Consider the following 144,179-nt stretch of genomic DNA (forward strand, 5'->3'; position numbering starts at 1 on the left):
TTCTGTTGATAAGCTTCAATAGCTAGGATTTAATTTTGCTATATTGAGACTAAATAAATTTAAAATGCCTGGATTTCCTGACAAATGCATAATAATGATCTGCTGCTTGTGAAATCACTGTATTTACAGTGTGCTTTCCTTCGCTGCTACTTGAGCCCTGTAGAATGATGAGATTGGGTCTCGTTCTGTTGCTCCATGTTTTGTTTAGCTCAGGGGCGTCCATCAGATCAGCATGATAATATAGCATCCGGGGACCCGTGTGTCTGTTCGGTCTCAGCACTTCCTCTCTCACACCCTGTCAGGGCTGAAGGTCAGGGCCACACTCAGTGTTGAGTGTCTTTGTCATGCTAATGGAGGGTGTAAACGCCAGCCGCAGAGACTCCCTTCATTCTCTCCCTTCCTTCAGTCCTTCAGTCCTGTCACCCGTTTGTCTTATACACTCCAAAAAGGGATTTCTGTGTTCTTGCACAGGTTCTTTATTGGCATTGATGATTCCACAAAGTGCCTTTCCATTCCACAATATATATTTTTTTTCCATTGTAGGTTCTTTAGATTATTAAGATGTTCTTCACACTAAGAAAAAATGGTTCTTTTAAAGAACTGGTCACTTGAAAGGTTATTTGGGGAATCTAATGGGTCTTCAATGACATCGCTGCAAAAACATGCTTTTGGAATGTTTCTTTTCAAGAGTTTAGAATTCTACAAAACCTTCCTACAGTGATGGGACTTGGGGATCATCATTCATAGAAATTAAGAAACAACACACCATTGCATTGTTTACCTATCCTACCCCTACATTTATGTATCATCAGCTATATTTTAATATTTTTTTTTTGTTTATTTCTATATTTTAACGTATATTTTAATTTTGTCCAAGTATCCGCCCCTTCACTCTTTGACTTTTAACAATAATAATGCTGTTTCCATACATGCCGGACACTTGCTGGCTGCTCTTACTTCACTGACTGCTCATTAATTAAAAAAAATAATAATAATAATATATATATATATATATATATATATATATTTATATTTATATATATACACATACTGATAGGTGCATTTTCATTTTGAATGCATTGTTCCTTTAACATTTGCTTAGTGACAGCAAATTAAACTTGAAGGCATGTTTACTTCCATCATTGGCTCATTGATACCTGCAGAACTGTGAGATGCATTACAGCACTGCCTTTCAGTAGACATGCCTTGGTGAGGAAAGTTTCATCCTGAGAACAGGACAGACTGAACTCTAGCAGTGTGATTTAGCATTGGATTTTATGGACAAATTCCCAGAGGTCCATTAAACATCAGCCTTTCCTGCGTTAGCAATGCAAATGTGCGGGTTACCTACGCACAAATGGATTTTTGCTTCTGTAAACTTTATTAGCGAGTGTATTGAAATGACAAACAAAGCAGACAGCAATTAATGGATATCATATTTTATTACTCTCAAACAAAGTCATACGAGAAGCTTGATATTTATTTTAACAGTCAAACCCAGCTATAAGCCTCTGCCAAAATAAGAACGCCCATGTTTCTATTAAAAATACCGGGGAGTGAATTTCATGGGGCTTATGTGTTCAGTCATGTACAAAGGGACCTGTATTAAGGAAGTCTCCTGAGGCGTTTTGCGGCTAATGTGCTCATTTGAGTTTGTTCCAGACCCCACAGACAAAGCAAAATGCCTGCCTTTCACAACACAGTGGCTTTACGGTGTAAAAACATAAATGTTTACTTTATGTAATGACTGAATTAAGCCAAAAAGAGCGTGTAAATGAGTATTATCTGGGTTTTGTGAGGTTGCAGCGGCATGGATGCATTAACCTGCGCTGGTGGAGACAGTGTGTCTGGAAACACAAGTAATGCCTAATGAGAAGTCATCATGGAAGTACAGTAAGTATACAATAAAGCACTCGAGGCTGTGCATTACAGTGGTTTTACTAGAGGTCTGAGTGGATTTTTGGTTTTATAAAACAATTGCAAAACTGGTATTATGAACAGTACAATTCAAAGCATTTTACAATAAATATGTCCAAAAATGAATGCAAATTTTATGGTGCATGTTGCATGTCAGTAAAATTATATTTTAAATGTAAAATTTCTTTACATTTTTAATAAGCTTTAATGTTAATATATTTTGTTTTCATTTTAGATTAAGTTTTAGTAATTTATTGCTTTTTTATTTGATTTAAATAATCAAGCAATTCAACCTAAACCTATTTTAACCAAGACATCATTTCATTTGTTTTATAAGTTTTCCTTGTAACATTTTATATTTATTTTACTGTATTTCAGCATTTTATCAATTACTGTAAATAATTTTTTAATAGGTTTAGAAATATGAACTATTAAATAGAAAAAAAATCATTGTATTAATGATTGCAACATTGTATTACCATGGTACATGTCAGATATATTTATTATATCCTATTATAGTATTTATTAATATTTTGAATTAACTTTTATTTTTATATTTTCATTTTGTAATTTATTTATTTTTTCTATATAGCTGTATTTATATATATATATATATATATATATATATATATATATATATATATATATATATATATATATATATATATATATATATATATGTATATATATATATATATATATATATATGTATGTATGTATGTATGTGTATATATATATATATATATATATATATATTCAGGTTTCATTTAAATTTCACACACACAAAGCTCATAAATATTATGGGTCATAAACACAACATCAGACGAGTTTGACGAGAATTATTGTGCAGCCTTTAGGGATTCAATTGTAAATGTGGTTTGATCACAAGGTGGCGCTCTTACACTGTCAGTGTTGCATGCCTTCATATTGCAGGTTTAGTGAGCGTGATTGAGTCATTATTCTCTCAGAGGGTCTGCTTTTCATTCATTCGTGTGAATCTGGCCACAGTATGTTTAACTGAAATCACAGGAAGAGAAATTTAATTATATTAGCTTTTCTTAAATTTAGTGATAAATAATTGACATAATTAATAAATTCATTCCACACACACACACACACACACCTCGATTCAAATTCAGTTCACATCAACTAAATTATATTCTAAAAGTCAATTTCATTTTGAATGGTGCATGATCCTGGTGCGACGCTTTGATTTTGCGATGACGAAAGTGTGATGCTGTTTCTACACCTGAAGGATGAAAGCAGACTCGGACGGCAATGTGGCTCTTTGGAAAGAGAAATGAAAGACTCTTATAGTTGTGTTGTTCTGTCACCCCTGTCACTGTTACTTGATTTCATGAGATAATGCCTCTTTTTTTCTCCTCAAAACAACTCCATCATAAAAGTGCTGTAAGGGAGATTTTTAAGTATCAGCTTTCAGAAAATGTCGCTACTGTCTGACAGATATCAGTGAAAGAGGTGTCCTGAAAAACCACACCTGTCTCTGTGACAGAACCAGACTCTGAAGAGCTCACGAAAACACCTGACGCTGTGACATTATGACATTATTGTTTAGCCAATCAGAGGAGTTTCAGGCACTTTCCGCCTGTCAATCATGTCCTTCTAATAGTTAATGTTAAATGTGATTTCATAGTAATTTATTCATATGAACAGGTCACGTTCCACGCCACCAATGACATATAGTTAAACAGCACAAAATGAAGCACATTTTATGACTCTTGCATAAATTAATTTGGCATGTTTTTATGACAAGTTTATTTTTTTTTCCCTGAACAAATACATTTAGTATGAAGCATATTTTTTTAGGACAATAATATTAGAAAATAATATTGACCGAATTTGAATCTGTTAACTTCATATATAAATACATGAGAAAACACTTATTTTATCAGAATAATGCATATATACAGTGTCATGCGAAAGTTTGGGAACCCCTTGCAGAATCTGTGAAAATGTTATTATTATTATTATTATTTTTTTTATAGAAATTTTACATAAAAGATCAAAGAAACAAATAGCTGAAATTTTTAAAATGACCCCATTCAAAAGTTAGATCAAGGTGAAGATCAAGGTAAATTGTACTTAATTTGTCTTCCGGAAAACGTGCAAGTATCTTCTGTTGCTTCCAAAGGTCAGTGCTAAATGAAAAAAAAAAAAAAGGAATTTCAACAAAATAAGAACAATCTGGACTTCTTCATTCTGTTCAAAAGTTTTCACTCCCCGGCTCTGAATGCATCTTGTTTCCTTCTAGAGCATCAGTGAATGTTAGAACCTTTTTCAGCAGTTGTGTTTGAGTCCCTCAATTGTCCTGAAAAGATTGATCTCAAAATCATACAGTGACTTTTCAGAGCGCCCTTAACAATGCACGCTTCCTAATTCTTCCTAGTTCGGAGTATGGAGCGTGAATCATTAGAGTCAGACGGGAGTTCGTAGCGGGTTCGCGAATCATTTGAGTCAATTCGGGAGTTCGTAGCGGGTTCGCGAATCATTTGAGTCAGTTTGGAGATCGCGAATCATTTGAGTCAGTTTGGGAGTTCGGAGCGGGATCGCGAATCATTTGAGTCAGTTCGGGAGTTCGGAGCGGGTTCGCGAATCTATGAGTCAATTTGGGGATCGCAAATCCTTTGAATCAGTTCGGAAGTTCGGAGCGGCTTCGCGGATCATTTGAATCAATTCGAGAGTTCGTAGCGGGTTCGCGAATCATTTGAGTCAGTTTGGGGATCGCGAATCATTTGAATCAGTTCGGGAGTTCGGAGTGGAATCGCGAATCATTTGAATCAGTTCGGGAGTTCGGGTTCGCGAATCATTTGAGTCAGTTTGAATCAGTGCTTTAAGTGGCCCAAAAGAGGTGCTGGTACTCTATTATAGCCAATATATATATATATATATATATATATATATATATATATATATATATATATATATATATATATATATATATATATATATATATATATATATATATATATATATATATTTTCTGTTTTTTATTTTTTTTTATTTTTTGATGACTCCCCTCATCCCCCGATGTAACAACAACTATATTGAAGGAGTTTTATATACAGCAGCCAGTCAACAGGCGACCTTAATAATACATCCTTTTATAAGTTTGTGGATTTGCTTGAGCTAGAAAGAACTACTGAACATAAATAAAATGTGCAAAAGGATTTTGAAAAAATACCCTTTTCAAAATTATATTTTATAATTTTGTATATTTTATATACTGCTGTATATAAAATATACCTTCAATATAGTTGTTGTGACCTCAGGGGATGAGGGGAGTCATCAAAAAAAAAAAAAAAAAAAAAAAAAAAAACAGAAAATATATATTTTTGGGGCTATAATAGAGTACCGACACCTCTTTTGGGCCACTGAAAGCACTGGTTATCATGACTTTTTGTGTTGCAGTAGTGAGGTTTGGAGGGTTGTTGTACTGTTGTACAGAGTGTCTGTGATTCATGATTGTTACAGTAAAGCCTCCTGAGCAAAACCATTATTTTATCCTGGGCAGACATTTGTTTGTTTTGAAATGTATTTTTATGTGATGTTGGCGTGACAGTGAATCTCATGTGAAAGCAAAAACAAATGAACGAACGATACCCGGACCGTATGAGGAATATTTTCAACATTTATTAATCTTTTGAGTTTTGATGGACGGACTGTTACAGTGTTTCTGTTGAAATGAATTCAATATATAATGTGGATTAAATAGGGTTTCCTAAAAACATGAACTGACTTTTATTTATTTATTTATTTATTTTATTCAATAAATTTGCTTAGTTGCTTAGAACAGGATTTGATTGCATTTGATAAAATCTCAAAGCAAGTGACATTTGCAAACAATTGTTGCATGCAGGAGACATATATGAGATTCACAAATACTGCTTCATTTTTAATTACAACAGTGTAGTTTATCACATCAACATAAAGTGGCAGAATATTGATTGTTAACTGCATTTCTTTAAAATAAATGACACTTGCTTTGATTATGTGTTATGTAATGAAGTTATATTCAATGCATTTGAAACTAAAACAGGGATGTTAGAGGGATGCAATATAATGTAAATCCAGCAGAGAGCACTAGCGCATTGGAGCCAACAGTATTGAGATTCTCTGATGTAACTGAAAACAGACAAACTTTCCAATATGATCATTTGCTTTTGTTTATCCTGTTAGATGGTAGAAAATGCATCACAGTTAATAAGTGAAGCTCAGCTGTAATCCATCTGCCTTGCCTATTGAATTTTTATAACCAAAGAGCAACTTCTGCATTCAGTTTTGGAATTAAAAGGAAATCTAATTATAAACAATAGCCTCATTGCTCTCCAAATACTTGAATTGCAGCTCTGGTACAGCAGAAGAACAGTGGCATACTTACACTGCGGTCCTGCAGCTTTTACATGTTTTAAAGACGTATCTCAGAGCACAAGTACTGCTGTAGTGGCAACTGATTGTTATTTTCTTCTCCAGCATGGGAGCGACTCAGAAGTAAGCCATCATCGTCTGTGTTCAAGTGAAAAATAGTTTTTTTTTTAAAAAATCTAATTTTGCTCAAAATAGAGGATTTTCTTGTACGGTCCAGTACAAATCCAGCAACGCCTGAATGGTTTGCTGATGGTGGCAGGACAGATTCACACCAATGGATTCCTGTTTTAGGGTCAGGGCACTGCTGACATTTCACTTGCTTTATTTATCGATGTAGCTCTAAATCTCATTCACACCTTTAACATGCTTGTAAGAGAGAAATACAGCCAAAAGTGGACTCTGGAAATGCTAATAACCAAATATACTACTGTATAATTCACATCAGATTAACTCTTGGGTTTTGCTTTTTACTGTGTAGGTGGACAGTTCTGAATGTTTCTATGGCTCTGTTCCAGAACTTAATGCACCACATAATACTTTTAGGCAAAGACGCATTCTCCTGATTCTAACGATAACCATGTTTATGCTTTCTTGTAAGATACTTTTTAGTGTATTAGCATGTATAAGTCTAATAAAAAATGATTTTTTTTTTACCCAGAATGTATATGATAATAATAATATACATAGTTTAGCATACCATTTATGCAAAAAAAAAAAAAAAAAAAATCATCGGGATATTAAGTAAAGATCATGTTCCATGAAGATTTTTTAAAATATTTTTTTAAATAAATAATAATTAGATTAGATATGCATGGCTAAGAACTCATTTGGACAACTTCAAAGGTGATTTTCTCAGTATTTAGACTTATTTGCACCCTCAGATTTTCAAATAGTTGTATCTCGGCCAAACATTTTCCTATTCTAACAAAGCTTATTTATTCAGCTTTTAGATAATGTATAAATCTCAGTTTCGAAAAATTATCCTGGACCACAAAACTATGTGCCTTGAAGACTTCAGGAACGACTTGAAGATTGCATTTCACAAATATTGCAAAGTTAGTAGAGACAAATCCCAACAGACTGAAGGCTGTAAATAAAGCAGAAGGTAGTTCAAGGTGGTGGTGTGTATCTACTGGACCCCTGACATCAGTTAGTGCATTGATTAGATGAGTCACTGTGTCTAAATTACACAGCACAGCTTATCTCAGATGTAAAGCACTTAGTTGTACGTCTGATATAAGCAATGCCAGACGCTCGTCTCTGTAGGCTTGAGATTCAAGGAGACTGGAGAGTGCTTAATAGAAATAAATAATTAAAAAAGGGTTTCTATCTCGCCACATGCTCGGGTTTCTTTTAAGTGCTCTGAATAACAATTTAAGACAGAGATCTTAAAGTTTACAGGGCCAGTTGTGGGGATAAAGTCTCTTTACGAGGCTCAGTATAAGACCTGCTGCCAGGGCCCAGTAGATACAGGGGAACAGAAAGCAAAATGTCGATCCGTAATGCTCTTTTCTTAGAAGAGGAGACGCTGGTCTAAGCAAACCTGAACACTACAGTAGACTGATCTTCAGGCTAATATCTGTGTTCAGAGACAGACAGACAACACACTGAGGAGATAAAGTAGATGATAAGTTCGGCAATGGTGCTCTTTACTCTTGCTAAATGGCTTGGAGAGCGCGGTCCAACTCCAAACAGACATTAATCAGGCGCAGACAGGGTCTGGAGGCTCGAAATAATGAATGCACGTGTCTGTACGTGTTTCTGAGCCTGTCCTGCGGGGGAGATCCTGAAGCCTTGGTGAAAATCATAAAATGCACATTTTGAGCATCACACACACATCATGAATGTTTGTTTTTAATCGCTCATGAGGAATATGTGTGACTGATATTCCTGGAGCCATTAGGAAAAGGCCTTTTAGCTGTAAATTGCTTATAAAAATGTGTGTTTTTAAAATAAAATCATCTTTACTTAGTTTTAAATGGACTAGTCTGGCAAATTTGTGATGGTGTTTGTGACCTTTTGCTGGTCAGGACACATTTTAAGGCTTTGTCTTTATTTCCTAACCCTTGCATCGAAAGACACAAAGCAATATTTGATGCTTTTTCTCCCCTCAGTCTTTTAAACAACTTAATGCAGTCCATAAATTAGTTTCATTAGTCTCCAGTGATCTCATCTCATTCACACCTTTAACATGCTTGTAAGAGAGAAATACAGCCAAAAGTGGACTCTGGAAATGCTAATAACCAAATATACTACTGTATAATTCACATCAGATTAACTCTTGGGTTTTGCTTTTTACTGTGTAGGTGGACAGTTCTGAATGTTTCTATGGCTCTGTTCCAGAACTTAATGCACCACATAATACTTTTAGGCAAAGACGCATTCTCCTGATTCTAACGATAACCATGTTTATGCTTTCTTGTAAGATACTTTTTAGTGTATTAGCATGTATAAGTCTAATAAAAAATGATTTTTTTTTTACCCAGAATGTATATGATAATAATAATATACATAGTTTAGCATACCATTTATGCAAAAAAAAAAAAAAAAAAAATCATCGGGATATTAAGTAAAGATCATGTTCCATGAAGATTTTTTAAAATATTTTTTTAAATAAATAATAATTAGATTAGATATGCATGGCTAAGAACTCATTTGGACAACTTCAAAGGTGATTTTCTCAGTATTTAGACTTATTTGCACCCTCAGATTTTCAAATAGTTGTATCTCGGCCAAACATTTTCCTATTCTAACAAAGCTTATTTATTCAGCTTTTAGATAATGTATAAATCTCAGTTTCGAAAAATTATCCTGGACCACAAAACTATGTGCCTTGAAGACTTCAGGAACGACTTGAAGATTGCATTTCACAAATATTGCAAAGTTAGTAGAGACAAATCCCAACAGACTGAAGGCTGTAAATAAAGCAGAAGGTAGTTCAAGGTGGTGGTGTGTATCTACTGGACCCCTGACATCAGTTAGTGCATTGATTAGATGAGTCACTGTGTCTAAATTACACAGCACAGCTTATCTCAGATGTAAAGCACTTAGTTGTACGTCTGATATAAGCAATGCCAGACGCTTGTCTCTGTAGGCTTGAGATTCAAGGAGACTGGAGAGTGCTTAATAGAAATAAATAATTAAAAAAGGGTTTCTATCTCGCCACATGCTCGGGTTTCTTTTAAGTGCTCTGAATAACAATTTAAGACAGAGATCTTAAAGTTTACAGGGCCAGTTGTGGGGATAAAGTCTCTTTACGAGGCTCAGTATAAGACCTGCTGCCAGGGCCCAGTAGATACAGGGGAACAGAAAGCAAAATGTCGATCCGTAATGCTCTTTTCTTAGAAGAGGAGACGCTGGTCTAAGCAAACCTGAACACTACAGTAGACTGATCTTCAGGCTAATATCTGTGTTCAGAGACAGACACACAACACACTCAGGAGATAAAGTAGATGATAAGTTCGACAATGGTGCTCTTTACTCTTGCTAAATGGCTTGGAGAGCGCGGTCCAACTTCAAACAGACATTAATCAGGCGCAGACAGGGTCTGGAGGCTCGAAATAATGAATGCACGTGTCTGTACGTGTTTCTGAGCCTGTCCTGCGGGGGAGATCCTGAAGCCTTGGTGAAAATCATAAAATGCACATTTTGAGCATCACACACACATCATGAATGTTTGTTTTTAATCGCTCATGAGGAATATGTGTGACTGATATTCCTGGAGCCATTAGGAAAAGGCCTTTTAGCTGTAAATTGCTAATAAATATGTGTGTTTTTAAAATAAAATCATCTTTACTTAGTTTTAAATGGACTAGTCTGGCAAATTTGTTATGGTGTTTTTGTGACCTTTTGCTGGTCAGGACACATTTTAAGGCTTTGTCTTTATTTCCAAACCCTTGCATTGAAAGACACAAAGCAATATTTGATGCTTTTTCTCCCCTCAGTCTTTTAAACAACTTAATGCAGTCCATAAATTCGTTTCATTAGTCTCCAGTGACATTACTCAAATGATATTGTGGAAATGGAAAGATTTGTCGTCATGTGTAGTAATTTAATGTAAATTAATTGTGTATTAGTCTAAAAGCTTTTCCCCATTGCAATGAATTCAGGTTGTATTTACTGCTAGAAACTCATTTCTTATCAAGACGAGCAAACGTCAGACTTTCAATTGTTTGTTCCACCTCAGGTTCGGTGTCTGCTTTCCACATGTGTGCTTAGTTTGGATGTCAGTGGGGTTTAAGATGAATTAAGAGAGACTTTTACACTGAGAGGAGTTTCTGCCAAGTCTCTAGAGATCCAAAAGCACAAGGTCAGCTATTCCAGTCCTGACACAAGACTCCCTAAAACTAGATTTTAGTGGGCTGATGATTCCTTCAGTAGCTCGGTTTGATTTCTGCATAGATGCTCTTACAAATCAAAGTTCATCAGTGGTTCTTTACAGCACCTTATGTTCAACTACGGACCCAAGATTGTATAAGGTTTTTTTTTTTTTAGTTGGCTCTATGTTCTTTATGTTCTTTAGAGATCAAAATAAATTATATGTATTATAATTATTTATATATTTTATACATTCAGTTTAATATGTACATATGCACTTATACATGGTGTATTATTTTATTAAAAATATAAATGTATTCTTATAAACAAATAAAATAATAAATTTATTTTACAACATATATATATATATATATATATATATATATATATATATATATATATATATATATATATATATATAGATAGATATAGATATGGTCATATAGATAGATAGATGTAAACACACACACACACACACACACACACACACATATATATATATATATATATATATATATATATATATATATATATATATATATATAGTGTGTGTGTATAGACATTACCATTCAGTCTTTTTTAAGAAATAATATTTTTATTCATTAAGATTATAATTGATCAGAAGTGACAGTAAATAATAAATACATTTAAATACCATTTCGAAAACAGTATGAAGTAAAAATCCTTTCAAAATTGATTATCAGCATCATATCAGAATGATTTCTGAAGGATCATGTGACACTGAAGACTGGAGTAATGATGCTGAAAATAATAAAACAAATTAAACTTTAAATAATATTAATATAGAATACAGCCATTTTACTGTATTTTTAATTATTTATTTTTATTTGTTTTTTACAATACAAACCTTTAACAGTAGCGTGTTTATATGTATGTAAATAGTTACTAAAATGAAAACATTCTCAGCATCACATGGAACCTTATATTAGCTAAATAATTCTTCCTTGGCATTATGCTGTAAATTCTTTATTTAACCTTTTTTTTGCAATTCTGAGCAGGATCTCTGTATCTTAAGGAGGTGCACAGACAGAGCCAGCGGGCCTTATCGTGCCTATCATCTTTAAAAGCAGGAACTGTCTGAGCTCGACCTTCAGTTGATCTGGAGCTGATAGATGGATGGGACTGACTGGAGATAAGAGTCTCTGCTCTTCATTTCCCAGGGCGATGGGAGTGTTACCTCCTCCTGGAGTCATGCAGATGTTTCGGGCCAGGGCAGGATAAAGCCAAAGGTAAGAGAGGGGCTGGGATTTGTGTGGCAGTTCATTGCAATCGGCTTAGAGAAAAAGAAAGTTCTTATGGTCTCTGAAGCTTCTGACTGTGCTGTGCAGATAGCAGTGGGTGACAGGAGCACTCATTGATTATCTGTCCCAGAGCCCCTCTGAGAGACATTCTCTTCCTCCGGCCGATAGCAGAGACTACAGCTAATTGACCTCAGAGCGTCCGTGCTCTTAACGAAAGGACAGGTCGCAAGAATGCTTGGTGCTCAGCATTGTGCAAATACACAATGGAAAAATAATTGATTTTTGCTTCAGTTGCATTTTTAAATAAAAGCATTACGTGCACTTGTTCTACTTATTTATTTTTAGCAGCTGAATGACTCTTTCAGTCCAGTGAAGAATACTTTTTGCAACATGTGTATCTATATATAGCTACACATCTATTTATAATTTAGATTATGCAAAAATATGCAATTAGTGGATGCAGATATATGTTATATAATATATAAGCATGTAATCCTGTATATTTAAAGAATATAAATAATATTATGTAAATATATATTTATAATATTTATATATTTATATATTATTTCTTCATATATATATATATATATATATATATATATATATATATATATATATATATATATATATATATATATATATATATATATATATATATATATATATATATGTTTTGAGCCAGATAAATACTTCTAACCATAACAGTGAAGGTACATATGCATCGATTCATGCATATTATTTATATGTTAAATGATAAATTTAAAATAAAAAAATATTTTTTCAATTATACGTAATGAACTTTAAAAATATATATAATTTGTATATTTACATAATATAAATTGTATTATTTAAAATATATAAATAATTGTTTTGAGCCAGATAAATATTTTTGATATGAATTGATTTATGTATATTATTTATCATCTAAATGTGGAATATAATACATTAAAATTCATAAATAATTATATGGAAATACATTTAAAAATATGTAAGTAATGTCTATTTACATGATGTAAATCATATTATTTAAATTATATGAATAAATACATATTTGCACAATTGGTATGAGCCAGATAAATACTTAAAAACAAACTTTCTAAATGTTTCAATGAAGGCACATATGCATTGATTCATGCATAGTATTCATAAGCTAAATGGGGAATATTTAACATTAAAATTATTTTTAAAAAATGATATGAGTTTAAATTTAAATTAGTTTTTGAGCTAAATAAATATATATTTTTTAAATTATATCGGTGAGAGAGTATACTTTCATATCATTCATAAACTTAATGAGGAATATGATAATGATGGTTTCCAAATAATCATCATTAATATTTCGTTTGATCTTCACTTGGTTTTTTCCAGACCCATAAGAAGGGCCCAAAAATGTCTGTTTTTAACAGGCTTTAAAAAAAATTTTTTGGCTGTTATTGGATCACTATAAAAGGAGCTGTAGAGAAGATAAACAGCAAAGACAAAAGAAGAAGTTTCTTTCCGAACTCTTTCCGGGAAGGTATGCACATGTGAAATCATTTGTTTCCATCTCTGGAATATTTCCTCTGTAACTGTCCTATTCCCACTTTGCCACCTAAAAAAGTTACCTCTTAAATTATGAACAGTCTCAAACTTATTATGATAGGTAAAAAATTGATGGACTGAGTGCACTGTAAGTCGCTTTGGATAAAAGCGTCTGCTAAATGCATACATTTAATTAAACATTTTTTTTTATTTAATTTTAATTTAATTTCAAACACTCTCTTAACTTGGAGGGACATTGTCCAGGATAGCTTTAACTTTTATTCTATCAGTCTACCAATTCACATCTTGGGAAGTGTGTTTGGCGTGTTTGTTAGAAACAATTCAATCAATATATATGTTTTTTTACTTAAAACCAAATTGCTTCTGACTAAAATATGAGTTGCATGAAAAATTGTCCTATCTGAATCAGGATAGAAATATTACAAGTAAAAACAGGTAAAAACAGTTCTAAACAAATACATCAGTGGACTTTGACGTGAGAGAACAACAGGGGATCTACTTTTTTTCCTGGAGGACTTGTTATTATGGATCATGACCATGAAGTGATGGTTTAAAGTTGAAGCGACATGGATTTGTTTCTTACAAACACGTAGCTTTTCACTTCACAAGACGTAAACTGATGGACTGGAGTGGTGTGGATTATTGTGATGTTTTTATCAGCTGTTTGTACTCTCATTCTGACGGCACCCATTCACTGCAGAGCATCCATTGCTGAGCAAATGATGCAATGTTACATTTCTCCACGAAAAAACAAAATCATCTACATATTGTGAGTTCATTTTACATTTTTGGGTGAACTTGTCCTTTAAGAGTGTAGGAGCAACATCTGAGATGAAGTTCATACTAGAATGAAACATAAACGAGAACCCCATTAAGTCTCATGAACTATGAAAGAGCAACTTCTAATCAATCAGATTTTGGTCCGGGCAACCCTGAGGCTGCATTTTCCTCATGTTTCATTCACACAGGCTGGTGTTTACCGAAGCAATTCAGGTTAAGTGCTTCTGTTGAAGGGCACAGCTGCTGTATTCCCACCTGGGAAAAGAGGTAATGCAATCATGATCTCCTTGCCAAACTATAGACGCGAAATGAGCTATATGCTATCGCTAAGCAGCGTGCACTGAAAGCCGCTGTTGGAAAAGCCAGAGCAGAGAAGTGGCTTTATATACCTCCTGCCCCTGTAGTGCTGAAGAGTGGAGATAATTACATATTGATAGGCGAGCCATAATTAATGATGATGAGCTTAGCGGCAATGCTATCTGCACAGGATCCCATCCAAATGCAAGGTGTGATTATACCAAAGGTCAGCCAGCTATTTGTCAGGCTTGAATCTGTGGTACAGTTTGATTCGGTAACTCCACTGAAAAGAAGCGGCACGTCAGTTGTTCAATAGTTTACCTTGCAAGATGATGTCAGGTGTGGTATTGATTTCAGAAATCAATGTATTTGTTATTGTGGAAGAGGTTTTGAGTAGCTACAGCTGGCCTGATCAATTAAGATACTTTTGCTTGGTTTGACCTTGTTTCTTCTTTTTGTACTTTATTGTGTTGTCCAGTTGAATACAGTTCTTATTTCATTCTGTTTACATTCTATTCTATAAAAACAAAAAAAACAGCAACACTATTTTAATATTGTAACATTTCTCAACTATATCTAAAAATGCAATTTAAAAACATGCTGAGAATCACCTTAATTATCAGTTTTGCCTATAGACTTAGGTTAGGGTTAGTGTTTTCATGTTGCATTAAAGAGTCAAAAGTAGCCTATTTAAATTAAATAAATGAATTATCTTTCTCTTATGTTGAGAGTCTGATTAATTATACTGAATCACTTCATCCCAAACAGTTCCATCTCACATGTTGCACTGGTGAATCAAACAAATTTTTGGTGCAACACTTTATCCTAAATGATTCTCCTGCTCCTGGGGACCCACTTATTTAACACACCTGATTCAAATCATCAGCTCATTAGGAGAGAGCTCCATGAACTGAACTAAAAGAAACGTTTTGACTGATGCAATGTGATGACAGATTGTACAGAGGACTCGTCTCGTGGTTTTGTGCCGATGACCGTCTAGTTGACGAGATCTTCACAGGGGCTTTGTCTTCAGGTTTTGTCTATTGACGAGGTCTTCACTGACATTCAGGGCTGTAGATGTCGTCTTGAGGTGCTGGGTTCCTTTCCAGGTAATGCAGAGTTATTTCATAAATGTTACTTTATTCATAAATATTATGTCACAATCCATGCCCTCATTACTGGTATGTATTTATTTGTCAGCTATTTTGTAACTTCTTCCTCTTAGTAAGTTAGCGAATGTCACATAGTACTGAAGCTGAGATTTTGCTATAGAGCGATCCCTAGTGTGTTTCGGATGCCTCGATTTGATATGTCTGGGCTGGTGTGTATCAGGTAATGTTTGTGGGCCGTGGGGGACAGGGCTTTGTGAGAGTGATGGTCCATGTACAGGACCGCAGTGAGGACCGTGTCACTGTGACTGATGGTGGGAGCTCTGAGATGGGCTGTGTTGGCGGTAGTGGAGCGTGTAATGAACGCTAACTCACTCTCTGCCGTTTCCTCTTTCTTCACATCCCTGTACAGTTCTCCTGGGCCAGGTACAGCCGTTGAATGCACAAACTGTGATATATACGACTGCTGCTCATCCAATCAGAGTTTGGAAATTTTCTAATATTAATTTGACTGTTTTTGGGTCAAAGTTGAGGCATCACATTAATATACATAAAAAGCATATTAAATGCAAGTAAAGTTTCAACTGTAAAACAAGATGCAGTTCCATCGCCATTCAGTGAAATGGATATATTTATCTAAAAATTAAACCATACTTATTCTGAGCTGTACATATTAACTTCTATAAGAAAAAGTTATAATACTAAAGTGTATTGTATTTTAAATTATTAAAAACTTGCTGTTGACAAATGGGTAACACCTAATGGTTTGAAGGATGGTGGTAAAGATTGGTACTGATAAAAAAAAAAAAAAAAAAATTATATTTATATTATATAATTTTTTTTTTTTTTTTGGGGGGGGGGGTATTATTTTTAGTTAAAAAAATAAAATATAAAAATGTATAATTCTAAAGCAGCATTTTATTTTAATACCGCCAATTATTTTAATAATTAACAACCCATGGCATTCAGGTAAACAAATAAAATGTTTTTTATTGCATTTTATTTTACATTAAGTGATTTCATTAATTTGGGAACCTCCGTTAGTTTTTTGTTTTATTAATGAAAATTTATATTTTAATCAAGGAAGCATTCATATGATCAAAACTGACAGTAATTTATAATGTTCCAAAAAAAAATTCAAATAAATGCACTTTTGAACTTTCTATTTATCAAAGAATCCTATAACTTTGTATCATGGTTTTCACAAAAATATTAAGCAGAACAAATGCAAATCAACCTATTGGAATGATTTCTAAAGGATCATGGCATCATCCCTTTGTTTTCTAAGTTATGTCTGTTAAATATTTTTAAATAAGCAGTTATAAAATCTAAGTTTTTATGCAAATATTTTCATTGTTGATGGGCCAGGTATCCTTCACCATAACTTTTTTTTATTTTATTTTTTTTGCACATTGTCAATCTGTAATGGTGGAATCGTCAATTTTGAAAACAAAACAAACTCTGACTGGTCACATGTCAATCAAGTCTCTTCCTGGCTGGATCTCAGACTGAATATGTAGTCAGTATTGCTAGTCAAAGGTCTTGCTACATATCACTACTTCTTCAACATCTCTTTTTTTTTCCTCAGCCTTTCTCTTTTAGTGTGATCTTGTGACCAGATCTGTGGTGGGCTCACTGTGACTCTTCCATGCTGCTGGTTATCAGCTGTGAGGAGTCCCAGATGGCTTCCATATGATTGAACACACCTTTAACATCTGTGATTGATCCCTTCCCTGCTTGACTGGTGATTTCAGCAAGTAAAACATGTTCCTGGAACAACATTCCAATCAACCAATCAGAATTCAGATAACTTTTCAGAAAATATCTGTTTTAGGCTTCCAACCAGAGTCGGGTACTTCTACACCCACATCATAACCTCTTCTATATGCATATCTACTCAGTATGTTCTTGCTCTTAATAATGCACACACACATTGTTTATAGGCCGGAACTTTTCATACGCGTCCTTGCTGCATTGACAGGTGTGTGTGATGAATAGTCGAGCGCTTGTCATTACCTGCAGTGTGCGTTCTGTTCTCCAAGCACATGTTTTAAATACAGCTTGTGTCAAGTCGAAAGGTTCCTCCATTCATCTGCAGACACCGGCGAAGTGCTGCATGGGGAAGAAATTGTGCAAAAGAAGCAGATATTGCATTATGAGTTGCAAAATATATGACGTGGCACGCGCAGCAGGAAATAGGGGTCCTGCACAGTTTGAGGGTGTAACTTAATTAAAAGATAACTTGAATACATTTTTTTTCTGTAGCTTTACAGTAGCTCAGACTTAAAAAAAAAAAAATGCATTTTCCAAATTATTTTTAGACCGCAGCAAAGTTATAATCAAACACACTTTTACATGAATTTAAAATGGCAACAATAATATAATATACACAGTTGTAATTTATATTATTTCATTTATAATCTATGTTAGGATTGTTATAGTTAACATATTAGCACAAATTACCACATTACCACAATTTCTTTTTTTACATTTTAATACATTTTTTAATTTGTGTGGTTGACAGAGGAGTTCATTTATTTGTCTTACTTGTGCAATAACAAGTAAGTGCATTAATGTTATTTTTAAAAATAATTTATTGCATGTAAAGTGAAAATGTTAAGTAATATACATATGAAAATGTGTTGATGTGAACTAAAACTATAAAAGTTATTTTTTTTTCTTTAAATTAAATAACGCTGAAATAAAGAATAAATAATAGATAAACTTGAACGTTTTATAATTTCTTTTTGCCTTTGCATAAATAATCAAACAAACATACTATAACCTAAAATAATAAAAATGCATAAAATACGAAAGTGCATAAATTACTAAAACTTATACAAATATAATATAAAAATGTATCTGATTTAAATACAAATAAACACAATAGCATATAAATAATACTAAAATATCATGATCGGTAAAAATTGATAGCCTGAATGGATGTTAAGTCGCTTTGGATTAAAAGCGTCTGCTAAACGCATATTTATTTATTTTTAATTTATATCCCTTTAATGTAGTTGCTTTTTATTTGTTTTTACTGTGGTTTTACTAATACTTTTTTGATTGTAGTTTGAGCGGCTTAAATATAAAGTTCCCAAAAGCTTCCCCAACACTGGTTCTGGAAACACTTTTTATTTTATTTTAATCCTTTCGGGGAATGACAGGCATCATACCTGGATAATAGGTAACTGCAGGTTCTCATAGAGAGTAGCATGGGCTCATTGTTTTAAAATGGAAAAATGAGCAATGGTGCAATTTAAAAGTTTTCATGCATATGGAGATGATAAACATCTGGAGTCTGTGTTTGTTCTACAGCTCCGCCAGCTTGTTCTTAATGTGTATATATTAATGTCAGTTGGTTTAACACGTGGCTCTTGAAAGTGACTGATGAATTCATGTGAGCTCTAAACAGACCAGAGCTCTGTCAGACTCTGCTGTTGTGGTTAGTTAAGATGATTGTGGGGTTTGAGCTTTCCCAGTGGACTCATGCTGAGTTTTCAGAGGTTTGCTTGTGTTTTACATGCGGTCTAACCAGGTGTGATTTGATAAATGGTGACAGTCGTAAAATGAATCTCTTCTGTGTTGATGTGAGTTTTTCTTCTAACCATCTAGGACAAGTTTGTAAGTCCAAAATATAGCTTGGGGTTAATTTGCTTATTTCCAGAATATTTCTGGATAATATGAAAACTAGTATGACAAGCATGACACAAAGTCTTAATGTACTGTGGCAAGCACAAAAAAAAAATAAAATAAAATAATAATAATAATTTTATTTTTTATTTATTTTATTTTTTTTCCTGTGTGGATTGCTTGATTTGCAAATATGTTTGACTAAGTTTTCTTGTGCCAAATAATATATGCTTATTATGTAAATCTGTCCCCCCCCCCCCCCCCCCCGAAATTCATCTTCATTTTTCCAAAATTGTTATTTTCTGGTTTCTGTTGAAGTGGTTAAATTAAATTAAAGTAATCAAAAAGCATGTTTTATTAATTTAAATCAAGAGAACTATACAATTTAACAAGTTTATTCAAAGTTTTAAAAAAGCCTTATTAAATCCATTTGATATTTTCCAAAAGATTTCATTAAAATGGTAATGAATAAAGTAATACAACTTTAAGAATTGAAGGATTTTTTTTTTTTTTTTTTACAATAATAGGGCCTTATTTATTATTATTATTGTTTGTTATTTCTGTGCTATTTCAATTCTGTCTATTTAAGTTTTTCTGACATTTTGATTTGATAAGAATTATTAGTATTAAAAACAGTTGTAATAAAATAAATGCATGAAACATTAAAAATCTTTTAATCAAATGAAAATGTACAAATATTTTTTTTTTTTTTTTTTTTTGGCAAACAAGTCCTGGATTAACTGGATTCCATGATGTCCATGTTTTCTACTATACAGAAATCATAACGCCCTAATATTACACATCAGATATCTTCTGATTGGCTGTGATTTGTTGGCCTTCAATTCCATTAAAGATCAAATCAATTCCTGGTCTACTCTGTATTTATTTATTTTTTTTATCTATTTGCTTGTTGAATTTTCTTTATTTACTCTGAAATGCATCCGATCATGGACATAATCAATTGTTTTACTTACATTTTGATGGCTGTATGTTTCTTGATCATTACAGAGACTTTGTTTGAAAATGGTCTCAAAAGGAATGGTGTCCATTGCACATTGAAAGCTGGAGGTCTCATTTATTCAATATTACTGCATAATATGAAAAACCAGAATATAAAGAATAACACAGTCTCAATAACCATATAACTGTAAATAAATAAATGTTTACTTTGTGAACATGAGTTGTTGATTACTTTATAAGCAAATACATCTGACTTTGTAGTCTTGTGCTGAATGTTTCTTTGCTGGCAGCATTTTCAGTTGTCATGCACTTTCCATTTCTGAATGTGATTTGAATTCAGAATGCAAAATTCAATGTGGAATTTATACGTAATGAAATGCAATCAAAATGGAATTTGAAAATCCAAAAGTCCAAAGAAACTAAAAGTGTAGCTTTTTATTTTAAAAATAAAATCTGAAAGAATTGTGTCCATCGCATAGTGATGCAGGCAAACTTCTCATGCGATCATCTCCTCCGTATTAGCTCGGGGTGACGTTATTGCTTTGACAGAAAATCTCAGGGAGATCTTTAGAGAAATGAGCGTTCTCTGCAGCTCTGCTCTGAAGTCCTCGATGAGATTAATGGGATCCCTTCAGGAGGGCTGAGAGCACCAGGATGACAGTATAATTGCTCCTCTTCGTTCCCGGTGCCTGGAGTAGACTCATAATATAATCGTATAAATATTATATGCACTGCATTATCTTTACGCATTTGATTGTCTTATTCAACATGTAGGAAATTAGATTGTGCTGCTTTTATTCATCCAGAGGGGTCATTCCTGTTCTCAAGTACTAGGTTTAAAACTTACTAATATGATTTTCATCTTCAAAAATTGTGAGATTAATATGTTAGCCAATATATTATTGGGACACAACCTACACTGACTTCATAACCTCATGAAACCAGAAGGCGTTCACCATATTCCTCAATAGACCTGTGGCTTGGCACACCGTCAGATCTTTTATTTAACTGAACGCTTTTTAATTTCGGAGGCGTTTTAAACGAGCCTGAGTGTGGTATCGTGTACCTGAAGCTCAGTGTTGAGGGGTGAGCATCCATCAGCTGTGCACGGGACGGGAAACCTTTAGCTCACAGTTTCCATTGTTCTGGGAAGGTCAGGTGCAGCGGAGTGGAATGAGAACAGAATGAGATGACAAGGCTGAGAGATAACACACAATCGAGGGGAACCTGGGTCACGGCACGTTGTTTTACTGGATGTTTAACACTCAGGACAGGCTCATCTATGATATAGTGCCCACAGCAATAAAACTTACTGTAAAGAATATCCTTCTGTTGGGGAAAATTAGCCCCTCAAATGATCCTTTTAAATGCTGGAATAGCATGCACTTTTTGTGCATTTTTATATATATATATATTATATACACACAGTCTAAAATTATCCCTTACTGGCTTTTGGTCACAGAAAACCTAGAAAGTGAAAAGGGATTTAAAGATGAATAATAAAAAAGCAGCATTCTACTGTCGTTTCCAAACTTCCTACCATTGAAACCAGCCCTTCCAGGTTTTGGTGATCATGCAGTCAAACAAGTTTAATGAAAATGCCACCAATCCATTATTAATCAACATTCATTATTTGTGATAGCTTGATCTTATTTCTGCATAATATGAAAAGCTAGTATAACAAGCATGACACAAAGTCTCAACATACTGCTGTAACCATAATGGCAAAATGGATAAAAAAATTGATACATTGATTTGAAAATATGTTTTACTTTGTTGCCTTATGCCAGATATATATGTGCTTGCTGTATGTTTAGGTATAATGCACAGCCTGAATTTGTGTGTGTGTGTGTGTGTGTGTGTATATATATATATATATGTATATGTGTGTGTGTGTGTATGTATTTTGTCATCTTTATTAAACTGATTAGAATTTGAAGAAGTAAACGGAATGCTAAATTGTAAGTGGAATTTAAATGTCAGGAATAAGAAAAAAAAAAGAAATTTGAATATTCAAAATTTCAAATAAATTACGACTGGAAGTGTACTAATTTTTTTTGTGTTCCAAGAATTGGAACTACATAATATTAATAATTGATTGATCTCTTTATTCAGCAAGTCAAATTCAACATCCTGTTTGTTTGTGGCCAACTGAAATTCACATACGATCATTGACACACATTGATAGTTGTTGAACAAAATGGCACAAATGTCATTACTCTTTTTAAAATCAATGATAATAAGAAAATGTCCTGACATCATTTCATGACATCATTTTGGCAGCGTAAAGCAACACAGTGATTCTCACAAGTAATGTAGCGCAGGTTGTGGGTGTGCTACAGAAAGCAGATCTGCCTCATTCCTCTCCGTTTTCCCATGCAGAAACTGCTCTTGCCTGATTGTTTTTTGGGGTTCCATAAAAGAGGAAATTCAAGGTCTCAGGTCGAGTCTACAGTGAGCGCCTGGCCTTAATTCGAAAAGGATAATGGGAGGGAGTGCAGAGCTGGAGGCTGAGAAGGCAAAGATTTGCACTGGGATCAAAGGGTAGATGAAGGATGACAAATATCCGAGAGCCAAAGACTGCTGGAATTCCATCGAACCCTCAGGAGACAGGAGCACAGGGGGCCAATCTATTGGTCTTCCATGTTTGCAACGCTTTTGTCACCAATATGTTTTGCCAAAGGAAAAACAAAACCAAAATCTTGGAAATACAAAACAGGTAGAGTTTACTTTCTTAAAAAAGCCTAACAGTCTGTTAAAGTGTAGAACGGATCTGGTGTGGTAATTATCGTCTCATCTTCCCAGCATTCACAAGCAACAGCCCGGCGTATTCCAGCGAGGCAAATCTGCATATTTATTCGCTAATTTCCTCTCTCTGTTGACTATTGTTCACTTGTTGACGACCAACAGAAGCTATGCTCAGTTCTCAGAGTGGCCCAAGAAACAGGAAACCGAGTCTCTAGGCTTCTCCTGATTTCAAACATGCATTCTCCCCTCGGCTTTGGGAAGGCATCCCAGCTCCCTCGCTGCAGGACTCCTGATGGTTCACACACTTCATCCATCCAAGCCTGGGTGGGTTTTATGAGAGAATTCATTGTGCTTGGAGCGCTGGAGGACCCAGGCTTTGGATAACGACAGACCTCTTTGAAGACGTGCCAGAAATGTGAGAGCCAGTGACGAACTTTTGTTAGAAGAGCATTTACTTAGACGAATGACATTTTGGATGGGATTAGGAATATGGAATTGATTATTGGGCTTGCTTGTTTGTTTAATATGGGCCTTGTCGAGGGGTTTGCAGTATTAACCGAATACTGCTGCCTGATTTGCGTTTACCATCATATTCATGTGACTAAAAGTGCTGGATATGAAGGGAACAGTATGTCTTTTCTCTAGGGGCAAATTTAAACAAAGGGTCCTGAGGAAATTGCATTGAGCTCTGGATTTTGGTGCTCATAAAGAGTTATTGTAGTATTTTCTTCAGAGTCTTTGTCAAAGCGTTGACATTGTGCCCCACTATATGTACTGTTGGAAAAGAAAGCCTAATTTCAGCCAACATCTTAAACAAGTCCATATGAACAAAAGACATCTGGTCTGATGGAACCCGTGTTTTCCATGAATTTCCCCTCTTGCTTATTTTATTTGAATTTAAGACATTGCTTGAGCCATAGTTTGCAGAAATATATTGCAAATATACGGTAGTTGTTGCCAGAACAAGCAGCGCCAAAATAAATGTTGCAATTCCTTTCCAATCTCATGACCTCTAGCAGGTCTCATTGCATGTTTAAAACTGGTTTTTTGTTTGGCTCTCAAATGTCTGTTCGCTATTCTGGCGTTTTTCAAACTTTAATTGCATAATTGCCTTTAGTTGTTAGCGAACAAACGTTGAAAGGAATTCAGCAAGCCAGCCATCTCACCGCCTCAAAACCTAACATGGTCCTAAAACATTGTGTATTGAGTCGGTGAACTGCTCTCGATCTGAGAAAGAAATGTAATTTCGGGGACAGAGTTATGGATTTCACTGTGCTATTTCTTCAATATCCGGCCCCCGCTGGCACGTCGCCGGTCCCGTTGTTGTTTGCAGTGCAAGTTCCCTTGATTTGACTTCGCTCTACAAAAACAAAGAAAGGGAAAAAAGACCACACTAGAGTTTTGTAGCTGTTGCAATATGGTCCCAGAAAACAACGAAGCAGCACTGTAACATGTTTATGGGTTGTAATTAGTTTTTGTGTTGATTTTTGAGTGACGATTCCATCAGCAATGTGCAACATTTGGTGTTTTATAATGATGCTGGGAATGGCAGGGTATTGATTGTGGTGTTCTCATATTAAGAAATAACTGCAGATATTATGTAATCAGCACATGGCGTCTGTTATAGAACAAATTAAACATTTTGAAATTAAGCATTAAGCTCTTTAGATCTGTAGACTGCAGAATTCCATGTGGTGCGACTTTTCTTCTCATCTCATTAGAAATGTGCAGTATTCACACATTAGTCTCATGTAAGCATTAAAATGCTGGGGAGGAAAATTGGAAAATCCAGAAAAGACACCAGCCTAAGGTGATTTGCTGGTCTTAACTGGTTTACACTGGTCTTCCACTGTGGTTTTTGAGCTCAAGAGTATTTGTTTAAATTTGTTCCAATTCATAACATTTTATTTTAGCTCATGTACACATCTGTTCAAAAGTTTTGGGTCAGCAAGAACTTAATGCCTTTATTCAGCAAGGAGTGTGTGTGAAACAAAGTGACTTTTTTTGTTTTTTACATTATATTCATCAAAGAATCCTGACAAAATTGCAGCAATTTCCACATATGAAGCAGCACAACGTTTTTCAACCGCAGCAAATCAGCATATCAGAATGATTTCTGAAGATCATGTGACACTGAAAACTGGAGGAATGATGCTGAACATTCAGCTGTGCATCATGCAGTAAATCATGCAGTATTTTAAAATAGAAAAGTTATTTTAAATTGTGACAATATTTCACAATATTAATGTTTGTACTATATATTTTAATAAAATTAATGCAGCGTTGCTGAGCGCAAGAAACATTGACATTTTCATACATTTGTGTAGATGAAGATGCAATATCAATATTTTGACAGCTACAGTAAAAAAAAAAAAAGAAAATTGTAGTTCTTTACAAATGTACAAATCCTTTTAAATTCATATAATGCATGTTTAATCTGATTGTTTTTATGATAAATCTTTTACATTTTATGACTGCTTTTATCTTATTTTAGATTATAATGATTTCATCGTGTTCTGGGGACCACACACATACGAATCAGTAAATAAGTGAAACACGTTATATATGGACGCCAGACCAGCTTGACTATGGTAAACCAGTCTGATGGCTACTAAAAGCAGCAAACCACTTCATGCGGTTTTTACTGCAGGAGTTACTTCTCACTTCCCCCTCTTCTTGCTTTTTCCACTTGAGCTTGTGTGAAGCACATGGGTAGTAAATATCCATCCGTTTATCTCCTTCAGCGATTGCTGTTTTGTCTGTATTTTTCTTCTTGTTTGTGTAGCATACAGATATTGTCAAAGGACTCTCTTATGAATAATGCCATTTCTTCAGGACACCCTTCTCAGCTTCACTTCACTCTAATGTGGCACAAGAAGAGGAGTTTTAAAATAATAGAGGGATACAGATGTCTGAGGGCTTCCATTTGGCTCGGATTCATTGTCTTTCCAATAGACTTTGATGGGTCTTACTGTGTTAAGAGGGCAGCACTCGGGCAGCGATTCCCAGACACTCAAGTCTCCAGCGCTTCCTGGATTTCACTTCTCCGCCTCTCCATCGATAGCATGACACTGCAGAAACTCAGTTTAAAATGTTTCCGTTCAGTGCAAGTTTATTTTGACACCGTACATCTAATTCTCTTTGCAGTTTCCACTTTTCTCTCTGTACTAGTTAAAGAAACAGTGCAACCAAAATTGAACATTTAAAAAACACACTATTTGAATGGACTGCTTTTACAGTGCATTTATGGTGTTTTGAGATTATGAAAAGAAATGCATGAATATCCTCTATTTGTGTCCCACAGAAGAAAGAAATGGGTTTGAAATTGAATGATGGTGAGTCGGTGATTACGATGGATGCCCATATTTCATTATCTTGAGTTTTCTGAGCAAGTTGAAAGATGCTTAGTGTAAATATTTTTTGTGTGTTAAATCATGTCAGCACTTCTTTATTCACCACCTCCTGTGAAAGAAGATCTTTAAGAAAAAAAAGCACAACAAAACAACCTGTTTTCAATACTTACATGGGAGCCATGTTTCTTTGGCTCATTTATAACATTTTTGCATGCTTTTTGAGCTTGATGTGGTCACTATAAATTGTTGTCATGTGGAAAAGATATGCATTTAACTTCTCATGGCACTGCATAAGGGAAAGTAAATGACAAAATATTCATTTTTGGCTGTATTATTTTATCTTGAGTATTCTGAGGAAGCCCAGAGATGCTTTATGTAAATAAATAAACGTGTTGCATAGTTTAATATTACTCTAGTGGTGGAAAATTAGTTTTGTGCTTTAAATCATTCCAACACTTCATGACTTTTTTTTTTCTCCACCTCATAAGGAGATCTTGGGTAAAACAAATTTTGACTTGTTTTATTGTAAAGCAAATAGACTGCTGTTTTTGGGTCATTTTGGTGGTGGTTTTTGTTCTTTTTACTTGGTACCTATGAATTATTGCCATCTTGTTCTTTTGTATTCACAGAATAAAGAACAACATGGATTTGGCACAACATGATTATTTTGTCGTCACTCACCCTAATTTTTTCCCGTATTCCTTTTTTTTTTTTTTTTATTCGGAGTTCGGAGATGCTTTATGTGAATACATTTGGTGTGTTTTCTGAGTTTTACTATCAATTGTTGTCATGTTGAAGAGAGCTGCATGAAGTTTCTCCATTTATATCCTCCAAATAAAATGTGTCATGAATTTGGCACAACATGAGGGTGAAAAATGATGACAAAATATTTCTTTTAAGTCTTCTGAAGAAATTCTGAGATGTTTTGTGTAAATAAATACACATGTTCCATACTAATCTAAAGTTTAATATTAAAATGACACACTGTAGGCTTCTTCTTGAGCTTGTCGTGGTTGCTATGAATTGTTATCATGTGAAAAAAATACAGCATGCAGTTTTTCCTTATTTTATCCACACTCTAAGGAATGCACATGACATGAGGGCAATATTCCTTGTATTGTTTATCTTCTGAAGAAGCAGAGAGATGCTTTGTGTAAATAAATGTATGTTGTGGAGTCTAAAGTTTAATATTATTGTACTGATGGAAATTTCGTGCTTTAAATCAATGGTTCATGTATTTGTCGTACCAAATTACCTTCTGAGAAAAGAGATCTAATAAAAAAAGTGACATTTTCGAAACTTCATAGCACAATATTATAGACTGACTGCTTTTGTGGTTCATTTATCTTGGTGTGTGTGCACATCGTCACAAATTTTTGGCCTTGTTCCTTTTATTATAATTCTTCTTCTGAAGTTCAGAGATGCTTTGTGCATTCTTGCACATGTCGCTTAGTCTAAAGTTTATTAATACTCTACTGAAGGGAATTTTTGTTTTTGTGTTTTAAATCATGCAAACACTTCATTTTTTTTTTTTTTTTCTCAAGCGTATATCTCTCCACAATTCATTCTGTGAGAGAATATCTTTTGTGGTGATTAAAGGGTTAGTTTTTTTTTTTTTTCTGGTGTTTTCAGAGTTTGATGTGGTCATTATGAATTGTTGTCATGTTGAAAAGAGCTGCATGCAGTTTCTCCTTTTATATCCACACAATAAAGAACATCATGGATTTGGCATGGCATGAGGGTGAATAAATTGACACAATATTTATTTTTTGTCTGTATTCTTTTTATTATCATTCATTTGAGGAAGTCGAGAGATGCTGTGTGCAAATAAATACATGCTGCATAGTCTGAAGTTACATAGTTTGGTGCTTTAAATCATGCAAACGCTTCATCTCTTCTTTCTCCCTCTCGCTGTTCTCTCTCATTTTATTCTCACAATGCAAACAGGATTTATTCCCCTTGTAACGTGTGACCGTTTCCTGAAATTGAAGGGATGCGTTGTGTTTGTAGCATCACTCAGATTGAATCCGTGTGTGTCATCCTCTCCCAGTGTCATCACTCAAGGCCTTTTCCATTCAGCTCTCTTGACTGGTAATTACAAGCGCTCATCTGTGTCTGCCTAATAAACATCTCGCTGGAATTCCTCAAGGACGCTCTTCCCCCCGCGCCCCTCCAAACACGATGACCATTTATCCCATGTCCCGTGTAACTCTCCTCCTTCCATCCCATCTTCTCTGCGTTGGGATGCTAAGTGATACTGAGAGAGGTAACAATGATGGTTTTGAGAAAATTGTTAACCTTTCTTTAAGTACTAGGAGAATAATTGATCCAATAATGTTATCTAATGATATTTTTTATCAACCACAAGTCATTTGTACATTGATTTCTCAAAGTTTGACTCTGTGACACTTTTAAATCATTGATCTGTTTAACTGAGCTTTGAACACTGAATCAACTAATGGTGTGAGTTTAACCAGAATCACCAAATTTATAACCAAATAAACCAAAATTGTGTATTTTTGTATAAAAACCAATCTTTTTTATGTATTTTAAAGAAATTCAAACAATAGCAATTTGCGGCTCTTTAACGTGTGATTAAAGCTATAGTGCCTCAGTGAAAGCGGTATGTGGAACATTCATCTCTTTCTCTTTATAGTTATAGCACAAAATAAACATGAATAAACATCATATGGTATCGTGGAAAGACGCGGTTTTTCAATTTTAAGTCGGCCGACGTAAATCTACTCTACTGTGTCTGGTTTGTTTGTTGAACAAGACGCCATATTCTGAATTATGATTGGTCAGTTCACCTGTCAATCAAGCTCTAGACGAAGGGTCAATTGGAGGTTGTTGGATTTGTCTTATTTTATTTTTTTATTGTCTGGTGCTGCAGAAATGCTCTGTTGATTTGGAGTTGGACATGATTAGAGGAATCACTTCAGTGAACAAGTCAGGAATTGTTCTTACTAATTCAGTCGGAGATTCAGTCATTATATCTTAAGAAAGGCTGATGGCCAAAATGTTGGTTTAATAAAAAAATAAAAAAATAAAAAAAGACTAAGAATCAGAGTTAAGTTCACTTAAATTGACTTGACTTGCATCTTGATATTTAGCTGAGGATTTTTCTATTTCGATTAAATTGATTCAGTCTGAGAAGAGTGATTCCAAAAGGTAATTCAAGAATAGAATATTTGAATATAAGAATAGAATAAAAACCTGGCTATGCGTTCTGTACTAGACTATCTGAGACTTGTTATGGCACTTATATACAACTTGTATACTGTTGTTGTTCTCTCTTTGGTCTGATTGCTTCTATTGTTCTCATTTGTAAGTCGCTTTGGTTAAAAGTGCTGCTAAATTATTAAATGTGAATGTGTTTTCAGCCTTATTTCAATTAATTATTGAATTATTTCTAATAGTTTTAATTAACGAGTCACACTGGTTCAGACCGGCATGCACCTGGCACTGATCACTGGTGTATTTTAGTTCAGTGAAAATGTTAAAGGAACCTCGTTAACGGAAACAAAATGGTGTGAAAATCATTCAGTTCCAGTATTTTTCCTCAGCAAGAGACACTTTGGTTTCACAAACACAGGAAAACTTCTACAGACGTGTTTGATCTTTATCAAAGTCATCCTTCTGAAGCTGTGACAGTAGCTGGGGAAGGATAAGATCATCAATCTTGGCTTCAGTGGCTTCCTGCCGATTTATTGGGCTTTCAGTGTCAAAGGTTGATGATGTGCACATTCTTTCCTGACATTAATGGCTGTATGACAGCTGTTAGAAAACTGTAAATAACCTTGAGCTTTTGAGCGCCTTAGAGTTGAGCTAAATTTACTGACCTGAGGATATCCTGTGGAAGATCTTCGACACTGGAACGGCATCAAGAATTTTGAGACGGTCGCTGAAAAACATCATAAAGCCTAGTGGCGTAAAAGCAGTTTGGATTGTAATGATGTTTGATAGTGGAGCAAAATGTTGAGTGAGAACTAGAGCTGAATGATATGAAGTTACAGTATGCAACATTGTGAACATTGCACTATTTATCTGGCTGTTATGTGTCAGCGATTCCTTGTCTACTTTGTCTTGTTAAGAAAGTAGCATCTATGATTTAGAATTTAAGTGTTTCATGGAATTGATAAAAATGTATATGCAATTTTGGACAGCATGCATTTTTTTGTTTTGATTTGCCATCACTTAATTTATTTGTATTTAAAGATTTTAATATATGAGTAGTCTGGGATAAATAAATGTCACCAAGACTGTATATATTTGGGTAAACAAAGTAAATACAGTAATATTGTGAAATATTATTTCAATCGAAAACAACTCTTTTCTACAGTATGTGAATATATTTTAAAATGTAATTCATTGATGCAAAACGAAATCCAGTCTTCGATGCATGATCCGTTCTATGTTTTTATTGAAACCGTGATGCAGGGTTTTTTTTCAGGATTTTTGATAAACCGATAGAAATAGAAAATATTTGGTACCATTATAATTGTCTTAACTGAGACTTTTGATAATTTACTGCATCTTTGCAGAATAAAAGTATCAGTTTCTTTTGCTGCGGAAAAAATGGCATCACGTAGTGTATTAGTATATAATTAAATATAATTAATGATGATCTCTTTTTAGATTACATTGTTACATCAATAGCTGGTGGCAAGTGAATCAGTCTTTCGGGGACTTATTGATTTGTTCATTGAATCATTCATTTAAGCAGTTTATTAAAAAACAGATTTGGGGACACAGCGATCATGTGCTGCTGGAAGAGGTGCAATGGTTATTTATACTGTAATACCTGCTGATGTGATGTTTCTTAAAAAAAAGACACAATAAATCCAATACTGATTGTGTAAACAATAGCATATTATGTAGGCGAATCACATTTTATTTAGATCTGATAATGTGATGGACACTGAATATTGAAGTATCGAGATATGCTTGAGCAGTTTCGTCATGCTCTAGGCATAAACACAGTTCAGATTGTAATGATGTTGTTAATGGAGAGAAAAGCTGAGAGAGTGCATAAATCCATTAGAGAGCTCAATATCAGGATCACGCTGCTCAACCAGGCCCATCGATGATCACCTTCTTCTACACAGCGTGTCTGAAATGAATTTGCACATGAATTGCAGTTTGAAGAGGCTGGTGCTTTAAGACTAATCAGAAGCACACAGGAATCACTTTATGAGCATGTATGCATACTTTTTCTCATCTGTGTGGTGTCTAAAGCTCTGTGTGGTTCATGCTCACCCACAGGATTCAATTAATCCTTCTCTCTCGTGCTCCCAGGAAACTTGATTACAGACAATGTTTTAGTCCCTGTAGGAGTTTCGCACGGCTGTGTTATTTCCTGTGTCACAGACGTTATCATTGTCCCGACTCTCCAGTCGATATCTGCATCCCAAAGCCACCTTTGTCATTTTAATTTCGTCTCAGCTGACTCGGTTGCCTGTTGTATGTTTTCGGCTCATTTTAAACTTGTGTATATCAAATCCATATTGACCCGCCGTGCTGAAGGCTTAAGAAGCTCTGGCAGAAATCGATGGCCTCCACCGCAGAGATCGGCTTCATCTGTACTTTCCGATGCATCACTGCACGGCTCTGCTGATTCATGTTTACAAAAACTCACCCAGGGCCAAACCCCCAATTAACGTCCGATTGGCTAAACTGAAAGGAGTGAGACTGCTGTGGGTTATAAATATGGAAAGAGAGAAACAAGAGCGTTTGGGACCAACTGAGATGATTGAATTTATTACATTGGTTTCTAATTCGTTGTGCGTTACTGTCCATTCACTGTTCATTTTGAACTGAAGATTTGCTGTCAGACTGTGTCAATTAGTAGAACAGTACAGACATTGGCTTTATTGTTCACAAGCTTTGTTCAAAAGCATAGTGAACTGCCTATACCTACATTGTTTGGTAAGGCTGAACCAGAAGGAAGCCAGCGTAATTATAATATAAGATAACTTCTATTGGCCAAATTCATAGACCACTGGACAAAAATAAATAAAATAAAAAATAACCCACCAACAATGAAATCTAAAGTGAGTGTATAAAATATTCATTCTAATAAGTTAAGAATTGCCTTATTCACTCCAGTGAGTCATTAGAGAATTCAAACCAATGAGATTTGCTTATGAGTATGATTTATAATATATATATATTCAATAGTTTTATGAATAGTTTTATTCAGTTCAGTTAGTCATGTGAAAATTCATAAAGATAAGACTTGTTTTTGTGTGATTATAATATTACTGTTTTTGGTAAAATGGAAATGCATTTAGATTAAAAAATAAATAAATAAATAGAAAAAAAAAAATTCCAATGTAGTATATAAATGCTTATTTATATTTATTCTCATAAGCTGATTTTAATTTATCCTTATCTGATAAGGATTGTTTTACTGTATTCAGTCCAGTGAGACTTTAAAGAATTTACATTTATAAGGCTTGCATTTTGAGCGAATTCAAAATATATATATATATATTGAGAAAATAAAATCCAAGATATAATATAAAGTTAATAATATATTGATTTAAATTAATTCTTATAAGCTGAGAATAATTTAATTGTCAGTAAAAACAAACTAAAGAGCTTGCATTTGAGCATGTTTTTAAGAAAAATATTGATTTTGAAAATTTTATGCAATCCAGTGAGTCATTGCAGAATTTAAAATGGACTAGGAAAAAACATATCTGTACAATATACATAAAATGAGAGAAATTATGAGTTATATTCGTTCTAAAAAATTGAGAATCATTTGTTTCAGTCAGTGAGTCATTAGAGTAATTCAGCTGGAAAAGTAAAGAGTATGATGCTTTTTTTTGAGTGAAATTAGACTAGTTTACTCAGTTTTTGTGTGTGCGGTGTATTATGCTAATGATGGATTCATTTTTTTCTATGAGCACATGATTGAATCCTGTTGATGCACAAATCCTTCTCTCAATACCTGTTTCTTTCTGCAGACTTTCTCTGCAGATTTCAGGGGTAAAAATGCAGAATTCAGATGAATGGTTTAAAAGTGATGCAACAAGTACCAGCTGAACTAACCCTGCTAACCACTGTACGCTTTCATGAGCCTCTCTTTGCAGTCAGTCTTGCCTTTCTGTGTCTTTTTTCACTTACATTATTTACAGGACATGTGCCAAAACTAAGCGGCTGTGTAAAAGTCCAGACTCGAACCGCAGATCTTCCACTGATAATTCACAGCACTTCTTCTGAAATATCTTTACATAAGGCCGCGCTGTTGCAGCAAGGCGCTTATTTCTTCCTGTTTGACATCAGATGTAGTATGTGAGTTGAAGTTCATGCCGGAGTGGAGGAGATGTCAAGCCCACATAAGTATTTAATTATCAGCTGTTCAGCTGGGAAATGGTTCTGTAGGATTTGGCTACATTCGTCTTTTTCCTCCCGTCCCAAGACTTCTCCATTAAAAGAAACTGTGTGTTCTTGCATAATGGGTGATGTGGCAGTTATAATTTGACTTAAAACTCAGTCACTCATTACTGATGTTCAGCATGTTTACTTACCATTTGATTGTATAAAAGGTATCATTTGTCTATGGTTATAATAAATAATTCTGTTTTAGTACAGAAATAGAAACATGACATTTTGACATTCTGAAGAATGTGAGTGGTACCTTTCTGTATCGATGCTAAAGAGTTCGGGGTTCAGTCATGCAGTCGCTAAAGTATTCAGAGTGTTTTTAGTGTATTTTGATACTGTATCTGGTTACATGGTTGCTAAAGTGGTTGCCCAGGTTATTAATATTCTAATCCCTGTAGGGCTCAAGTGCCAAGTCCTTGCTTTAATGTAAGTCCAGCTGCACACTACAAGACTTGCACCATCTGGCCGATGCTCTTCAAGTGTGCAATGCATGTGTTGCAAACGCCACATAAATTTCAAACAGTTTCAAAATCTGCCAAACAAGTTCGTTAGAGGAAAAGTTCACCCAAAAATAAAACAACTGCCAAAATCTTAGATGTAAATGAGTTTGTTCTGTTCTGATGGAGAAATCAAACTCATTTAAATCTTGAATGTAGTTTTTTTTTGTTTTTGTTTGTGTGAGTATTCCTCAAACAAAGAGACTGTAATTAGTTGTGTAAAGAGAAGACAAAACACTAAACTTTAATTTGTCTGTCCTGTAGTGTGACGTGGTTGAAAGGTACCTTTTCTTTTCCACGAGACAATTTAGTATTATTATTATTATTATTATTATTATTATTTTAAGTATCAGTTCTCTTAAACAAGTGCACAAGTTCTCGGTTATGTCCATAGTAATCGATTGCAATTTATCGTCTAAGGGTTGTTCAGAACAGTCTGAAACACATTTTGCGTTGTCATCTTGATGTTTTGTTGTTGTGTTTTGATTGGATTCAGCACAGCTGGTTAAATGTGGGTGATTTATCTGCAGTTGTGAAATGTTGAGACGCTTTTGGTATTTAACACTCTGATAAGCTCTTCCGTGCAATTTATGTTGAAAGTGCAAATGCTTCTTTAAGCACCACGATATGAAACGCATGTCTGAGCCCCAATAAATAACAACCTTGTTTTCTCACAGCTTTACCTTCTCACACGCTGTAAAATCTTATTAAAAAAGGAGTGTATTAGAGAGTAACAGCACGAGGAGGACGGCGAGCATCAGAGCGTGTTTCATCTCTGTTCTGTACGGGAGAAATGGCGAAGTGATGCATACAGAAACGCGATCTCTGGACGAGTGACCTCAAGGATCAACACAATGATTTTCATGCATCGTTATCACAAGATTAACACTGAATACTGAAGAATCACACCGTGTTACACTGAGTTTACTGTTTGGAGTGTTTTCAGCCACTTCATCTTGCTGCGTCACTTACGAAACAGCCTCACTTTTATCCATCCATCCATTGTCTATCATTCTGTCTTGTTCTATCCATCCATCATCCATCCTCCATTCTTGCTATCTATCTATCATTCTGTCTTGTTCTATCTATCTATCTATCTATCTATCTATCTATCTATCTATCTATCTATCTATCTATCTATCTATCTATCTATCTATCTATCTATCTATCTATCTATCGTTCTTTGTCATTCTGTCTTGTTCCATCCATCCATCCACAATTCTGTCTATCTCTCTGTTGATTGTTCTATTGTTCATTCTTTCTGTCATTCTGTTCTGTTGTTGCATCCCTTCAAGGTTTTTAAACTTTTTTTTACTCCCAAAACCTTCAAAACAAGCCTTGGTTAAGTCTGCATTCAGATATTCTCTTGACAAACTTCTAGTATTTAATCCTAAATTACTGAATTTATTTGAAATTAATTAATTTAAATTTTGAATTACATTTCTGCCTCCTGTTGTTGCACAACCTATGCACTTTTAACGAATAAAAAATAAGCAGATTGTAACCTTGACCGGTCAGGTTTTGATTGAACAGACCTGAAACAGCTGTCTGTCCTCCCTGATCGAGAGGGTTTTGATGGAAGCTGCTCTCTTCATGCTTGTTATTCGTTGTCTTCATGTGTGTCTTTGTTAAATGTGCAGACTCTGCATCTGTAGGCATCTGTCAAACCCTCACGCCAACCATTACAGCCCGCAGTTATAACCAACAGCAACCGTAAATGCATATGCTTGTGTGCACTTATGTCAAAACATATTGTTTTATAGACTGATATCCAGACAGGTCTTCCTGCAGAATGACTTCACCCGAGGCCATTTCTGCTAATGGATTCATTATATTAATGTATGAAAATTGCATTTTGTGTGTGTGTGTGTGTACACGTTGCAGTGAAAGTAAGAAATGGTTAGCAATGTTATATTTATATAAATAGAGGAAAGATTGTTTTGCTGAGATGTTGTTCTTTTAGATCTAATGGAGTTTTTAGTTAAAGTTCATGTGCTACCATGTTTATCCTACTTATGCTTCGAAGAAGTAAGAGAGGTCACGTTCAACCACCTGCTGGTTGTTGCCACATTTTGACTGTTCTTTGTTGCATAAAGTTGAACTCTATTTACAGGATAGATTGATATTGATATTGATAATTGATAAGATCTGTCATGTGAAAAGTTCTGTTAAAATCAAGTGTGAATACAGAGAAAGCACATTTGGAGTTGGAAATCCTCAAAGGTCAATGTATGTTTCGTCACAGTTTGTTGAAGTTTTTCTCCACTTTTGCTGATGGAGCCTCACTTTTGTAAAATCTTCATTAGGCCTTGGTGACAAACAAAAAAACAAAAATGTTTTGATATATCGCATGATAGTTTTACACTTTTTTTTTCATTTAAAGGCGCATGTTCAAAAAAAAAAAAAAACGGTATATTTGAATCTTAGATTTGTGTCAGAGAGTTTATCAGCAGCAGACTGTGGTGGGGATGATTTTGTTGCATTTTAATGTTTTTGTTAGTCTTATTTTTCAAATACTGTACATTATTGTTGGTCCTCTGGAAGAACTGCTTGACAGACACAGTGATGATGCTCATGTGTTTGCAGCACACAAGCCGTGATTAAGAAGGCTGACTACACTGTGATGTGACCCTGTCCCTCTCACATGCACACACACACACACACACGATGCGGTACTCTACACAAAACACATTTTCAATAGCTGATTCAGAATAAGCGGCAGATTATCATTGCAAAGTCAAAATGTACCCTTTTTTTTAAAGGCCTCGTAGGCTACTCTCCTAGGTTCAGAAAAATTTTGTCTATAAAATGCGATGCACAAATTCAAACATCTGGGTTGTGCTGTTCTGTTGTAAATAAATCTTAACCAATGATTCCTCATTGCACCTATTCCCAAAAGGCCAAATAAAGTGCTTTTGCACAGAAACTCGCATCGTCTCCCTGACACTGTTGCATCAACACTACTGCGGTTATGAAACCACACGTCTTTCTTTCCATGAACATTTGGGGGGCATTACACAGATATTACAACAACTTGACGTAGACATGTAGGAGGTGTGTTTGAATGAGGTGTTTTAGCCTTGTCTAGATCAGCCTTCTCTTTTAAAATAAATCCTTTTGAGCTTTGTAACTGCAGATCTTATACGTGCACAAATAGACATAACACACTAAAGAAAAATAGAAATAGAAAGTCTTAATAAACTGGGTAAATTAAAAATACAGTGGTTAAATTGAAAGGTAACTCTCTCATCCTCTTGTGTGCCTCAAATCACCATTCCTCTGTCACACAAACTGGTTAGAGCAAAAGAAAAACATGCAATCTCACACAATTGCCAGTTGATCAGATAGCAGCATAACTAATGAAAAGCGTCATGAAAGTGACAGAAAGATTAATGAACTTTCCCATGCTGCATTTTGCATGTGGTTCACCGTGGGCTCCACTGGGCACAGCTGCTGATAAATGCTATTCATGGTGACAAATAATGCATCTCAGAAGTGACACCTCCAAGTCAAGGTTAAAAAACACGGACGAGTAGAGCCGGATGAGGGAGGCTCTGCAGCTATAGATACGGATTAAATGTATTTACTCGCAGCGGGCTGTAGGTGGAACGATAGGCACAGGAGCGATTGGGAATTCAGGATTAATTGAAAACATCTGTGCAATGATGTAAAATATCTGCCGTTTCCTGGCTGCTGGCAAGCATAACGCACATCCCATAGAGGCAGTAAGTTCTGTTGTTGCTCTCTTTTTTTATTAGTGTATTCCCTCTTGAACTCTGTAAGTGGATGAGAGCAAGTTATGATCTGTTTTTGCTCTGCATACATTTTTGTTTGCAAGCAGAACCTCTGATTTGTAGGCATTACATGCGGGCGGCTTTCTAACGGTCAGTTCCTCCTTGACCTTCAGAAAGAATTACAGTGAACAAATCAAGGAGTGATCTGAGCGAGAGCCAAGAGGGGAATCAAGGTCAAGTGTACGTGTGTTTTTGTGTCTGTGATGACACATTCTCCTTCGATCTTATGCAGACAATGCTTTCTTGGTTATTTAAATACTGCCAAAGACTTATTTAGTTCGTTTTTAAAGCTAATTATGATGCATACAGACCTAAAACTTATAGAGTTTTTTTTTTATATAAAAAAAACAAAAGATTTTTAGTGGTGTAGTAGGCCAGTATTTCTAAGATTAATTAATACTTTGTAACACCTTAACATTGCAACTGAACACATTGCACATTTATCACGCATGCATCATGTGTGTCGAGGAAAAGTAAGGCTTTTGTTCCCCTAGCATATATTAACCAGCAAAACAGGGACCTGAGCCATATCTAGAGACTTGAGATCATTTTGCTAGAAAGCAACTGCCTTAAACTTCCCACAACACCAACACAGAGCACTCTAACAACAAGCTTAACTTAGCCTTGTTTAATTTTTTTGACATTTTTCAACAACATATAATTAGCTGTCACCAAGAATACTTACTTCTCTAAAAAAAAATAAGTTTGCATCAGTTTCAAGGTTTCCAAAATGCAGTTATTATGAATGGATTTGGATGTATCTTTGTGATCTTTTTTTTTTTTTTCACCCACTGCGGATACATCCAGAGGTCTTGAGGAATTTTTATGGCGGTCACAGGCCACAAACGCAAAAGCCATTAGTCTCTAGATGGGTGAAGGGCAGAAACTCCATGTGGACCAGTGCAAAGTCTAGTCTTCGTGCCCTCTAAGAGGTGTCTGGCCATTGTCTTAGCATCTTTATCTGATGGTTTTTGACAGTTTGCATATATTAGTCCTTCAAGATCCAATCAAAATGTAGAAAGTCTTTGTTCACTGTTTTGGTCAAAGTGAGCATCCTATCAACCATATAGCAACAATATAACATACATAACTGCAGAGAAACCACCCAGGATAACCACACCTTACAACCTACACTGTTAAAAATTGCTGTTATTTTACGTCAAAATTTTAACAGTATAAACCCGTTATTTTAAATAGCAGTGCTTACCTGTTTATTTACGTTCGGTGAAATGACCTAGATAAAATTTAACGTTATTTTACCGTATTTATTGCTCGAAGGAAAGAAAACAGTACTTAACAGTATTTTGGGAACAGAAAGCTGCAGCGAGCAAATGTGGATTTTCATCCGTCTTTATATTGTGATTTAACCGGTGAGTGCACCTTTGCCTGGCTCCTTTCACACAAAATACACGTTTGCAATTGCAAATAACTGTGCAAATAACTTTGATAAGTGGATGCTGAGGCTGTAACTGTTTAATATGTCCATTTCAGTGCTAAAATCGTCAACGTTCCAACGGCATCATAGATTGGAGCTGGATAGATTCAGATATCCCCCGATTACAAGGTGAGTTTAATCAAACATGATATAAATTCTGCAAAGTAAGCCTTTAACACAATAGCAACGAAGTAATATTGATGTATCTGTAACACGCTGAAATTATCGTCTTCTCGTTTGCTAATTTTAGCTTGCTATCTTTTCATTTAATGCCTATTAGTGTATATTAGACAAAACGTTGATTTCAATAACGTTGTGCTTGCGAATTCGAGTAAGCTTGTTCTTCTAATTTGTACATAACTGTATTCCGAGGGAAGTTTTTCTTAATAGTGTTGTCGTTTTGTTACTTTATTGTTGGCTGTATTTTGGATTGCTTCGATCCAAGTTGGCTTGATAGAATAAGTTACGCGATATAATAATCAGTAAGAATAATTCATGTTGATTTATTTTGCGTTGTTGGTTTGTATTGCAATGTTAATTTACCCAGTACAGTAGGCCAATGGCAGTTTTATTTTTGTGGAGATTTTCTTTTGTTATTGTTGAGATTGTTTGAGTTATGTTTTTTCGTTCCCAAAGACTGTCCATTTTGACTTGTCAGCATGTTTGGGTGTCAGTTATGCGGGCAGCAATGCAGTACTCCAGTGGTCTATGTGAAGCACATGAGGATTCACAGCAATACCCCTAACTTGTTTCTTCATTGTTGCATCCAGGAAATTTGCTAAATTAGCAGCTTTAAAATCACATCTTTACAGACAACACAATGACAAATGTGATACACTAACTCAGTTTTATTCCCATCTTAAAGTCCACATCATTGCACCATTGAAGTCCACTATATGCAGATAATTCCTTCAATATTTTTCATCAAAAATATTGTTAGTGTATTTTGTCTCTGTGTCCTCATCATTGTTACTGTTTCTTAGGCATCTTCCACTGCAGCTGATGTAGAAAGGACACTTGAACTACCTTCAACTCCTCGACTGATACTCTTTGGTATGTACGTATAGAACTATATGAATGTATAGTCTATTTTATTACATAAGCCATTAAGAATGTTTTTTCTGTATTTCAAAAAACATGGTAAATGCTTCTGTACAACACTGAAAGGGACAGGTCACACAAAATAAATATTCTGCTATCTTTTACCCACACTCATGTCATTCCAAGCCCTTAAGACTTTTATTCATCTTTGAAAAACAAATGAATATATTAATACAATTCTTTCAGCATTTTTGTTAATCAATTGAAAAAAAAAAAAACTTTGATGCTTCAAAATGTTTCATAAATTTTTGTAAATGTATGAATTTTATTTGTTTATTCGTGTATAAACATTCATCATTGAGCATACAGCAAATAAGCTCAAACATGCTTGCTTGACGTGAGGTTTGTTCTGGTCTGTCAGGCTAGCGCGTTTGAGTTTCCATTTAACCTGGATTTGACTGGACTTTTAATGAACAGAAATGATGAAAGAATATTAAAAATAGTTTCATTTGTGTTTTGAAAATGAAAACTCTTTGAAAGTGAGGGGGACTAATTAATTACTTTTTTTTAACCCTTCAACTGTACTGAGCAAAAATATTGAGTTAAATAAATCATAAAAATTGCAGCAACTATTTCACAATACACAGTATAATGCACATGTTGACTTCAGTGTCTGTCCAGACCAGTCCACAATCAGCATTTTGAAATGCATATGTTATGTTAAAAGAACAGGGCTTTGTGACTAGGTAAAATCATTTCAGTTTCCCTTGCATTTGTTTGCAATCTGGCAGTAGAAAATTAGTGTTATATGACTGTCTGACATTGTTTTTTCTTTGAAATGTTTTAGGTGAAAAACCAGGAAGCTGCATTCATAAATGGATGATTAGTTTTGAGGGGCAAATAATCTGTGAGGGCATCCAGCCAAGTTTTCTGTCTGGACTTGCTGCTGTGTTTTCAACTTTCTACAATTTCAATGTGGAGTACCAAGCTGAGGCTGCATCCACGTTGGAATTTATTCAGAGGTTAGATGCTTAGAATCATATGATAATTTCTATTCACATTCTCGTTATGTAAAATTTTACCCACACTAATTCTGAATGTATGCATTTGTTTTTCAGGTGCTTCATTGGAATAAATACTGAAAAAGGCACCAAGGGTGGACAAGTCCTATCAAAGCGGACAGGGAAGGTCGGCCACAAAAAGAAATCAGTCAACACTCGGGTTGCCAGTCTACTTAAGAAGCTAATGGACTTTGAGTGGGACTTCATATAAGTGAACTTACTCATCCACTGACATACCACACACACACACCGTACACATACTCTTCACACATGATAAAAACATGTTTTTAGTGTGTTTAGTCGCACAATTTTTTCAGGTGTTCATTCTTGAATACCTACATTTTGACTTCATTCATCATTGAATTATTTCTTCATTCAGTAACTCTTATTCACTAATAATTTAGTAATTCTTATTCTCTCAGCAGTTCGCTAAAGTCACTCATTTAGTTTTTTCTAATGTTATGTAAATTATTTGTTTATTCAGTTAAACGAAAGTTTACTCTGAGGCTTAAGTTTTAGTCATTCCACTTGCATCAGCCACTAATTTTGAGAATATTTTGTGATTTAAAGTGGCTTTTTTTTTCAAGTTTTAATAAAACAAATTTGAAGTTACACTTTGTGTTGAATTTTTAATGTTTCAAAGGCTATATCTGTATGTTGTATTAAAACATGGTTTTATAGCAAGACTTCAAAGGGTTAATTCATAAAATTAAAGAAATATCTAGAAAAATAATTCCACCTTTTTTTCTTAGCAGTGTGTAGTTTGTAGTTTACAGTTAAAAGAAAAAAAAAACATCAACTAACTGTTAATGCTTTTGACAGTAATTTATTGTTAATTTATAAAATAACAGCTTTATGCTGTATTTCCAAAAACAGTAACAAACTGTAAATTTCAACAACAGCAAGACACTGTTAATTTAACAGTAACTTGCTGGCAACTGTGCTGCCAGTTACTTACTGTTTTTTAACGGGACAATTTTTAAGAGTGTAGCAATGCAATGCTAAACATGGTAGCAACCATATACCAACAACAGAACAGAACAGAAGAGAAACTACCCAAAATATACTAATTACCTACCTAGAACAACAGTGCAAAACAGGGTAGCAACCATATAGCACCAACATAAACAGGACAGCAGAAAATACCCTAGCAACCACAAAGATCAACCTAGCAACCATTTAGAACATGGTAACAACCATATAGCAACAACTTAAGCAGAACAGTGGAGAAACCACCCACAATGCACTAGCAACCAACTAGAACAGAGCACCCATGCAGGACATGGTAGCAACACCATAGTGACCAAAGAGAACACCCTGGCAACCATCCAAAACACCCTAGCAACTGTCGCGCAACACCACAGACAAAAAAAAAAAAAAAAACTAATAGCAAAGTCATGCCAAACGAGCCTGTCTTCCAACAAAAAACGACCATATAGGTCGTTTGTGCAAGCATTTATTACGACCTATATTTACGTTTTAAAGTTAAGCGCCCTCTAGCGGGCATAAAAATAATGACAGTATCGTGTTGAATTGACGTATAACGTCATTACCAATCAAAACGCACGTTTATTTAAATGCAATGTGTGGGCGTTTTAAACCGATCTCACAGTATTTCCTACATATTTTACTACTGTAGGTGGCTTATTCGTTCGAATGACCACACCTAACCCCACCCCTAAACCTAACCCTCACAGAAATCATGCTAAATTATGATTTATTGAGCATATACATTTTCGTGCACGTCGAACCCATGATAGCATGATTACATATCAAGGTATAACGCAATAATCTACTAACTGAGCTACACGAAACGCAAACCAGAGGGCAAATAAAAGAGTACAAAACATTAATATGAAAACAACCTTTTGCCGATAGGGGCGCAATTGTAATATACGCTCTGATGGGTCGTATTTCAGGGATTTGGACAAAGGACCTATACAAGCGTATTGGTTGGAGGACAGCTAGGGCCAAACACTTTTACACCACGAAAGTGACTTCTGCAGCCAATCAAATGCTGCCAGTTTCTTACTAGATAAATTATTAAAATATAGAAATTATACTTTTTTTTTATATAGGTTTGCTATGAGGACATCACCAGATAACTAGAGAGAGGGAGAGAGAGAGCGAGCATGATGGATGTAGTAGGGAGGTGCTGGAAGAGCGAACGAGAGATAAGAGAGATAGAGAGAGAGAGAGAGAGAGAGAGAGAGAGAGCAGTGTTTGAGGAACACTCAAACAGAACAAATGAGCAGCCGCAGCTCGACTCCTGCAAGAGACGCAGATATCGGCACGCTGGAGAGAGCTGCTTCACCAGGAGTCAGATTAGTGTTGGGGAGGATCACCGGACTCTGAGGCACAGCGGAGGACAGAGGTGCAAGAGCAAGACTGAGAGTTCCTCTGAAGTGGGATCTCAGTTCACACACACAGAGACAGAAAGAAAACTAGCGAGGTATTTTTGCAGTCCTCGTGGTCGTGGTTCCCCACATGCACAGATGAGATCATGGATTCACTCTTGACGGCAGTGGTGCGTGGGGACGCCATGGATCTGGACGCCTGACGACCATGGAGAGCATGTTTATTGGTAAGTCAAGTCAGTCAGTTTGAAAGTCTGTGGATTTGTTCTCTAGACTCCCTGTCTGGCGAGCACAGCGGGGGTTTTTTGCAGGGACATCAGAGGAGCTCGGCTCGCGTGCTTCACTTGTACACCTGATTTGTTGCGGTGGAGTTTAGCAGGAGAAAGAGCATGGAATCGTGAGCTACAACAAAACTGAAGGGATTAGGAGATTTTAGGAAACGTGCAGCTCTGCGTCTCAGCGTGTCGTCTGTAAATGAAGCCTCCAGCTGAACAGATGAATCCTTTCCAAATGTGCAGAGGAATGGGAACGGAGATCACGGCAGGAGATACAGCAGATCTGTTGCTCGGAGATCAAGCCAATGCATTAGATGCAGCTTTTAATTTTGTCATTAATCACTTACCCCCATGTCGTTCTTTTGACAGCACAGTTAGTCTTTGGAACACAATTTAAGATATTTTGTGACTGTCCCATTAACTGCCAAGTAAATAACAGTGTCAAGGTCTAGAAAAGTATGAAAGATATCTTCAGAATAGTCTATCTGTCATCTGTGGTTCAACAGTAATGTTATTTGCTGTGAACTTAATTTATCACTTATTTAAATAACTTCTGACTGAAATCAAATATACTTTGACATTTTTGGTCCTTGATGTCCAGCTTCAGTGTAATAATAAACTTAAATAAAAATCTTAAATCAAATTATTTTACAATTGGGAATCTCAGGATTGGGATATTGGACTCCTGTGACTTTAGAGCAGTGTTGATTTTGTTGTGATCTGGGTGATGAAAGCAGAGACTGCAGTGTGGTTGACCCCAGATATTTAAATTAATGGATTTGGTTTATACCCTCAGATTGCAAAGCACATGGCTAGTGCTTCCTGAGCAGGGCTAGTTAAGAGTCAGTTGTAAGCAGGTTTGCATGCAATTTATATATTTGTAATTTTTATTTTATTTAATTTTTTTATGAAATGTTTTATTATTTTCTGAATAATTGAGGAATAGAATAATTTAATTATTCACATAACTGGCCCCTGCATAGAAGCAACTGTGCAAAGCAACTTAAGTTTTATGAAATCCATCCCTGGCACAATTTATTGACCCATACTTCAGACAGACAAACGAAAGTTTGTTAATCGTTTATACCTCTGGTACTTTTTAATTGTTGGTTTTGTTTTTAAAGGGACAAAACATGTAGCCTGAAAGCCTAAAGATTTAAGTAAAAATACATTAATAAATAAAATAATAATAAACTTACTACTACTGCTATTACTACTCATTTTTATTTATTTATTTTATTTAAAAAAAATCATGAATGGCTATTTACAGATATTTTTATAATTTATTATTATTGGTAGTAGTAGTGGTAATATTATGTAATTATTTTATGTTTTATAGAATTTTTTACAATAATTTTTAATATGATAAATGTGATAAATGGGATAAAAATATATATATATATATATATATATATATATATATATATATATATATATATATATATATATATATATATATATATATATATATATATATATATATATATATATATTATTTAAAAAATCCATAACATGAGAGGAAATATTGTATAACTTTGCACACAATTGTTAGAATAGTCATGTTAAAACGTTCTGTTTTGTTATTTTTGGTGCTTTATTTTTGATGTGTGCATTTTGCTGTCAATCCTAGTGGTACACTTAAATGTAAGTGTAAGTGCATTGCTGTAAATAATGCAAGCTTTTTGCTTGTTTTTAAACTGAAGGACACAAAAGTGTTGTATTGATCTAAACTGCTGTATATTATGCACTCTCAGGATGTGTTTTGACTGACAGTTAGACTCTCTGAACTATGCAGTGTGTGTTTTGAGTGCAGGTGTGCTCTGTTTGTCAGAGATATAAGGGACATGGAAAAAAAGCAGACTGGATCAAGTCTAGGAGAATCCTAGTGACAAGAAAACAGAGTGAATGTGATTATTTATTCATGTGACATATTTGTCCTCCAGACATCATTTTTTTTCTCTCAGTCAGCAATGCTTCAAGCAGCAAGTACTGTTTTAAGATGATCGGCACATCTGAACAGAGAAATGGAGATGATGCTACAGGCAGTTTCTCTGACACACACACACACACACACACTTCTCTCCCATCAGTTTCATTACTGTGATCACTGCAGCACTGGGAAGTGTTGTGTGTTTAGCAGTGTTGATAAAGTCAGTGAGAACTGAAACAGGCGGGTGAGAGTAAAGTCAAAGTTCATGCTTGAATTCATGTTTTGGCCTAATGTGATCATGTTGTGTTTCCTTTGCATCCTCTCCAATTATATCCCACTTTATATTTCACTTAATCTAAGGAAATCATAAAGACCTGAATCATTAATTACAGAAAATGACTTAAGTTTATAATAATCTAAATTCCACATCTGATTGGATTCCAGACAAAGTAGGCATCACGTGTCATATTTGGTTTTCCGAAAGAGCTTCTTGGCTCTCTGTAAGGGTAATGTTGCTAAAGCTACCATCGTCACTGCCTGTTTTACACTAATGCTACCAGAATGACAGTTAATAGGAATGTGGTATAGTTAAAATTAGCATTTGGAAGCGATGTGAAGTAGGGTACACGGTCATCACCAGCTCAACCTTAATACCAGTATCCCGGAGCATGAGCTCTTGAAGCCCCGCACTCTTCTGAGAAGGGAGGTAATTTGCATTTAAAGGGTCAAACACAAAAACAGCTTGTTTTGGCTCATACCCTAAAAAAAATCCATAAAATGTATAGCTATAAAAAAATTATTGGTTGGGTATTTTGCGCTGAAACTTCACATACACCCTCTGGGGACATCAAAGACTTGTTTTACATCTTTTGAAAAGGGGGCATAATAAGTCAACTTTAATTTTGTTCTCTTTTTAAAGAAGACACATGGTGGTTTATTAAAAAGTAAAAGAAAAAAAGTATAATGGAAAATGCACAAATACAGTCTTTTAATTTATAAAAATATTATATATTTTCCAAACATGTTTTACTGTAAAACTGAGAAAGCCATAGAAGCTATGAATCTAAACAAATTTTTGTTTCACAAAAATAAAATAAAAAACCTTTCAACAAGATTTTGTTGGGGTGTAGTACCAAACCACTAGAATAAATCAATTTCCAGTCTGGTTATTTTTGCTAGCGAAAAGAGAAATTGTGATTTTTTTTTTTTTTTTTTTTTAAGTACCATTTTAAATCGTGTATTTTTTTTTATTATTTTCTTAATGCATGTGTTCACCTTATTATGCCATTATTATTCAATTATGCTATTTTTTTGTTTTGTTTGTTTTTTGGAATTCAAGATTCTCAAGAATGTTTTGTGAATCCAAACCCGTATCATAATGTTACTTCTGTTCTCCATTTCTGTTCTCTGCTAAGTGAGGAGATTCACATACAGACAGATAGTGATAGAAATCCAATGAGGCAGACAGTGTTGAGGAGAGAAGTATGTCACTGGGAAGAATTCTGGATGCATCCATGCTAACTGTTGAACCCTTGACCCTTTTTTTTTAAAGTGTAAAAGGTGGTTTCATCACTAAGAGCGAGGTGGTCTCTATAGACGAGAAGGTGCTGAAAATACAGCTCACAGAAAGCAGCACAATGATTGACTGCAGGGCAGAGAAGATTGGACATTTTCCACATTACTGAAAACAGAGCCTTAAAAGACTCGATCTCGCTGCAGGCATGGTGTCAAAAAGCCTCGTAACAATCAGAATGTTCTCATCAACTTACGTCGTGTTCCCTTAAACCCGAATGACACGCTGCCAGCACTGATGTTTTGCCTGTTTGCCTTTTTCCAGAAAGAGGCTTTTGAGTGTTGTTGCATCGTGTGCACACTATAATCAAATCTTGTAAAGCTCAAAGCCCTGATGAGATAAAACCCAGATGCTTGGGTCTAAAGACGCCCTCCTGGTTAGTGCCGGGAGAACGGCGGGTTCCTGCTGTCACTTAGGCTGCGGTTTTGTTGCATATTTAATTCTATTTTCTTGTTCCGTGTCTGGCTCTGTGACAGCATTCCTTTAGCCTGATGTCGCTTGACATGTCAGAGTCGAGTCCCCGACATGGAGGCCTGAGGTTGACATGCTTTGTCAAGGGAGAACCAATACGTGCTTGCACATGCACAAAGACATGTGGCGCAACAATTTAGGCCTGGAGCAAGGGCAAGTTTTTTCTATTCTCTTGATTTATTATTATTTCTCCTCCCTACAGACCCCGAATGACTAGAGGAATTAGTAGCGTTTTGTTTAATAATCTATGTCAAATTGGTGCTGAGATTTCAAAACTCCTAGGAAAGAACAAACACTGAGATTATCTGAGACACAACAGAACATGTAACTCCATGTCACATCAAAGAGATTAAATTGTGATTCAAATGGAAACTGGAAAAGTCTTTTTCTGAGAAGAAAGTGGGAGACTTTAGAGAATCTAATTTCTTCTGAGAAAAAGACCTTGACCAAAAATATCAAATTAATAAGAGTTAGTCTGACATGTAGTTGCAAAAATTGCTTTTAGTTTGTAAATGGCGTGAAAACTTTATTATAGATAACCTTATGATAGAAGAATCACAAAGCAGATCTTGTTAATATCCAAGTTATTTCTCCTAGACAATAATGAGGTCAAATGGATACATTAGAGAAAACCTTGCAATTTCTCATGAAGTAATCTAATTTCTAGAGTTTCAGAGGATAACAGAACAATTTCAAGCAATGCAATCAAAAGAATAAGACTTTTTAAAAAAAAAGTATAATCTTGTGTGATAGAATAATTCTAAACAGCAATGATATTAAATTGAGACTTAAAATTTCTCCTTAGAAAAAGACCTTAGGAGGAATTGGAGATTTCAAGCTAATGCAATCAAAAGCAGATGATTTTTAAGTATTTTTGTTTTATCACCTAAACCCATGCAAAAATCATCAGGGAGATCTCAATAACATCTCAGTTGTTTCTTCTAGACAATATTGAGATCAAGTAGAGATCTCCTCTAAAGTCTCCCACTTTCTTTGAGAAACACACCCTAATAATCTAACTTCTAGACTCTCAGAGAAGGAGAAACTGGAGATTGGAGAAATGTCAAGCTTTGCAGTCATAAAAAAGAGGTTACTTAAAATAACCCTGTAAGACAGAAACATTTCAAGGAGATCTTATTAATATCTGTGTTGTTTCTCTTAGACAGCAATGAACAAACAGACTTTCCCTTGGTTCTCCTGCATCTCAGATGTTTCTCCTGAGAAAAAGCCTCGAATGAAAAGCCTCAGAAGAGCCTCTGACACCAGTATCCTCTATTCTTTTTCTATTCTGTCTTATTTGTTTGTCTTTTTATTTATAAAATTAAATAAAAACCCCTTGCTATGTATACTGCGTAGGCTAACCGAGACTTGTCACAGCAGTTAAATATCATTGCCCTTTTGTTGGTTTTGATTGCTTCTGTTGTTATAATTTGTATTTGGATACAAGTGTCTATTATCATAATTTGCTCTGGATAAAAGCATCTGCTAAATGACTAAATGTAAATGCAAAATGTAAATCCGTGTCCACTAGAGTTTCACAACAGATCCAAAAATGTCCCAAGCATTGCTCGTATTTGCCAAGATAAAGTTTACAGTAGATCTCAATGCAAACTCAGAAATTCTTCAGTCAAATCCCATTTCACCAAATGATTTCAACTGCTATTCACATTAATCTGCTGGTGTATTTATGTTATAAATTGTCTAATTTTTGTAAAAAAAACAAACAAAACAAATTGTTACTTTATTGAAACAAATAATAAAATGATAACTTTTTCACCAGCATCACATTTCTGCATTGCTTTATGTTTTTGGTCTTTAGTTTTTCTTCTCTGGCTTTTGTCTGGGTTTGGATACGGAAGGCTGTTTCTTTTTCTGGTTCGGTAATGTGATGTGCTGTAGAAATCTGCCTTTCCAACGCCACCCACACAAACTCTTGTTCTGTAATAAAACAAGCCATTTACTTTTGTTTTCCACCACTGGTTTTTGTCTCTCCCACTTGACTGTTTGTGTCTACCGCTATTACAGATAACAGCCAGTCCAGAGTCTCGGTTTGACAAGAATATTTTCAAATATTTCTAGTAGCAGGGGAGTTTGTTAAAAGTAAACGATATGGCAGATGTTTTGGAGGAACAGGTACGAAAGTCATGATGTCATCGCTGGCAGTGTTCAGAGCCTCGGCGGAGATTTCGCTGCGTGTGGCAAAGAAATGTTCTGGATCATCGTGTCTTGCTTGAATTGATATCATGAATTCTGTGCTGGCTATGATTCCTTCAAAGTAGGCCATGCTCCTGCATCAACATCAGTGTTGATCCTGCAGCAACATTCCTATTTTAGGGATAAAAAAGGTAAAAAGTCAAAAGTTACTGTAGTTTTCAGTTGCCTCGTCGTATGTACAGTTCAATCTACTGTATGTCTGTTATGATCCAGCCTGTGTTTTTATTTTAAAGGGTTTCCCCTGCTGCTATTGTGTCCATTTGTTGTCATATTTACCCTGGTGTGTTTCCATTACATTTGACCACGCCCCCTAAACATATACTTAAACATAACTACTACAAACAACTACCTTACTCATATCATTAAGCAGTAATCAGGAGTTTGTTGAGGAAAAACTTCAGTAGTGAATATGTATACCATATTAGTTTTGGCCCCCACCCCCCATTTTCTAGTTTTAGTTCATTTAGTTTTTGACATTTAAATTTGTACTTTATGCTAAACTTCTCAGCATAGCTGAGGGGCATTTTTGTGTTTTATGAAGGCAGTTTGTAAAGGTTGTAGGTTTATGTGTGATTTATCAAGAACCAAAGCTAAAATTAATTTAGGCAATTTAGTTTTAGAGTTAATTTTGTTAATTTTGTTTTCTCCACTTTGATCTTAATTAAAATTTCAGTGTTATCAGAGTTTTTATTTTAGTGTTTTCATTTAGTTTCTCATCGTTTGTGTAAATAGTAAACATAAATAACGATAAAAAATAAACTAAATAGCTGACCACATTGTGTCTGAATTTTCAAGAATTCGCTGGTCCCTTCATTTTTTGCTTTTTTAAAATTTATTTTCAATGCAGTATTGTCAACACGATCTCACGGCAATTCGTAAATTTTTCACGAGGTGGCTTATTCGTACGAATTCGTACGCCCACACTCGTAAAAATGCATACGATTTTTGCCAAATCGTATGTATTTTATGAGTTGCACAATTCGTATGAATTTGTACGAATTACCTACACCTAACCCCGCCCCTAAAACTAACCGTCACTGGGGTTTAGACAAATCCTATAAAATCGTACGAGTGAGGTCGTACAAATTCGTACAAATAAGCCACCTCGTAAAATACGTACGAATTGGTCGTGAGATAGCGTTGGTATTGTAGTTAATTCTTTGTTTTATTTTTAGTATTTAAATGTGTTACCTGGGGCCCGTTCTTTGTTCCTCGTTTAATACATCTGAGGTGATTTGAAAGCTGCCTGATCTTGAGAACTGATCAAACGAATTTGTGAATTTGCGGATCTGATTAAAATATCTGTGTTTTCGTGCTCCCCACGTAAAGGGCAGATGTATCGATATTCGAAACCACGATAAGCAATGCAGCGATTGGCTGGCGGCAAGACGGCAACCTAATGACATCATATACGTAATAAAAAAAAAATACACCAAATGGAAAAACATAAGGAAAGGAAACAGCCAAGTGAACAAAACTACATAAATGTTTTTTATTTAATTATTTTATATATATTCTTTACATGATTTATATTCACAATTACTAGTATTTGTACAGGCTTTACATTTTTATTTCAATGTTGTACTTAGCAATTTGCAGATTAGTTATGTGACAGCATTAATTAAAGTTTCTTAGGGGTCAAGATCATGTTATCTGCATTTCCTGTGCTCCATCAAACCACTCCCATAATAGCTGTCAGAACTCAAACTAATGCATGATTTAGATTAACTGTACAGCATGTGTGTAAGACTCTAATAAAGTTATAAAGATATAATTTGATCACAAATAAATCTTTAATAAGTAAACTGGCTTGTTCTATAATATTATAGAATACACAACTCTCTTCCTCTTCCTTCTCCTCAGGTAACGCGTGTCAGAGCGGACTGGTGCCAGCACTGGTTCGAGCTCCTCTGCCCACTGTGCCACCCTCCTTGGGCATGAAGCACTTCCTTCCCTTCCCTCTGGACAGCGGCTCCATGCTCCGCCTCATTCCCAGCTTCAGAAACGTGAGTCAAACAAACACATTTCTTCTGGAAGTGCTAATGAGGTTCACTCTGGTTAGACACACCATCCACCGTAGTTAGAAGAGAGTGTCGCTTGTGATAATTATCTTATTAGAGCTGGTTCTTCTGGGACTGTTTGCTGTGGAGTGGTCTGCAGTGAATTCTGGAAATATAATGCCAGCTGTTGTTATAGGCTCAGGTTGGGAACTTCTGAAGATCATACAAACATCTACTGCATTGTTAACTGGATGCGGGAGATGATAGATGCAGATCTTGCTTATGAATAATAACAATTGATGCTAAAACAAGACCAATGACTAACTGGCTTAGTTAGTTATTTAAGTACTTTTCATAAAAATTTTGATGATCTGTTCTTGCATTTGTCTTACATCTCTAGCCTCTTACTGTATGACGCATTTGTGTCTTTTTCTAATTCTCATATGGGATTTAAGTAGAAAGATCTCAGAGAAATTGTATTATTAAACAAACCAAAACTGAGAACTGTTAGTCCAATGACTCAATTATACATTTTGCTGATTGTACAGCTCTGTACTCTTACTGTATGACTCATTTAGTCTGTTTTTACTTCTCATGGAATTGTAGAAATAAAATCAGAGACCAATTTGATTCTTAAAAAAAACATAACTTGGAGCTCCGTTATGTCTCCTGAGTTATGAAAGAGAAACCTCTGAGAGATTTTCACTGTGATGCTAAAACACAGGTATAGGCATCAGCATTTAACCATTCCCATTAGAAAAAAAGTCTCTTTAATATCTTCTTTTGTCTTCTTTTAAGCGCAAATGAGAATATATGGAGAATAAAAAGTAATTGAAAGAAGCCTCAACAATATCTCAAACTGTGCTCAGATTTGCAAAGATTCCACACTATGTGATTAAAAGCTCTCATTATATGAACTCATATCCTCCTATATATCATTATTGTGGGTCTTATTTCTCCTAAAATGATTTTAAGGAGAAACATCTTCAGATTAAGCTGACTCTTAAATCAACCATACCTGTGATTTCCATGTATTCTCCTGAGCTTTAAAAGAGCAAACTTTAGCAATCTAGCCTTCCTCTGGGATCACTTTTTTTGCATTGCTTTAGGGTTTTGTCAGCATGAGAAATACATTTTTGCAAGATGCTGGTGTGGCACTGAAGCACTCATCAGCACTCACCCATCGCACCTCCAACAGAAGGGAATCTTTCTGATTGTTTGTGCATGTGCTAAAGTCTGAAAAAGCACAACAGACAGGCCGCGTTGTCCTAAGACGGCATATCGCTGGGAGGGAATTTGGCTGGACCTGCATTTGGAAACTGGAGTGTGGGATTTTTCAAACATGCTGGTAACAGATGCATGAATGTCGAGCGGAGAGGAACAGTCGTGCATCACAGAAGAGTTTAGTCATATGCACACATGCACACACACACACACACACACACACACACACTTGATAGCTGTCCACGATGGTCGCCAAGGCTGACATTTGCTCTGGATCCCTAATCTGTGTCTAACAGACTTTTCCTTCAGTAATGAGTTGTGCATTTGCCATCCTCTGGAGTCGGTAATCTGATACTAGATTAACTCACAGCCATCTCTCTCTCACTCGCTCTTGCTCTTATGTTATGTTGGCGAAGCTCACTCTCATATTAAATTCCAGAGTTGGCTTGCAGAGGGTTGTAAATGCGTTTATGTCCAATTCTTTTGTTTTTTTGCTTGGTGCACTTTTGCATGTGGCACAGATGCAACAGCGGATTGTTTTTGCTGTTCTTGAGTGCAGAAAATTTGCATAAAAATGCATTGCAAAATGCGAAACACTGTGTTCGCTCACCTCAGAGTTGCATGTGTCTCTTGAGCTCTTTCAGATGAGTGAGAGGTTTTTGCTTTGTCTGTGTGTGTTCTCAGGAAACAGTGAGGTCAGATCTATAGCTGGCTCGCAGAGGCGTGTTAAACATTCACTGGTTCAGAATCATAAACACAAATGAATCTTACAGAATATGACAGCAGGGATTTTCCAACAATAATATATCTTAACAGCAGTTTTACAAGACTGGAACGATGTGCACAGTCTTTTTCCAAATAACGTATATACAGAACCCAGTAAATCAGCTTATATGAGAGCAAAACTAATTTAACAATAAAGTGACTTTGCTAAATTGATATGAATCATGGTTACAAATGGCAAATAAATACACAAAAAATAAGGTCTATAAACCTTGTTTTCTTTAAGAGTTTTTATTATAACTAGCTGAGCATAACAAGCAATGCATGACTAAACACTGAGGCTGACTGAAATGAAATACTAGCATACTGCAAACTGCCTGGTGTACACTTACAAATATTATATATATATATATATATATATATATATATATATATATATATATATATATATATATATATATATATATATATATATATATATATATATATATATATATATATATATATAAAATATTTGTAAGTGTATATATACACACACACACACATATATGTATATATATATATATATATAGAGAGAGAGAGAGAGAGAGAGAGAGAGAGAGAGAGAGAGAGAGAGAGAGAGAGAGAGAGAGGTATATATACAGGTGCTGGTCATATATTTAGAATATCATCAAAAAGTTGATTTATTTCACTAATTCCATTCAAAAAGTGAAACTTTTATATTCTTATTTATATTAATATTATATTCATTCATTACACACAGACTGATTTCAAATGTTTATTTCTTTTAAACAGGAAAAAACTAAGGAAAATCCCAAATTCAGTATCTCAGAAAATTAAAATATAACTTAAGCCCACTACAAAGAAAGGATTTTTAGAAATCTTGGCCAACTGAAAAGTATGAACATGAATAGTATGAGCATGTACAGCACTCAATACTTAGTTAGGGCTCCTTTTGCCTGAATTACTGAATCAATGCGATGTGGCATGGAGTCGATCAGTCCGTGGCACTGCTCAGGTGTTATGAGAGACCAGGTTGCTCTGATAGTGGCCTTCAGCTCTTCTGCATTCTTGGGTCTGGCATCATCGCATCTTCCTCTTCACAATACCCCATAGATTTTCTATGGGGTTAAGGTCAGGCGAGTCTGCTGGCCAATTAAGAACAGGGATACCATGGTCCTTAAACCAGGTACTGGTAGCTTTGGCACTGTGTGCAGGTGCCAAGTGCTGTTGGAAAATTAAATCTGCATCTCCATAAGTTGGTCAGCAGCAGGAAGCATGAATTGCTCTAAAACTTCCTGGTATACGGCTGTGTTGACTTGGACCTCAGAAAACACAGTGGACCAACACCAGCAGATGACATGGCACCCCAACCCCACTTTACACTGGACCTCAAGCAACGTGGATTGTGTGCCTCTCCTCTCTTCCTCCAGACCCTGGGACCCTGATATCCCAAATTTACTTGACACTGACACTGTCTGTTGTTCAAGAGTGGCTTGACACAAGGAATGCGAAGCTAAAACCCATGTCTTGCATACGTCTGTGTGTAGTGGTTCTTGAAGCACTGACTCCAGCTGCAGTCCACTCTTCTTCCCCACATTTTTGAAAGGGTTTTGTTTCACAATCCTCTCCAGGGTGTGGATATCTCTATTGCTTGTACACTTTTTCTACCACATCTTTTCCTTCCCTTCACCTCTCTATTAATGTTCTTGGACACAGAGCTCTGTGAACAGCCAGCCTCTTTTGCAATGACCTTTTGTGTCTTGTTCTCCTTGTGCAAGGTGTCAATGGTCGTCTTTTGGACAACTGTCAAGGCAGCAGTCTTCCCCATGATTGTGTAGCCTACAGAACTAGACTGAGAGATCATTTAAAAGCCTTTGCAGGTGTTTTGAGTTAATTAGCTGATTAGAGTGTGGCACCAGGTGTCTTCAATATTGAACCTTTTCACAATATTCAGATTTTCTGAGATACTGAATTTGGGATTTTCCTCAGTTGTCAGTTATAATCATCAAAAATAAAATAAATAAACATTTGAAATATATCAGTCTGTGTGTAATGAATGAATATAATATACAAATTTCACTTTTTGAATGGAATTAGTGAAATAAATCAACTTTTTGATGATATTCATTACAATTTGTGGCTGTATTGCAGATCATTCTTGATTTAAATCAAGTACATTGCATCGTGGGATACTGTTGTGTATTCTGCAGTAGAAAGGCAGTATTCTAATCTGAACATAGCCCTAATTTTAATTTTTTTCCATAGTATTTCACTTTCAATGCAGACAGAAACATTCTTGACGCTGGAGACGAGTGGCATTGTGCCTGGTTAGTAATACATTTAGACACAGTTATGACTCTCTGGGTTGTACTGCAATATAAAATGGGGCTACTAGGTCTGATATGAAAGTTATGAAACATCAGACAGGAGTTTTTGGAAGATGCGAGTCTCAGGTGGATGTGGAATCCAGGTGAATTAAGTGCATCTGACACAGATCCAGTGAGTAAAAGTCAAGCAGTGCTTTTAAAGTTGAGGACATATGAGGGCAGATGATAATATCATACAAATATTATGCATATCAGAGCAATGCAGAGACAAATGGAGTCCAGTTTTCTGCATACTGCTCTGTTGAAAGACTCCTAGTAAAGAACGACACACTCAGGGTGTGTCTGAAAAAAGAGATGAGAGCGAATGAATGAGGCCGAGCAGTTTTCTGTTAAGGCTCACACAAATACCATTTATCTTTCCTGAAGCTTGCATTTGTCTGCAAGAAACAATACAAACTCTATTTCCCCTGAAGAGAAGTCTGCACTACGCTATTGATTTCTCTGTGGAAGACTGCTCCGGAGTGGATTGCTGGGAGTGACACATGGTCCTCAGAGTCATACCACAGCCTGTTTACTGGATAAACGTGCAGACAGACAGGTTGAGTTAAGCCAGGGTTTGTGACTTGATCAGAAGCTAATAATTAATTCAGTCATAGACTAGTCAAGTCAAAATGAATTAGCTTTGTTTCAAAGCAGCTTGACAGATCATGATGTTATAATGTTTTCATATTTTAATGCATATTTCTCCATGCTGAATAAGCTGAAGGGATAAGTCGTGTGCATATGTGTGTGTGTGTGCTCTTCTTTTTGTGTCATGTCAGGAAACAACTCTGTATAATGACATGGGTATGACACAGGTATTACAAGGAGAGGGTGACTTATGAGGACATAACCCATGTCCCCATTTTTCAAAACGTTTTCATAAATCATACAGAATGAGTTTTTTTGAGAAAGTAAAAATGCACAAAGTTTCCAGTGAGGGTTAGGTGTAGGGTTGGTGAAGGGCCACAGAATATACAGTTTGTACAGTATAAAAACCATTACGCCTATGAACACACTTTACACAAAAACAAATGTGTGTGTGTGTGTTGAGGTGTGTGTCATTTAAAGTTCTTGTTCGAGCTGCAGCGATGTAAACAGACACACAGCTGTGCCGGTTTCTCATTCCCACCCTGCTCCCACTCTCACGGTGATGCTTTGTTCCCTGACGATCTGCCAATGGCCTCTCCCTGGTGGATTGTGCTGATAATACTCATGACTTTTTACGCCAATGTTTTCCTGCCAGTTCGTCTGTGCAGCTGTGCATAATATACTGCATTTTGATAAAAACTATTTGTGCTTTTGCAAATGCAGAATCACTGAGAGAACGGAGAGGGGTTTAGAATAAAATGGAAACGTCTTTCAAACCCTGACATATTTCATGAGCTCTTTGCCACACATGTGAAGCATTCCTCGGGGTCCGAATCATCTGTATTGTTGTTTCAGTGACCTCAATGCATGAATGAAACCGGTTCGGCCATCTTTGTGACACCCAGCAGAATCATCCAATGTCGTAAATCTGTTGTCACATCAGGTTTGACGACGTGCAGCATACATTTACTGCTGTCACACTGATGCTTTTCATGTTAGAAACTAGCAGCTGCTGACCCGAAGTGGGTCATTCATGCTGGGAGGGTAATTGTTCTCTGAAATTCAATCTAACACCACCAATGCTTTATGTTTCAGGTGCGTATGACTTTGAAAGATATTTTTTGGCTGTTTTCCTGCTTGCTTTGATTTAGCCCTCCTCCAGCTGCTCCCATGTTTCTTTTCACAATGCGTTTCTGGGTTCAAACCACAGCATGCTTGCCACATCGACATTAGAAATCTGTTGCATCATCAACCGTTTCAGTTAAAGGAGTAGGACAATTTGCAAAAAACTGACTTGCCCTCAAGCCATTCAAAATGCGTTTGTTTATTCATCAGATCAGATTTGGAGAAATGTAGCATTGCATCTCTTGCTCAGGATCCTCTGCAGTGAATGGGTGCCTTTTTCACTGGAGGAAGTGTTATTATCGATTATGGACTTCAACTGTTCGTTCTTTATTAACTTTATCACAATATTAAAATTATGCTTGTCAGTGTTCTTGCACAAGACACTTGTACAACTGTATAAGACAGTGGCTTTATCTTTTTAAGCATATTTGGATGCACTTTGCTTATGCATTGAACTGCAAACTCTGACGACAAACAGACTTGCATCCACACAAACAGCTCTTGTGTCAATGTTTGCACATTTATGTAGTGTGCATCACACCGTGTTTCAATGCTGAAGACATTTATGCTGTCACCCAGGCCTCTTCACACCTGTAACATGTTATGAAAGGTCTCCTGCCTTTAGTCTCCAGAGGACCTCACTTAAGTCTTCAAACGCAAGCTTTCCACTGAGATTTATGAGGTTGATGTGACTTTAAAGAGCAAGGGCTGTTTGAACCACAGCCATACTTGCCTTTGCTGTAATGTGGTCACCCTCGTTCCCATCTCTGTTTTACATGCAAGTCTACAAGGTACGAAACCATGTCTTGCTTTCCTTCAGGGTCAAATAGAGTTTCTGACTCTATACACTCACTGTGTTTACATGGAGCCTGGTAATCCATTACTAATCTGACTCGTGGTTTAGCTGAAATGAAAGCTTCATGTAAACACCTCAGGTGATGTAGATCTTTAATAATTCATTAAATCAAGAAAAACTGCCTTGTAAACAACTGAATCTGGCTACTCTTACAGTCTAATTCAAAAATAGCATGTATGCATGCATAGCTTTTATTGAATTCTTTAAGTGATGTTAGAGATATAAGAGGAATGCTTTCTAAGCATATTTTCAGATAGAAGGCAAACACACTTAATGCACTGGGAAGATGTGTGTCTTTTACAGATGCAGCTGGAAGCACAGCACACTGACTTTGATTTACTGTCAGAAGTTGTTTAATTTTAAAATAAATAATAAAAAAAACGTTTTAAAAAGTCAGTGGGTTCACTCTTTTGAAGGACACATTAAAATGATCAATAATGACATTTATAATGTAACAAAATATTTCTATTTCAAATAAATACAGTTGTTTTGAACTTTGTTCATTAAAGAATGATAAAAATATCACTTTCCACATCTATAAGAAATGTTTCTTGTACAGCAAAACATTATGTTTGAATGGTTGTGTGTGTGTGTGTGTGTATAAATATATATATTGGGGATGGTTCACCCAAAAATCATTTACTCACCCACAAGCCATCCTGGGTGTATATGACTTTCTTCTTTTAGATGTTATTTTTATATTTTTTAACTCTGACATTTCAGAGTTAAAATAAAATAATGTTCTGGCTCTTCCAAGCTTTATAATGGCACTGAATGGGGTTCAAGAGTTTGAAGCCCCAAAAAGTGCATCCTTCCATGATAAAAAGTGCCCCACATGGCTCCGGGGGGTTAATAAAGGCTTTCTGAACCGAATCAGTAGGTTTGTGTAAGAAAAATAGAGGAATATGTGTAATGTAAGCTTCGGTGAGAAAGTCATATAGGATGTTGTATATGGTGAGTAGATCATGGGTTCATAAAAATCTTTGGTGAACTATCCATTTAATATAAAATATAACAAATAAAATATAAAATGTTGTTATTTGAATATGTATAAATCACTTTATTTCAGAATGGAGAGGGAATAAAGCAGTCACTGTTGTGCAGCAGAAATCAAACCGTTTAATTCTCCAGCATATTTTAGTGATTTACAGACTTGAATATGAAAATGATGTCAGTGTTTATTCTTTCTAATGTCTTTCACAACAATGGAAATAAATATTAACAACAGATGTCAAAGCAAGATTTTTAATGGTTTTCGGTGTTAGTCTTTCCTCACACAAAGCTATCATTTGATTTCAGCCTTAAGGACTCCTTTTATTATGCCTTCTGAAGCCTTGGTGTCCTTCCACTTGCATTATGTGAAAGAGAACAGCGTAGACAGTCGGCTGAACATCTTTTTCAGCATGAAGACAGGAAGTCATACAGGTTTGAAATGACGTGATGGTGAGAAAATGACAGAATCCTGTGACTCACATGGACTGTATGATTGAAGAACAGGACAATTCGTTTCACACTGTGTTGCCTCTGGAGTGTCTGATGTGTGTGTGTGTGTGTGTGTGTGTGTGTGTTTGTGTGTTCAGTGGCATGTATTCACCTTCCTCTCTTTCACACCACGATCAATCTTCTTCAGTAAGCATGGACGAATCGCCATCAGGAGATGAATGAACTCATTTCTGGTGTCATGGATCTTGTTAAGGAATTCTCAGCCCATCTCCGTGAGGAACACTTGAGTGAGCATGAACCATTCTTCACTTTACATTGAATTTCAATGGAATTCTGTAAGACAGACCAGTTTGCATATGGGTTTGAAGGATAAACAATATATTCAAGTTGACTTTGATGGCAGTATACTGCATCATGTATTTCGCAGTAATTCTAATGCATTATTTATTAAATCATTGCATTTTCTTCCTTTCTGATTCTTTTCTAGTCTGATGCTGTAAGACTATACGACGTTTCCGCCAATCCCTCTTATTTAAACTTCAGAGGCAAACATGCTAGAATCGCAATGTTTGTTTCATTTAAATAAGTTCAATTCAAAACTGATTCAACCATTTGATTCAACCACATTTTCCTTGTATTAATACATTTTATTAAAAATATATGCATTTATTTATATATATGTGCATACTCTAGTGAAAAAAAATGTACTATTTTTTTTTTTTTTTTTTGCTAAGTGCATATGTGTTCTTATTAAAACTGGTATAATTTGAGCATAATAAATTGGAACAATTAATTTTGTGCATAATGCTAAAGTTCAACTAAAGATTTACTGAAGTATATTTGATTGTGCTAAAGTGCAACTCTAGCAAGTATACTTCAGCTACACTTTGAATATCACTTAAAGTATGATTTTCTTATACTTTAAACACATTTTAAAGTATATTTTTCATAAATTTTTTTCACATATAAGGCATAATATTAGAAATTAGAAATTTAAAAATCTTAAAATTAGAAAGAGATACTAAAAAAAATCAAATTATAATTTGATATCAGTACGTATTAAGTTATATGTTAATAAATATGTTCATGGATTTGAAGTATATTAGTGTGAAATAAATGTATTTAAAATCAATAAAGGAATGTTTTTTTTTTTTTTTTTTTTTAAATGGAAACAAATTTTCTTCCATGCTCATTTAGTGTAAAACATGTCTTGATTATTTTAACTGTTTGTACTGCTCATAATAATCATTTTCAATTTACTCCGCATCCGTGAATTAGCGTTCAGATGAAATGCATGAATAGTTCTAGTCAGCATCGTTTTGTTTTAAGTTGTTCTGCGAGTCTGAAGGCGTAGAGAATCTTTCAGAGGTCTGCGATACGGCCTTTTGTTGGCTAAATGTTGTGTAAATCTAAACATAGCTCTATTGTTGGAGTGTTGAGACCTGTGTAGGAGGCTCTGCTGCTGAATCTGTGGTTATGGTACAAACCCCACTCACAAGAGAACCGAGATGGAGATGAAGTAGGTAAGAGCTTCTCATGACAAACAAAAACAGCTCAGGAAAAGATGAAAATAGACCCATAAGTCTGCCTCTGTAGATGACTGAACTGCATTGACTCTGTTTGGGAGGTTAGAGGCATGCTGGTTATATAATACTTCAGTTGAGGAGAGACTTTCACAGCTGTTCTGTCTCAATGAGCGAAGAGCAGATCGGTCAAGCATGTAATAAATTGTACTTTGTTCCTAGTTTAATTGTGCATGATTATGGCTTGTATATATTCATCATATTTTATCTTTTATGCCTTTCCTCTTGTCATGAATCTCAAGATTCAGTCAGGCTTGATAAACTCACACTGTGTAAGTCCCAACCTACACTCTGGGGTAGGGAAATTATAAAGACATTTTTTTTTACAGTATTTGTTCAAAATTGCAGTAAAATTGTGAAATATTATTACATTTTAAAATAGCTATTTTCTAGTGTAATATATATACAGTATGTAAAATGCAAAGCTGAATGTTCAGCATGATTCCTCCAGTCTTCAGTGTCACATGATCCGTCAGAAATCATTATAATATGATGCTGATTTGCTGCTCGAGAAGCATTTCTGATTATCATCAATGTTAAAAACAGTTGTTGTGTTGGTTCATATTTTTGTGTAAACCATGGTACATTTCATTTTTCAGAATTCTTTGAGTTACAAGTTCAAAAGAAAACCGTTTATTCGAAATAGAAATCTTTTGTAACATTTTAAATGTCTTTACTGTCACATTTGAGCAATTGAATGCATCCTTGTTCAATAAAAGCATTTATTTATGCTGTTATATTTGTTGGGATGCTAGTGTACATACGGTATTTTTTATAATCGAATGGCCTTTTCAAGTAAAATGTCTTGTTAATGACACATTTGCAACTTGGGAATCTCCGTTTATAAAGTATCTGCGGTGTGTGTATGTATCTCTCATATCACCAGAGGAGATGTGTGCCGCCCGTTTGCTGTGTATTGAAAGGGTTTGGTGGAGCAGCAGGTGTGTGATTCAGGAAGGTCTTCGTGTCTGTGTGCATGTGGGCAGAGGTTGTGCATCAATAGAAGCTTCTGCTGCGAAGGCCATTTACCCATCAGCCTCGGCTTTTTGTTCCCATCTGTCAGAGAGTGCTTTTCTCAGTTCAAGAGACTGTGCTCTTTCTCCTGCAGGGCTGTTCTTTTCACTGCGGCCAGATCCTGTCCACTGTCAGATTACTGCATTTTGGACATTTTGACTAGTCGAGTACTGCATTTAGGCTTATCTGTGTGTGTGTGTGTGTGTGTGTGTGTGTGCATTTAAGCAGCCAAAACAAATAAAATTGTTTTGCATTTAATTTGAGTAACTTTCAAATGTGGTTCTAAGCCCAATACATAGCTGATCTAAACATCTTATTTTACAATCGTGTGCAATTAAAATCCACTAGTTTCTAATTGTGCATGGCTAAACAAAGTAATTCTTGCTAGATGAATCTCTTTGTGAGTATGCCATCTAAATCTCTATTTAAAGCGTTATAGCTGTTTGTTTCCCAGACTGAAAGTCATCATGAAAGCCAAAATGACTTTAACAAATCACAGAATTGAAAACAGGGCTATGTTATGGCATGTTTGCGTATGATGGTTTTCTATCGCTGTGAAATGTCATGCAATTAAGAAGTTTTAACATTTTTACTGTCACATACAAGTATTTGTTTACTCATAAACATCTATGTTTCAAATGCTCTTAATGGTATGGAAAGATTGATTAGATTCAGACTTATTTACATCATTTATATCTTATTTATATTACTGTTACCATAAAAAATGTATTGCTTAAAATAAAATTAATGCAAATGTAAATAAAAAAATAAAGATTTAACTTTATTTTAGTTTGTTACCAAGGCAAGATTTTTTCATTTCTCAACAAAATAACTAAAAAGAACACACACACACTACATTTTGTAACAATATGTATTTATTATCCATTTTAATGTATTCAACCCTTGCTGAATAAAAAAAAAAGAAGTTTTTTTATATATATAAAAATACAAAAATAAATTTAATATGAATAAAAACTATTTAAAAAAATACATCGGTGATAGGCTAAAAGCATGCTATTGCTATTATTATTGATTAATATTTTAATTAGCTTTTATTTTATATTTTCAGTTTTCATTTAAATTTTAGTTAAAATTTTAGTAATTTTGTTACATGCAACTTGTATTATCTTAGTTGCAACATTCCTGACTTTTTATTTTTAAGCTCAAGCTTTTCATCTAGTGTGTGTGTGTGTGTGTGTGTGTTTGTATTTGTATATATATATATATATATATATATATATATATATATATATATATATATATATATATATATATATATATATATATATATATATATATATATATATATATTCAGATTTATTTTAATTAACAAAAACAATTTGTAATGGTTTTTGCATATATATTTGCATTATACGGTATGTCACTTCATATAACAAAAGAAAAGTTGTATTGCTTAGATGTTGCTCAAGAGGTTTAAAGTATTTACATTTCTTTTATGTACTGGCTTTGTCTCAGATGTTTCTCATAAACATAAAAACCAATAAGCCAATGATTGACATATGGTAGGAATATATAAATATGTTTAGCAGTTCATTTCACTTGATGTTAGGAGATTTTGATGAGAAAAGTTTTAGTTTTGTTAAGAACTGACTATTAATGGCTTTGCAGTCTTGGCCAATCTGAGACATTGTTTAATTAGAAGCTATTTTCTCTCAGTTTTATCTTATATAATCTATTGAGGAGATTTTTATTTTTAATGTGCATGCAGGATATCTCATTTTGGATCTTTCTTTCAACATAAAAGGTTATTCTGTGTACTATGAAGTATTAAGAATAAGGAACTACGTGACGTCTGGTTGGTCCAGACGTTGTTTCATTCTCTAAGGCTTCTCTTAATGTTTCACTTTGAGAGCTGTGATTTATATTTATATATCTCATTTAATTTCAATTTTCTTTTGCTACAGCCCTCTGGCACACGCCATAACTCATCATTATGTGTGCAATAAGTCAGATAAGCAGTTCAATATTTAATATGTTTCCCTCATATTTGTTTGGATGTTATCTGGGTCTCACGGGTAGATGATTCCCGCTCACGCCGCGGCCGACTGTGGATGATTTTACACGTTTATCAACATGTACTGTTCATCATCCCGGACTGACCGCCTCATCCAGATCTGAATTGTAAATTCCGCCGGTTAAAATCAATAGACGCAGGGATGGGATTCACACACGTGGGCGTGTAATTGGGAAAAACATAAGAGCTGGTATTGCTTCTGACAGGTCATTTATCCCACTTTGGTTAATGGTAAGCGAGGCTGGTGTTGGCCGCGGCTGGATTCGGTCATCATAACTCAGTCTATGTTTTATCTCACGTTTTGTTTCTACAGAATAAACACTTTGCAAATTATGCTGATCTGTTTACCACCAGGGTGGATCCCTTAGGCTGATCCAGAAGACGAAATAAAAGCAACAGTTTAATTTCTTGCCATGTAGCTTACTCACATACTGATTCATACCTTGATTACAAATCCTGCTCATGGCACTCTATAATTCTTAAAACAGGCCTTTTGTTTATAGTTAAATAATAATAAAAAAGTTAAATAAATCAGTTTTAAATGCAAAAATGCTATGTACATTACTGATTAAGGCTGTTTAGGGTTTTAATTTTTAATTTATTTATTTATTTATTTTTTTCAAAAGAAGTCTGCTCACCAAGGCTGCATTAATTTTATCAAAAATACAGTAAAATTATGAAATATTATTAAAATAGCTGTTTTTTATTTGAATATATTTTAAAATGTAATTTATTCCTGTGATGCACAGCTGTATTTTCAGCATCATTCCTCCAGTCTTCAGTGTCACATGATCTTCAGAAATCATTCTGATATACTGATTTGCTGCTCAATAAACATTTCGGATTATTATCAATGTTGACAACAGTTGTGCTGCACAATATTCTTTGTGAAAACTGTTGTACGTGTTTCTCAGGATCCTTTGATAAATAGAAAGTTCAAAAGAGCGGCATTTGATTGAAATTGAAACCATTTCTAACAATATAAACACCGTTTGCATCTCTTTTGATCAATGCAGTACATCCTTGATGAATAAAATTATCATTATTATTATTTTTTTTTTTTAAATCTTACTAACCCCAAAGTTTTGAACAGTAGTATAGTTTGTCTTTATTATTTAATTTTTTCATTAGAATTTTTTTTGAAGGACTAATTGACCAAAAAAAAAAAAGTTTTAACAATACAAGGAAGCATAAAGTAGATATTTACTTATTTCTTTCTTATTTAGAAATGATACTCCATGAAATGCTCAGTCCCTGGTTGTCGTCTGTCTCTGAGGGCAGCGGAGGTGGCGTCCCGTCAGCTGTAATCACAGTGTTTGCAGGAATGAGACGAGACAGTCTCATGAGGAGGAAGAGGAAGTGCACCGCAGGAGGTTCACGCTCGCTCACTGACATGTTTGTGGCACGTTAAGATGCTGCACGTCAGGAAATGTCTCGCGTCTGTCAGTGGTCAGCGGGAGGCTGATTTAAGACGACTTTGAATATCTTGACATCCTGGAGGTTTTTAGGTTCCACTGCCTTCAGGAGCAAACCATATTTGGGCATTTGGAAATGAATTATATACATCAGAATGCGGTAGTGCACTTAATGTGTCAGAGACCATTTGTGAAGTTTCCCTTAAAGCAATTTAGAAAAACAAGTGATTTTTGCTCAAGACATCTTAAAGTCGTAGAACAGAAGTAAAGCTTTTATGCTCATTGAATCAGTAGTTTGTCTTAAAAGGTCGCAGTATGGAAACCATCAAATGAATGTGTGCCACATTAAGCACATTAATTTGAGACAGATTCAGTGATTATGTCAGACCTCTGATGTTACTCTTTGTGCTTTGCACATTTAAAGTCAAAATTCCCCCTTTTTACATTTAGTTGGAATAAAAATGAAATTCAATTTAAATAAAAAATTTCAAAATGTATGTTATTGATCATAATGTGAGCGACTCATCCGTGCATAGGTTTTATTTTTAAAAACATTTGAGTCTTTAATCAAAATGTAGTTTTAATGTCCACTTAAACAGATTTTAAGAATAAAGTGGCGATTGGTACACATTGTTTGAGCTTCATATTTTGGGATTTCTGCAGCACTTATAAAGGTTTTTAATAAGAGAAGAAAGTCTTCAGTTCATGACTTGCTTTTAGACACAATTTTTTTTTTTTAAATCAGGCGGTGTGATCAGAAGGTACAGTAAAAGAGGAACCTGTGTTTTGACCTGTTACAATTTGACAAATTGTAAGAAAAAAAGAGTGGGAGCAGAGATTAAAAAAGTAAAAGATATCTATTATAGTTGTTTTTAAACATTGAAGCATTGCTAATGCTAGTGTCACACTATGCTGCTGGAAGGAACATGGAGCCGAGGATAATCGAAATAGTCTTAATAATCCAACACAGGAGTAAATCCAACAGGAAGAACAGAGGGAGATACAGTTTTAGAAATGGTAGACCAAACAAAAGTGAACTGAAAGGACATTGCTTATAAAGTCAGGCTAAAGAGGGAGCCAAGGGACACAGACCTGGGAACTAATCAGAAATCAAGGAGAAACAGAAACTGGATCACAGGAGAAAACACACACACACACACACACACAAATCCATAGTTCTGACAGCAAGACATTTACATTTAGAGACCATTTATTGTGTTATATTGAATTTATTCCTTCATTTTATTTGGTCCTTATAATGTCATAAAAAGTTATACATTTGACCTGCAGAATCCCTGTTATTCATTGCGTGCATGCTCTTACTTTGACACCAAAATCCTAGAAAACCCTGGCGATTTGAAAATGTAAAAATTAGTTTTGTTTTTGATGGTTATCAGGTTTTTATTGTGCATGTAAACGCTTTGAATGAGAAGCAGCGTTTCTTTGCTCAACCCCGGCGTGTTTGGAGCGCGAGGTCATCGCCGCGCACAGATGGTTTGTCTCTTTTTCTTTTCTCTCTGCTCTTTTTCTCGCTCACTTCCTGTGTTGTTTGCACGTCCTCCTCGGAGTCCTTCGATTTCCCAGCAGCCCTTCGCAGGCCAGCTGGACGTTCTCCAAAACTTACACCCATCCTGCTGTTTTAAAGTGCCATCTTGTCCTTTTTAGCCGTGCATGAGAATCATATCAAGTAACTTTTTCAGATATGCTGTCCAGCAATTTTTCATGCTCATTTCAAACACGTGCATGTGGTACCAATATGGCATGGGTTCGTACTCAATTGACATCAGATTATAACTTACTGCAACTAATTTGGCCCAATGTCATCTAATAAAAAAGAGCGTATCAGGTTTCTAAACTGCGTGTCACTTGTCAGGAATTCAAGTGGAATTGATTTAGGAGCCTCATCTACAGCTGGCCGCAGAAGACGATTGTGAATGGAAAGTGATTTTCTGCTTGTGTAACACCGGCGGCTGGGCTGACATCTGACTGCAGCAGGTTCAAGTTTTTGAACCATCACAGAACAGATATTAGAGGAGAGAGCGATGGGCGTTCGGCCAGACGTCCGTATATCAGTTTGAGGAGACGAAGGCAGGAGGCAGACGCTTATCTGATGGATGGACAAATGAATGCAGCAGGCAGGAGCTGAGAGCTTCAGTGTAATTTCACAAGCTCATCTAAGACCGAGATGCTCTCAGCATCACCACCAAAGTCCACCCCAACCATGTCAGACTCAATTTGACATTAGACTGACTCTGATAAACAACAGAGGAGGATTCATACGACTCTGTAATATTGATTGTAGTTTTTATTTTTTAAATACTAAAGAAAAACAATACTATTTTGATCATATTTTAATTATTTATAATTAAAGACCAAAATACGGGACAATGGTTGGGATTTGTAAGGTGATTCTTTTAGTCCTGTTAAAGAAGAATTCATATTTCATTTATTTATTTTTATAGGTAGATACTAAAATATAATTTAATAAAATTTTAATGATTTATTTATAATTAACGTGTAAAAACACACACACAAAAAAAACCCCTAGGCCTTTTGAGGAAGTATTCGTGATTTGTTTTTAAGTAAACAAGTATATAAAAGGATACTATTTTAGTAACATTTGAATGATTTATTTTTAATGAGAACCCAAATAAATGAAAAATTAACATACATATAATACAAACTGTATTGGGAAAATAATTAAAATAATAAGTAAATAATCCTTAGTTTTAACATTTAAGTATATATATATTTTTCACTAAAGATTCACTAAAAGAACTTGTTCAAAAGTCAATTGTTTCATGCATCGGACTGCATTGTTTGCACTGTGTATGTTTGATTCACTAAAATGAAAACAATGATTCGTGAGTCATCAGTTTTGTGATTCAGACTACATTAGTTGCACTGTCTCTTTTCGATTCACTATAAATAACCAGTTTATTAGACCACAGATTTATTTTGGGACTTATTGTCTTTGCATCAGCCCTATGCCAATGCACTGTATGTAAAGCAGGTAAAGATGTCCTGTCCGTACATACATTTCAGTCAATATTAAAATGTTTATTTAAAAAAAAAAATTTATTGTATAGCAAAATTGTGAATATGCATATTTAACTAAATATTATCATACAAACTAGTACATTTAAATATTCTTTGATGTTTTTGTGTTTTCAAAGAAAGTTGAATCCAATGCTAATCAGTCACTCACACGAGATGCACAACTACACATGAGAGCTGTTGTAATTTCAGCAGACCTTTCTCAGTGTATCATTTTGATTTGGGTTCTCATGAACTTTTCGGTGGAGTTTGTTTTCCCCTCCTCTTTCTCAAATGCATTGATTTAAAGAGTCTTTGTGTGTGAAAATCGTTGTCCTTTAACGTGTTCGGTCCATAACCACAAGTCGTGTTTCTGGTGAAGTCGCTGGGGGCTACATTTTATCACGCCGTGCGATGGGTAACACAGTTGACATTCAGTGCACCGCTGGGGTGAATAAAGCGAATAAAACTGCTTTTCCGTTCTCTCTCCTCTCCTCAGATGGACCCCGTTCAGAAAGCTGTTTTGCATCACACACTCAGCGCTCCAGCCTCCTCTAAAAGAAAAGCGGTCTCATGCGGTGTATGCCAGCTGAGGTTTAACTCACAGGTGAGATTTGTTCAGCGTGACCCTGATATTCCCGTCTAAAGCTGCTGTAGAAAAGTATGTTATTATCCAACAGAGTCAATGTAATTAAATAATGCATCCAAACATTAATGAAATTTCTGGCATTATTTAAATCACCTCATTATTCTTATTTTAATGAAATATTTGACAAAAGACGAAACACCTAAAAAGAAGGGCTGTGGAACGATACCTATTTCCTGATTCAATTAAGTTGATTCACAAATGCTCAGTTTGATTCTGATACTTTTTAATATATTGCAGGTCATTCTGCTTACAAGTAATACATTTTCTCTCATTGCTAATGCTGTAAATTAAACAGGGCAGTGTTTCAAACTGATTCAAACACAGAACTGTCTTTAACCATAACCTTTCATTAAACAAGACTTCGCACTTTATGTTTTAGACAAATTAAAATATCCTGTTAATAAGCATCAGAGTATAAAACCTTAAAAAAAACATTTAAGACTAATTTGTTTTATGATTTAGATTACACTGTTCGTGCTGTATATATTTGACTCACTTTAAAGAATCACTTCATAAGAGTCATATGTTTTTAGAGTTTCTGCTACATTGGTTGGGCAATATATATGTTTGATTCAATAAAAAGAAATGGTTCAAAAGAGTTATCTATTTTGAAAATTGACTGCATTGGTCAAACTGTGTTTTTAATTCACTAAAAAGAACCAGTTCATCAGAATGATTTGTGAATCAAACTGCATTGGTCACACAGTATGTGTTTGATTCACTATTAAGAACCAAACTATAAGAATCATTTGATTTGAAAATCTGACTATATTGGTCACGCTGTATGTTTTTAATTAACTAAAAAGAACTAGTTCATTTTTGAATCATACTACACTGACGACTGTATTTGATTCACAATTATTATTTTTTTCTAACTTTATTGATTGCACTGTATGATTTAATTCATTGGAGTCGTTTGTTTGTGAGCTGGACTACATTAGTCGCTCTGTATGTGTTTGATTCACTAAAAAGAACCAGTTCATAAGAGTCATCTGTTTTGTCATTCATACAACATTGGTCACGCTGTATGTATTTGATTCACTAATACGAACCAAATTATAAGAGTCATTTGTTTTGAGAATCTGGTTTGCACCATATGTTTTTGTCTCACTGAAAAGAACAATCGTAAAAGGGCTGATCACGTCATAATGTGTTTGATTCTCTAATAAGAACCAAATTAGAAGAGTCTTTTTCTTTGTTTTTCCTTTTGTTTGGTTTTTGAGAATCTGACTGCATTGGTCACGCTGTATGTTTGTAATTCACTAAAAACAACCAGCTCACGAAAGTCATTTGTTTTATGAATTGGACAGCATTTGTTGCATTGTATGTGTTTGATTGACTAAAAAGAACCAAACTATGAGTCATTTGTTTTGAAAATCTGATTACTCTGGTTGCGCTGTATTGATGAACTAAAAAATAATATCTCCTATAAGAGTCTTTCGCTTCAAGGATCAGGCCACACATGTTTTTGGTTCCCTATAGAAAACCAAAGTCACTAGTTTCGGGGATTGATATCTTTACCCAGCTCTATATGCAGTAAAGACCTAAACTGTCAATACACTGTGTGTAAAACAAGTAAAGAAGTCATGTCCATATATTTGATCCATTTCTACTGTCATACATTAAATATCGTCATACTTCCAGCCATCTATTATGCTCAGACAGTAGATCATCCACTGACACATCTGATTCATTGAGGATGACTTTGCAATGGTCTGGAGGACAATTTTATTATCCGTCCTTCATCCATACTTCTTCCTGCATGCCATGCTTTCATCAGAGGCATTTAATCCAAATAGGATAACTTTAAAAAAATCCCAATAGCATATATAATCAAAAATAAACTAAAAATAATCATAATACTGTAGCATTTCCCATATCTGCTCTGTTAGGTAGTCATTTACCCCGCCACTGTCAGATATCAAGCTGTAATAGGCCTATCAAACAGTAATCACAGCTCATTATGCGCATCCGTCAGGACCGTGTGACAGGATGAGTGGGCGGGGCTGCTGTTGACCAATCGCATGCCCTGTAGCTCTCCAGCAGCCAATCATAGAGAGCCTTATACACTCAAATCACGCCGTATGCTCAGTAAAACCTCATTATCATTGGCCATTTGTGCTCCAGCTTCCAATCAGCTCCAATCTGAGCCCGGGAAGTTTTTATACGGCACATCTTCAAAAATTAAATGGCTTCTGGAGAGTTACAGAGTCCAGCCATAAATGCCGGGCGACTTTTGAAAATGACATTTGGAGTATATATATTATCGCCACAGGTCTGTTTGAATATGAGTCACTTTGTTATGGATTCTTCTGGGCATATGAATTATAAATACATTTTATAATGGTGGGAGAGAGAAAACCTAGTTAGTTCTTGAAGTGCTTTTCTCTTTGCCTGCCAAACACAGAGAATGTAGCTCTAATTCACTTTTGATTGATAGTGTCCTTTAACTGTGTCCCAATGCTGTTGTCCATCTTAGTTAAACGCTTGGCCATCACAGTGGCAGCTCTTCACTGTCGTGAGTTGTTTTTTTGTTTTTTTTAATCAATTTATTTGTTGATTTATTTATTTGATACATATTTATAATTTATTATATATTTATTTAGAATTATTTACAATTGTTGTTATAATTATACCTTTTTATGTATTTATTTTATATTTGTATTTAAGTCATTTAATGTTATTTACAACCCCCCCCCCAACTACTGCCAAAAAGTTAGTTCTGTGTATCTTTTTTACTCTAGCATTTATAATATATATATATATATATATATATATATATATATATATATATATATATATATATATATATATATATATATATATATATATATATATATATTGTTTATAATTACTATACCTTTTTATATTTATTTATGTATTTCAACTCACTGACAAAATGTTCCTTCTGAACTTCTGCATTTGTGCCTTTTTGGTAATTTTTACAGTTATAATACTGTTTCTAATATTATAATTTTTATTATTATTATTGTTATTTATAAATATTGTACCTTTATGTTTATTGTATTTATTATTTAGGATTTTCATTTTATTTGAGTTTTTTCTAACTAACTGCCAAAAAAGTTAGTTCTAGACTAGCATCTTTGTTTTTGTTACCTACATGTTTGTCTTTTTTTAACATCTTATTTTACAATGAATTATGATGTAAAAAATCTAAATGACTGATAATTGTTTTTTATATTATTCATTTTGCACTTACTGGCAAATATTTAGTTTAGACCGTAGCATGTGTGTTTGTTACTCACATAAATATGAGACACTTGGTTATGGATTCTTCAGGGCGTATGAATAATAAACACAGTATAAAATGGCACGGGAAAGAAAACGTAGTTAGTTTTTGAAGAGCTTTGCTCTTTGCTTGCCAAGTACAGACTGCAGCTCTAATTTGCTTTTCCCATGATTGATTGATCGCGTCATTTAACAGTGTCCCATTGCAGGTGCCCATCTTAGTTAAAGGCTCATGGGGCAGGACTGACTTCCTCCTCATCGGGCGTCCGCTCTTGGCCATCACAGTGCCAGTTCTTCCGTGTCGTGCATTTAATGAATGGTTGATTGCAGCTCAGATTGCACATGACATTAATCTATGCCACTGTATTCTCCCCTGTGATTGGCGGACTGAATGAATAGCTGCAAGGTGTCGAGAAACATCCCATTTATCACGGTGTTAAAGCCATTTTCATAACACTATCCCGCTCAAATGATGTGTTACTTACAAACCCCCCTGATATAAATCTATACGATTATGATCCATATCCCGCCCTGCTTTGTACAAATACAATATATCAAAAGGAGTCTGATCCGTCGCGCATTTAATGTCTTTACAAAATTACCTCTCTGGCAAGCAAACTGGTATTGTAAAGAAAAAAGGTGTGAGAAGAATGTGAGTGTGAAATATTTTGTTAGCAAGGTCTGAACTGAATGCTCACCGAAATATCAGCTTTGGCATGTAAACAGCAGTTTTTTTAACAATGCAATTATCAAATCAAATAGAAATGTATTTATTTATAATCATACTAATCAACTTTTTAAAAGCTTTTATTCTTTATTTATTTTCTAATTTACACACACACACACACACACAATTATATGTTATTTTGTAATTATGCATCATTTTAAATATTCATGTGTAATTGTTAAATTATAGAAAAATAATAGTACATTTTTGTTAATTTTGAATTTTATACATTATTTAATTTTATTTATTTTTTCTAGCTTATCATTTGAAAAAAAAAAAATGCAAAATACAATTTTATTGCCAGTAATAAATAAATAATATTTCTAAGCATAATTATTAAATATAAAAATATAATAACCGTAACTTTTTATATTTATTTATTTATATATTTAATTTGACTAACTTACCATAAAAATTATTTTTGGACTGATGTGTGTCTACTCATGTTTTTTTTTTTTTTTTTTTTTTTTTTTTTTTAGTAATTTACAAAATATTAAAATAATTATTATATGAATATTGAAAATGTTATGTTTATTTCATATTTATTTTAGATTTAATTAATTAATACATTTTATTAATTTATTTATTTGTCATATTTCTAATATATAATTATTTAACTTTTTACATTAATTTTTCTAAGGTAATGGCAAAAATATAATTTTGGACTTTAATTGCGATAATAATATATTATAATGTTTATTTAGTTAGTTTTGCACCAGTAAGGTCGACGACTGCCTTATTTATTCAAAGGCGTTAGCGCTGAGGTAAACAAGGCCAACTGAAAGGCGTTGCGAATGGTCTGGTCCAAGTGAGCTGTAATAAATCTTGTTTGAAGGTGAAAGCAAATGGCACAGAGCGTTTGAAGCTGCCTACATTGTGCCCGCAGATATTAAAAGATTTGTTTCACACCAAGTCAGCCACGATGAGCTGGAAGTTTTATGTATGGCTCTGTGTCTTACGGGATAATATCCTCACACACAGACGACTGGGAGAGGCCATTCTTTTCTTCTCTGTCAGACTCTTTATTCCATACCATTACTCAAAGAGACTAGGCCAAAACCTAGTGAACTGCATGCGGTCTACTGCCTACATAGGGAGCTGCCTTCTAAAGGGAACATCCTGACTGAAATGAAACCACCTTTATCAAGCGATAGAAGTGAGCAGACTTGAAAATGCTACTGATGTTAAAATTTAATACATATGAGATACATTAATATTATTATATATCATTATACAAACCTTAGTGATGAATGAATGAATCAGAAGGAATTACTGTCAATCAGCTGAAATTAATAGTCAAATTAATTACATGATATGCGGATTAGTTAATCATTCAGTTTAAGCAGGCACTAACTGCACCAAATTAACATAGTGAATCTTTAATTGAAGTCATTGTCATTATTTCCAGCACAAACACGTCTCTTTTATATGTAAATTAAGCTCATTATAGGTCGCACCTGATGCAATTTAAGTATGCAAAATCATGAAATTAATCAGTTAATCAATATTTATTGATTTATAGAAGATTTCCTATTATATTGACAGATGAATAGGCATAAAATGAAGAAGTGAATGGCTCCAGTGATATTTTTTTTCCACTAAATATTATAGTGTGCACACCTATCATGCCTTAAAATGCTGCATATATGTAGGCAGCTCATTAGCTTTTGAAACCGTTCCAGAAAGACACTGTAAAATATAAGATTCACAAGCAAGTAGGATTTCTCATAATGAGGGCTGCATTAAAGATGGGCGTCATGTGACCTTCATCCTCACAGATGGGTGGTTTGATGTTGACAAAATGCAGCGCTGCTTCCAGCAGCTTGTTTGCTCATGGCTCAGAGCTCCTTTGCCCCGTCTGCTGTTGTTAACACCTGGTCCGGGCTGGCCCTCTCCTCGGGTCGGCTGGTTTTGTGTTTCCTAGAGCCAGGCATTGGCCCACTACAAAGGCACCAAACATGCCAAGAAGATGAAATCCATGGACGCTCCGAAATGCCTCAAACACAAGAGCTCTCTGGTCACCAAGGAAAATACCAACAAGGAGCCATCTAATAGCCTCTCTCCCTCCACAGCATCCAGCAACTCTGACAGACAAGGTAAGAGGAGAAACATTATCTCATGTCTACAAGCATCGCTATTAATGTTGCTCATGATTGCAGCTCATACCCCAAAGTGTTAGACTTCAGTGTGTAGCTCGTCTTGAACTGTTTGTGACAAACTTGTTTGAAACAGGAGTGTGTTGTGAACAGTTATTTTTTAAAGATTAGCAGATAATCAAAAATAAATAAATCCTTGATTTAAGATGTGGTCATGTTTAATGTTGCTCAATGAAACTTTGTAAGGTGAAAGAATGCTGTTGCAACAATTTTGCATGCAGTCTCAGTCTTATTAGAGACAAAGTAATTATAGTGTTAATAAAAATTCTGCAAACACAATGTGTCGGTATAAACATCCTAAATTAAAAGCAAAAGAATTATTGGAGTTGAAATGATGATTAATAAGTTAATAAAATTGAGTTAATAAAAAATAATGCAAACACAATGCATGTAAACAAAGCTAGGTAAAATGAATAATTAAATAAAGATTGGCAGACAATAAAAAAGCACAAAAAAAAAAGAGTCATAAAATGGGACAAGGTGAATGATACAGGAATAAATAACAAATTAAACATCCAAAGCTATTCTGCTGGCTAGCAAATAAATAATCTCTAAATAAATGTTGATTTTTTTATTTTTTTATTTTTTATTATCTGTAGTCGAGATAAAGGTTAAGCTTAAGATCATGATTTTTTTGGGTAGGGTTATAGCACACGGTTAGCAAATGTTAGCATAATTTCTTTGGGTTTGCTTTGGCATCTAATAGAGCGTTTGGACCCAGAAACAGTGTGTGACGTCAGGCTTAACAACGGATTGGTTGGCATTGCTAATTTGTATGTCAAAGTTCACCAGACCTCAATTTGGAGAGAGAAGAGGACATTCTTTCCACAGGAAACTCAATTTGGTCAAATTCTTCATTGCACAAATTGCCACTGAAATGCCTGAACTTTGCTCATGAGATGTGCATGTGTCCATGCCTTTATTTTCGAGCCATATCTAAGTATCTATGTATACTTTCTTGCAATTTGGCCCATAATATCTTATTGAACTGAAGGTTACTTGTACCAGTAAGAAACCACCTAGAAAACACCCAGCATAGTATTGACAAGTTTTGCATGCACAAAGGGCAAATGTAAGAGTCTGTTAGAGTTCTGCTATTTACTGCTGTTTTGTGCTACAGAAGAAACATTCATCAGATTTCCCTGGACAAGGATTGACCTCCTCTCCTATTTCTGTCACAAAGAGCTTTCTCTCTGAACCAGAAACAAGAAATATGTTCCACGAATCATCTTAAAGGCCGTAATTTGGGTCCTAGGCACGCGTTTCGCAGTAATTGTGTTGCTATTGCACCAGTACAGTACTTTATGTTTATGTGCACCAGTGGAAAATAGCACGACACCCACTTCAGGTTCTGGTTTTCATTGACATCTCCTGATCTTAATATTCTTCTGCAGTACAGTGAAGTTATACATATCGCTCTGGTGGTTCAGTATGACTCGTACTGCTGTCCCTTACCAAAAAGTAGTAAACTTCAAGTATACTTAAGTAAAGTTCAAGTATATTTTTAAGCATGCTTTATGTAGCAAGTATACAAATATCAGTGTTCTAGTAGTGTTCTTGTAAGTGCACTGTTTCAATACTCATTGGGACGAAATTAACCCACTTTCTAGTATTTAAAAGTATAGTTTTAAGTATAGCAGTAGCAAACTTTGAGTACACAACTAGTTTATCTCTATGTTTGTAGTTTGTACTGCAGTTATACTAAAAGTGAATTTATATGTATACTGATAGTTTACTAATTAAATACTTTGTACACTTTGAAGTATAGTCTTAGTAAACTACTAGTAGTTTTATACTGCAAGTATACTCATAAGTTGTCTTTAAGTGAACTATACATCATACTTTAAGTATACTACTATGTCCTTATTTAGGTTTTAATTTGTATATATATTTTTATATGAATATCTAAACATACAAAACATCTAAAGGAAGAACAGGGTATGTGCTTACAAAAACATTTTATTCTAGTTTCATTGGTTCTTTTTTTTAAACACTTTAATGTGGGTTTCATTATATAAAAAATATGGAATAACATTTGGAACAAAAAGCTGAAAAAAGACTGAATTCGATTCAGAATGATAATCAAAACGTAGATGGAGTCGATCAACACCGCAAAGCTTGAATGTAATTATTACCTCTACATCGGTCAACATTTTATTCCATAACACTACAGTTCTGATGCTGTTTCATGTCACATGATCATGTTAGATTACATGTGTTAGTATTTGTTGTTTCGGATTCTAGGAGCACAAGTATAGTTCAAATATATGTAGACTTTTTAAGTATAAGTCAAGTATAAAGTACTTAAATATCATTTTAAGGCTATTTCTGAGAAGTACATAAAGCCTATTTCTGAGAAGTACATAACAAGTAAACCAAAAAGCATACTTTTTTAGTTTAAAAGAAGTATACTAATAGCACACTTGAATAAACTTATTTTTCGTAAGGGGTTGCAGATGATCCAAAGCAAGCAGCATCCTCCTGTGTTTGTTAGCGATCCAGGGGTTGGCTGTATTCTCTGCAGGATTACAGCTGGATCAGGTTGCTGGAGTCTCATGGCACGAAATTGTATATGTAAGCACTTTGTGGAATAAGGTGCACTCAACACATGTCTGGAACCGATAATTTACTTCACTCTTTTTTGTTCTGCTTGTTTAGGCCCAGCAGTCACGCTTGCCCAATGAAAATGTCTATTTGTACTAAAACACCTGGTGTAATCTAATTTGTGGCATTTTAAGGCAAAAGTGTTGCCTGAAGTCAGAGAGACGCTCCTCCACAAGCCATTATAAAGCAATGCCTCATCTCTATGAGCAAGAGGAAATGCAGTTTGTTTGGACTCATAGATGCAACACCAAACACAATCACAAAAGATGCACTAGTGTTTGTAGTTTGTGTTCTGTGTGCATTGTGCTTTTTATAAACAACATGTTTTTTTTTTTTTTTTTTTTTTACCAACTGTTGTTCTTGCCAACACTTTGTGGTTAGTTCACTAAACAGTTACAATGGTTTTGCATGCAGTCTGTATTTAATTGCAAAAAAAAAAAAAAAAAAAAACAATGCATGTAAAGGACACTAGATTTTATTTTTCTGCAAAACACTTTGTTTTGCAACACACCTTGCTCTTTTTCCATTTTTTTTATTTACTTAAGTCAAAAGGATTAATCATAAAGTTAAAAATACTGCAATAGAAAAATTGCTAAATGCATGTCGATGCCAGGTCCTGCCTTTTTTCTTTCTTTCTTTTTTTTTTTTTTTTTTTGGCAATATTATTTTTTTCAAAGGAATAGTTCACCCCAAAAATTTAATTTGCTGAAAATGTATCCACCTTGAGGCCATCCAAGATGTAGATAAGTCTGTTTCTTCATCGGATCTGGAGAAATGTAGCATTGCATCACTTGCTCACCAATGGATGCTCTGCAGTGAATGGGTGCCGTCAGAATGAGAGTCCAAACATCTGATAAAAACATCACAATAATCCAAAAGTAATCCACAGGACTCATGAATTAATGTCTTATGAAGCCAAAAGCTCGAGCTTTTTTGGACTGTTTTCACTTGCAGCACTTGATCTGTGCATATTTCACTCCTGATTCAGACAAAACAACTTTTTCACTGAGGAAAGCAATATTATGGATAGAGGACTCATATTTAAGCCAGAAGCAACTGTTCTGAAGTTAAAGACGTCTCAGTGTGGGATTTGTTTCTAACAAACATGCAGCTTTCACTTCTCCAGATGTTAATTGATGGACTGGAGTCCTGTGGATTACTTGTGGATTATTGTGATGTTTTTAGCAGTTGTTTGGACTCTCATTCTGACGGCACCCATTCACTGCAGAGCATCAATTGGTTGAATGCTAAATTTCTCTAAATCTGTTCAAATGATGAAACCGATTCATCTAAATCTTGGATGGCCTGAGGGTGAGTAGATTCTAAGCAAATTTTAGTTTTAGGGTGAACTATTTCTTGCATTAAGTACAGTTTTATCTTCTGCAGTACTTTATTTAATTGCAACTATATGAATCATCTTTCTGACTCCATGGCTATCCAGTTTAACCAGGCACTACTACATGTGCTAAAATAAGAATATTCTGCATTTAAATTCAGTATTTTATTCTTTTCCATGTCCTTTTTTTTGTAAATGAGTCTCATTACTGATAACGCATTAATCATAAGGCCAGTGCTCTTGTGGAGAGATGCTGTGGAGTCACATTAAGTATGTTAGATCATGATATTGTAGTCTGCTGCTTCATACACTCTTTAGTACTCAAAACTGGGTTTTGCACCATGCACACACTGCATTTAACACAAGTCTTTTGTATACATTTGTGCTGTGCAATTTGCATTATTCTTTAGCAAATGGTGCTAAAACAACACATGCACTACATGCAAATATACGGCCCTATCTTCAGAAAACAAATCGAGCCGGTGTATTGTTTGCATTAAAACAGCCTGCGAATAAAGAAGGGCACCGTGACCCAGTTGAGTACATGATCACGCAGGGCCAGAAACCTCCCGATAAATCAGGCTACATCATACCGACCGCAGCATCAAACCCCACCGATTCTCTCCCATTCCCAGCATTTGGGGTGAGCTCGGCGTTTGTTGTCAAAATGCCACTCGGTAATGAATATTAATGTGCGTAGATGTCAGAGAGATGAATTGTGGAGGCGGATGAAACCTGCATTATCTAGAGTTTATTTTCTGCATGTAATGAATAGCAGAGGCTCAGATACTAATAGGTTGGCTTTAGGGTGAGCAGAAATCAGTGCGGGAGATTGTCTGCTCTTTGAGTGGCTATTTAATGTGTTTAATTCAAAGTTGTCTTTTGTCAGGACTGGGAAGTGAATTATGTTTGGGAAGAGAATATGTATGCATGTGACTACATACTTTGGAGGTGTTTGTTATATTCCATCTGGATGCCACTGCATTCGTAATGAATTTCTTAGCCTGGGGCTTCTCTGTAAAGGTCGTGCTAGATTTCAGCATGAAAGTTACTTTGGACCTTGCAAAAAAAATAAATAAATAAAATAAAAAAAATAAATATATATATATATATATATATATATATATATATATATATATATATATATATATATATATATATATATATATATATATATATATATATATATATATATATATATGCAATATATGCATACTCCATGGCAGAGATACTCATATTGTTGGTATGTGTACTTTTAGTTTTTGTATTTATTAGTTTCTAATAAATAATTTTCAGTCTTCACTATAATAATCTATCTGTCTGTCTGTCTGTCTGTCTATCTATCTATCCTCACACATTTTCATTCTTATAGTGAAGACTGAAAATTATAAAAAAATAAATAGCATATATATTTATATATATATTTATATATTAATAATTATAGCATCTATCTATCTATCTATCCTCACACATTTTCATTCTTATAGTGAAGACTGAAAATTATAAAAAAAGTAGCATATATATATATATATATATATATATATATATTTATATATATATATATATATATATATTATTATTATTTTTATTTATTTATTTATTATTTTTTTTTTTTGCTAAATATTTATCAATATTCATTTATTAGTTTTTCTGCTATATAATTAAAAGTAATATAAATAAAAAAGTTATTACATACACACACATAATGGAAAATATATAAATAAACATGCATGTAAATAAATAAATGTGTATATATGTGTGTGTGTATTTTGCTAATTGTCTAATGTTTATACTTTATAATACATATAAATATAAATAAAATATAATATATAGTATTTAATAGGATATACATAATATATAATTTAATGTAAATGTAATGTAAATATTATTTACGGAAATTATTTATATTGTTCTTTTTATTGAATATATTACATATTTATATAAACATACAATAAAAATTTTACTTAATAGTTCACAAAAATGAATGCTTCAAAAACAAAAGACAAAACTGTGCATGTTTGCATTCTGCTGTCCTGTGTTTGCATACATAGGCTGCAAGGCTTGTTTTGTTTAGATGTGGATATTATGGTTTTAAAATCCAGAGAAAAGTGTTTTACATTATTATTAGAATTATTATTTGTAGTAGTAGTAACTTTGTTGAACTAATTACTAGTGAACCATTATTGAGAGTAAAAACTGGTCTACTTCCTTTATCCCGGTGCATCTAAAACCTTTGAGGCTAGAAAAAAGACACTACAGCGCCTGCAGATATAGTGATGCCACAGACATCTAAAAAAAATGAAACCGAAGTAAGAAATTGTCAGAGCTGAAAATGACATCTAGTCAGTGAGACGGCAGCATCAGCCTCAGCAGCAGCACACATGGCCGTTATCTGAGGCAGAGAGAGAGAGAGATGGTCAGTGGACAGAGAGAGAGCTGCTGTAGATGAGAAGATGAGTCAGCAGCCGCGTGTGTGTGACACAGACGCTTCCATCTCTCTGTTCCAGTCCAGTGCCGGAGGAAATGTACCCTGATATTAGCTATTAAAGAGCAGATTGTCAGGGGAGGGACGCCAGCTCAGACAGCTGCACAATGCGACAGAAAGCACGAGTCAGGAAAGAGAGAAGAACAGACCGGACTTCAGATGCTTTCTCTTGGTTCAGAGCTGGTTTATGGAACGGGACGGTGCTCTAAAACTGCACTTTCACCTACCAACCTGATGCTTCTCAGATGTTTCTCCTGAGAAAAAGTGTCCAGGGATCTCAACAGTGTTTCCAAATGTGTTCAGATCAGTGATATTTTAGCAGCATTGAGATACAGGATTTCTGCAGGGTGTCTTAATCAGAGTAAGGTCTTAAATTGATGAAGGCATGGCATTGCTAAATCAATATCCTGCATAGTATTTTTGTCTTGTTTTTCGACACAAATAACTAAAGATCCTTAAATTAAGATATATTTACTTGAGATGCAAAATTAAGATATTAAGTCTTATTTTCCGAGGAATTGAACAAAGTTTGTTTAAAACAAGAATAAATATCCATCAGTGGTGAATAAAATCTGGTTTCCTCTAAGAATTAAGTAAAAAAAAATTCTGAGCCCATTGGCAGATCTTAGTTTTTTTGTTTATTTTATTTTTTTTATCATAAACTTGCTTGATTTTGATCAATTTCACACAAAACATTTAGACTCACCATCTTTAGACATTCACACAGGAAAACAAGACAAAAATACTGAGGAAAACGTCACATTTTGCAAGTGTGATCAGTTATTTCCATATTTAAGTGTTTGGAAGCAATAGTATTAATGCATTTTTTTAAATCTTTTTCTTTTTTTCTTTTTACTTATATAAGAAATAATGGAGATGACTTGACTTAAAAGGTCTTTTAAAGTTTATTTTTATATATTTTTATATTTTCTGATTTTTATTAGTTTTTCTTAATATGTCTATTTTTTTAAGTATTCAAAATTAATTTATCATTTGTGTTTCATTTAGTTTAACTTGATATACTAAAATAAGTCAAAGAAAAAAAAGAAAGAAATACTAATAAAAATGACAAAACATCAAAATGAATTAATTAAAATTTAAACGAAATCAGAAAATATAAAAATATACAAAAATAAAAATAAACTTTAAAGACCTTTTAAGTCCCTTCTGCTCACCAAGCCTGCATTTATTTGATAAAAAAATACAGTAACATTTTAAAATATTCTTACCATTTAAAAGGACTGTTTTCTATGTGAATAAATGGTAAAATGTAATTTATTCATGTGATGCCAATCTGAATTTTCAGCATCATAACTCCAGTCTTCAGTGTCACATGATCTTCAAAAATCATTCTTATATCCTGATTTGCTGCTCAAGAAACATTTCTGATTATTATCAATGTTAATATCAATCGTGCTACTTCTATTGTTGTAAAAACTGTGATAAACTTTATTTTTCAGGAATATCTGATGAAAATAACTTTGAAAGGGACAGTGTTTTGAAAACTTTCTAAATGTCTTTACTGTCACATTTGACCAATTTACGCTGTTTACATTTTTCCATGGCATTGAAGAAATGTTCTGGTTTTCTGTATTTTCACTGTTTTTTACGGTAGGAGGCGCTATTACACATTTTCTGAAAGAGTACTGAATCTCAGGATCACAGCATGGTGGAGAAGAAACAAATAAACACATATGTAAGCAGATGCATATGTAAAATAACGTGATCATAAATTATTAAACAGCATACAAATACAAAACTGCCAAACATTTCCGAATTAAATGTTGACTCAGGAAGTGTTTTAGGAGCGTGTGGATGAAAGTGATCTTTTTTTGTTTAAAAGCAGAGGCTTTGTTCTTTTGACATGTGTCCCTGTAGCACAAAAAGCTGTAATAAGTCTCTATGGTATATTTATAGCAATAGCCAAAAAAAAAAACACTGAATGGGTCAAAATATTTTGTACATTTTCTACCGTAAAAACACAATTTTTGATCTTCGTTTGGAAAACTTTAAAGGCAATTATTTTTTTTTTTTTTTGCATTCTCAGATTGCTGATTTTCAAATAGTTGTATCTCAGACAAATATTTTCTGATCCCAACAAACCATACATCAATGGAAATCTTATTTTTTCAGATGATGTATAAATCTCAATTTCGAAAAATCTACGCTTAAGCCTTGTATGTGGTCCAGGGTCACATATTGCTTGTTCAGATATTCATGTAGCAAATTATTCTGGTTTGGGATGTGAATGTGTAGCATCACGCAGCAGGTTTGTATTCGTTGAGGACTGTGAGTAAAAAGCTGTCTTGTCGCGGTGCTTTAGAGAAGGCTGCAGCACAAATGACCTCCTCCCTGGTGTTTTACAGAAGCTATTATTCTCTATAAAATATGGATAATTTCTAAATGAGATATTTGGGGCGATTAATAAAAAAACAGAGGTCTGAGAGGAACGCCTGGCCCTCGGGGACTGATTTCACAAGTCAGTGTGATTCATAATGGGGCGTAATCATTATAATTAGAGGCCTTAATCCAGCATCATGGTGAAAATGTAATCAGAACTCAAGGGAACTTTCTGATTAGTTGGTATAATAACGAGGGTGGACGGATTATGGAGACGTGCGCTTATTACTGCCCCCGTAATTAAAGAGCAGAGATTGGCAAGTGTTCAGGCACATCAGCAGAAACAGACAGGAGAGTTACTTGAGAAAATGAGATACGTATTTTTTTCATGATTTGGTATTATTTAATTTTCAAATTATTCGGTTTACATCATTTTATGAATGTTTATTATCAATAATAAGATTTATTATTTAAAAATTCATATTTTAATATTTTGAAATGTTGATTACTTTGAACTACTTTTTTAATTTTATCAGTCAAAATATAATATTTTATTTTATTTTATATAAACAATATTAATACTAAAAATTTTGTTAAGTAATATTGTGCATTAATATTAGATCTGATAATAGCATGTTTAATTAATCTTGTCATTTGTATTTGTTTTTATTAATTTTATCTCAGTTATTCTTTTTTTGTACATCAAGTTAAACTAAATTAAAATGGCAACTATTTTTAATATTTTAGTTTAGTTAATACACACACACACACACACACACACACACACACACACACACACACATTATTAGATTGTTAATAATCATTTTAATTGGAAAATGACTGATATCCGTGATTTTATCAAAAAGCATGATATGTTTTAGATTGCGACCAACCAGAGATAAAATATTTTATATTATATTTATTTCTTAAAATATCATAATTAAATATGTTTGTTCTGCTGTTTTCTTTCCAAAATGGATGAAAAGCAATGCTGGGAAAAAACTATAAAAACTAATATATCACAAGTTTCTCCAAAAACATTTTGGTTTGTTTATTTATTTTTTCTAATTCATTAAGAAAGTGTTGCATACAGAGCATTATGGATCTTTAGCCACAATATCAAAATGTGTGATTGCATTTTAGCATTGAAGGATAAATATGTGTCGTTGTGATATTTTGTGACTTAATGCAATGACATTCAGGCATTTTATTTCCATTGTTTTTGACTGGTGACATAAAAATGAATTGCACTGACTGAGCCAGATCTGTTCTGTCACCTCCAGCACATTGATAGAGCAGACTGATCAAAGCCAACCCAGTCATTAATGAGCAACCATTGATCTCTTTGTCTTTTTCCTTCCTTGATGTTCTACCTGTGTGTGTTTCTCCTTCTTTTGACACACAGGTCACAGCAGAGTCTATAGATCACCAGCACACTGACAGACAATCAAAGCAGCCTGTACTCTCACAAACCACCCTTTAATGACTTAACACACACAAATGCTGCTCAAACTGTTCACACGTCGTAGTTCGGGATGTGCCAGACTTCCTGTAGAGTCGGCCGGTTGTGATCCGAGCTTCCTGATGTTAGATGAAAATGAGGCTAATGTTCAGGTCAGCGCTGCTGCCCACCTCCCTTACTCTTTATCTGTCGTTCAAGGGGAATCTCTTCATAAACAACAAACGACTTTGTGGGCTTTTGACATCAGCGGTAAATTGATTAATTGAGGAGTGGAGCTGTTTTAAATTACCTCTTCACTGAAAAATTACAGCTGGATGGAAAATATGGTCTAAATTGCTTGGTCTGTTCGCATGATATATTTATACAGTGTTATTGCAGCAAAGATAAGATTTATTTTTATCTTTATTTTTTGGATTATGAACAACTGTGCTGCTGTAGATGCAGTCTTTATTATTTTCTTTTGCATTATCCTAAATGGTTGTACACGATCATGAACCTGCTGCACTAGTGAAATATACAAATGATTCATAAACAAATGACTCTTTTGAATCGGTTCCTTTTAACGAGAATTAGTTCTTGTTTTAGATGTTACCACAAATAGTGTTGTGTTTGTTTAGTATATAATCAGAAATATTTATCTGAGGCTTTTCCTCCAAAGTAATAAAAGAATCATTAATGGAGTCATTATGGAACTGGAATCATTAAATGGAATATGATTCATAATTGGTTAAATTGCCTGTGATTCAACATCCTACACGAATAGGACATAATTGTTTCCAGATGATGTGCTCCTTCACACACATGCACCAAATGAGTATTAAAACTGAACCTATTAAAAGATACAAATAAAACATACATAAGTAGATGAACAACTTGAATTTAAAATGTAAAAACTAAAAAATGTATATTTGAACACCTAATAAATTTGAACTAAATTAAATAAAACTGGAAACAAAAATAAAACCCAATTCAAAATATTATTAAATATGGTAACACTTTTCAATAAGGTTTAATTTGGTAAAATTAGTTAACTTATTTAATCTCAGCATTTACTAATGCATTTTTCAAAGCAAAAATACTGTTAACATTAGTTAAATGACTATGAAATAACATATAAAAACTAATATTAACAGTGGTTAATAAATGTAGAAATATATTTGCTCATTGTTAGTATAAGATTTTTCAACAAATGAGATCCTGTATTTAAAACCTGGAAGACTCTGACCATGCCATTGCTGTTTTTAAATTTTTTATTTCTATTATTTTTTTTTTCATATAATGCAGGTTTTCCAAACTTTTTGTCACTCAAACCACTTTAAATCTTCAAGTCAATATTTAAAGTTAAAATTTCAGTAATTTCACAACATGTTTGAAAGTTCTCTGCTGTCAGTTAATAGTTAAATAAATATATCAATTATTGATAGTCAGATAAACAAATAAAATATATAAAAAGTGTTTTAGTTTGTTTTCGTTTGTTTCTTTTGTGCTGTCAGCGTTGCTGCCTCAGTCCAAAGCTCAACAAGCTAACCTCCTTTTTACGATACAAATCATTGCAAAGCAACTTTACAAATAGTTATTTTTAAACTATATTTAGTGGTAGCTTATCAGTGGTGACTGTCAGTTTATATGCATATTGCAGAAATTTTTGGAAAAACTAATACAAGACGTAGTCACCCAGACGATGAACACTATTAACAGCAATTATTATATGATGCAGTGACACTTGTAGCAATAGTTGTAAGTTCTGTTTGTTAATTCAGAGTTAGCATCATCTGGTGTCCTCCAGCATCATCTTTTCTCAGGTGTTCTGGATCCAGACTGGAGCTTGTGTAAATCCTACATCCCGTGACAAAACAGAGAAAAAAATAGAGACTTCATTAGCATAGCTGCTCATCCAACCAAGTAAAATTAGTTAACCCAAGCTAAAGAATAAGAATGCACATTTGATCAGATACAACTGCAGTCAGAAATTATGAGATGAATTATGCGAAAGAGATGGGTTTTCAATCTAGATTTAAACAGAGAGTGTGTCTGAACCCCGAACATTATCAGGAAGGCTGTTCCAGAGTTTGGGAGCCAAATGTGAAAAAGCTCATTTAGTCGATTTTGCTATCCTAGGAACTAACAAAAGTCCTGTATTACGAAACTATATGTGCAGAACAACCTATTGGTGGAGTTTAGGGTTAACTATAGTGTTGAATTGATTATGTGAAAGTATCGAAACTGTGGACAATAAAACATTTGCAATAAATATGTTTTTAGTCGAATAGTCATTTGATCTCATATGACCTAAAGTAAGGGTTTGCAATAACACGGTTTGACCTGTGTGGCACTGTAGTGCAAAGCTACTAATTCAGCCTTCCTGCGTATAATTATACAATTATATATTTTTTTTCTGCTCTTTGAATTTTTCGAATAATCATTAGATGAATCCATTTTCAAAATAATGGTTTGTTGCAGCCCTGGGGTTAACCGTCGCACACATGGACTGTTTTGCCGTTTGTTTTCCTCTCCCACATGTTCCTTGTTCCCTTTTGTGACCTAGCTTCTCCTTCATGATGATTGTGTTCTTTGATTTCAGGTGTTCCCTCTTTAGTTTCCATGGGTTTTAATTAATTACTCCACCTGTTTCAGTTCTCCCTGATTACTTTCCCTGTGTTTATTAGCCCTGTGTTTCCCGGAGTCTGGTGTCTAGTCTTAACCATCAATCCCCGTGTGCTACATGCATGTTCCCATATATTTCTAAATAAAGTCTGATTGTTCTGGATCCTCCCACATCTCCTTGCTCCTTTGTTTTCTCATTCCTCGCAGTAAGCGCCCTGTGACACTAACTAATCGGTTGTTCGGTAGCATCCATGTCTCTTTTCTTTTACAGATGACCCAAAGAGGAGCTCTGGGATAAATAAAAGACTCTACTTTACGGGTCACCAAAATAGAACAACATAATTCAGTATCGATTGAGTCCCCAGGGTTTGATATTAAGAGAGCTTCTGTGTTATTATTGTACGAAGAGTTCAGACCCTTCAGACATTGATCAGAGCGTCCTGCCAGAACCAGACCTCATCTGGGGAAATTCAGCAGCAGTTTATCTCATTCACTGCAATTCATTTCAGTGTCGACCACATTAGGTAAAACTGGCGTGTGGCGCCATCGATCTCAATATTTAACACAGTTATTTTCCAGCACAAAAAAGGAAGTCTTCAAATCAAAGCTAGTCCAACACTTGGGGAAAACTCAGGATCAGAACGCGAGAGTGCTGCTTGATGGAATAAAGTGCTCATGTATTATTGACGATGGCACCGAAGGAGCTTTTAGAAGTTGACAAGTCATCAGTGACATCAGGGTTTGTGTTTATATGTGCCTGCTTCATATTTATTCATCCAAAACACAAGCCAGTACTCATCCATCCAGTGGACAGTATAATGTGCTTATAATTAGAAAAATCGGACTTCTATATGTGCCTCAATACAATGCTTCAGATTAGAAAAATATGAATGAGTTCATCATATTTATTTAGTTAAATGGTATTTAACTTGTATTAACTTAACTTAAATTTATTATTGTAATTATTTTACATTGCATAGTCTATTAAATGCTTTAAAAATGAAAGGGACTGTACTTTTCAATCATTTTCTTTTTACAGTTTATTTGAAACTTGATGATTTATAGTTGATGAATAACGAGTCTCTATTTATTTATTTGCTTGTTTGTGTTTCAAATATTGTATAATTTTTTTTTTTTGCAATTTATTAAATTATTAAAGTTGTTTAATAAAATGTATTTTGTATTGCCATGTAGTTTGTAAGTTATGCAGGAAATGTTTTTTGTATATTCTAATTAATAATTGTTCTTATTTATAATAATGTTCTCTTCATATTTAGAACTTCAGGGATAAGTTATTCATAATAAATGACGAGTCTGGATGTATTTATTTATTTGTTTGCTTTTTAAATTTAAATTGTTTGTTTTAGCTTCATTTTTAAGTTCTATTAAATTATTATTTTATTATTTAAATATTGTATTAATAAACGTATTAAATAATCATTATTTGCTATTTGTTTTGTTTGTGTGTGTGTGTGTGTTTGTGTGTGTTTATTTATGCTGGAAATTGAGCAAAATGTTTTTGGATAATCTTTTTCAATAATATGTCTTTGTATAATCAATTAATTTCATTAAGTGCTTTAAAAATGAAAAGTACTTAATTTTTAATTCTTTTATATTCATATTTGGACATTCATATATAATGAATAATTGTTTTGTTTTTATCAATGATGAGTCTGGCATCAGTGCAAGAATAGCTTCACATTATGAAGCACTTGAGTTCAAAACAATGGACTCCCAATAAAACAGTAAAGCTATTATTATTATTTAAGCAAGCTATTATTTTTAAACCAGAAACGTGTTATTTGTCTTTTACAGGTGGGAGTCATGGAGTGCCTGTGACCCCTTCATCCCCCTCTTCTGCCCCAGTGTTCGGCTCCGGGGTGGAGCCCACAGAGCCAGAGTCTACCTCAGCATCAGGAGGAGAGGACGGCCGCTCCATCACCCCCATCCCGCCTGAACCAGAAGAGAACGACCCCGCCGTCAGTCCAGAGACGGAGGATGAGAAAGCACTGCGTCTGCTCTACTGCTCCCTCTGTAAGGTGGCCGTCAACTCTGTGTCACAGCTGGACGCACATAATACCGGTAAGCAACTTCTCAGAGCCTTTTTTCAGAGTTCAGCAGAATCAGGTCTTATTCAGACACATGCAGGACAACAGAGCTCAAGTAACATCCTCTGTTGCTGCAGTTTTATAATAGAAGTCACTCAAGATTACAGTCAATTTGACATTTTACAGTAAATTTCAATTACTGTAATGCACAGCTTCTTTATTAGAAACTATAAGTCCAAGACTTTAAAAAGGTAAATGAATAAAAATTGAAGTGCTACTAAAATAATCAAGTACTACAGCAAGATACTGCACCTTTGTTATGATGATATATGTCAAGTTAGGTTGTAGGGACATTTTTCAGGCTATTTAGGTTACATTGACATTGATAATTAGCAAAACTATTGTTTGCCATCAGTTTTTTTTATTTAAGAAATTAAATGTTTTTATTCAGCAGGTATGCATTAAATTGATTAAAAATGATAGTAAAGACATAATGTTACAAAATATTTCTATGTAAAATTAATGCTGGTCTTATGAACTTTCTATTCATTGGTGAATCCTGAAAATTATGGTTTTCACATAAATATTCAGCAGTACAACTGTTTTCAACATTAGTAATAATCAAAAATGCTTCTTGAGCAGCAAATCAGCATATCAGAGTGATTTCTGAAGATCATGTGACACTGAAGACTGGAGGAATGATGCTGGAAATACAACTGCACATCACAGATATAAATTACGCTTTAAAATATTTTCAAATAGAAAACAGGTCTTTAAACTGTAAAAATATTACTGTGTTTTGTTCAAATAAATACAGCCTTGATGAACAAACATTAAAAATCTTTACCGTCTGTCTGTTTTGAAACACTGTTTGATTTGGTTCATGGTTTGAAGCTTTTGAAAGATTTTTAAGGAGAAAATGAATCCAGAGCTGCGGCTCATAGAAGCTATATTTGAAGCACTATTTGATCCAGTTTATCCATGTCATTTAATTTTATACAGAAGTTACATGTTTATGTTTGTCTTCAAAATTAGTTTTAATTATATAAGCAAAAACCTTTTAGTTTAAGATCAACAAGAAACATAAACTCCCTCACTCTTTTGATATATACTCAGTACTAATACATTTAAAACTACTTAGAATATTGATGCATCAGTGCTAAAGATCCCTTCCAGCCCTCATGTTTCTTTCTTTTTTTTGGATGTTGTTTTTTGTTCTCTCTGGCAAAGGCGTATCATTAAGGTGATAAATGTTTTGAACCTGTCATGTTTTGTTCCTCAGGCACCAAACACAAAACCATGCTGGAGGCTCGGAGTGGGATCGGCTCCATCAAATCGTTCCCCAGGCCCGGGCTGAAGAGCAAGCTGACCGCCCCCACTAAAGCAGACACGGGCCTGCAGAACAAGACATTCCACTGTGAAACCTGCGACGTGCACGTCAATTCAGAGACGCAGCTCAAGCAGGTGAACGCCGAACCTCATTTGTCTGTCACTCTGAAAGAAAAAGAGCAGCTAGACATAGAAGCAATGCATGGATTTCAGTCACTGTAAAACACAACTCATTTGACTACAGGTTTTGCAAATGAGATTTCCTTTATTATGTAACACGGTGGGCATGTTTTTGTGACATATCAGGACACAACTCTGTATAATGACATGGGTATGACACAGGTATTACAAGGAGAGGGTGACTTATGAGGACATAACACATGTCCCTATTTTTCAAAACGCTTATAAATCATACAGAATGAGTTTTTTTGAGGAAGTAAAAATGCACAAAGTTTCCTGTGAGGGTTAGGGTTAGGTGTAGGGCCATAGAATATACAGTTTGTTCAGTATAAAAACCATTACACATATTGGAAGAACCCATGTGTGTGTTACTATAAATGCTTAAAGCAAATAATCTGCAGTGCAAATTGTATTTTAATTTGGAATGCAAAGATCATAATAGCATTGAACGCTGTTATAGAATCTGTAAACTGGTTCTGTCGGCTCATCACATCTGCGTCACATTCTGTGTTTGTATCATCAGCATATCAGCAGCAGACGCCATAAAGACAGAGCTGCGGGGAAACCAGCCAAACCCAAGTACAGTCCTTACACCAAAACCCAAAGAGGAGCCACCAAACAGACAGTAGGTTCCTGCATCCTCTCGCTTCTAAATGCAACTGCCATCTGTTCGTTTCAGAAAGGATAAAAATACCTGGAGAAAAATAGCCTTTAGCAACCTCATTCATTTCAATGGAAATGGGCAAACAATAAAGGACATTTTGAAATCAGATGTTAATAAAAACAAGATGAATTAATTTCACAACACATTTAACTTTCACGGTGTGACATATTTCTGTTCAGTGGGAAATAATGAAGACCAGGATTTCATTCGTGTATAGATTACGTGTTTATGGTTTATGTTATGTGTGTGTGTGTATATATATATATATATATATATATATATATATATATATATATATATATATATATATATATATATATATATATATATATATATATATATACATACACACACATACAATAATATATGCTATCATTCAAAATCAAAGGGTCGGTAAGATGTATAAATGAAAAATACAGTAAAAAGTAATAATGTGAACTATTATTTGACATAACTCTTTTCTATGTGAATATAAAATGTAATTTATTTCTGTGACCCTGAACTTTTGAACAGTGGTGTAGTTTATTATTGTATTCTCAAAACCTGTTTGACTCCAGAGACAGGGGAAACTATTGTTTTGATGAAAATTTATCAAAACAACGTTTTCCTTTCAAACAACACGTCCTGATGAATTGTACACATCAATACCGTTTATTAAAGCGATAGCTCACCCAAAAATGACAGAAAATTCTGTCATTGTTATATTTTTTTCTGCATTGCTTCGTGCAACACCAGCTCACAGTGACCAGATCTGTCAAGCTCACTGTGAACACAAATGAGATTTCAAAGATTGTCAGTGAGTGATTTCAATTTTACTGTTCCTCAAACAATCTATCATATGACTTCAGACATTTTGGAAGCTAGCGCTTGAGTCATGTGGACTACAGTTGTGGTGCTTGCGTTCACTGTGAACTGTTGCTGTAGTGAAACTGTTTGGTGATCCATGAAAAAGAACAACTACATATGGGTTTGGAACAACATCAACATGAGCTATCTCTTTAGTCACACTGCATATGCAGGATTTTAGGGCAGTGTTTCCCAACTACTGAGATAGATTGTCAGGTGTGCCGTGCAAAAATCATCAAAACTCTCTATCACTATAATGTTTCGTCATTATTGATATTGTTATAAATAAATGCTATTAGTCATCTTTACATCCGTTTGTGTTTTTTACAAATATTAACCGTTGAAATGCATTCTAAAGAACTTGTGAGTAAACCTCATAATGCCACTGGACTATCAGCAAACCCTCATAACTTCATAAGTGTCATAATTCATTCAGAATGAAATGCCTCACGCAGACTAGAGACAGATCGCTGCTCGTTCACACTGCAAGGGCAAATAAAGAACTGATGTTTGAATAAGTACAGCATTTTCTTTACTCTATAAAGGCGTGTGCGTGTGTGTGCGTGTGTGTGTGTGTGTGTGCGTGTGTTTGAATATAAAGCCACAATACCAGCTCTGAAGACCCTGCTTAATTATATATATATATATATATATATATATATATATTTGTTTTAAAATTTCCTGAAAGTGATTGTGGTTTTATACTACAATGTTTCTGCCCGACAGCGATGACATATACATTTTTTGTTTTATCATGAAGCTACCTATGACCCTGTGTTCATATACTCAAGCTCAAGTTTCACATTAAATGTGAGTACTACTTAAAATATATTATCCAGTTTTAATGCAAGTTTATGCAATTTTGTTATATTTCGGTGCTTAGTGGTGTGCCATTGGATTTTTTACTTTTCAAAACTGTGCCATAGCTAAAAAAAAGTTGGGAAACACTGTTTATATACAACCCATATGATTACAGATTTTACTAATAAAATTTAATTTGCATACAAATTTTTTTTAATGATGCTCTTTTTTTATTTCATCGAGGCCTCAGAACTTTTGTGGAAGTGATGGAATACATCTACACAAGCTTGGCCTCTATATTTCTGTGTGCATATTCCTTTTTTTTTTTTATATTTATATTTATTTTTATACACTATACCTATTATTTACATATGTGTGCGCGTGTTTGAATCATGTTGAAGAATGTGTCATTATTATTAATCTAATAATTATCATGCTAAATTCTCATAATGCTATTTTAGATATAAAACAATTTAAATATTTTAATTAGTGTACAATAAAATAAAAAATAAAAAACCTGTTCTCTGTCCAGCAGGTGAAGATGCCAGTCGGTAAAGACCTGTGTCAGACAACCAGGATAATGCCGCCTCACCTGGCTGCCGTCGCTGCTGCTGCCGCTGCCATTAGCTCCGCCTTCCCTCTGCGTGCCTGCCATAGCCCCGCCCTCTTTCAGACTCAGTCCCTCCCCACCGCGCTGCTCCGCCCTACACCGGGGCCAATCAGGACTGCTCACACGCATGTACTGTTTGCCCCCTATTGACCCTTGAACTATGACCTCTGGCGGATCGGACCATTAACCCCTTCATCTCCTCACACTGGGCATGCACCCCGGATCAAATGAGCGATACTGCAATAATTTAAAAATGAAACATGAACCAGGTAACTATGCATCGTCATTTATATGTGACACACTGACGTTAAGCTATAAATGTATCAGTGGAGATATGATTTTAGTTTTTTTTCTGTACGGAAACAATGATTCATCATCATCATCATCATCGCTTAGAGTACAAGACTGATTTGTAAATTAAAGGTGAGTTTGTGAACACAGAGATGTTAATAATGGAGAAAATGGAAAGTTGTATTTCTCTGCTGTTTTGCACTTTAAGTCTTTCTGTTGTTGATTTCTAGATGAATAGATCCCTTCCTGTTTCCAGCTGTTGGTGTAACCAGGTCAGCAGTGCTTCATTTGTCAATGGACCCGTTTCACATTACTGCGGTTCTCAGAAGCTGAATTCATCAGAAACTTCTATAGTCGTGAATGGAAACTACAACAAATATCATTTTTGCATTCCCATTTGCGTCAACAGAAGAAGAAACAAAACCAGTGTAGCATTTCTATGACTACACAAAAGAGAAAGAAATATCCATCATCATAATCTCATATAACAAAATAATATATCAGATATCTACGTAATCAGTTGTGTTGGTCATAAGAGAGAAATGTAAAAATTGCCACCACTCCCTCAAAAAAATTACTTTCACTTTTTGCTATTTTATTTGACAAAATTAAGAATTTAATGATTATTATTTCTTCTAAATTAATTAAAATTTGCCATAACTTCTTACAAAAAAATTACTTTGTAGCAGTTTTTACTCGGAAATTGCTAGCAATTTCACAAATAAAGAAATGGCAATTAATACATTGAATTAAATGTGAAACTTATAAATGTCAATGAAAATATTACAAATTTTACAGCATAAAATGTGGAAATGCATCTGTGAGAAGGGTCATTAAGATCTCATGGAATCAGTTAAGACATTTTCTATATAATAACTTGAACTGTAAGTGTCATGTGACTAATCACGCTCGAGCAGAAACATTGTCAACTTAATTCTGATTGGCTGCTGACCTTAAAGACCGTCCATAAAATGGTCAATAATTGCAATCCAATTCCAGATCCAGCTTTTCTGATACAAATGAAGCCCTGTTTATACCTGTGTGTGTGTGTGTGTGTGTGTGTGTGTGTGTGGGTGTGTGTCTACAGCAGAACTTGGGGGAAGATAAGTGTGATTTCCAAAATAAAATGCTGCTGATTCATGACAAAGCAAGGTTAAAAAATATAGTGGGATGTTTGCTAAACAGATGAATATGTAAATGTGCAGGAGTGTGTTCGAGTGTGTGTATAGGGTGTTAGTGAGTTAGTAGGCTTTTCACCTGAAGTTGTCCCTGGAAACATCTCATGAATGTTACATGAGCTACTAAGGCCACAAAGCGTGTCTCTTCTTGCAATGTGAAAACCGATAAACATTCATTTTCAAATAAAGATACCTGCTTTATTATCTTGCTTGTTTGAAAAATATAATTCACTTCACTATGGAAAATGTGCATATATATACTGCATGTATATACACACAAACACCCTCTAAAAGTCTAAGAAATTAATACTTATATTCAGCAAGGGGAAAAAAGTGACAGTAAATACATGTATAATGTTACAAAAGATTTATATTTTAAACAAATGATGTTCTTTATAATACACTCACACACAGACACACACACATATATATAAAGATTTCTAAATCTATATGCAAATCAGTATATTAAAATGATTTCTGAAGACTGGAGTGATGATGCTGAAAATTCAGCTTTGACTCACAGAAGTAAATTACATTTTAAAATATATTCAAATAGAAAACTGTTATTTAAAATTTTAATAATTTTCCAATATTACTGTTTTTACTGTATTTTGATCAAATCAATTAAGCTTGGTGAACAGACGAGACTTCTTCGAGACTAATTTTAAATACTGCCGCCCCAAATACACAGTATTTACTTTCAACTTTGGTGAGAAAGTAAAATGGCCAGAACAAAAATAAAACAGTTCACCTAAAAATTTCAATTTGCTGAAAATTTACTCAACCTCAGGTCATCCAAGACAAGTTTATTTCTTCATCAGAACAAATTTGGAGAAATTCATTTCACTTGCTCACCAGTGCATCCTCTGCAGTGAACGGGTGCCGTCAGAATTGTTTCTTAATTCTTTTCAAGCTTTTCACTTTTGGCTTCTCAAGATGTTAACTGACGGACTGGAGTGATGTGGATTACTTGTGAATTATTGTGATATTTTTATCAGACTCTCATTCTGACGGCACCCATTCACAGTGGACCCACTAGTAGGCAAACCAAAGCTCAGATATTTTGCAGAACATTTATTTTCATGTTTTTTTGTTTTTTTAGAAGAAAGGAAATACAGGGTTGAAATGACCTGAGGGTACGTATATATGACAAAAGGATCGTTTCGAGGGTGAACTATTGCTTTAAAAAAGCACGCCAGCTATCTAGACTTTGCTAGTTTTGGTCCACGAGCTGGTAAAAGTGAGTCACACTCGCTGTCACTAATCAGCAAATCTACAATTTACCTCTTTTGAAAACAAAACAAGAGTGCCTACAAAAAGCCAATATAAACAAGCGGTGGCTTCCAGGAGGTTCTGTATGCGTAATGAAATACCGCTGCCATCAATTCCACTTTCTGACATTCCTGAATGAGTCACATTTGTCAAAAGCTCATAAGTCAGCAGACACAGGGCTGAATAACCCGTCCTCTCTGCGGACTTTCTCGTGAACTTTCTTGAAACCTCTTATATAAATCCATGCTATGACTTGATCCGTGTTGAAAAGCAGCAGGTGCGCTGCTCCAGAAGCACCAGGTCCAGAGCCAGCGGTCTGATGAGCGAGCAGTAATGCTAGCAGAGAGTGAAATGCTGGCGTAGTTTCGCTGTCTCTCAGACCATAATGGGGAACATCTGCATGTAGGAGTCAATATGTTCTGTTTCAGCGGAAGGTCATGTCCATGATAGAAGACAGGCTGTATTTTATCTGAACCAGGAGCCAAATCAGGTTCCAATTATCCAGGTTTTTTTTTTAGACCATTGCTGAATTAAAAATATTTATATAAATTAATATGTATATGGAATTTTTTACCTCTATTGTTTTCTTCAATAGTCATGCTGCTCTTTTCTGTAATAAAAAATTATACTTAGCATGCAGTGTCAAGCACTATATATATGACGTGTGCTATATCCAGGGGCGGATCTACGGAGGTGGTATAGGGTGGGAAATGCCGCCCTAAAAGAAAGCCTTGCCACCCCTTCTGCCACCCCAGTTGGCAGCAACAAATTAAAGGTTATGGCACAATTTGAAAATTTACTAGCTCAAATCTTTCGTGATTCGTGATCCCGCTCCGAACTCCCGAACTGATTCAAATGATTTGCGATCCCTAAACTGACTCAAATGATTCGCGAACCCGCTCCGAACTCCCGAACTGACTCAAATGATTCGCGATCCCGCTACGAACTCCCGAACTGATTAAAATGATTTGCTATCCCCAAACTGACTCAAATGATTCGCGAACCCGCTCCGAACTCCCAAACTGACTCAAATGATTCGCGAACCCGCTCCGAACTCCCGAACTGACTCAAATGATTCGCGATCTCGCTACGAACTCCCAAACTGACTCAAATGATTCTCGATCCCCATAACTGACTCAAATGATTCGCGATCTCGCTCCGAACTCCCGAACTGACTCAAATGATTCGCGATCCCCATAACTGACTCAAATGATTCGCGATCACGCTACGAACTCCCAAACTGACTCAAATGATTCGCGATCCCCATAACTGACTCAAATGATTCGCGATCTCGCTACGAACTCCCAAACGGACTCAAATGATTCGCGATCCCCATAACTGACTCAAATGATTCGCGAACCCGCTTTGAACTCCCGAACTGATTCAAATGATTCGCGATTCCGTTCCGAACTCCCGAACTGACTCAATGATTCGAGAACCCACTCCAAACTCTGACATATATTCAGATATAAATGTAATTTAAAAAATAAATTAATAATTTTCGATTTTCAAATATTGCACCTGTCTAACATAGTTAACCACTTTTAAAAAGCGTGAGGATACATAACAACTTCGTTTTGTGTCAGAACTTTCACACTTTCATTCATAAATTCACCCCATTTGTGTTTGAAAAGCGACAGGGATTGAAATAGATCTTGCTGTATAAAGCAAAACGTCAGGGAATTCGGCCATTTTTCATGAATAAATCAAAAGTAGAGTATTTAATCAAATCTCGATATGGATTAGTGTCTGCAATATTAAAGGTGTCCTACACGCAGAGTAGGGCACCAACACCCAGAGGGGGCACCATCCTAGTTGCTCAAAAAAATGAATGGATGAACATCTATGCCCTACATCAGCAATCCAGCGAAGAGAAAAGAAAACTAAAAGTTAAAAAAACATTGGACGTTGGACGAGTCTCAATTTAGGGACCGTCTCTAAAGTTACATGCGATATTGGTATACACTTTGGTGGTGCTTATGGGGTATGGTCACTTATTCCTTATATGAACTGTTTCAAATGCAAGACATTGATTGCATGAGATTAAGTTTGTAAATGATAGTAGTGTGCACACATATTTATCATCAAACTGTGATAACTGTGACTAAATTCAGTATATATACCTCTGCCATATGTTGCCACCCCTCAAAACAAAAATTCCTGCCCCCTTCTCGCCACCCCATCAATATTTTTCTAGATCCGCCCTTGGCTATATCTGAAGTCTTCTGAAGTCATGCAATCATTTTGTTTATTTAAATAAAAAATAAAAAAAGAATTCTGAAATATTAATACAGTTTACAATAATTGTTCTCTTTTGAATATATTTCAAAATGTAATTTATTCCTGTGATGCACAGCTGAATTTACAGCATCATTCTTTCAGTCTTCAGTGTCACATGATCTTCAGAAATCATCCTAATATGCCAATTTGCTGCAAAAAAGAAACATTTCATATTATTGTTATGTTGAAAACACTCGTGCTCCTTCATATTGTTGGGGATATTAGATCCCCCCCCCCCCCTGCCCAGGATTCTTTGACGAATAGAAAGTTTAAAAGAACAGTAATTATTTAAAATAGACACATTTTATAAGTGATAGAAAATATTGAATACCTTATGTTACATATACCCAAAAATGATCAATGTGATTCTTACGGTACCATAAACCATTTTCCAATATTTGTGTGCTTGTATGTACGGTATCTTCATATTTCTGTGTCCTTGATTGCATTGTTAGATTAGCAACTCAGAAAACTGAGTTGAGTTGAGTCTCTCATGTGCTTCGCACGAGTAGAGCCATCTGTAGAACATTAAAAATGGTGAACAAATTTTGGTTTTGATGCTGTCTATGTAGGTAGTAGACAGCTCACTAAGTTTTACCCAAATAAGTAAATTCATAGCGGTTTGCAAAGAAATGAGGGTAAGTAAATGATGACAGAATGTTAATTTCTTGGTGAACTATTTCTTTAATAACGCTGACAGATTCTCTAGTTCACGTGGTGGATTTATTTCCAGAAATCCATTTTTCATACCCTTCCAGCACACTGAAGAACACTTTACTCAGCACTCGAAGCCTCGCACTTCTCTTCAAGTGCCTGGGGGGAGATCTAAAGAAGACTAATGGAACATGACGATCCTTGGAGGACGAGTGGGGAAATTCAAGCGCTCCGGTCGCCTGTGCGCCGCTTTGATTCCTGATCATGACAAATGCAGTAATTAGCATTCTAGTATAAGAGGAGCGAGTTCTCTTTATTCCTGCAGGTTTATAGCGGGGCCTGCTAAGTACGTTGGGCCCGTCTTCATCCCTGCTGCTATGCCAAGACAGACCGAAACCAGCATGATGCTTCATGCGTAAAGCACATTTTGTGCCTGCGATTTTATGGCTCATGTCAACAGTGTTTCCAGCAGAACATCGTTTGAAGCATTAGCACACTCAAGATGATTTTAGTCATCAGTGGTGCACCTGATATGACCACAGACAATTACAGGTCCTGATAACTGAGCTGAAGTTACTTTAAAGCAACATAAACAGAGTAATCTGTGACAGTGACTCAACAAGGCTCATTTTATCTGTAGAGGCTGAGCTTAGAAGGTCATTCTTAGTATTTTGTGATGAAGTAGGCCTATCACTGTTGCTATTTGCATACTTTGGGATTTGAACACGCTCTACGTTTTGCTTTTGGGCATCTGGATTGTACTTAGATGTCTGTTTGCTATGAACATGAATAATATCTCTAAATTTTGTTTTGTTGTTAAGGAGAGATGTAATTTAGCCTTTTTAACCAATCAGGCTTGTTTTTCCTAACAGATGACAAAAAAGAAAAAAGTGAAAATACATGGAAAATATATGGACTAATATATTTTATATCATATATCACATATATCACTAATAAGCTTACAGCATCTTCCTAACATCCACTCAGAATGCCTTTAGTAACTACATAGCACAACTCTGAAAGATTGAAGTGTAAAACGCTGATTATAATGTGAGAATTCAGCTCAAACTACAGGAGTCCAGATGTATATATAAAAATAATAATAAAATCCCCAAGTGCAGTTTAAATTGCAAGCCCAAAAAAATAAATAAAATAAAATAAAATGCTAAACAATCAATGAAGAAAAATGCATTCAATGAGTGAAATGACTATTCAAAGGAGAATACTGCCAACCATCTCCTGTATGAAATAAAAACTCTGGATCAAATTGCAATGTTGGTGCCATTGAGCCGTTAGCAGCTAATTCTACTGAAGTTAATTTCCACTTACCTGTATCTTTCATATTTTCCAGTCGGAATGCATTATTCATGATCACTGTGTATACAGTGCACCCTTAAGGGTTATACGCAGCTGATCATAAGTTCGAACACAATAAAAGCTGTCCTAAAGTTAAGAGTAACTGCACATTACTGCAAGGTTTTACTGCCGCCTGTGGCTCCAGCACTAAAGCGCTGACAGAAATTATACCTTGTTCTGTTTAGCTATCGTTAACCTCCAGAGTTCTCACTGGCAGCTTTTTGTGTCATTAAACCACACCGTTTCTTTGAAAAAAACGAGAAGGTCATCAAAAATGCATTTGCTAAATAACCCAAATGCAGAGCACTCAGAGAGAGAGCACACTTAAAGGTATAGTTCATCCTGAATTCTGAAGTTTCCTCACCCTCATGTCGTTCAAAACCCATATGAACTTCTTTCTATTGTTAATAATACGCCGTCCAACTATGGAAGGCAGACAGGGCCAAAACTCACAAAATTTTACCGCGACAACATTTTTTTTACATTCATTGTAAACATGCACAGTTTTAATGCATTAAGATTTTGAACTAATTTTAACATTTCTCTCAATGTCCACATTCTGGCCGTGCTCTAATGTATTTGGAACGAAATGAAGGTGAGTAAATGATGACAGGTTCTATATGTTTGGGTGAGCTATCCTTTTAAGAAGTTGAGGACTTTTTTCCCTCACTGAAGGTCCTAAAGATATAGCTCACCAAAAATGAAAATTTGATGTTTATCTGCTTACCCCCAGGGCATCCAAGATCTAGGTGACACAAAACAAAGATTGTTTTAACTCAAACCATTGCAGTCTGTCAGTCATATAATGGAAGTGAAAGGAAATCACAGCTTTGAGTGTCAAAAAACATACACAGACCAAACCAAATTATCCCCTGCACTTGTGACGACACACTGATGTGTGAAGACACAAAATTATAGGTTTGTGCAAAAAACTGAACAGTATTTCTATTGTTTTTTTACCTCTGATTCACCGCAATGTCTGAACTGTCTTGAGTGCATTCTCAAGAGCTAGCATGTTATGCGTCTTCTTCTTCTTCTTGCTTTACGGCAAATCGCAGATTCCCTGGGGGTAATCAGATAAACATCAAATATATAAACTTCAATATTTTCCATAAAACATTATAATGTTTGCCTTAAGGCTGTATTAAGGAATGTGGAGAGTGGGAAAAACATAAAATATATCGTTAGGAGCACATCTCAAGGGTCTAGGAAAGAAAAGCCCAAATTGCTTTAGATGTTTCCAGTTCTTTTCTAGAGGAGATAAAGTGTGTTTTTACAGGCGTGATGTGAGATATTCACACTGTCTGACTGTTACTAGGGCTTTATGCATCACAGCAACAGAGTTTTTTGTTTAGAGGATGGCTGTTTCCAAGCAGATAAAGACCTATTTTTGAAAATTTGCAAATGACAAATATATGTATGCTTCGATTTAAATTCATCACATAGGATTACATGACTTATTTGAAACATGAACTTATGAAAGGCTATTTCAGTCCTGTGAACTATCCTTGAATTTCAAAACACATTTTATTTCTTTATTTGGATGCATTCCTGATTAAAACAGAAAATGAGAAAACATAGGTTTTATACATCAGGAATTGATTGGATTTGTGCTGAGTACCAGAATGGAGCCAAGTGTTTGGTAAGGAGATGTTGGGAAAAGAGGGCTTCAAATAAATAAATTATATAAGTTTAGTATGGTGCAGAAATTTAGGGTGACCAGATGTCTGGAACTTTTTCAGTTTCACAATGTTTGTCTTGACTGATTAATTCCATAAATGCATGGAATCGGAACAGAACGAAACAATGCACAGAAATTGTGCAGCATTGCAATGTTATGCAATTGCAATCACAGAATCACAAACTTGCAATAGTCTTTTGGTGTAAATGTAAATTCAGACGTAAATCTAGAGGTTATTATCTATTCTGTCTGAAATGAGAATAAACTGAATAAAACAGAAGGAAGCATTCTTACAGTTCTCGTTAATATTTTGAATGAACTTTTTTTATATTCTCAGTTTTTATTTTTATTTTAGTTACATCTTAAAATAATTTTTTTCATGTACTTATGTGATTTATATTAGTATTTTTTACAATTATTTTTTTATTTCAGTTTTAATTTTAGTTTTAGTTCATTTTTAGTTTTTATTCATTTCCATTTAAGAAATGTAGTGCTTTAACTTAAAACTTATTACATTTCTAATGTTGGTTCCATTATAAAATTGGTTCAAATTGTTTTAAATTAATAATTTTAGTGTTTCAACTTAAAACGTACTTCAGTTAGTGGCCAAGGCAACATTTATAATATGTTAAGTTTTAAGTTTTTGATTTAATTGTTATATTTTATTTTATTTTTATTTTAATTGCCAATTTTATAATAGTTTTAGTAAATTATTAATTGTGCAATATTAACAGTGTCAGAAGGAAACTAAAAATGACATTAGTGACATCAACTATAATAAAAAAATACTTGTAAAAAGTTGTTTTAGAATTATCTCCGGTCACTTTTTCACCTCCCATGAAGATTTCACTTCTACCGTCCCAGTTTGAGTCTTCAGAAATCTGCTCACCCTTCAGATATATGAGACCCTCTTAGTGATGAGTCCTGTTTGACACAATCCCCTGGTTCTTGTCAGTCAGAGGGAATGCAGCAGTGAGTGGAGTGACAGTAAAATACGCAGCGATCAAAGTTATCATCTTAACAGGACTGTCAGTGTGATGTCATCCCAGGGCTGAGGGTGACAAGCGCGACAAGAGATGCATATTGTGGCAGAAAACAACTCTGATGTCCACAATGTCACCTTGTTGTTTCGATGTCCAAACATTGACTGGAGCAATAAATTAACTCCAGAAGCACCTGCTTTTAATACAGCTGACAGTAGACAACACATAAATGTCAAGTTCATTTGTTAATAACACCTCTGAACAATGAACAGATTTTTCCAAATTAATTCCTGTGCCACTTTTTTTTCTTTTTGGATTGCTTTCTGAATTGGTGGTTTGGTAATTGTAAGAACGAGTTGGATTGACCCAGATGAATTGGGTCATGCCCAATTTGCATGCATATTGATTTTGATTTAAACAAACCACAATGGCCTCTGGGTAATTTGCATCACCTGCACACCAAATTACCCAGATTCAGTCTGACTGGAGCTGCAGTAGAGCTATTGTGGAAGAGCCAAAAGAGACTCACACAGAAAAACTAGTAAAGTTTTGAGTTTTTCTGAGGAGAGAAAACTAGCACATAGAACAGAGCTGGGAAAGCGTCCTGCTGCCATCTGCTGGATAGGAGGAGCACGTGCAGGTGAGAAAAAAAGATTATAATGCATCTAACAAAATAGCGTTTTAAATGCACACATGAAAAGTCCGTGATCACAAGTTTACTAAACCAGTTCATCTGTTTATACTTAACTATTACAATCCAAATCGAATGAGTTATGTTAAAAAGGAGGCAGTTGAAAAGGCCATTTTCATTAAGGACTGATGATTTATTGCATGCACCTGAAATACAGAAGGTGATTTTTATTATATACAAAACGTATAATAAATGTTTGATTCCCAAGCACTAGACGTACATATTTAAAATGAGTGGCATACAGAAAATGACCACATGCATTTTGAAGAAAAGCTAATTGTGTATGTTTGGAACTTCATGTGGGCCAACATTTCAGGATACTTAACATTATTTCTTGTCTACACTTTTAAAAATAAAGAAGAACCATCACAGAAGAACACTTTAAAATTCATGGAACCTCATCTTTGCAAAAAAGGTTCATAATAGTGGAAACAAATCAGACAATCTTAAAAATAAAGGTTCTTTATTGGCATTGAGAAACTTTAACCTCTATGGAACCTTTTCATTCCACTTTTCAGTGCAGTTCTTTAGATGATTAAAATGTTCTTTACACTAATAAAACATAGATCAAGAACTGTTCACTGAAAGGTTCTTTGGGGAACCAAAAATGGTTGTTCTAAGTAATCACTATAACCCCCTCCAAAAGTTTCCACCAAACCATTCATCTTGCTCTCAAGTGGCTTGCAGGAGATACTGGATGAAGATGCAGTTGGAATCAATTTTGTTCTGAATTGATTTGTGACTTTAGGATTCAGTATTAAAGAGCACTACATTTGGAAGAGACGTTCTGGATTGGACGAGCGAGTCGACTGAAACTTCAGACTCACAGTGGAAGAGGAGGAATCTACAATAGGATATGCCAAAAATGTAGGAAAAACTACCAAACATGATACTGTGAGAACTGGAACTCATCTGATGGGATTGCTAGCCTCAAGGACATTTATATTCTGAATAGTCTTCATGTATGAGACAAATGTATAGAATTGGAAACCACCAGAATCAAACGTTCCATGTACAGTTCACCCCCTTTATTGGAAATATACTAATACCTGGGCATTAAAAACCAATCAGTCCCTCAGAATTAATGCATTACACTGCTGAATCAGTTTGGTTTTCTGAACGCCTGCCAGTTAGTTTATCAACCACAGCTACCGGTGTTACTTCAGGAGTGTTAGATGAGATCATTTTGAACATCAGGCAGCCACAATTTTCTAACTAGAAAAAAAAACCCTGCGATTTAAAATTGTGCAGTTCAATAGGTTCTTAGAAATAAAAACACCGAGCAATTTGAAAGAAGATACAAAACAAGACCACTGACTAAATGTCAAGTTCATTTGTTATTAACACTATGCACATTAAGACGACCACCATTTAAACATGACTTTCCGTTAAAAGAAACTTCAAACTGGTAGTGGGATTTATGAGAGGCATGGCATGGCAATCACACCTACATTTTTTCTTCATTTTCTTTCCGTTATTGATACAAGGCCCACATAGAAAAAATTTGCAGAATTCAAATGGCCACACATTTTGCACATGAAAGTTTCCGCTATGGGGTAAAAAATAAAAATAGAGGTAATTGCAACTTTTTATCTCCAATATTCTTCTTTTTTTTTAAACCCTTGCAATTCTGAGTTTATATCTCACAATTGTAATCTCAGAATTCTGACTTTTTTTGTTGCAATTTTACGAAAAGATAAATTGACCTTAATCCTCAGAATTCAGCAGATTTTGCTCTTGAAAATGCACATATTCCAAGACATTCTCTATAAGCATAACACCGAGATGACAACACAGTCCCAATTAATAATAAGAATCATTCGTACAGCAGGCTGATCATGTTTTACTGACTGCCTTCCTTGATTTATTAGAGATTCCCCTGCTAAAGAGCTGGATGACTTCGAGCCACGCTCATGAAAGCCTAATATTTACATTATCATCATGACCATACATGTTGCATAATGAGGACACAGCAGGTGCATTGAGGGATAGAACAAGAATGAGAAACTACTGCATCCAAAACCAACTTAAACCGGCTGCTGATGGTGCAAGTGGGGGATCGGTTTTATTCTGAAGCAGTTTTTAAACTCTTTCTCAGATTCAACTTAGGGTCACAAACATGCCTACACGAAATCTGCATGAACTGTGATGGATTCATGAAGTTTATTAGTTTGCTAATTTGATTTATGCTTACAGTTACCACTGAAAATAGCATTAACACATTTTTACCATGTTTTAATTCATTTTTGCAGAACATGTGTGCAGATTGCACCTGGGCCTGGTTATACGGTAATCAGTTCCACATACTAAACACATACAAACAAACACACTCAATATTTCACTCTCTCTCACACTTTCATCCGGGTTTGTCCTCCTGCTAAATTAAGTTAAAATGTGTATTTATCATTTGTAGTGATACATGCATCCAGTAGACTGCTGATTTACATTGTTTTTGTTTTTTTTTCTTAAAAATAAAGTAAAAAAAAAGTATTAGAAACACGGTTATACAGAGTCTTTAGCTAATCCAAGGAGCGAGGTTTGGAAGAAGGAGCCCCTTGTCCAGATGTGATGCGATGGTTAAGAGGTTTAGGAGCTACAGCAGGGACCTTTCGAGGGCTGTGCCGTTTCTGTTAGATCCACACCTCTGCTGCGTCCTGTGCTGGCACCTGCAGGCTGGGGCTCATTCTTGGGTAGCTTCTTTGCTAAGGTGAAAAAAGACAAGAGATCTTTTGTAAATATAAAGAGTGATGACTCACTGTGTTTGCGAGTGATGTAATGCTAAACTTCCTCAAATCTACCAATATTTTTTTTGTAAAATATTGCTTTAATTTTCTTGAGTGAAACCAGGTATTCCAGGTACAAAATTTAGGGTAGGCCCTGCAGGGCTCATGCTTACATCCATGTACCTCTAACTTAAAACTGACAGAATTCTGTCTGTAATTAATATAATAATATTCCATACTTACAGTATCAGCAAGGATGCATTAAGTTTTTACAAAATACTAACCATTTCAACATTAATAATAATAAGTAATTAGAATGATTTCTGAAAATCATGTGACACTGAAGACTGGAGTAAGGATGCTGAAAATTCAGCTTTGCATCACAGGAATAAATTGCATATTTAAAATTAGTTTAAAATTAATTTAATTTAAAATTTATAATTTAAATTTTTTATTTGCAATAATATATAACACTTTTACTGTCTTTTTGTTGAGCATCACAGACAACAATACTGATCCTAAACTTTTGAATGGCAGTTTATAACTATTTAACAAAAAAGTTGTGACAACTTACCAATGGCCATAAAAATCTCATTCACATTCATCGAAGTCTTAGCCGACGTTTCCATAAAGAGCAAACTGTTGTCATCTGCATATGACTGTGCATCCTGTGAACAACACAAAACAGAAGTCAAGGTTTCGGACTCTAAACAGACTGAAAGTCTGCACGGCATGTTTCTTTGTTTGTAAACCGTTCCACATCTCATCTGTAAAGCCAACAGGAAGCGTCTGCTCATCTGTGGCTGTTCAAACATCGCAAACCTGAAAGTCCAGCGCTCTCTTGTTGGCAAGGTCTGCCTTGTTTCCAGCCAAAGCTATTACAATATTTGGACTGGCTTGTCTCTGAAGCTCCTTCACCCAGTTTTTCGCACGTGCAAATGATTCCTGAAAGAAAAAAGAAAAAAAAACATTAATTTCAGTATTTTTTCTCTCCTAGTCCAAAAAGTTTTTTTTTTTTATTAATTATAATTATCATTTAATTTTTTTGTATTCATATTTACATCTTTTTTTTGCATGTGAAATGAATAATGCCACTGCCACATTCACACTCAGATTGCTGGTTTGCAGAAAGGTTTTGGACCGAGTCATTTTGAGCCTAGTTTCAATAAATGCTCTTTTTTTTACTTGGGAGGAAGTTTTAGGTCCAAATGAAATGAGAAGTGACTTAAACTGAATGATAACACTATAAGGATTTGTATTGTTCTCATATTTGAAGAAGTTAGCATCGTTATTTTTCATTTATTACAGTGAATAGGCTTTGAGACAATCTTTATTGTATAAAGTACCTTCTAAATAATTGTAACTTGACTCATAAAATCGGATCCATCATTTAAGCTGCAGAGTAAACCGAGCGTGTTAGGACTCACTTCATTTGTGATGTCATACACCACTATGGCCGCCTGCGCTCCTCTGTAATACATTGGGGCCAGACTGTGGTAACGCTCCTGGCCAGCTGTATCCCAGATCTCAAACTTCACTGTTGTGTCATCCAAACATACTGTCTGGGTCAAGAAGGCCGCTAGTGGAGAGAGGACAGAGACTGGTTAGATCTTGCCATAAACACTGCAAAAGGTTTTGCCATAAACTCCCCTGACAGGCAAGTAACAGCACAAAATTATAAATAGTATAAATAAAAATAAATGATTAACAACACAAATATCCCTTTAAAGTGGAAGTGAAGCAGTCAGTCAAGTTTACTACTTTGTAAACTGATTTCCACTTTAATAAAAAAAAAATATATATATATCTATATATGAAAGGTCTGCACAAGGATAACATTACGTTCTCGCGAGACCAGTCAGATCTCGTCACACCTCTAGCTGTTACGTATATTGACTTATGAGAATAACAATAACAATCATGGCTCTTCAAATCAGAATTTACAGTTAATTATCCAGTTTACAATAATTTGTTATTTAATGAATAAACACTGGTTATCATAGTTAACCATTGGCTAATCATGATTATTCAATATACACAACCTAATTTATTATTCTTTCCAAAAAAAATAACTACCGTATTTTCCGGACTATAAGTCGCACTTTTTTTCATAGTTTGGCTGGTCCTGCAACTTATAGTCAGGTGCGACTTCTTTATCAAAATTAATTTGACATGAACCAAGAGAAAACATCACCGTCTACAGCCACCAGAGGGCGCTCTATGCTGCTCAGTTCTCCTGTAGTCTACACTGAGCAGCATAGAGCGCCCTCTCGTGGCTGTAGACGGTAATGTTTTCTTTTGTTTCTAAATAAATGCGACTTATAGTCCAGTGCGACTTATGTTTTTTTTCCTCGTCATGACATATTTTTGGACTCATGCGACTTATACTCAGGTGCGACGTATAGTCCGAAAAAAAAAAAGTCACAAAAAAAGTCAGAGGTATGGAAGTATTTTAGATTTCGTAAGCAAGATGACGATAGTGTTGTGGACAAGAACAAAGCATTTTTCATCTTGCATCAAACTTGTATTGTATTTATTTAACATAATTGTATGCATTTGAAAATTAGAAATGGGTTCTGTTTTAATGTACCCAAGTGTACCTAAAATCAAAGAGTTTAATATACAGGTTTGTAGCTTTTAATTTGTTTTTATTAATTACCCAATTGTAAACTTATGTTCAAAGTTCTTTTTTATACATATAGTATTTGTATTAAATCTACATTCATTGACTTGAATCGAGTATTGAGTATAGAAAATCGAATCGAGAAACGAATTCGAATCAATTTGAGAGCTTGTGAATCGAAATCGAATCGATCTGGAACATCTGAATCGATACCCAGCCCTAGTAACATCATGATATATCATTGCTATAGCATAATATTTTGGTCATACTGCTGAAATTAGAGCAAGAATAACTAGTCATATTGTGTTATACAACTACTGTTATATAAGATTTTGGTTATACTGCCCCTCCATAAGTGAAAAGATGGCAAATATAAGTTATATAGTGATATACTGTGATTGTAATATACAATTTTGCTCATACTGCCCATGCACAAGTGAAATTACAGCAAAAATAACTAGTTATATTTAGTGTTATACCATTACCTTATAACAGTAATATACTGTCGATCCATATATCAAATTAAATAAATATTATTGATAAAGCATGACTTGTCAAAACAGACTGCAGCAGGCTTTGATTGGCTAATAGTGTTTACTGTACAAATCAGTAGGTAACTTCAGAGTGATGATAAAAAAAATAAAATAAATAACATTATTATTTAAATGGAAAATTACCTTCTTTTTTTTTCAGCAAAAAGAACTAGTTGTGTTAGTTATATTATACTAGTGATGTACCATTACCATAATATACGATTTGCACATGCTTGAGTGCATTAGCATCACATCAGATATGGGTTAATATATGTCTTACCTCCTATTGTGCTTTCCTGAAACTCATGAAACTGTCCTTTAACAAAGCGAAGGACTAGACTTGACTTCCCCACAGCGGACTCTCCCAGGAGCACTAGTTTAAATTGACAGATTTTGTTGCCGGTGTTTGGCCCGTTAGGTCTCGTTGCTCCACCTCTTCCTGCCATGACCCTAAGCCCCAATCTCCTGTACTGAAGTCAAGAAGTGCTTCTCAACGGTCACTCCCAGATCTGATGGAACAGACATTAATAATCTAGTATCACTCCTCACTTAACAACACTTATGTAATGCAATATATCAGCGGTGTCTTGGTTAGCCAAATACAACATGAGGACAACAAGAGATGCTGAATATACAGTGGTGGACAATTAACAACAATATGCCATTTATCATGTTCTGTATGAAAACACAATCCTTCAGGATAATAATGTAGTCACATCACATGAATAAAATTATACACAACAGACATGGTTTAGGAAGTGCCACTGTGTTGAGCCTTCAATATAATTTGTGTAAAAAGTCAGAATTATTTACTAAAAAAAATTTAACTGACCAAATTATGTCAGTCGAAAAAAAAATAATAATAAATCATAATTTCAAAGTCAGAAAATCAGAATATTGTGAAAAGGTTCAATATTGAAGACACCTGGTGCCACACTCTAATCAGCTAATTAACTCAAAACACCTGCAAAGGCTTTTAAATGATCTCTCAGTCTAGATCTGTAGGCTACACAATCATGGGGAAGACTGCTGCCTTGACAGTTGTCCAAAAGACAAACATTGACAACATACTTTTCAGTTAACCAAGATTTCTAAAATTTCTTTCTTTATATTGGTCTTCAGTAATTTTGAAAATTTGGGATTTTCCTTAGTTGTTAGTTATAATCATCAAAATCTAAAATAAATAAACATATGAAATATATCAGTCTGTGTGTAATGAATGAATATAATATAAAAGTTTCACTTTTTGAGTGGAATTAGTTAAATATATCAACTTTTTGATGATATTCTAATTATATGACCAGCACCTCTCTCTCTCTCTCTCTCTCTCTGTGTGTGTGTGTATATAAACAAAAAACAAGCATGAGAATGTATCTCCATCAGGGTAATTACAGTTAATAAAAACTAAAACCATTAAAAGTTACTTGAAATTAAAAAAAAAAAAAATACTAATATAAAATTACAGTGCATTTTCCTCTCTGGTTTCATCTCTAAGTTATACATACTTCACATATAACCCTGTTGTATCTTCTGCGATATAGAAAGTATGAGACAAGAGTGACAGTGCAAAACACAGGTCTGTTATTGACACTCATGATCAATCAGAGCTTATGATTGCTTCTAAACGCTTTTAACTTAATAAAAGGCGATTATAAATAGCAATTTATTTACATTTCACAACATAATTGATAGTATATGCTCAAATTAAACAAGTTAAATTAATTTACAAATTATTGATAAAACATGATATACATGGCATTATCTGGCTCTTCAAAACAAACCGTAGCACACTTAGATCGGCTAATATTGTGTTTACAGTACACTTTAGTACGTAAATTAAAATATATAAATATAATCACTGAATGTATTTAAAATGAAAACGTATTTGAAGCTGGAGCTGCCTGTTAGCTTGTGCTGCTAACTATGCTAACGATATTGTATGTTTCTTTTTCATACTTTCTTAGACACACATGTAAACACACAGTCAACTCAGTGACATCGGTGTTTTCATCGGTAACGTTACTTTAACGCGTCTGTCAGTTCCTCAAATGCTCCGGTTCAAATGATTCCCTAAAGCTAACGGTGCTAATGCTAAAAGAAAAACAGGCCGCGCGCACACTGAGCGTGATGCCTCATAAATAAAATGTTTAAAAGCAAGAAAGCATAAATTACGAAAAACAGTATGGCTTATTTAAAATACAAAAAAACAAAGCAAAAAAAACTTTCCAATTAACCTAACAGAACGAATATTTAAAGTCCAGAGACTCGTACCTTCCTCTTGGTTCCTCCCAACTTCCCCTTTTGCGTCAAAACTGGTGATAACCTATGGTGATGACGGATCGGATGACTGGATCTGACGTCAGACGCATTGGAGAGAAATCAGCCAATCAGAACAACAGTCATCACAAATATTTTTACTTTCATAACAAGGAGGATTATAATTTTGTAAACAGAGGTATTATTTTTATTTAATTCAACTTTTGTAGTTTACTTAAGTCATTAAAGTCATCCATTTTAATCACAAATGTAATTTATTAAATCCCTTTTTTTCCCTCAATTTTTTTTTTCGCGAGTCTTTTTACAATGAAAAGTGGATAGGTTACTTAGATACAGTATTTTAGAATCGAAAATAAGCAAGCTTAATTTAGAAATTGATTTTCTGACAGGTGGACGTCTGACGTCATTATCAACTTGACACAGCGGTTCCTCGCGCGTTGTCAGGTAACGGAAGGTAAACAAACACTGCTACATGTTTGTAAGACTTTCTAATTAGGCTCGCTGTTGTAAAGTTGGTTATTGTTTAGATGGTTATTTGGTTATTTAGATGGTTATTTGGTTGTAATTTAATTCTGCATTAGTAGTGTGTAGGCATGAGTATCATGCAGCGGAATTCATCCACCTGGAGACGCAGAGACACGTCTCCAAACATCCGCGCGGTATGACTAACGTTAATTATTCTTCAGAGGCGGTTTTGATCTATTACATGTATTATGCAACAAATATGAATGCATTTATATTTAATGTATAATAATTTCCATTGAAAGGCAGGAAAGCTTATTCCAGCTGGTGACACAACTAAGACTTGTCTGCAGGAAAAAACACCAGGGGTGGGTCAATATATGTATATTTTTTTATTTTTTTTATTATTATTATTTTTTTAACAGTACATTGTTGTACCAAACAGTGTTGCGTACGTGTGCATATAACTTTATTATTATTGTTATTTATCATTATATATATATATATATATATATATATATATATATATATATATATATATATATATATATATATATATATATTTAAACCAAACGTTTGACAGGCATTGCATTGTATAAACTTGAATTTATTTGTTTTTAACAGATTGTGACTCCACCTGTGGTGAAGAAGTTTGTCCTTTCTGCTCGGCCGCCTGTTGGGACAGTTAGGGTCTTCCATGGAAAAGCAAATGATCCTGATATTGGCAGCACACTGGTCCATGGTGTGAATACTAAATCATCCATTAATGTAAGACAGTTATAATGACAAAAAATTGTTTTAGTGACTGTATTCGTTCTTATTGCTTGATGTTTTAACTTGTAGGTGAATTACGCAAAACCAGTCATAATTTGTTCAGTTCATATTTCATTCAAAAAGAAAAAAAAGAATGCCAAGCTTTTTTAGATTTTTTATTTTCTTCTTTAATTAAAAGCACGTTGGCAACTTTAGTTATAGATTATTCTTTAGTCATTCCAAATGTAATATATAGAATAATAAAAAAAAAAATTCTTCACTGCATGCATGCATTTTCAGGCTGGATCAGTTATCAATCCTGCACCAAAAACACGCTTCCTAGAGAGGCTGCGTCAGCTTCAAGAAATCAATTATGCCACCAATCAGAAAGCTCCTCTTGGGAGGTCACAAGTTCAAAGCCCTGGTTTACCAAGTTGGCTCGATCCTGAGAAAACCACTTTTGGTGTCACAGCACTCCGGTGTAAGAATAATATCGAAAAATTCAGTAGCATAAAAATGACTCTATAATCAAAAGAAACTGTGAATCTATGAATTATTTTAAATGCAGTATCTAATGGTGGTGAGATCATCAATCCACCCAAAACCGCACATCAGGTGAAAAAGGAAGCGGACGAGGGACATCAGCTCTATGTTCGCTCACACGGATCCTACTTTGTAGGTCAGTTAAAATGCAGCCCATGTAGGAGTCAAAGTCTTTGGTTAAACTGTTTATAACTTTGCAATTTTCTTTGTTTGGAAACTACAGTCTTTTTCTCTTGTGCTCATTTTGGCGTCATTTCAGAAGACACAGATAGACAGTTTTTGACTATGTTTGTCTCTTTGTTGTTGCAGGAGAGCGTGTGGACAGGAAATACAATTGCAGTCACTATGGGAGAGACCGTAGGTTTGGTGTCCCTACGCCTCATTACAATGATGGGAGAACCATCTCCAGATCTCTGCAGTGGCCCTCTGACTCGCTAATGTAGACTTATACAGACATATGCACCTGAACTTAATGTACATTTTGTTTATAACTGAAAATCTGAACATACAGTAATTTATTAGCATTGATTAAGGTGATTTCAGGGGAAAAAAAATGATTGAATGATTTCTGAAGGATTATGTGATGCTAAAGAATGGTGTACTGATGCAAAAAGATTCAGCTTTGCATCACAGAAATATATACAATTTTATAATACTTTCAATTGGAAAAATTTTTAAATGTACAGTAGTTATATACATTTTCTCTCCATCTATCTATACACTCATAGCGTGTAGGGGAGTATTGGGTCATTCGCCCCACTCTCAATCCCAGCACAAGGGTTAGAGAAAATTAGCAATGAATTGCATTGTCATTTATAGCTAAATGAATGTATTTTGGGATAGAATTATCCCTCCAGAAGGTAACAGCATTGTAATTTTTTTTTACTATTTTGACAGATATTATGAATGTCTGCAATTTTCAATATTCAGTTTATAATGAAAATCCATATTTCATTTAAAAATGTCAAAATAAGCCCCTAATGACAACTAATAATGCAATGTGAATGACAACATTATCAGAAATGAACAATTAAAGCTGCGGTAGGAATCTTTTGACGCTCTAGCGGGTAATAAACAGAACTGCTTGCGTCTTGTGGAAGAACATTGTAGCCGGAACTACTTCTCTCTGTTTATGTCTATGAAGAATCACAAAGGTACTGGGTTACTCCGCCGCGGTACCCCCGAAGCAATCTAAAATAGTCCGAATATAAACACTTATTATAGGTGCACCCTAGTGATTCAGGACAAGCTAAAAACACGGTTTGGAAAATGGATTCATGGTGTACTCGATTATTATATAGATTTTTCTACATTTTGAACACAAACAAAGTTACGGACCGCAGCTCTGATTGGTTGTTTCTTACCGGGAGCAGATGACTTTCTGCAAATGGCAATAGGACACTGGGAGGAGCCAGAGGAGCTTGATTTTTTTATCACAGATTATCTGTCTCATATTTTACTGTCAGGACATAATGACAGGTTTAACAAATATGTAAAAAATATATATTTACAAAAGTTACCTACTGCAGCTTTACTCGTGTCTTCATGTCTTAAGGCACAACAGCGCAAAATTAGTTTCGAAACGCTGCGACGACTTCAGAGAGAAGACTCAGCCACAAACAGGCAAAGTTCACGATCCGTAAGTCATGGTTAAGAGCATTTCTGTTAAATACGAATGACATGTTACAGTTTCTGCCAGTGTGTAAATAATCTTTTCTGTCTGTGCATGAATTTCTAGAATTGCAGAGACGTTTAACGTTCCCCGTGATCACACATTTGGAGTCTTGATGAAACCTGACAGCTTTGGTAATTGAAACCGTCTGTCATGTTCCGAGTTTGATATGTCAGAAATGAATTGGGAGCCAGTATTGTAGAGGATTTATGGTTTATTCTTGCTTGGTGTGAAAGACATTGTTGGGAAACTTCAATTTGGACATTCCTATAGTCAGGCTCAAACAAAACGCAAAAACATTCATTGTATTTTAAGTAAAGAAAATGAAGCCTATTTTCATTAGTTAAGCATATTTTTTGAGGTCTGTTCTCGACTGGTTTTGAGAAACTCATCCATTTGTAGTTCTTCTTGTTTCTCCTCAGGTGCAGGCGACCTGCTTCATCAAACTCCACCTGGCGAGTCCCTGAAAGGCAAAGACCGACAGCGAGCCCTGGTCAGCGCTGTTCGCCAGCACCTCAAGAAGTCCAACTACCAGAACTTCAGCTCATTACTAGAAGCATTCAGATACTATGACAAGGTCAGAAGCTGTTCTCATTGCTTGAGCTGTATTGATGCAGTCAGCAAGGGAGACCTCACCAATAAACCATACAACACTGCCATAGTTACACATCCATTTCTAAAGGAAAGTATGCTGAAAAGTTATCAATAAAAGCAAAAAATCCAGAATTGCTGATTATAATTTTTCAACTATTTACCTTCAGGTCAGGGTTTATGCATCTTTTTGCTATGAAATCTTTAATGCTTTTTATAAAGTAAACATATGAATAGCTTTCATGTTATTAGTTATATTTCAGGATGAACTTAAGCAATTTAAGGTTTACTAGATTAAGACATATGATCATCAGGCTTTTGAGGAACATACATTTATTTAACATGTCATCATTGCATTGCATTATATGTTTTGAAACTACAAAGCTTTATCATAAAACTAAGCATATAAGTATAATCTTACTAGGATATGCAGTATTATTGAGAAATGTATAATGACAACTGATATTTATGTGAGTGGTCTACTTCACTGTTGTAAAGGTGTCATTGATTTACATTACAAGCTATCAGAATTTCAGCATGTTTAGCCATTGATTTATAAAGAATAGTATGCTGAAAAATTAAAAAAAAAGCAAAAAAATCCAGAATTGAATTTTCATTTTTCAACCAGTTTTACCTATTACTTGTTGTAACTGTCTGTTTTGTTTTGCAGAAGGGTCAAGGGAGAATCACTAGAGAGGATCTGAAGGAAGTCTGCCACCAGTTTAATATGATCATCAGTGACCCGGTGCTTGATGACCTCATGGATTACTGTGATGTTGATAACAATGGACTGATCGACTTCATGGAGTTCTCCAATTTTCTTAATTGGAAAGACAAGATGCCCATCAACAGACTGGAGCAGAAAATTCTCACAGAAGGTGAATTCAAGTGTACTTGCTCACAGAGTCATGACAGATCGAACAAAACCTCATAAGAATTCAAGTACATAGTCTTTTGGCATTTTATGTTTTTTCAAATACTGTTCTACTTCAAATCAATGTTTTGATTCGTCTCTGAGCTAACTGGTTTTGGTTCTAGGTTTATACTATTTGAAATTCCAACCAATGAAACAGTAGAATAAGTGTGTGCCAGATGTTAGTTTATCTCTTGTGTCTTGTAGAGCGTATGGTTCGGACAGCCCCGGCCAACATGCAACGCACACACCTCCAAGAATCCAGCGCCGTGAAGCCTTTGATTAGACCTGAAGATCTGGAACGTGTTGAGGTGGGAAGCACCAGGAAGACTCCAAAAACCCTGTCCAGGCCCAGAACAGTGCAGAACAACTTCTTCACCTCGTCTTCTCTCATAAATGCTGTTGTGGGTGGAATTTCCCCTGCAGGTGAGTCTCACACAAAACCTTGGAATCCTCTTAAACTGCCCGAGTATTCAAGCTACACGAAGCTTAAATGACCTCCATGCATTTTTTTTTCAAGGTGTGTTGATTAACTTTTAAAGCCTAATGTATCATATTTGAAATTTCTAAAGCCTCTAAATTATCAACTTCCTCAAAACTTTTTTAACCTGTTAATAAACAATCTACTACATCTGATTGATAGTTTAGAATGAACTTTTGTACAACGTCCACCTTCAGCTCGTGCTTCACGTGTCTTTCTGCTGTGAAATCTTTACTGATATTTATCAGGTAAACTTCAGAATTACTTTTATTTTTCAGGGTGAACATTTTCAGGAGTTTTTTTTTTTTCAATTATCCATACGTAATTATAATGTATATAATGCATTATATGTTTTGCTCCAACAATAAATACAGAATACAGAGATTTGATCATAAAACTAAGCATTTAAATATCGCTTTACTAAACTGATGTTTATTTTATATGCATTTTATGTAAGTAACAAATAACAAACATCAAAATTTCATCTTACTTTTTATACAATTTGCACCAATTTATATATATATATATATATATATATATATATATATATATATATATATATATATATATATATATATATATATATACATATATAATCACTTTATCATACAGTTATATACGACAGCGTTTTAGTGTCACATTAAAAAAATATATTTTTATTTTTTATTTTTTTTACATAACATAAAAAAATTAAAATTGAAATTATGAGAATAAAGTTGAAATATTAATCTTTAATCGACTTTAATTTTGTAATCTTAGATTATTTATTTTTTTCCGTGGCACTAAAACTGTAGTAGTTATATGAATTGCTCCTTAAAAAAAAAAAAAAAAAAAAACATTATAATAATAATACGTCAGGATTTACAGGGTTAAAAATGCAAAACTAGAAGAAGAGAGTTGTCCAGTTTTTCTGATTGATTCCCATCAATAGATGATCACACATACGGAGTCCCATCAGTACGGACTGATCTACCTGCTCCACGTATCAAACGCATCAGTGACAGGACAAACTATGGAGATGAAGCAACAGCACATGATCTGCTGCACCCCGCTCTGCATTCCCTCCATGGAGTTCATGAAAAAGAGTTCTTTAGTCCTCGCACGAAAGATGAGGTGAGTTTAGTGATGTTGCATTATGATATAACACACACAGTTTCAGCCAATCTCATGTTAAACTTAGTTAAACTTAGAGTATAAATCAATTTTATCAGATTTATAAAAGACCGATACAGAAGTGCCCATATAAGGAATCCCGCCTTTTATGACATCATACACAGTGCCTTAGTCTTAAACTTGAACAAACTCTGAAGGAGTGTATTTGGCACAGAAATACTCCGTCATACGTCCACCTGATTTTTGTGAGACTTTGGTCATGTTTAGCATGAGAATCCAACTCTTTAACAACGTAAATATGTCAGAATGCATGAAATGGCATTAGATATATCCCCTTTAACAGGGTTTTAAGCTGTCCAAACAATTATTACAGTTGGACTAAAGATATATTGTGTATCACTCATAGATTGCACAGATATTCCAAAAAGTGGTTCACGGCATTGCTGAGGAGACGTTTGAGGAGGCGTGGAAGTTGGCGTCCATGACACATCCTGCTGGTGACGTATGTGTGGAAAGCTTTCGAAATGTTCTTCGTGAACTACAAGCAAATTAAACCTTAAATCAGTGTTTCTGTCATGTTTATTTGTCTGTATTGTTTTATATTATATTGCATTAATCAATTAATTTATTAATTATTTAGTTGATTTTCAAGTAACAACATAACAACGTTAACTACAAAAAGCCTGGTGACACACCATAATTCAAAGTTGGCCTTCGTTCAGATCATTAAGGAGAAAGTAACATAAAAAAATCCTGTTACTCAAGTGAAAGCAGGTGAGGTAAAGCTCTAGGTGCCTTCCAAGGGATTCTTTCAGAAATATGATGGAACGCAGAGACAGGTTTTATTTGAACAATAATCAGTGTGGACACACTGAACTAGTAATCATTACTACACTGTGAAGTGAGTTCAGCCCTCGTGACTTCTGCAGCTGCAGTATTTTATTAGTTCAGATCCATTATTGGGTCAGCTGTAATTCTGGCCATGTTATTCGTTTCATTTAGTCTCTTGTCAAATGAAGCAAAGTGCTGCAACAGGCCTGACTGCAATAAGAAGTGCCCTCAACGCTGCAAAATAATAGCTGAGCTTACTAATGAATTTTTGCCTCCCAGGATAAAATAATATTGTGTTTACTTAGAAGATGTATGCTGCATTTAGAGTTTGAGAGAAATGGAGATGGCTGTCAATTACTGTTTTCTCCCAAAGGACTTTATCACACACTCTCTCTGTCTCTCTCTTTGTGTGTGTGTGTGTGTGTGCTGTACCCAATATAGTATTGTTATCTGTTATGGATAATAATGGTTATTTGTCACCTAGATATACATATTCCATTGCTGGTTTTTGGGTAAATACATTTTTACATCTTTTGGACTAGTAAATCTTAATCTCATTTGTTTGTGATACATTGAACGTGAACCTCTTTACTTTATTAATACACATCCTTCCCCTTAGTTAAAATAAAGTCCCGTCCGATGTTTTGCCTATCCTGTCACTTTAATATACGCCAGATTACAGAAGTCAAATTGGTTTTGAGCTGCATTTCATGTTGACTTTAAATATATACATTACATAGATTAATTAATCTGCTTTATTTGGCAACATCAATATAACGCAACATAAACAGATTAATAATAGCAGCAGAGTCCCTTATCCATGATAAAAGCCTAGAGGAGTGCAAAATTGCTTTGTAAAGCACATTAATGCTTTTCTTTTCTTTTGTTCAGGTCACTTGTAGATGAAGCCAGCGTGATTAATTGCCTAATATGGTATTAACATATTTATTTCAATTGAAATAGGAGGTATGATATCCACTGTTAATCATATTATGACTTGTTTGCACACATGTGACAAAACACCCACGCAAGTTGAACAGAACAATCCATTACTGCCTGCAAAAATTATAATAATCCCACAGCCATATTTCTAAATGATTTAATGAATTTCAGTCAATGATAATCTGATGACTCCCTGAAAAACCATGAATGTATAAACGGTGTCATGCCATAAAAGAGTTTTCCAGAGAAATAGGATGACATCCGCGCATGGGTGAGAATGTCTTCCTGTCAGTTTAACAAAGGATTTATTTTAATATCTAAATTAGGTGATAATTGGTCTCAACAACCATCTGTGGTTCTCTGTGATCTAAATGGAACAAATATCATAATTAATTGTGGTTGTTTATCTTGTTGGAAATGTTAGAATCTTGTTTATGGTCTTCTTGATCTGAAAAAAAAAAAGTTTTGTTGAGATATCAGTTTAATTTCAGTCTCTGCTTTGTCTCTACTTAATGTAATCACATTTTTTGTTAAACCCATCTCATCTCATTGTATAAGTTTATTTTACACAGATTTTTGACAGATCTTTCTCATTGCATTACAGTGATGATAATTAAATGTTGTCCACATTATAAACATTTTGGCGGCGAAACTTAATTTCTCACCTGAACATTTGTGATCAAATCCCCCAGGATGGATTTTTAACATAAAGTGAAAACAAGGTCTTCGTTTTAGTCTGGTGGAGTGAATTGTGAGGGGCTTTGTGTGTGTTATTATATTTTACTTTACTCCAGTCAGTTGTTTTCCTGTGTCCTATCTGTGTCACCGTCCACTCTGGATCACCGCCAGCAGTCAGCTCACGATAAAACCTTCAACAAACAAAACACATTATTATAAGCAGTCAATATTTCCTTGGAGACCAGAAAATACCTTTTTAATGTACTTTTTTTTAGGGGTGCTCCGATCACGATCGGCCGATCGCGCATTAACGATAATCTCGTCAGTAAAGCCGGTTCTCTAATCAGCAGTAAATTCCATCAGGTGAGTGATTTCACATAGATCAGCTGTTACTACACGCCGTTGTTAACTGAGAAGATGCGCCAATAAATGCTGAAAATGAAGTGGATTTGCGCATCTTCTCTATTAACAACGGCTCTGTGTAGTAACAGCTGCTCTATGTGAAATCATGCACCTGATGGAATTAATCGCTGATTAGAGAACCGGCTTTACTGACGAGATGCTCATAACGATCGGCCGATCGTGATCGGAGCACCCCTACTTTTTTTCATGAAACACTTGATAGTATGGAAGCCTGTTTCTGCCACAGCATAGGCTATTAAAAAAAGGTAATTGCAATCTATTATCTCACAATTCTGACTTTTTTTTCTAGCAATTTTTCTTGCACAAATAAACTCACAACTGCAAAGTAAAAAGGTCAGAATTATGAGATAAAAAGTTGCAATTACATTTTTTTATTACATTGTGGAATACAATTGCGAGATGTAAAGGCAGAATTCAGGGAAAAAAGTCAAAATTGTATCAGAATTGCAAAAATAGTTAATATCTTGCGATTCTGACTTTTTTTTTTTTGTACATTCACAATTCTCAAAGATATAAAAATTCAGATCCTTTTCAGAATTTGACTGATTCACTTAAACGAATTGACTCCAATTGATAGTTGAAAATTGTTAAAACAGAGCTTAACTACAAAAATATATGTTCTACATAGTAATATGCATTACATTTTTGTTATAATTTACTGCAACAAGATATTTCATCGTTCCGACAAATTTCTGGAAATGATTTTTTTTTTTTTTTTTTTTTTTTTTTCTGGAAATTTGTTGCATTGCACCTGATGAGAATGTGTGGAAGAAAAAAGTTAATTAATGATTTATTATTTTGACAATTATCCTCAATCTGTACGTGCATCTTATTGCAATGCAATGGAAAATCTGGGAAATGTCATATATCATCATACATAAAATAAACTTCAAAAGTTGTCAGAACTCTATTCCCAACAACAGAAAAAAGACTGAGGTGTGAAAAAACGTGTCACATCAGACCCACACTAGACTGATCTGAATGATGACACTTTCACAAAGTTAACTTAGAAACGGCACTCTAGCTGAACGACAGCCGAGTAAAACGTGCTAATGTGACAGATGGAAAGATGTTTTGAAACACTAGCGAGAGAGGAGTATGCAAACAGCTGAGAGCGAACCTATTAGCATCTATATATCCATCAAAGCACTGCAGAAAACAAATGTCTGTCATAAGGGAGAAATCCATTAAGTACATTTAAGATCATTTGAAGCTGTGCTGGCATTCATCAGTCAGACTTATGGGTGTGTGCAGTTTACGTCAACGCTCACCAAAATCTGTGTCTATGAGGAGGAGAATTTGTCACGCGAGGTGCTTTCATAGAGACTGGCATCAAGTGCGATGAAATGAAGAGCGTTTGACTTCTAATTATGTTTTGAGTGCGACTCTTTCAAAGAATCGTATATGAAATTTACTGGAGAGTGCCAAACATACAGCAACTACATGATAGTTTGGACTGAAAAAACTAAAGCTGGTAGCAATTAAGTCACATAAACTGAGCATAAAGATAAAGAAACATGAGCATAAGATCACAACACTGAAATCTACATAGGATGAATGTTACTGTCACACACCTGGACTCATTTAGCTTGTTTTCGCCCGTGACCCAGTTTCTGTCTTCCGTGTTTAGTTTGATTAGTTCCCAGGTGTCTATTATCTTCCTCATGTGTTCCATGTCCCTGTTAATTTAATGATTCCATCCACCTGTGTTTCCCCAATTATCTGTTGTTCATAAGCCGTGTCCCTTCAGTTCTGTTTTGTCGGGTCTTCTCACTTGTGACCACTTGCTACTTACGTGTGTCTACCTCTGTGCTCCATGTTGGATATCCCCTGTGTTGGATATATTAAAAACCTTATTCCGTTTATCCTCGACTCCGTATTCCTTCAGGCAGCGTAAAACCGTGACAGAAGACCCGACCTCAAAAGTGAAAATAGAAAACTGCGTGTTCTTCCCTCCGTTTTGCTTTTGTTTTTTCACAGTCTTTTCTTTTCTTAGTGTCTATGGATCCCCTCTATCGTCCCGAATTCCTCCTCCTCCTGCTGAAGCAGGAAGGACGTTCTCTCGAGGACCATACCAGACAGTTTTTCCTATTAGCTAATGCCACCAGCTACCCGGACGGCGCGCTCTGCACCTTCTACAACACCAGCCTGAACTCCAAATGCAGAGCGTTGTCGTCCGAAGATGGTCCTCGAGAGGATTTCGCCGCATACGTGGAGTGGACTCTGGCGAGAAATGGCTCATCTCTCACCATCTGCCCCATAGAGGACCTCGCCAGCCCCACTCCCGACCCAGAGACCAGCCAGCCACCATCTCGCCGCACGGAGCCAGAGCCCACCGCAGCCGCAGAGCCCGAGCCATCCACTGACAGGGAGCCGGATCTCGAGAGCGCGACTGACCAGGTGTGTGAGCCGGCAACACTGTGCATCGTGGGAGTCCTCGTGGAGATCGAGGGCGTGGAGGAAAGCCCTGCCCACACTCCTGCGACTGAGGGTGAGCTATATGCAGTCTCTGAAGATCATATGGAGCAAGTTCTGGATCTGATGGACTGGTCTATGGAGGTAATCCCTAATTTTCCTGTTTCCCCGCTGGTTCCGTCCAGCCCTGATTCCCCTGTATACCCTCTCAGTCTCCCACTCCTACCTCCTCCAGTCATTTCCTCTGCTCCATTTCCGCTGGTTCCGCCCAGCCCTGAGTTTTCTGTTTCTCTGCTGGTTACGCCCAGCCCTGAGTTTTCTGTTTCTCCGCTGGTTACGCCCAGCCCTGAGTTTTCTGTTTCTCCGCTGGTTACGCCCAGCCCTGAGTTTTCTGTTTCTCCGCTGGTTCCGCCCAGCCCTGAGTTTTCTGTTTCTCCGCTGGTTCCGCCCAGCTCTGAATCTTCTGTGTCTCCGCTGGTTCCGCCCAGCTCTGAATCTTCTGTGTCTCCGCTGGTTCCGCCCAGCTCTGAATCTTCTGTGTCTCCGCTGGTTCCGCCCAGCTCTGAATCTTCTGTGTCTCCGCTGGTTCCGCCCAGCTCTGAATCTTCTGTGTCTCCGCTGGTTCCGCCCAGCTCTGAATCTTCTGTGTCTCCGCTGGTTCCGCCCAGCTCTGAATTTTCTGTTTCACCACTGGTTCCGCCCAGCCATGATTTTTCTGTTTCACCACTGGTTCCGCCCAGCCCTGAATCTTCTGTGTCTCCTGCATTCCCTCCCAGCCTCCCTCTCCCACCTCCTCCCAAACCTGCTGGTCCTTCTGCTCCACTTCCGCTGGTTCCATCCAGCCCTGATCCTCCTGTCGTTCCCCCCATCCTTCTCCTCTCTCCTCCTCCTAGACCAGCCAGTTCCTCGTCATCCCTGCTGGTGCCAGTCAGTCCCGCAGCTCACCCTCAGTCCGCGCCATCGGGGCGCGGTGGTTCGCCGCTGGACTGCCAGTCTCCAGCTCCGCCTTGGCGTGTTAAGGCCCTGTCTCCGCCTCCAGCCTCCGAGCCCTGGACTCCTCCTCGGTCCTTCGACCCAGCGGCTCCGCCTTGGCTCTTAGCTCCCTCGTCTCCACCGTGGCCTGTCATCCCACCTGCTCCACCGGGCTCCCTCGTCCCTCCGGCTCCACCTTGGTCAGTCGTCGACCATCCGCCGCCTCGGGACTCCACTCCTCTGGTTCCACCTCGTCACTCCATCCCTCCGGCTCTGTCAGGCTCCTCCTTCCCTCCGGTTCCACCTCCATCCTCGGTCGCTCCGGCTCCACAGCGGTCTGCCAGGACCCTGCCTCCGCCTTGGTCGCCTGAGCCTTCTGCTCCACCTAGGCCCTCCGGAACCTCGACGTCCCCCTGGCTCTGCGGCTGTGCTGCTCCATCTTGGGCTCCTCACCCATCGGTGCAGTCTCCGCCTGTCGGCCCCCTGGTGTCGTCGACCCTTCCTTCACCATGGCTCCTCCCGCCGTCGACTCCACCTTGGATCTCCGTCCTGGCTGGTCTCTGGTGGACCATCTGGCTCCTCCTGCTCCTGTCTCCTCCCTGGCTCCTTCCTCCGTCGTCTCCTCCCTGGCTCCTCCTTCTGTGGTCCCTGTCTGCTGGCCCCCTCCTGGGAGTCCGTCCTCCACCGGAACCTCCTCCCAGGTTCCCACCCATGCCTCCCTCTGTTGTTTCTACGGTGCGAGGACGCACCTACCGGGAGGGGGGAGTACTGTCACACACCTGGACTCATTTAGCTTGTTTTCGCCCGTGACCCAGTTTCTGTCTTCCGTGTTTAGTTTGATTAGTTCCCAGGTGTCTATTATCTTCCTCATGTGTTCCATGTCCCTGTTAATTTAATGATTCCATCCACCTGTGTTTCCCCAATTATCTGTTGTTCATAAGCCGTGTCCCTTCAGTTCTGTTTTGTCGGGTCTTCTCACTTGTGCTCACTTGTGACCACTTGCTACTTACGTGTGTCTACCTCTGTGCTCCATGTTGGATATCCCCTGTGTTGGATATATTAAAAACCTTATTCCGTTTATCCTCGACTCCGTATTCCTTCAGGCAGCGTAAAACCGTGACAGTTACATTCATGTCAGGCTTTACATTTTACATTATTTTTAGTAGAAATATGTATTTTTTTAAGTAAAGATTATGCAGCTTATAGGACCATTATATGTACTATCTTATAAATAATATAAAATTTTACGATAAAATAATTTAAATGAAAAAATAAAAAAAAATATTTAATGTAATAATTTACATTTTTTTTCTATCTAGCTTTATATGTATTGTCACATCACATCATACTCATACAGTTGCAGTGATTTCTTTCATTTTTCTTTTTTTTTTTTTTTTTTTTTGAGGATCATCTTGATTTTTTTTTTAATTTATATTTCAGTTGTATTTAGTTTAGTTCTCTATATGAAAGTGGGAAATGTTGCCTTGCAACTACTTGAGTTTTTTTATAATATATATTTTCTGTTTAATATTCGCCTCTAACCAAATATTTCAAGCATTTATTGGGAACATTGCAATAATTCATACCCAATATGACTTTCCCTCATGTTATTATATTTTTTATTTTGATTGGTATTATCTCTTTAACAAAAGCCAGTTCTTAATGACATCATCCTAAAGGAAGTGACATCACTTTGGAGGGAAAATAACAGCACAAACATCAGTGAGTATTATTAATCGATTTTAAAGAGAATATTTTTGGAAGTCTTCTTTATCCTTAGAAATCCATTAAGTTAAAAAAAAGTTATTTTTTTTTTAAGTTATCGGTTTTAAAAGGATTCTGCGCAACAGGAGTGAAAACCCACTGCTCTGGTCAGAGAATACAAACACATCCTCAGGAAGCAGAAATATAATGTCATCGAGGGTTTTACACTGCTTAATGGCACTGTCAAGTGTCAACAGCCTGTAAACAGAACAAAAACTTGTTTTATAGGTCTTATATGACTTTAAATGTTTGCAAAAAACCACATCCCAGTTATAAAATCATCAGACTTGCCTTTAGAGAGCATACTAGACACATGGACATGGTCCCTAGGAGAGAGATGCCTGTCATAATCTCAATTTAGTGCTTTATAATAAACTGATCTGCCAGGCTGCATTTGACCATTTCTCATATTTATTTGTCTTTTTAAAACTGAGTAATCAGCATGCAAAATAAGAATTCATTTATTTCTAGAAAGCTTTTGCTGTGAAATCTCAATTTTTTTCTCAATTTTTTTTAAAAATATGTATCAGCCACATCATCAAACCAGTGTTATTTCAGCATTATAATCGATATTCACTACTATATATTTTTCATTAATATTTTAAATAGGTTTATTCTATTTTCATTTAAATTTTAGTTACTTTTTTGTGTTTGTCACTTTTTTTATGTCTCTCTCTCTGTGTGTGTTTATACATGCATACATACATACATAAATAAATATAAATATATATATATATATTAGGGGTGTAACGATACGCGTATTCGTATTGAACCGTTCGGTACGAGGCTTTCGGTTCGGTACGCGGTACGCATTATGTACCGAACGGTTCGTTGGACTAATTAATTAAATTTGGAAAATAAAAAAGGTGTGTGAAATATAATGTTATGCGTTCAACAAGGTAGCCCAATAACCCAAACGACGTAACAGGCAATGCCCCTGACACCCCCGAAGAAAAAAAAACACCAACTTATATGTTTATGTTAGGCTACTCAGTAAGGCGCTCGCTCACTCAGTACGCGCTGAAGGCTCGGTACGGAGCCCCGCACGTCACCTGTAGGAGAGAAAAAACATCAATCCGTGGCGACGGTTTTGCAATCCGTCCCCTCAGTTTATAAACCGTGCTCATGAATTAATAAACTGTTCACTCGGTTTAACAAATCGAACCCAGGATTAACAAACCGTGCCCACGAATTCCCAGTCCGTGCGTTTAGATTTTGTAAACCGTACCCTCGGTTTTTGAATCCGTACCCACGAATTCATAATCCGTGCGCACGCTTTCGCAATCCGTTCCCTCGGATTTGAAAACTGACACGCATTTTACACTTAACAGTGAAACATGCATCTAACTCCGGCAGGTGGGGTGAGGTGGGTGGAGCTTAGTATAATAAAATCACAAAAATAAGTCTTCATGTTAAGAAAGAATTGTACACAAGCATTTCCAAAACTGTCCAAAGGTTATTTAAAAATAAAGCAATTCACAAATTATTTTATGACAAATATTTTTACTGTCTTGTACTCATTTATTTAGCCTACAAATTAAAATTATAAAAAATAACTTTATTTTTATTTGTATCATTATTATATATTATTAAACAGGTTATGCATAAGAATCTTTTATCCAAAATAACTTACAAAAGAGGAAAAAATTACTCCAGAGTCAGTCACAATGCCAGGTTTATTGCACAATAATAATCAAGTGCTATTATAGATTATCAGCAATTGAACAAGATTTTAATGCGCATCTTTCTTATTAAATCTTTGTATTCCACCTCGTACTACACTTGATAGAGAATCACTTAAGACACTTTGCTGTAAACCTATTCCACATAATAATATTCAATAAAACTGTATGTTAACACGTAGGAGTTTGCTGCATGAATCCGTGAGTACGGTTTACAAATCCGAGGGAACGGATTGCGAAAGCGTGCGCACGGATTATGAATTCGTGGGTACGGATTCAAAAACCGAGGGTACGGTTTACAAAATCTAAGTGCACGGATTGGAAATTCGTGGGCACGGTTTGTTAAATCGAGTGAACAGTTTATGAATTCGTGAGTACGGTTTATAAACTGAGGGGACGGATTGCAAAACCGTCGCCACGGATTGATTTTTTTTCTCCTACAGGTGACGTCCCGGGCTCCGTATACGGACATCACCGCAGCGAATGGTGCATTTACGTTATAGCCGCGGATATGAGACCTTACTCTGTAGTGGAAAACGCAGGTTTTAAGAACATGCTTAATGTAATTGAGCCCCATTACAATATTCCTTCAGGAGCCCATTTCAGACAGACCGTAATTCCTGCTTTGTTCCAAAAAACATAAGCCCAAATAGAGAACCAATTGAGTAAAAACACACTAAATATAAAGAGTTATAGAGTTCCATATAAAAAGAGTTACATCTTTGTATTTGTTCATAACCACTACAACAATATTACATTTAATTTTTAAAAAAAAATTTATAAGGAGCTATTTTTGTTTTATACAGTATGCTGCTAAGAAAACACTATAGACGATGGGTAAAGAATAGCTCCATCATTGTTCAATGTAAAAAAAAACACATACTTTGTTAGTTTTAATAAATAAAACATTTTTTAAAAAATCAAGGAAATTTATCTGCCAATTTTTTCTTTTTGCTGTATCTAAAACGTACCGAACCGTACCGAACCGAACCGTGACATCAGTGTATTGAACCGAACCGAACCGTGAATTTTGTGAACCGTTACACCCCTAATATATATATATATATATATATATATATATATATATATATATATATATATATATATATATATATATATATATATATATATATATATATAAGAAATATTGCTTTGGCAACTAGCTGAAATAAAACATTTTTTATTTTTATATTTTCACTTTGAATTTTAACATTTTAATGATTTTGTTGTTTTTGTCATTTTTATAAATAGTTTTTATGTCTATAGTGGTTTAAAAAAAATTAGGCTTATGATTTTTAGGAGTTTCAACTTAATGGGACACTTTTGCTCCCGTATCATCATACCAAGCTGTTTCACACCATTGTCAAACTCCACACTGAAATATACAGTTCAATTAAAAACAAGATAAACTTATTCCTGATCCACGTGATGGGATCCGGGGTCCCCAATAGTGATGCCAGGATGATCAGTGTCCAAGTGTCACTCCCCACATCTTTACTATAAAAGAGGCACTGCTGGCCAGCAGACGGTCTGCGCAGGTGATGTCACGCGCGCTTTGGAGAGGTCGCGCGCAGCTGGCATGAAGGCGCACGCGCTGATGCCACCAAGGTTGGCTGTGGATATCGTGTTTACGTGACACAATACTCTTCTTCCAAGGACATCGCAAAAATGCAAGTTCCCTGAATACAGACAGAGACGTGAATCGTTGCAACACGAACGCGCATTTCTTTGTAAATGCGCAATGCCAATCTGGTCACTTTAAGAAAACTTGTTAATGACAGAAGCACCGTCCTCAGTGCAAACCAAACTTCACCCATAATACTTTGGGTTCCACATCACTTGTGTCATTTCTCCAGTAGATGGAGGCAAAGACCCATATTACCCATGCGCGCTCCCGCGCCACCTTTGACGCACAGATGTTGGATGGCATGATGATGCTGATGGATGGCCTTACAAAGTAAGTAGCATTTATTATAATTAAGTTATAAATTATACAGTGCAAGTTTTCGTTTAAATTGAATATCCACAATCTTGGCCAGAATGTCCTATTTTGTTCTCCTAAATCGTCTCAGGTTTGACAATATAACTTATTTGGAAACGAAAAGCGCACTTGAAATGTCTGAATGTCGTTACAAATCTGTGTGTTTACGTTCAGATGTTGCGCTATGTGTTTTCCTCTCTTCATTCTGTGCTTGTATTTTGATTCAACTGGTGTTTGGCGATTTTCAGTGCATATATGAAATCAGTTCCCTAATATTAAACTATCAGAAAATGCAACAATACTTTTTTTTCTTTCTTCACTTAGAATAGTATTAGAGACACCGGGGCAAGTTGTCTCACTGTTATTTTTTGCCATGTCATCATATGCATAGACACAAGTTCCTGACTACAGTAATGCTGTCTTATTTTGTATGATGGACCCACAAAACCTTTTACCATTTTTGTCACAAGTACAGTATATTTAAAGAATCTTTTATAGAATTAGATGTATACAATTTTGCCCTTTTTGTCTAAGCTATTATATTGTTGACTGTTTAATCTGTATCTGCCATGTGAATAGCCAGTGAAGCTGATATGGTAATACATGTAAATACCTAAATATATCTTAACTACAAAAATGCTAATGAACATTTGCACTGTTATCAACTGAAGGGGCATATTGTCACAATGGAATCTGCAATTAAACAGCCTATCAAAGCCTGCTTTATTATATCAAATAGTTGCAAACAATACTTATACAATACTGCACACATTTCTAACATCTTAAAACACATGTGAAATTTGCCTCAACCTTGGATTTATAAAATAAATAAGTACAGTCTAGTGTGCTTTACAAAAATATGATGAGACTGGAGTTTTAATTTGATTGACATTTGAAACCATCCTGTATAGTTGTACTTTTGACTCACAGCTGAAGTTAAACATTTGGGACAGCTTCTGTTTTTTTTGTTTTTTTTCTCATTTAACCTAGCAAACATCTTTTTTTTCCCTTTACCTTCCATCTGCATGAATATAAACATGTATGTACTATATAATATACGTGCTGAGTGATGATGAATAATCCATTGAATAAGGAGAAATTTGAGCAGGTTAGACAAGTGTTCCTGTTGAATCATTTAATGCAAATGAGTGACACAGGTGGGCAAGCCGCTTTAAAATGTGCCCCCCTCTCTCCGAAACTAGCGGCATCACCCAAACACACCTCACAGGTGCACAACATTATTGTTTCTGAAGCTTAAATGTGATCAGCAGAGCAAAACATCATTAAATTCCTGCTGTTTCCGCTGATTACAGGTCATAAGCTTTTGTATTTGCCTGCTATCTGTGTTTTCTTTTGAAAATGATGATTATTCATTCAGGGTTGAGGCATAAAAACCAAGACTACAGACACCTGCACGATTTACCCGCCCCTTTGTATTCTGTGACTATTTTTATTGATAAATAATTGCTATTGCAGCTCATCATTATTGGATTTGCTCTCAGATATGGAAACCTTTCTAAGATGTATTACAGTAATTATCTCTGTCAGTCTGAAATGCTTTTACATCTGTGGCTTGAATGAACAGAATAATACAAATCTTGCAGCAGTTTCTGATTTCAATTAATTACTTCGTCAGAGTGATTACAAACTTTAGGTTTTGATTTTATAGCCGGAAGTGCTTTAAATAATAAATAGCAAAGAGGAAAAAGTTTTATTCACCTATAACCTCTTGCATGCTTTGTTATCTGGATTTTATTTTGGACTTGCAAGACAAAGATAGTCTTGATTGCAGTGATCATAAAGCAAATAATAAATGAAAAAAGGCATATTTGAAATGAATATGCAAACATTAGTTTGCACATTAATGCAGTAACACTCATGCACGAATAGTGGTATTGAATGTTGTTATCGGACAGCATTTTTTGATGAATAAAACCTCACTTATTGTGGTTTGTACACAGAAATATGAGAGATATGTGTATGAAGATGTTACCACGGTATGAGTGACACACTGTAACTTTACTTAGACGCTGGATAATGAGAGAATCAGTGCAAATGCCAAAGTAATAGTTTCTGATTGCCCCCAATGGATTATTATTTTTTTCTTATTTTGTATCTATGCATAAATAAAAAAATCTGCTGAAATTTATTATTCATCTGAGATGTGATTAATATGCAAAACTATGCAAATTAAGATGCAATTAGGCTCCAATTCTCTAGTGGAATTTTCCATTATAATTTAATACAAAGTAACAGAGTAATTGGTGTCACGTGTAATTACGGTTACTCAAGTGTACTTTCAGGCATGCAAATGATGTGCTATATGTTGGTTATCTGATGCAAATGTGATGCTTTAACAAGTTGGGAACCCCAAAAACATGTGTGAAGCAAAAATATTGCATTTACCTACAATTAAATGTCCACTGTCTGTGGTCCACTTGTAATGTAGATGCCTAGCTGCTATGAAATATTTGGAAAGTTGACACAAAACAGCTACTGCATGCAACTTATATTAATTGAGAGCTTGCATGGAATATTCAAACTTTCTAAATGGCATTTCAATTGGCAAGAATGCACACAGGGCTTCTCGAGTGCCTTGGAGATCAGCTCCTTCTTGGGAGGTAAATTGATTTTGAATTGTTACATGGCTGGTTACATGACTTGCTTGACATCTAGTCTAATGACGTTATAACACAGATGCTCGCTTCATTGAGCTATGCCTCTCTTATCTGTGCATCCTCTCTCCCTCTCCTCTTCCCGATCGGCGCTCCAAACAAAGACTTGGGCTCCCTGCACCCTCCCTCTGCTGCACCGCCTCCGCTCCGTCCCCCTGCCCGCACAACTCTCTCAAAGAACATAATCCTTCAACAAAAATCGACACACAAAGGAAACTTGAGCTCAATCCTATAACGCACAGCCGTGGCAGACAATACCCCCTCCCACCAGCCCATCCGTGCCTCTTCAGGAACGCTAAATGCCCTGTGGCAAAAATCAGTCTTGATCCCTCCCAGCCTGGCTGATTAGAGGCGTCCCGCTCTGGGTTTTGCCCATTAGTGCATGGCACACCGTACGGGCTGCCCACTGCAGCGCACCTCCAGTTCCCTGTGCTCAAGGGCCTGGTGATTGATTGCTGAAAATAATATACATAATGTTTTTTGTTCTCCAAAAAGTTACATTTCAGTTAGATTTAATCGGCCTTTATCTTATCCCAAACCCCTCTAGAACTTTCTCATCTTCTGTGCATCTTCTCATGTCTTGCAAGCATAAAAATAGTGTTTTGCATCATCAAAATCTGTTGATTTCATCAAGTTAATAGATGAGGTTTCACTGAAATTTTGTAAGCTTTCATGCTCTTATAATTTGTACAATTGTTTTTCAATGGAGAAAACTTCATGTAAAATATGTTGCAAAAAATAAAAGCATAACTTGCATAATTTTGTTTTGGTGAGGCCAGTGTAAAATGTTGTTGTGGTTAGGCTAGTGTAAATTCGGCAGAGCAAGTACAAATCTAGGCCAGCAGAAAAAATACTTATTGATGAGCTTTGTACATGGTTCTTTGGAGAATAAAAATGAAGTGTTTATCTTATACTGCTTTGTGCATGAAGGGTATTACTTTAAAGTTTGTTTTGCTGAAAAAAATTGTGGAAAAATTAGACAAGCCCAATTTTTTATTGAGGGCTGTACTTAGTACATGGCTGTCTGGAGACAATTTAATTTATTTTTTAATGAAACATTAGCAGGGAAAGTACAAATCCTTATTTGTTGAGATCTCTATATGGTTCTTTGGAATATATATATATATATACACACAATTGATTGTTCATAATAATTTCTTTATATCTTTTCTTCAGAAATGAAAAAAAGTGTAATTTCTTAATATTCTCCTGTGACTTTGCACTGAGCTTTAAGTGTATGTTTCCTGCTTGAGGTTTAGAAATGTGCATCTGGCATGTTTTAATGAGTAGTTTGTGTGTCAGGTTTACCAGTGACCTACTGTTACCCAGATATTCTTTGCATCTTGGATTTCCTTTGCATTTGTAGGCCAGTATATCTTAACAAAGCTGCACTGATGATCTCGTATTCAACCCGCTGCCAAAGTTGCACATCAGGTGTTCAGATATGAATGTCAGAAATATGGGAATTGAGGTAAGGTGCAACAAAAGATGCACAACTGAGCACGGCAGGAACTAAAACTGGGTTTGTGGCATCAGCATTGTGTACAATAGTATAGTGCGATGCACGTTTGCCTGCGTCAAATTTCCTGCATGTGGCAGTTTAATAATAGCACCCCGGCTTCCAAGATGCAGAATAATGCTGCTACCTGAATCTCAGTCAAAGCGTCTTTAATGCGTCCCCTTAGATTTGGCTTTGGGCATGCAAGTTCACAGTGGGGGAGCGTGGGTGAGGCCGATGTAATCTCATGTTCGAAGCGTAAATGTTCAGCCCGGTAAGTCTGTGTGGTCTTTCTCTGTCTGTGCATTCGCAGAATGGCAGTCGAACGCAGCCCCCATGTGAAGATTACATCGACGACACATACTGCTTACTGAAACTAGGCCACGCTCTGATGTTTTGAGGGTGAAGGAACCACGCTGTACGTCCTCACCTGGCTGTGATCTCACCGATGGGGAATGTGCACCGAGTCGGCTCGTGCGGGAGATTGCGTTCTGTTAAACATATCTAGTCGGCACGTGCCTTCTGCAGCAATTAAGAGAACAGGAATGATGTTGCATAATGGAAAATGTGGCATTTAACATGTCTTACTAAATCTCTGGTCGCACTAGATGGAATTAAGATGTTAAAGTAATTATTTTTTTCTCAGATTAATATTTGGGAGACAATATTTGAGCAACCTGACCAGTAATATTAGTTCTACTAATGAGTGAGTTTAGGGAAACCTGTTTGAAAACAGTCAACAGTTGTATAGTTATGTTAGTAGTGCAGAAAGTTTTAAACTTATGCAGTTAACGTACACAAATGCTTTAAGATAGAATGCAATGAATAAATCATAATAAAAAATTTGAAAAATAGCAAAATGCTTTATTAAATAATATTGAATTTGGTAAACATCTATAGTCGGCACATGGCTTCTTGTAGTGTTTGTAGTAATTGTGGCATGCTCATAACGTGTCTTACTAAATGTGTGGTCACACTAGTAATATTTAAGATGTATCTCAGTTTAATATACAGAGAGAATATGTAATTCTGACTGTTTAAACCTGACCAGTAACAGTGACTCAACTAATGAATGAGTTTGGGGAAACCTGTCTGAAAACAGTCAACAGTTGTCCGAAGGTGTAAGTAGCACAGAAATAAAGTTTTAAACTTATGTAGTCACCCTAAATGAATGCTTTAAGATAGGATGCAATAAACAAAGCATAATTATACATTCTTTAGCCTTATTCACACGGGATTAGTATTATCTAGGGACCTTGTGTGATTTTGAAATTATCCCTCCCACACACACAGATCTGAATTTCGTGTGGTACATTCGAACGAGATAAGTGAAGCCTGTGATTTAACTCGGATTTACTGATTAATCTCTCGGATAGTCGGATGTCAAGGCTATGGTCCAGATGGATTAAAAAACATAATAATAATATAGTATATTATAATATAGCTTTATGCTTGAATTATTTGTAACACATTAACCTCATAACCTTTAGCAGTGTTCTCTTTCTGTAAATTGTATGGTGTAGAGATATGATGACATCACCCAAAATAATATCAAACACTCCTTTCTTTGTGAAAGATGGATAAAAAGGTGCATAGGAAACAAAAACCTTGAAAAATGATATACGACCCAGTAAATCCAGGCCAAATCACAGAGATGCCGATTTGCACTGGACTAGTATTATCACAGGACCTCTGTGTTTGGCTAAATATGGTAGGTCTTTTGCGGGGGAATTTTTCCTTTATATTATTACAAACATGGCCGATTCGCACGGGATTAAGATCACAAAGTAATACTAATCCTGTGCGAATAGGGCTTTTAAGGGTAAACATCTATAGTCGGCACATGACTTCTTGTAGCGCTAAAGAGTACGGAAATGCGGTTGCATAATGGAAATTGTGTCATTAACGTGCTTCGTAAGGTGTTTTACTAAATGAGTGGTCAAAATCTTTTCTTGTATTTCAGTTTAATATGGAGAAACATAATTTAAGCATTCTGACCACCCCAGTGCAGTGATTATGAGTCAGCGGATAAGTGAGTTCGGGGTGGAAATGTTTGGAAACCTGTTTGAAAACAGTCAGCAGTTGTCTGGTGATGTTTCATAATGCAGGAGTTTTAAACTTACGCTGTTAAATGAATGCTTTGTAGTTTGAATAAAGCATAATAATAAATCCATAAATGGTCAAATATACTTATTTTTTTATTATATGTATAATTATGTAAGATTAATTTGGGTAAACATCTATAGTTGACACATGCAGTGATCAATTCGATGTGGAAATGTTTGGTAAACCTGTTGTCAGGTGACATTAGCAATGCAGAAATCAAGTTTTACAGTAATAATGAAATGAGCTTTTAGAATGATGATGCACATTCGATAATGCATATTCTGGATAATGCATAATCGTGAACTAATATTTTTATCAATTTCACCTCTACTGAAAAAGCATAGTTAACCCCCAAAATTTTCATTCTATTCTGTTGTTATTCTGTGCAAAGGATGTTTTGAAGAATGTTCAAGCTGCCCATTTATGTATAATAAATAAAGGGGAAGTCGTGGCCTAATGGTTAGAGGGTTGGACTCCCAATCGAAGGGTTGTGGGTTCTAGTCCCGGGCCGGCAGGAATTGTGGGTGGGGGTAGTGCATGAACAGCTCTCTCTCCACCTTCAATACCACGACTTAGGTGCCCTTGAGCAAGGCATCGAACCCTCAACTGCTCCCCGGGCGCCGCAGCATAAATGGCTGCCCACTGCTCCGGGTGTGTGCTCACAGTGTGTGTGTATGTGTTCACTGCTCTGTGTGTGTGCATTTCGGATGGGTTAAATGCAGAGCACAAATTCTGAGTATGGGTCACCATACTTGGCTGAATGTCACTTCACTTTAATATATATATATATATAGAGCGCAAAACTTTTAGACTTTGTGCCTATCAAACGTTTGAACAATAACAAAGTGCCTACATGTCCCAAAAGAACTACATTTCAATTGTGTGACGTGTTACACTTTTGAGAAAAAGAAACTGCTAAATGGCAATTAACAACACAAAGCGCTCTAGAGAGCAATCTTTCTCTTTCTTTTCTCTTTCTCCTCTTTTGATTGTTCAATCGAATTAACACCCGAATAAGTGAATCACAAAGACTGACAGTTGTGTTTCTGGCTCAACTTCTCAGCTTTTGCTTCTATGGAAGTACACAAACATGAAACAAACATTATTTGAAATATTTGCTCAGCAGATGTGTTTTCTCTTTTTTAAAGAAGTAAAAAAAAATCCATCACAGAATAGGAAACGGGGTTGGGAATAAATGCAGTAATTTGGTTCTTCTCTTCATGGATTACTGTCACTCCCCATCAGCCACTCTGTGTGCGCTTGCCAGTCCTGTTTGCAATTTCTGGGCTTGTGCTGTACCTTGAAATATTTGCCAAATGGATTTTATAGAGGCTGTAATTAAATTTAGTCCACCTTCACATGGTTTAGGAGGGCAGAGGCAGCCTCTCTACTTCGAGTGGGTTTTCCTGGTGGTGTTCTCAAACACATTAAAACCTTAATGTCCAAATTAAAGCATTGATTTTGTGATAATGTTTAATTTTTTAAGAGAATTTGAGGAGAATTGCAAAATATTGCAAACATGAACTCAAGCTGTTAAATGCATCATTCATTCATTCATAAAAATATGTGAGCAAACATTTTCATCAGCTTTTGTTTTTACTCACCATGTCATTATTTGAAACCGAAGATGATTTGAAGAATGTTCAAACTGATCTTTTATATTTTATGACTACAGTATATCCATTTTTATTCATCAACAAAAACATTTTATTTTAAATTATTTTATATGAAATAAATACATCTATTTTATAGAATACACAAACAAATATTGAATGTTCTAATGTAGTGTTTGTGCATCCAAACATGAAAAGAATTAAATAAATCCTCAATCCTATTTTGCAGGATTTGAACCCCTAACCTGGCCTACAAACACATCAACACAGGTATGTAGGTATTGTATTTTTGTGTAATATGCAATATAAAACATACTTTTAAAAGTGGCTTTATATACAGCAAAACAGTACAGCAGTGGTCACCAGTGAAAACCGATCAAAAATCCTTTGAAACACTAATGTAACAATAAAGTAGTGCTTTCTTATAAATCATGGTCTGAGCATTAAATGTGAGACCCTTGCACACGATGCACATACACAGATTACTTCCTGTTTGCCCATAATTACCACTGGTTCACTGGCCCTTTTGGATAGCAGTTATGGTGACATAATTCATTAGTGTTTGCCCAAAGAAATGATTTGAAATCTTTAAAGTGCTCCTTCAAGCATAATAGCTATTAAGGGGGCCACATGCAAGACTGAAGTGTTAAACGGTTTGTTGAAGTCTACTGAGGTACAAGTGATGATAAATATAAATTATAGTTAATATACTGCACCAGTGGTTGTTGAATAAATCAAATGCTTCTGCTGACACAGAAGACTTCTGCAGCGGCAGCCCTTCACAGATGCACGCCACAAAATGCACAACGCCCACAAACAACACTTCACTTTCACAACTCTGAGAGGTTAGTGCATTGCTTATGCCTGAGTACACAAATTTGAATACTAACAACATGTTTTGTACAATTGCAACCCATATACTAACAATAGTCAGTACCCTTATTTGATTAAGAACAGGTAAAAACTTTGCACTTTAAAAGTATTTTTTAAATCTCCATGCAATCTACACTTTGTGTTGTTTTTGTTTGTATCTTAATTTGTTCAAAACACATGTTATAACTGGTGACAGCCTTCTGGTAACAAAATGTTTTCCCAGTGCTACGGCAAGATATTTGTATCATTTATGAGCTAAGGTACAAATGAATAAAAAAAAACAGACAACTGTGAAACATGATAACATGACAACCAGAGCAGGTGAATATGACTTTTACTTTTGACATTTAAAACTTGAAAGAAATGTCTGCCTCCCAGAAATGTAGGGCTGCCAAAATGTAAACGTTTAAGAATCTGACCCTGAAAAATATATTTATTGATTGATTTTTCACCAAGATGCACATCATTTCATGTTTTTAAGTGAATATATCAGGATTAAGTTAACTAAAACTAAATTTAAAACCATTAAAAAAAACTTTTGTTACTTAAAATAAATAAATGTAATATATATATATATATATATATATTAGAAAAATATAATAGAAATAAATATAATTTAAATAATAATTAATATAAATAAATACATTAAAGATTATCATATATACATTACTTATAATATACACACACAAACACACATACATACATACATACATATATATATATATATATATATATATATATATATATATATATATATATATATATATATATATATTTTTTTTTTTTTTTTTTTTTCATCTAATAGTTGTCTATGGTGGTTATGTCCCTGTTTATACTCCAGTTTTACACCTAATCTGGATTTTAGCACTGAATTTGGTTGAAAGGATGACGTGGTCTAATAGCTGCTCCCACAGGCAAGGCCTCCTTTGTGAGTGTGGCTTGTTCATTGTCTGCACAGGACGACTAGCACCAAATACACGGCATTCATCACTTTGTCTGCTCTTTGCGTGTCTCCTTTTGAACCAAACAGCAGGAATTATTAGTGGCTTAACACGGATAGGGTCCCAACATGGCATTGACAGCATAAGCCTCTTCCCCAAACTTGCGTGGCCTTCCTTATTCAGGGTTAGAAAACATTAGAGTCTGTTGTTAACACTATCGAGCGAGAATTTGAGCGAGAGAACGGCATATTTGCAGAAAGACGTGATTCGGCTGACGTTTAGGGAATTCCGGGGATTATTATTATTATTATTATTGGGAGCGTGAATGTCAATGACATTTTCACAAACGTGGTTTTCCGGGCCGGGAGGGGAGGGAGGCGATACTGGTGCACCACACCTCGGCGTCTCGGGTCCCGCCGATTTGAGGAGCGTGTGAAATCCATGGCACCTCTCCTGCATTCCTGGCTGAAACGGTGCCATATCTGTGATGGACTGAGGCAGAAGAGCAGGCAGCCGGGGATGAATACGGCTTAATCTTTACACAGGCCACATGTGTGCGCATGATAACATGGATGCTTTCTTCCTGTGCTGGGTTACTCTCATCCGGCTGCCAGGTTGCTGCCTCGAACAGCTGTGTTTCACTGCGATATTTAGCTTGCACCAGAAAAGAACGATGGCTCCTCCTAAGGAGGGGGTTAATGCATGTTTTTGGAATTGGAGGCAAAAATTGCTGTAATACCTGACACATTTCGAGAGACAGATACGGTGCCTTTTTACTGCAGAAAATATGTAAAAGCAACTATAAATGGATGGATGGCTTCTCTGAAGCTGATATTTGATTTAAGACCTTGTTGTGATGGAGATGAGATGAACTTATTATTTATGGCAGAATTTATGGTTTTGCATTCACATGTTGTTGCCCCACCCCCCTTCTGTTTTTCCAAGGATTACTAAAACATTTATTGTGATTGCATTATCATAAATGATTCTATAGCATCTTCGTCTGTAATTATGGCCCATGTTTCTGTGGCCTTCGGCCTTGAGTTCGGTTGAACCCCAGGTGTAGATCTCAGCTAGTTTAATGAGCAGACACGGACTCCTCTCCTCTCTGAACCGCAGCCGTCCTGCACCCGGCTCAATTAAGAAACACAGAATGTGCGGCGATATTAGCACAAAATTAATAGACTCTCACTAATTGAATCTATCAGATTCAGTGGGTAGTGTATCTTCTACACAAACACAATTGCATGTCTGGACAGATGACAAAGGTTTTGCAGAGATGCCACTGCCAAACCAATCAGTAGTTTAGCTTTTCTTTAGCAGTCAGAATCTAATACATTTATTGTAGATTGTTTCAAAATGCAATATTTGTTTGTTTGTTTTGTCATTTATTTACTTGTTTGCATATTTTATATGCATATTCTATTAAATAGAATATGCATATAAAATATGCAAAACATGCAAAAAAGTAAATAATACTTACAAACAAATTAACAAATAAAACATCCAAGTAAATAATTAATCAAAAACGTGCAACAAAAAAGACAAGCAATCCGAAATAAATAAACACATCGTGAAACATAAAATAAAAATTAATAAAACATACAAACAAAAAAACATGCAAATAAATTAATATCATGTAAACGAACAGTGACATACGTCCAAAATAAATATAGTAAATTTTACTATATTTATTTTGGACGTATGTCACTGTTCGTTTACATGATATTAATTTATTTGCATGTTTTTTTGTTTGTATGTTTTATTAATTTTTATTTTATGTTTCACGATGTGTTTATTTATTTCGGATTGCTTGTCTTTTTTGTTGCACGTTTTTGATTAATTATTTACTTGGATGTTTTAT

The 144,179-nt window shown here is 35.3% G+C and overlaps 3 protein-coding genes and 3 long non-coding RNA genes across 11 annotated transcripts in view; 4 read left to right on the forward strand and 2 right to left on the reverse strand.

Moving 5' to 3' along the window:
• Nucleotides 1–14,063: 14,063 nt before the first annotated feature.
• Nucleotides 14,064–15,032, reverse strand: LOC128030031 (uncharacterized). Its single transcript, XR_008187775.1, has 2 exons — nt 14,594–15,032; nt 14,064–14,459 (listed from the first exon to the last, which is right to left on the reverse strand). It is a non-coding gene; the product is annotated as an uncharacterized LOC128030031 (long non-coding RNA).
• Nucleotides 15,033–15,438: 406 nt separating this feature from the next.
• LOC128031184 (zinc finger protein 385D) lies at nt 15,439–97,525 on the forward strand. Of its 5 annotated transcripts, XR_008188064.1 has the most exons (9): nt 43,742–44,111; nt 52,211–52,353; nt 70,261–70,368; nt 76,311–76,482; nt 91,189–91,455; nt 92,704–92,885; nt 93,454–93,555; nt 95,774–96,274; nt 96,373–97,525. XR_008188064.1 is itself a non-coding variant. In XM_052619436.1 (8 exons), exons 2-8 carry the CDS (start codon nt 52,285–52,287, stop codon nt 95,999–96,001), a joined length of 1,128 nt encoding a protein of 375 aa, XP_052475396.1. In that variant the 5' UTR covers nt 15,439–15,610; nt 52,211–52,284; the 3' UTR covers nt 96,002–97,525. The 5 variants fall into 5 exon arrangements, 4 of the variants coding, with proteins under 4 accessions (XP_052475396.1, XP_052475395.1, XP_052475397.1 ...); XM_052619436.1 differs by lacking the exon at nt 43,742–44,111 and adding an exon at nt 15,439–15,610 and having other exon boundaries at nt 95,774–97,525; XM_052619435.1 differs by having other exon boundaries at nt 43,740–44,111; nt 95,777–97,525.
• A 10,856-nt stretch (nt 97,526–108,381) lies between these two features.
• On the reverse strand, nt 108,382–114,475 carry LOC128031088 (ras-related protein Rab-5A-like). Its single transcript, XM_052619318.1, has 6 exons — nt 114,388–114,475; nt 112,397–112,625; nt 110,388–110,539; nt 109,783–109,905; nt 109,535–109,628; nt 108,382–108,939 (listed from the first exon to the last, which is right to left on the reverse strand). The coding sequence occupies exons 2-6, from the start codon at nt 112,560–112,562 to the stop codon at nt 108,824–108,826; spliced, it is 651 nt and encodes a 216-aa protein (XP_052475278.1). The 5' UTR covers nt 112,563–112,625; nt 114,388–114,475; the 3' UTR covers nt 108,382–108,823.
• A 280-nt stretch (nt 114,476–114,755) lies between these two features.
• efhb (EF-hand domain family, member B) lies at nt 114,756–121,487 on the forward strand. 2 transcript variants are annotated; one of them, XM_052617710.1, is made up of 14 exons: nt 114,756–114,847; nt 114,975–115,052; nt 115,161–115,223; nt 115,480–115,623; nt 115,909–116,089; nt 116,177–116,287; nt 116,461–116,590; nt 117,707–117,790; nt 117,890–117,957; nt 118,246–118,400; nt 119,085–119,292; nt 119,535–119,753; nt 120,740–120,921; nt 121,328–121,487. In XM_052617710.1, exons 2-14 carry the CDS (start codon nt 114,987–114,989, stop codon nt 121,472–121,474), a joined length of 1,758 nt encoding a protein of 585 aa, XP_052473670.1. In that variant the 5' UTR covers nt 114,756–114,847; nt 114,975–114,986; the 3' UTR covers nt 121,475–121,487. The 2 variants fall into 2 exon arrangements, with proteins under 2 accessions (XP_052473670.1, XP_052473671.1); XM_052617711.1 differs by having other exon boundaries at nt 114,782–114,847; nt 114,978–115,052.
• Nucleotides 121,488–139,334: 17,847 nt separating this feature from the next.
• Nucleotides 139,335–144,179, forward strand: part of LOC128031039 (uncharacterized) — a 115,659-nt gene continuing 110,814 nt past the window's right edge. The window contains exon 1 of the long non-coding RNA XR_008188035.1: nt 139,335–139,464. This is a non-coding gene — a long non-coding RNA (uncharacterized LOC128031039). The remainder of the gene's footprint in view (nt 139,465–144,179) is intronic.
• The window catches only part of LOC128031040 (uncharacterized), a 17,407-nt gene continuing 14,377 nt past the window's right edge, over nt 141,150–144,179 (forward strand). The window contains exon 1 of the long non-coding RNA XR_008188036.1: nt 141,150–141,346. This is a non-coding gene — a long non-coding RNA (uncharacterized LOC128031040). The remainder of the gene's footprint in view (nt 141,347–144,179) is intronic.

This window comes from Carassius gibelio, chromosome A16 (genome assembly GCF_023724105.1).
Source record: "Carassius gibelio isolate Cgi1373 ecotype wild population from Czech Republic chromosome A16, carGib1.2-hapl.c, whole genome shotgun sequence".
Classification (NCBI taxonomy): domain Eukaryota; kingdom Metazoa; phylum Chordata; class Actinopteri; order Cypriniformes; family Cyprinidae; genus Carassius; species Carassius gibelio.

Excerpts from the sequence above, each read along its gene's own strand:
- LOC128031184 (XM_052619434.1), top strand. Across the intron at positions 91,456-92,703 it reads GCTGGACGCACATAATACCG|GCACCAAACACAAAACCATG; the intron begins GTAAGCAACTTC and ends TTTGTTCCTCAG. Across the intron at positions 92,886-93,453 it reads CAGAGACGCAGCTCAAGCAG|CATATCAGCAGCAGACGCCA; the intron begins GTGAACGCCGAA and ends TTGTATCATCAG.
- efhb (XM_052617710.1), top strand. The coding sequence starts at position 114,987 with ATGAGTATCATGCAGCGGAATTCATCCACCTGGAGACGCAGAGACACG. Across the intron at positions 117,791-117,889 it reads ACAGGCAAAGTTCACGATCC|AATTGCAGAGACGTTTAACG; the intron begins GTAAGTCATGGT and ends ATGAATTTCTAG. Across the intron at positions 120,922-121,327 it reads GTCCTCGCACGAAAGATGAG|ATTGCACAGATATTCCAAAA; the intron begins GTGAGTTTAGTG and ends TATCACTCATAG.
- LOC128031088 (XM_052619318.1), bottom strand. The coding sequence starts at position 112,562 with ATGGCAGGAAGAGGTGGAGCAACGAGACCTAACGGGCCAAACACCGGC. Across the intron at positions 109,906-110,387 it reads TGTATGACATCACAAATGAA|GAATCATTTGCACGTGCGAA; the intron begins GTGAGTCCTAAC and ends TTTTTCTTTCAG. Across the intron at positions 109,629-109,782 it reads AGAGAGCGCTGGACTTTCAG|GATGCACAGTCATATGCAGA; the intron begins GTTTGCGATGTT and ends TGTTGTTCACAG.